This window comes from Lacerta agilis, chromosome 6 (genome assembly GCF_009819535.1).
Source record: "Lacerta agilis isolate rLacAgi1 chromosome 6, rLacAgi1.pri, whole genome shotgun sequence".
In the NCBI taxonomy this organism is placed as follows: domain Eukaryota; kingdom Metazoa; phylum Chordata; class Lepidosauria; order Squamata; family Lacertidae; genus Lacerta; species Lacerta agilis.
In genome coordinates this window covers 6,545,120-6,689,298 of record NC_046317.1, presented here as the reverse complement: position 1 = coordinate 6,689,298, position 144,179 = coordinate 6,545,120, and the positions used below count along the sequence as shown (strand labels likewise).

At 43.6% G+C, this 144,179-nt stretch overlaps 2 protein-coding genes across 2 annotated transcripts in view; both read right to left on the bottom strand.

Moving 5' to 3' along the window:
- Positions 1 to 856, bottom strand: part of KIAA1614 (KIAA1614 ortholog) — a 26,395-nt gene extending 25,539 nt beyond the window's left edge. The window contains exon 1 of the mRNA XM_033151318.1: positions 1 to 856. This exon is cut by the window's left edge and continues 134 nt beyond it. Coding sequence (XP_033007209.1) covers positions 1 to 833 — 833 coding nt within the window. The 5' untranslated portion in view covers positions 834 to 856.
- A 25,291-nt stretch (positions 857 to 26,147) lies between these two features.
- XPR1 (xenotropic and polytropic retrovirus receptor 1) lies at positions 26,148 to 124,367 on the bottom strand. Its single transcript, XM_033151317.1, has 15 exons — positions 124,129 to 124,367; positions 112,090 to 112,141; positions 70,928 to 71,029; positions 67,833 to 68,056; positions 61,560 to 61,709; positions 60,956 to 61,039; positions 59,933 to 60,014; positions 55,748 to 55,935; positions 53,526 to 53,702; positions 51,026 to 51,191; positions 49,624 to 49,818; positions 31,368 to 31,534; positions 29,070 to 29,209; positions 27,797 to 28,018; positions 26,148 to 26,485 (listed from the first exon to the last, which is right to left on the bottom strand). The coding sequence occupies exons 1-15, from the start codon at positions 124,195 to 124,197 to the stop codon at positions 26,425 to 26,427; spliced, it is 2,079 nt and encodes a 692-aa protein (XP_033007208.1). The 5' UTR covers positions 124,198 to 124,367; the 3' UTR covers positions 26,148 to 26,424.
- Positions 124,368 to 144,179: the final 19,812 nt, after the last annotated feature.

Here is a 144,179-nt window from a genome sequence, read left to right as displayed (position 1 = left end):
ACTCTCTCCGCCAGGGACAGGGTGCTGGCATTGCTTCCGCCGCTGCAGAGACTGTCCCAGCTCTCGGTTCGCCAAAGGCGGCCGGTTGTTCCCGCCCCGCAGGCGTCATCTTTGTGGAGAGAAGGACCGCTTTCAAAACCCATACCATGAACGAGGTGCTCTTCTCTGCCGTTTGCATCCTCAAAATACTTCTGGCTGAAGGAAAGGTCCTTTAAGGAGCTGGCCCCACAGAGGCCATTTTGGGATGCCCTTTTTGCGTTTCCTGACGAGCCCCTTTTATCCGTCCTGTCGCTTCCAGGAAGCCTCTGGAATGCCTCGGGTGAGCTCCAGCCCATGCTTGCAGGCTCTTCTGCCGCCTTAGGCCCCTTCAGAGGTTCAAATTCGTCGACAAGCAGGCTTGTATGTACTGCCCCTTGAGATCCCTCCTGCTTGAGGCGTGGGTAGTCGGTGCTGTCCAGCAGCACATCTGTCAGGTAGGTACGGATCTGGGCCTGAGGTTCCACCACAGCATCCTGAGGAGCAGGCTCCGTCAGCGGCTTCCCTTTCCGGGCCTTGGCCTTTTTGGGAGAAGCCCGCTCCTGGGGTGCTGCCTCCGCCTGCCTGTGGGTGGCGCTCCTCTTCTCTTTCAGAGCTTTAACTTTGGACTCCAGGACAGAGATGCCCTTGCTTGAATCCCGCAGCAGCCCCAGCGGAACCCAGGCTGGCCCGTTGAGACAACGCTCCCCTGTATCGTCAATGTCCTCGGGTGGCTGTTTCGCTCTAGGGATATTTCTGACACATTGCTTCAAGGTGTTCAGCGTCCTTCTCTTTTCAGTAGCGAAATTCCCCTCCATGCTCCCACTTCCAGGTGGTGAGGTACCTTTTCATGGGGGAAACAATAACAGATGTTTCAATACGCTTGCTGGGCAAAGGGACATTGTCTGAAGGGCCTTACCGGGGGGCAGGGTTGACTAGATGCAAAAGAGGACAGGGCCCCTGCACCTTTAATAGTTTTCTAGAATTGGGAATTATCAAAGGTGTAATACCTCTGTTCTCTTTTGCATCTGGCCAACCGAAAAGGGACCCAGATAGAGGGTTTCATACTCTGCACTCAAATATCCATAATTATTCAAGATAACCAAAATTCTGCACAAAATAAATCCTGCCTAAATTGTGCAAATTTATGTATTTCGTTAATTTTACACCATTTATTCTGTTCTCTCCAACCACAGGGACAGAAAAGGAGCACGGTGACAATTAAAGGCTCACTCTGTAGTCACTCCCAGGGTCATATTTACTCATAGCTGTCAACCCTCCCTGCTGTTCCCCAATGCTATAAGGGAATTTCCCGCAAAAAAAGGAAAAGGTCGACAGCTATGATTTACTACATACGCAAATCGTAATCCAGATTTTCTGTCAAGAAAAGCAGAATTTTACAGCTTACATGCAAACAGCAATTTAACATAATTTAGTCTTCAGTTTCATTATTTTGCCTAATATATTCTGGTTTTGCTCGGTCATATGAAAGTGCAAGGAGTTTTGCAGGGCACTGGAGACCTGCTCATAGCCACCTGATCACTTAATCAGCCAGCACTCTGGTTTTTAAGCAGCCATTCCTTGAATCATATATTTATTAGCAGCTGATAGAAACTTCCTTGTTTTTCAAATGAAAGCAGAGAACCTCAGAAAGGCCCATTCGGCATCCCATACCACATTTTATGGCTGGAATCTTAAATCCATTTACCTTGGAGCAAGTCTCATTGAATTCAATGGGCCTTAATTCCAAGTAGGACCACACTGCACATGTTTACTGCATGCCTGCAGAATCACAACACACACAATCCTGATTGTTTTGCACCTCATTCAGACCCACACTTGATTCCTGAGATTTCACAAAGTGATTCGCACACAGTGTGAATTCTATCCAGAAACTTCCTTTTAAAAAACAAAAAACTAAGAGTCTTTAAAGAAAAGATATTCTGACCAATAGCAAAAAATTGGGTTCCCCCCCCTTAATTTTGGCAAAATCATGGTTTAGAGAAGGCCCTACTATATCATAACTAGTAGCTGTCACAGTGAGCTTAGTACAACTGTTGGCTTTCCAGATGTAAGGAATTCACAGAATAATTTTCCATGCTGCATCACATAGAAATAACAGATAGTGCAGATCTCTGTACTAGAGAGATCTCTCTCTCTCTAATCAGACCTCTCTGACTCGGAGAATGGCTCACAGCAAAATCATAACACAGTTAAGTAGGAGGAAGAATAATATGGGGTCTTGCTGAGTTACAGTACTTTTCTTGTACCTCAGGAGTGGTGCTTTGGGGCACAATTAACAAAAAAAAATGCAACTCACCCCTTCGTAAGGTCTCATCAACACTGGGTTTAATGTGGATTTGAAACATCTTGTGTCTCTCTTTTTGTCATATCTACAAAACATCCTCCTCTCATCCAAGTGGCAATCCACACTTTCCACCTGCTAAATTTGGATTTCCTCAATCCATGGTTAATCTGGCCAGGAAATAAAACGGTACTACAAAACTTGCAGTTTTGATGCTACAGCACTGAGGGAGGGGGCAAAACAGAGCTGCAGGGCCCTTAGGGTATGGAGTCCCGTAAATATCCAGCCTCTTCACACATTCTCTCTCTGCACCTCTCCCAGTTACCAACTTCCACAGCCATCTCCAACAAAGCTATCCCAACAGTGTCCACAGCATGCTTTAAACATCTGAAGTATACTCCAGCTTGGAAAAAGGTTTGCAAAGGAGGGGGGCATGGAATTAAGAGCTTCTTTTCCCACTTGGTGCTGTACTGGGTTGTTCCAGCGGCGACAAGCAGGCAAGCATGAAAAAGGAGCACTGTGCCCATGGCAACGGGCACGTTCATGCCGCTTTTTTCAAAGGCATGGAAAAGAACAGTTTCCTTATTACTTCTGCACCGTCCCACTGCCTATTATGCACAATTTGGATTTAGAACAGGGCAAGACGGTTTAACGGAGAATCTGTCAGAAGCCAATGCAAGCTGCGTGTAGCTATAGTCGATCGCAGAGGAAACCATGGCCATGTTCACGCATCGCTACAAACCATGGTTTCTGCACCGTACAAGCAAATGACGTGATTGGCTGGGGGCGTTCTGAAACACTTAATAGCTGCCCCCGGACTGGATCAGGGACACTAATCACAGCAAACCGGGAGGGAAAGAACAAGAGTTCTTCCAAGAAACCACCCCTGCAGTGAAAAATGCAAGACGATGGTGCTACACACCATGGATAATTATTATTATTATTATTATTATTATTATTATTATTATTTATACCCCACCCATCTGGCTGGGTTTCCCCAGCCACTCTGGGCGGCTTCCAACAGAAGATTAAAATGCAATAATCTATTAAACATTAAAAGCCTCCCTATACAGGGCTGCCTTCAGATGTCTTCTAAATGTATGGTAGTTGTTTTTCTCTTTGACATCTGGTGGGAGGGCGTTCCACAGGGCAGGTGCCACTCCCGAGAAGTCCCTCTGCCTGGTTCCCTGTAACTTGGCTTCTCGCAGTGAGGGAACTGCCAGAAGGCCCTCGGCGCTGGACCTCAGTGTCCGGGCTGAATGATGGGGGTGGAGACGCTCCTTCAGGTATACAGGACCGAGGCCATTTAGGGCTTTAAAGGTCAGCACCAACACTTTGAATTGTGCTCGGAAACGTACTGGGAGCCAATGTAGGTCTTTCAAGGCCGGTGTTATGTGGTCTCGGATGCTCCACATTTGCCATCCCGTCCTCCTGCCACACCAGTGTGGCACACAGTGTGACATACACCTCTGAGGGCCACTGATGTGGAAAGTCAGAGCAACGAGACCGAGTTCTTGGTTTCAAACCAACTTCGGTTGAGGTTTGGGACCCGTCAGCTTGCCTTGCCGAACCACCATCTCACTCGCACACAACCCGACTCTTCAGCCAACAGCTGTTGCCTCACTTTCTCCATCCGAGCCCCAGCCTCATTTCTAACTGCCACGGTAGGAAGCTTCTACATGCGCATGCATTCAAGTCTAGGGAGCTCAAAGCCCACAATAGCATCATTCAGGGCCGTCTCGTCCATTGGGGCTGGTGGCGCGCTGCGCCAGGGCGCAATGGCCTGGAGGGTGCCTCCGCCCTCCAGCCCTACTAGCAGCGCCCTCCAGCTGCCCACCTCTTCTCGGGCTGCACTCGGCAGGTGGCCGAACATCCGCGCCTGCCCAGAGGATTTTCCGTGCCCCAATCCCTCCGTGCAGGAAACGCGTCAGGCTCGTTTGGCAGCGGCAGCGCGCAGTGCCCCGCACCGAGAGGCTGGTGGACGTAGCTGGGATCACCTGCCCGTCTCGCCTCTCCTCCTTGGCGCGTCCCGCCCGGCGGGGAATCCTCTCCGCCAGTCCGTCTTCCGCTCCCCGCAGCACCGCCTCCCGGGGCGCCTCAGGGGCCGCTCGCTCTTCACGGCTCCGGAAGCCACTTGCTGGGCTCCCGCCGCCACCGCCGCCTCGCTCTCGGGCTGCGTTCTCCATGCTGCCCACCCTGCAGACTGTGCGCTCGCCCTCAGTGCCTCCCCGCAGTGGGAGTCGGAGGGGCTTACTTGCTGCCGCCGCCCGCCACACCACGCCACACCCTCTGGCACGAGGGGAGCTGGAGGGATCTTGGCGCCAGGGCGCCAAATATACTTAAGACGGCCCTGGCATCATTTCTAACTCCAGTACCATGGTAGGAAGGCTCTACTCGTGCATGCATTGAAGTCAGCAAGCAAGCCTAGGGAGCACAAAGCCCGCAAGAGCATCATTTCTAGCTGCCATGGTAGGAAGCTTCTACATGCGCATGCATTCAAGCCTAGGGAGCGCAAAGCCCACAAGAGCACCCCCTGGAATTTGCAATCCAAAGAGACAAACGGAGAAGATTCGTGCTCACCAAGCCTTCTCCGGCCAGCTGCCCTTCACTTTCCTCGAGGGGGGAATGGGCACGGCTGCAGCCTGCGCAACTGAGTCCGGGACCCGCAGCTCTGCGAAGGCATTCTCCCTGAATCCATCCAAGACCCGAGAGAAAGAGAGAGTTTTGCACCAACTGGATCCAGCAGAAGACCTGAAAGGATGGAGTAGCCGCTCAGAAAGGCAAAAGGGACTATTCCCCTGAAGAAAACCCAGAGTCTCTTCTCACTTTGCTCACCTCCTCATGGGCCAATGAGAATACAAATATTGTTTTGTACACGTGTATATATATATATATATATATATATACACACACACACATATATATGCACACACGCTTAGGGAGCGAGGGTGCTGAAAGAAGATGCACATATAAATATCATTTTTACACGCATATATATATGTGCACACGCTTAGGAAACGAGGGCGCCCAAAAAGCGCGCAAAAAAAAGCAGGGCCTCAAGATGTAGGGAGGAGCACTCGGCCTCCTTCCCCAGCCAGGCAGCCCGGCAGAGCCCCCTGCGCGCGTTCCCCTTGGGACCTGAGAAGCGGCATGCTGGGGAACGCGAGCCCGGCGCTCCAGCTCACGACTAGGCCGCGCCGGTCTTGGCTGGGGCGGTAGAGAGGCCGAGGCTCTGGCGAGGTGGCTGAGGGGGGCGAAGCTGGAAGGCCGCTGCTCGCTCCTGAAACCCCCGAGGAGGGAGGGAGGGAGGGATGGCGGAGAAGAAGGAGGAGGAGGGAGGAAGCGGGCTGGCTCTCTCTCTCTCTCTCTTTCAGCGGCCCCTGGCTGCCCTTCAGGAATGCGCCCTTCTCTCTCTCAGGGAGATGGCTGGAGTTGGAAGAGACCTCGGATGTCGGGGACGACGAGGCAGGAGGCGAAGGCCGCTCTCCGGAGGAGAAGTGGGGAAGCTGAAAAAGAATTATTATTAGTCTTCTTCTTCTTCTTCTTCGAAGTCCGCTCTGAGGAGAAGGGGGGAGGCTGAATTATTATTATTATTATTATTATTATTATTATTATTATTATTATTATTATTATTATTATTATTATTATTATTATGCGAAGTCTGCTCTCTGGAGGAGGAAGGAAAGTTGGGGAGGCTGAAAAAGAATTATTATTATTACTATTGCTATGACTATACTGCCCTTTATCTAAAGCTCCTCGGGGAAACAACTGCCCTGAGACCTCCAGTTATAGGGCGGTGTATAAATTCAATAAATAATAAGATAAATTCAATAAATAATAAGATAAATTCAATAAATAATAATGATGTGATGCTTCTATCTCAAACGAAAGTGGTCCTAAAAAGATCGGCGAGGGCATTCTCAGGATACCGGTTCTGCCCCTCGCCTAACGTAAAGGCTGCCCCCCAAAAAACAAATCCTGTCTACACCCATGGTAATGAGAATTTTTTTCTCCTTGCACCTAAAGATATGTAATGGTAGTGCCAGGTGAGCCTCATTGACGCCCCTCTTTTGGGTGCTTTCATAAGACATCTGTAAGAGCTTTAAAACGGGTAAGCTCGAAACCAATTTGAGATGCTTAAGATAAAACGTTAAAATTATTTATTGTTTACAAAACAAGATGCTACCTTTCCATTCAGAGAGATGCTCAAGCTACTGTACGATCTAAATCCTGCTAAGCAATAAAAAAAAAAAATTAAAAGGCAGCGGTAGCAGCAAAGAAAAGAGGCAGCAGATAAAAGACCTCCATGAACAAGTCGAGGGAATGAAAAATAACAGATGGGCAGGTTTAAGCGCCTGCCTGAAATGTTTTTGCACAGCAGCAACAGGCCGTCAAGAGAAGGGGCAAAAGAGGCCTCCCACTCCCAGTCTCTTGGCAGGGAGTTCCACAGTCCAATCTTCTCAAGTAATGGTGAGCACTGGCCCCATTGGCAATGGCAAAGCTGGAGGAGCCAGGAGAGAAATAGACTGAGCAGAAAGCAGTGGAGGGGGGTGTCTGTGGGATTGGGGGGGGCAGAAAAAGCAGGGAGCCCAGCAGTAGGTGGAGGCAGAGCCAACTATAATTCTAGTTTTGTCCCCATTTTCCTGAGTTCTGCGGCACATCACTGAGCCCGAGAAGGAGGAAGCTGATTGGTGGGGCAGGGCACCAATTACCCAAATGAACCATCCTCCGCTGGCAGAAAGAGGTGGATCAGTAGCAATCTGGAGGCACCTGGAAGGTCAGGAGAAGAGTTAAAGAGTACAGTATGACAAACCTAGACAGCATCTTAAAAAGCAGAGACATCACCTTGCCGACAAAGGTCCGTATAGTTAAAGCTGTGGTTTTCCCAGTAGTAATGTACGGAAGTGAGAGCTGGACCATAAAGAAGGCTGATCGCCAAAGATGAATTGATGCTTTTGAATTATGGTGCTGGAGGAGACTCTTGAGAGTCCCATGGACTGCAAAAAGATCAAACTTATCCATCCTTAAAGAAATCAGCCCCGAGTGCTCACTGGAAGGGCAGATCCTGAAGTTGAGGCTCCAGTACTTTGGCCACCTCATGAGAAGAGAAGACTCCCTAGAAAAGACTCTGATGTTGGGAAAGATGGAGGGCACAAGGAGAAGGGGACGACAGAGGATGAGATGGTTGGACAGTGTTCTCGAAGCTACTAACATGAGTTTGGCCAAACTGCGGGAGGCAGTGGAGGATAGGGGTGCCTGGCGTGCTCTGGTCCATGGGGTCACGAAGAGTCGGACACAACTGAACGACTGAACAACAACACAATGAAGAGGAATGGGCAGAGCCCGTCATGTGGCAGGTTGCACTTGGCAGAACCAGAGCCTGCAGAGTCCAGAGTCGACTGGCCCATCATCAGAGACCAATATTGGCTACAAAGGGTGGAACGGTGCTCCTGACATGCCTTGCAACCCTGCAAAGTTAACAGCTCTCTTCCAAAATTCCTTCCCCCTCTCAGCTTTTGTCTGCAAGCAAGGAACAAAAGCACTGCTAAGGCTACAATTGGATGTGATTAGTCCGTGGAAGGAAGGGCCTTCCAGCTCCTTTATTTAAAGCACTTGTTGTAGAAAGAGAAGGATGAAAGCCTGCTTGCCAGGATAATCTTCCCTGCATCTACGTTCTCGTACGTCCTGAACCTAGCGAAGCTTAAGGCGTAAAATCCATGTTAAAATTTGCTAGTTTTCCAGACCAGTAACTCAGACTTTGAATCCAAAGACTGCCATTTGGGGTCAAGAGTCTTTTCTTTATTTCTTCCAGGTAATTCATACTGATCTCTTGCTTAAATACTTTCCTGGTTGCTTCCTAAACAGCCCAATTTCCCTTGTGCACAATAATAAGAGCAAAGCAGACAAAGCAGCATCCTGTGTTCTCTCCTGTCCGGAGATCTGACCACCTTTTTTTTGTGCCGCTGCAGAACTACAAAATGTAATAAGTAATGCTGGAGGTTTTCTATTTTTAAAAAAAGTTCAACTGTGATAATAAGAAATGTACCTTAAGCTATAGGTGCAGCTGTAGCCTAGGAGCCTTATGGATGCACCCAGAATACGCAGTGGCCTCATGTTGCTACAAAGGCTGCAAACATAGCTTTGTGTGTGACTGAAGCTCTTCGTGTGGGTTATCTTGTAATCCTCCAAACCCCCGTTCGGTAAGGCACATAGCAAGCATATATGGTGGCTGGGTGAGGCTGAGAAATGTTTAGGCTCATAGAGTAGGAAGGGACCCCCTAATCCAGGGGTAGGCAACCTAAGGCCCATGGGCTGGATCCAGCCCAATCGCCTTCTCAATCTGGCCCTTCGGAGGGTCCGGTAATCAGTGTGTTTTTACATGAGTAGAATGTGTCCCTTTATTTAAAATGCTTCTCTGGGTTATTTGTGGGACCTGCCTGGTGTTTTTACATGAGTAGAATGTGTCCTTTTATTTAAAATGCATTTCTGGGTTATCTGTGGGGCATAGGAATTTGTTCATTCCCCCACCCCACCCCCACAAATATAGTCCGGCCCACCACATGGTCTGAGGGATGGTGGACTGGCCCACGGCTGAAAAAGGTTGCTGACCCCTGCATTAATCCAACCACCTGTACCCTGGACAGATGGCCATCCAACCTCTGCTTAAATGCAAAGAAGAGTCTACCACCTCCCAGTCAGTCCAATGCTGAACATCTGTTACCATTTGGAAGGCCCTCCTAACACTTAGCTGGAACCCGCTTGCCTTCAATATGGTTCTAGTCCTGATTTCTAGAGTGACAGGGAAAACAAGTCTGTGTGATAGCCCTGCAGATTGTCTCCCCTTAATCTTCCTCCAGTCCTACCTCTCCTCTTTCCACCATCCATAGAACCTTGGTTTCCAAACCCTTTATCATTCTGGTTGCCCTCTTCTGGGACATCCTTGACAGTGTCCTTTCTAAAATGTGGCGCCCAAGACTCAGGACTTTAGATGTGGCCCAACCACCGCAGAACATAGCGTAACTATTGCTTCGAATGATCTTGGAATTACACTTGTGTTAACGAAACATAAGACTGCCCTTGCATCATCATCACTGCTGGTACAGAAGCTGATCTATGAAGACCTAAATGCTTTTCACATGTACTGCTTTGAAGCCACGTTTCTTTCCCCAACCCCAGCTCACCTATTAATTTTTTGTACCTGAATGCAGATTTACATTTATCTCTGTTGAATTTCATCTTGTTGGTTTGGGCTCATTATTTCAGGTTGTTCAGATGGTTTGGAATCTCACTCCCGTTCTCGATGCAATTCTTCCCAGCATTGTGTCAACTGAAAAGCTGATAAGCAGCCCCCTACACTGTTGTGACAAATCCCAAAATAGTGCCTTCCAGAGGTTTTGTGGACTACAGTTCCCATCATCCTCGGCTATAGGGATGATGGAAGCTGTATTCCACAACATTGGGGTGGGGCGGGGCGGGGTGGAGCCATTACCGGTATATTGGCTAACCCTTTCCTATATTATGATGCAAACCAACAGGAACACCTGGACTATTTGAGATTCAGAACCTCTGTGGAAGAAGCACTTCCCCAGTTTCATATTTTCTCTTCTCACAACAGGCTAGCTGGTTTGAAATGACTCACTTAAATCAGAGATGGAGTTTCTTTCATCACTGATCCTATGCTCTGCTTAAGGAAGAATAGGAATAGGAATAGGAATAATTTATTATTGGCCAAGTACATTTTCCAACATACTTGGAATTTGTTTTGGCTACATTGCAATGTAAACATACAGACACTGTTCCTCTCATAATACAAAGAAGCAAAGAAACCCCACCCATATTTTACCTCCCCTTAAGCTATACAACTATGAATTTAACAATTTAATGGCACAAGGAAAAAAACTATTCTTGTGCCTGGCTGATTTTGTATATGAAGTCCTGTAGCGACGTCCTGATGGAAGTAAATCAAGCAGATGATGACCGGGATGTAAAGGATCTGCTACAATTCTCTCTGCTCTCTTCCTAACTCTGGTAGCATAAATTGTCTCTATTGAAGGCAAGCTAACACCAATTACCCTTTCTGCAATTCTTACAGCTTGTTGGAGCCTTTTCTTGTCTCTCTTGGAGGCTGTACCGTACCAAGCTGTTATAGAATTACAGAGAACAGTTTCAATGATGCCTCTGTAGAATTGGATCAACACTTCCTGGGACAATTTAAATTTCCTTAGTTGACGCAGGAAATACAGCCTCTGGTGGACCTTTTTAATAATACTATTGATGTTGCTTGACCAATTTAAGTTATAAGAAATTATAGAGCCCAGGAACTTAAAGGACTCTACTACTAGAACCATGTTACCAAGAATGGAAAGTGGTGGCAGAACGGAAGAGTGCCTTCTGAAATCAATTACCATTTCTACTGTCTTTTGGGTATTTAGTACCAAATTATTTTCGGTGCACCACGAAACAAGATGGTCTACTTCCCTCCTATACACAGATTCATCGTCCTTCTGGATAATCCCAATAACTTGTGTCATCAGCAAATTTCAAGATCTTAACCGATGGATCAGTTGAGGTACATTCATTTGTGTAGAGAGAGAAAAGCAGTTTCCATCTCTAATTCCTATAACTATGTAAGCTGCCCCCTTGGTTCCTTTTGCCTCCTCGGAACCATTCTTTCCAGGTAACCAAAGATGAGCCCTGTCAAAACTTTCACACTCTCAGAACATACATCTTGTAAGAACTCTGCACATTACTTGGCCTGTCAAGGTTCCCCCACTCTTCTAGGGAATCCTCGCCAAAAAAAGGGGAGGTCCACCGGTCTAGAAAGGCTCTCCCCACACCTTGCCAAATTCATCCAAGCCTCCTACCTCCTTCAATGGTGATTGTTTATCTAGCACGTTCCATGCGCATGGTGGTTTACTGAGTACAATAAGACAGTTCCCTGCGTGAAGGAGCTTCCATCTAAACTCCAGCACAGGAGAAATAGAGGCAAAGGAAGGTAAAGAATACGTGGTTGTTGCAGGTGCTTAGGCTTATTTACGTGCAAGGCTAAATGAGCACACGGGAATGAGGTGTTTGTGGCTTCGCATAAAAGGTGGGTTAAGCCATCTAGGGAGAGCACAGCAGAGGTGAGATTCAAACCCAATGCCCTCCAGATTCATAGCTCAGCTTCTTAGCCACAGTATTACACCATCTCTCAAACCAATTTAAACTGAAACAAAATAAAATAAAAAATTCTTTCCAGTAGCACCTTAGAGACCAACTAAGTTTGTTCTTGGTATGAGCTTTCGTGTGCATGCACACTTCTTCAGATACATGCATGCACACGAAAGCTCATACCAAGAACAAACTTAGTTGGTCTTTAAGGTGCTACTGGAAAGAATTTTTTATTTTGTTTTGTTTTGACTATGGCAGACCAACACGGCTACCCACCTGTAACTGCAATTTAAACTGGCATCTGATGTCGTGGCCTTCACTGTTAATTGTCCTATAATAGCCACCCTCCTTCACCATTGGCTGTGCTGGCCGGAGCTGATGGGATTTGTAATAAAAAAAATATTATTATAATTGTGCCACAGAGCGACGGCACCACATTTACTGCTCCTTCCTTAGCATATGAAAGCTACGGACAGCCACCCGTATATCAGCAAATTAGGACTTTGAAACTTTCAAGTGTGGTTTTTCTTATGGCGATCCTGCTGCTTTCATTCAGATTCTGGTTAGGACACCTTTACTTTGAGGGTGTCAAATTGGGCAGAAGACTCACCACAGCCACCCAAGTTTCTTAGCGCACGTTCTCTTTTTCTAACTCCCAATACACATGCTGAAGAGTAACACTGAAGATGGCCAAGACATTAGCTGGTGCAAAGGATGCATACATTGGATGGTGACGGAGGGGTTTTGTTTCACAATGCAAACATGTTTTAAGCACAAGATAACCAAAGATACAGCAGGCCATCAAAGGAAGTTTTTTTTTAAAAAAAGATTAACCTATGATGAAAAACTGGGCACCTTTATTACACCAGTGTGTGGTGATGTAGAAGTGAGATTTTGAACTGGAACACTGCACAGAAAGTGTCAATCCAAGGTTTTTGTGCACCTCTAAATTTTGAGCTTGTTATCCTTTGGGATCAATAGAACAATAGCTGCCTCCATAAAGAAGGCTGGTCGCCGAAGTACTGATGCTTTTGAATTATGGTGCTGGAGGAGACTCTTGAGAGTCCCATGGACTGCAAGAAGATCAAACCTATCCATTCTCAAGGAAATCAGCCCTGAGTGCTCACTGGAAAGACAGATCCTGAAGCTGAGGCTCCAATACTTTGGCCACCTCATGAGAAGAGAAGACTCCCTGGAAAAGACCCTGATGTTGGGAAAGATGGAGGGCACAAGGAGAAGGGGACGACAGAAGACGAGATGGTTGGACAGTGTTCTCAAAGCGACCAGCATGAGTCTGACCAAACTGCGGGAGGCAGTGGAAGACAGGAGTGCCTGGCGTGCTCTGGTCCATAGGATCACGAAGAGTCGGACATGACTAAACAATAACAACAACAAGCTTTAAAACACTGCACACACAAATGCCCCAGGTTAAAAATACAAACACACCCACCCACCTTCCCCCTTTCCTTGCTTTCCCAAATGTATAGTTTTGTCTTTAGCTTTGTTTGGGATTAGCAAACCGCCGTGGGTGTTTTAAAGAAGCAATTCTTACCTGAATGTTGATCATGCAGCCATTCCAGTTAAACCCAGCAGCCGGTAAATTGACCGGAAAGGGGACTGGGAAGAGAAGGGCCAAGATACTTCCCCTAAATGAAAAGGAATCTTCCGCTCTTCATTCTTGCCGTGTCCATAGCTGCAGGGCATCTGTCCCAAGTTGCTGGTTTAAGCTGCAGCTTTTGATATTCATGATTGGTTTCATAATCCCGATCAAAAAAGGGAAATCGCTAGGATTATGAAATTGTTTTAATCCACCCCTGCCCCATCCATGGCTGTTGACTCCATCAATCACCTTTGTTGTCGTCTTTAAGTGCTCGCCTAAACAGAAACTCCTTTATAGAGGTCCTGGTAAAATCGTACTAGAAACGCAAGGCCTGTTTTTTTCCCTTTCCTTTCCTTTCCTCCCCCCTTTTCTTTTTTTGGCTAACTGCTGTAGCAGCAGAATGGAATGTTTCAATTTCCGGTATACTCTGCCCATTTTGCAAATCTCATCAGGCTGAAGAAAACCAAGGGCTGATTTGTCACCGGAGTTAGCACAGAGACTATTTTGGACAGAGGACATGTGCGACCGGCTAATGGGGAAGATTACAACAATGTTCAGAGGAGTTGTTGCTGTGTAATTTAAAGCTGGTATGGATAAGATGGTTAGTTAGACATCCTAATTTTTGCTGCTGCTGCTGCTGCTGCTGCTGCTGCTGTTTGAACAAAGCAAGCATTTGGTCCTGCAATACATGCACTTTGTGCAGCACTGAAACGTACTCGAGGGAAAAGGGCAATTCTCTCCATGGGCATATCCACACACAAGCCTTCTGCTGAATGTTATTATCCTTCTCACCCCCCCTTTTATCAGAATAAGGGGTAGCACAACACCACCCACAACTTTCAAAATTTATGATTTGGCACCCACAGTGTTTCATCCACGCCAGCAGGCCATTCATATGCCCGAGTGTTCCTGTTTTATTCATGCATAGAACCACCACTTTCTCCATGCCTTTAAAAAAATAATAATTATATACTGCCCTATACCCAGAGGTCTCAGGGCGGTTCACAGAATAAAATCAAAATATAAAACCACAAAATACATAATCAAAATAAAAACAACAACCCAATAACCCAGTGTTTTTCAACCACTGTTCCGCGGCACACTAGTGTGCCGCGAGATGTTGCCTGGTGTGCCGTGGGAAAAAATGTGTTTATTTGATTCCTATTCAAGAGAATTACTTTATATATAGTCAATATAGGCACAGAGTTAAAAATTTTTACATTTTCTAATGGTGGTGTGCCTCGTGATTTTTTTCATAAAACAAGTGTGCCCTTGCCCAAAAAAGGTTGAAAAACACTGCAATAACCCTCCACACCACCCCCCAAAAAACACATTTTTAAAGGGCATAGGATCCTCACAACACTTAAAGTAACAAATCTGGACAAGAGCCACTTGTTGCAAAGGCAATTATCTCAGAAATGTCTGTAACAATATTGGCAACCAAATTGGCCTGGTGCCTTTCTGATACAAAGACAAAAATAGATTTGAAATAAGAGTGGGAGGGGTGGAATTATCTTTGGCTGTTGAGCAGATGTAATACTAGTGCTTCATGTTCTGCAAGGGAAAGACCTGTATTTAATGTTGCAAACGAGTCCTCTTTGCTGAGTTTCATCTTCTTCCTTCTTGGTGCTGTTTCTACTACTGATGCACTTCCACCAGAACGTTGTTTGTCCATCCCAGGGCCACCATGGCTTTCTGGATCAGCCTCTTGGTCAGAGTCTGTGTACCTGTCAGGGTCTGGAAGGCTGCTTGGATCAAATTCATCATCACTTTCACTGCATTTTATTTATTTAGTAGATAGAAAAACCTGGCCAGATCTTCTGCACCAGCAACACCTTGGGGCGTTTTATAGGTCTCCTCTCCTTTCCCTTGGCAGGTGCGGCAGGCTGAGCAGAGCATTTGGGACTGTTGAGTGGAAGGACAAAGAGCTGCCTTGGCCAGTGGTATGAGAAGATCTGGAGAAGCACAGAGGAAGAAACTTCTCCTGGAGAACAAGAAGTCCAGCTGTTGAGGAGTTAACACACTCCCCACCCATCCACCCCTGTACTGCCTTGCAGTGGGCAGTGGTGCCGGTCCTGGGAGTAGGGGAAAGGAAGAGAAATAGAGGTTTGGGGGGCACATCTCATTTCACTCCAAAGGGCTTTGATCCCTCATCTGTTTCATTGCAAGCTTCACAAATGACTCAGTACATATGTTGATTAATTGCCCGATGATAAGATCATTTTGGTGTGAGGTGAGGATATTTATAGCAAGAGTAATAAAAGGGAATTGTCATTTAGGGGAACTGAATTTAATTCTAAATTATATTCCGGAAATGTGGGAGACTTCAGGGGGTAAAAAAAAAAAAATGGCTATACCGTGCTATATTAGAAGCAAAAAAAAACTTGTTTTGATGAATTGGAAAAGCCGTAAAAAGATTCAATTGAGCACATGGATTGATAATATGGACAGATTAGCTACATATGAACGAATTGCATGTCGTCGCAAATTAAGAATGGATAAATATGAAGAAATCTGGAATGAATATTTAAGTGATAAGGCGGACAGAGGTGGGAGGTAGAGGGAGGCGAGAGAGGTGGGGAAATGGTGTTGTAAAAAAAAAAAGGTGTAGTCAGAGGTATATCAGTGTATTTAAATTTGAATTGTCAAACTGTGTTATTATTGTTGTTATGGTTTTTATTGTTTGTGGTTGATGCTTGTATCAAAAATAAAAATTAAAAATTAAAAAAATGACTCAGCCAGGGTATAAAACTGTCAGGAACTTCTTAATGGCCCTGGAACTTGCAGATCAATAAAAAAACCTAGCAAAATAATCCCAGGCTAGACTTTCTGACGGTGCACAAGTCCCTCTCCCTCTGCGGTACTGAGAAGAGGGTGAGTGTTAGAAAACAAAAAGCTGTTATCCTATGGCTGTCCCTGGGAATAAAATGTCTCCCGGGTGCCAAACTGGAGGTGTGGCAGTACAGCACCCCCCCCCCCGTCCCCATATGTCACTTGACACATCAAAAACAAACCCCTCCCAAAATGGAATACTGTAGTTCCACCTTGAAAGGGCTTGTGTTGTTCAGTTTTCATGTCCATACCAGTCTTAACAGTGCTAAGCAGCGGTTTGTATCTCAAAGAGGGGAAATTGGGATGTCTATACCTCAAGCATGATGTCGCATGGATTCTCCCCCCCAGAGTGAGTACCTTGAACCCTGCAAATATGCAGCAAATGGCTCGTGTGGAAGTGCCCTATATTGCCATCCTGCAGACGTTCCCTACAAGTTTTGTTCAGTTAAATGCATCAATGCTCGACAATACACACTCCTTGAAATAGCCAGTGAACCCCTTTGCTTTCACTCCGTATGTTTGATCAAACAGAACAGGTTGTTTCAGCTGCCAATCCTGCACCGACCCGTTCCCCTTGGTCAGGCATAGGCAAACTCCGGCCCTCCAGATGTTTGGGACTACAATTCCCATCATCCCTGACCACTGGTCCTGTTAGCTAGGGACGATGGGAATTGTAGTCCCAAACATCTGGAGAGCCGGAGTTTGCCTATGCTTGCCCTTGGTGCAGAAGAACTACAGTGACATTAATAGTGCATGTGCAACACTCATTTAAAGCACTCTTGTGTCGTTGTTGTTGTTCAGTCGTTCAGTCGTGTCCGACTCTTCGTGACCCCATGGACCAGAGCACGCCAGGCACACCTATCCTTCACTGCCTCCCGCAGTTTGGCCAAACTCATGTTGGTAGCTTCGAGAACACTGTCCAACCATCTCATCCTCTGTCGTCCCCTTCTCCTTGTGCCCTCCATCTTTCCCAACATCAGGGTCTTTTCCAGGGAGTCTTCTCTTCTCATGAGGTGGCCAAAGTACTGGAGCCTCAACTTCAGGACCTGTCCTTCTAGTGAGCACTCAGGGCCGATTTCCTTGAGAATGGATAGGTTTGATCTTCTTGCAGTCCATGGGACTCTCAAGAGTCTCCTCCAGCACCATAATTCAAAAGCATCAATTCTTTGGCGATCAGCCTTCTTGATGGTCCAGCTCTCACTTCCGTACATTACTACTGGGAAAACCATAGCTTTAACTATACGGACCTTTGTCATTTAAAGCACTCATTTAAAGCACTCTTGTATGACTTTGCAAAGTCAGGGCTCCCCCCCCTCCGGCCACCAAAGAATCTTGGAAATGTAGTTTAAGGGTGCTGGGAACTGTAGCTTTGCGAGTGGTCTAACAGTTCTCAGCACCCTTAAACCACACTTCCCAGGATTCTTGGGAGGGGGGCACAACTGCTGCAATGGAAAGTGTGGATGCGACCTCGGAAAGTTCACTTTCAGCATCGTTTAAGAATGATAGAATGAGAGGCAGATTTAGTCCACGGGTTGCGGAGCAGCTCCCATTCACTTCAACGGGGCTTGTGAAGCAGAACTTTCCAAAGAACTGCACTCATTGTTAAATCAGTTGCCACTCAATTTTTCTACTTCAAGTACCAAGAAGTACCCCACTCGCTGAAGTTCAAATGACAGGCAACCTGCACAGCAACCTTTGCAATCTGTAGGAGGGAGCCTTTTGCACTGAAACTCACTATGCACCATCACCACTTTTGAACATGACAACTGAAAATTACGGCGATGGGAATTTCCCCTTCCAAATTACTTGAGCAGGATATAGTTCCAGCTAAAAGAACAGTAATTCGTAAACTAGAGGAGATGGATTTGCAGCAGAAAATGGCGCTGGGTAATGGTACATGTTCACCTCTAAACCTCAATTTATTACCCCTTTCAAAACTCCCAAGTTACCTGAACTCCTTAACTTCCTCAGCTCATAGATATGCCTTCATAAAGGCAAGATTCAATACCTTCCCATCCAATGTGTTGGGAAACAGATTTTCCAACGGACAGATATCGCTCTTATGCGACTGTAATTGCGGAGCCCCAGAATCGTTGCAGCACATAATCCTCGGATGTGCTTTTCACTCATCGGCCAGGAATAAGTTTCTTGCTCCGAATCTAAAGGGAATCGCAGATGATTCAAACAAAACCAAGCTGAGATACCTGCTGAATGATGAAGACCCTTTAAGATCACTTTCGGTTGCTAGATTTCTGATCAGCGCCCTATCCCTAAAGAAGAAAAACGGACTTCCGTGCGGCTCGGATAACCCTTTTAAATTATGATCCACGATGCAATTATGCGATACCATATTGATGTCCTGCATATATTTCTGAACAGAGGGAATGTTTTATCTCGCAAATTCACTGTATTGTACTGTTCTGCATCTTCCCAAGTTTTTGGATGTTTTAAAGCGTATTTATATTTTAAGTGTATTTATACGTTGTCTTGAGAAATTGTTGTATGATGGGGCCAATGGCCGTAATAAATATATCTATCTATCTACCACTTTTCATCGTGCTTCTTATCCCTGCCCTGTACAGATCCTTCCAGCAACTCCTGCAGCCCAGCTGGTGCCAAAACGTATTGCTCTGCTCTGCTTTGGACCACACCAGCAAGGCTGGGGTGGGGGGGTGGGTCTTGTTGTCTAGGCAGCCCAAAACCGCCACACACACTGCCCAGGGAGGTCCCGTTGGTGCTGCTAATGCCGTTTGTCTTCACCCCCACAGGTGCACTCCATTCTTTCTCGAGACGGATGGATGCCAACAAGAAGTGGGGAAGCAGTAACCTTGCCAGCACTTAGAAATTCCCCATGGGGATTTAATTAAGATGTGACATGCATTATTTTTCGGGAGGGAGGGCAGTGGAGGAACATCTGCTTTGTATGCAGAAGACCCCAGGTTCAATCTTCATCTTCAGGAAGGGTTGGGGAGTCCCCTGACTGAAACTTGGGAGAGCTGCTTCCATTCACTAGCTAAACTGTCTGATTTAGAATGAAACAAAATAAAATAAAAAATTCCTTCCAGTAGCACCTTAGAGACTTAGTTGGTCTCTAAGCTGCTACTGGAAGGAATTTTAAATTTTATTTTGTTTTGACTATGGCAGACCAACACGACATGGGAGCCATTGTGGTGTAGTGGTTAAGAGCGGTAGACTCGTTATCTGGGGAACCGGGTTCGCTTCCCCGCTCCTCCACATACAGCTGCTGGGTGACCTTGGGCTAGTCACACTTCTTTGAAGTCTCTCAGCCCCACTCACCTCACAGAGTGTTTGTTGTGGGGGAGGAAGGGAAAGGAGAATGTTAGCCGCTTTGAGACTCCTTCGGGTAGTGATAAAGCGGGATATCAAATCCAAACTCTTCTTCTTCTTCTTCTTCACGACTACCTACCTGTAACTGATTCAGAATGAATGATTCAGAATGAGGCAGCTTCCTAGGTGATATCAAGTGTTGTTCTGTTTTTAGCTAGTATTTAAGAATTTTTATTGAATGGTGTATTCTTAATGTTTTTATATGGAATGCTTAGGTTTTCTATTAAAGCAGCATAAAAAAACTATATAGATAAAACAACAGGAATTTATCCTGTGTAGGGTTATTTGAATCTACAAAGCTGTATTTGAAAATGTTCATTTTCTCGTCCCAGGTCTTGTGGAGCACACTAGAACAGTCAATTCCCAGGTGGGTTGCGGCCAGTGTTATTATCATCTGTATGTTCAAGAACCAAGTTGTGAAGGAGGGTCAGTTACTGCACACAAAATGCAAAACAACGAAGCAGGCACGAAGTTATTGGAAAACAAAGCTTGTAATAATGAAAAAGACAGATTAATAAACCAATCACTTTTTTTCCTTTTAAAAACACAAACCACATTAACTTTTTTTTATACAACCATCTAGGAACTATGAAACAGTACCACATTGTGCATTTTTTTTTTAAACCTACTTATCAAGAAAGTTAATTCCACACTTCAGAAAAGTCTTATATCCATTTTGGGGGGGAGGGAGGGGAGGGAGAAGGAAACAGCTAATAGCGCAATCACGGATAACATCATCATGAGTCCAAGCAAGCGGCAAGTCTTTGTCCTCACCTTTTCCACTGAGCCAAAACAGGAGTGGAGAAGGGGATAGAGAAAGGAAGAAAGTAAAGAGAAAAGCACCCACAAGAGGACTAAATCACATTCCATAGTTACTTTTGACACCTATAGCTCAGGGCTTCAAACTTTATATAATCATCATGTAGACCAACACACTGGAAGGGTGTAGAGGAATGGGAATGAGGAAGAGCAGGGCAAAGGTGTGAACGGAAAAGTTCGTTGCCACCTCCAAGCACCGCAAGAAGAATCTACACAGTATAAAGCTAAATAGGTTGGAGGGGATTTATCGTATAGATTGGAAAGCAGGCTCATCCACTAGCCTGTATGAGCACGAGAGGATTACATTTTCAGTCTAATTATCAACCCTGCAGCTCCCTTTACCCACGACTACTCCAGCAGTGCAAAAGAAGAAGTTTTCTCAATCAAAGGCTTGGGTTTGCCCAATTACACACCCTGCAACCAGAAACTCTGTAAGCATCCTAGTTGCTTTCTCATAGCGCCACTGGAGTAGTAGTTTCATCAGTCTTGCCCCAGAATGTGTGACATCTCTTTGGGCTAGTCACATTTATGGGGGGAGTTTTAATAGAAGAGCAGCAAAAAGACGCTGGACACAGATATTAGCATTATGGAAATGACCCTTCCCTTCCAGATCAATGAGGTTTTTCCTCTCCTTTTCCCCTCTCATTAGCCAGATGAGCCCAAAGCTCCAGTACTTAAGGCCAAGCCATTTCTTTCTCCACGTGGCTGATCAGCCGCTTGCAGGTGAAAAGGATTTATCAGTTCTGGTCAAGCAGAAGACAGGGGCCTCATAGTCCTCGAGGTGTTGTTGAACTCCCAACTCCCATCAGCCCTACTCAAAATGGTCAAGGGATGAAGGGAGCTGTACTCCGGAAATATCTGGAGGGTCACCCCCCCCCACAAAGTTTAGTGCTCATAAAGTATGAGGTGTGTTGTCACAGTAAAGGGGTTCAGTTGCCTCGCGTAGTTTCAAGAGAGACTGCCACCCCGCCTCCTGCCGGCAACCAATCGCGAGAGGGGCAGTTTGCAATGTCTAAAATTAGGCATTTTAATTTATGCCTCGGATAAATCTCAGAAAACTTTGGCTTTCCTCAACATTCTTAGGGGAGTTGGGGATTATCACAGTAGCAATGTTGCCCCACCTGGAAAACACCTGCCCCAGTTTACTTGTGGCAATGAAAATCTGTGGCCCTCCTTGGTAATGTTTCCTTGAGAAGGGAAAAACCAAATAATTTGTATCTTTGGGAAGATCTAGATCAGTGTTTTCGAACCTACCATTTGTTGAACCTCGCTGTGGGTTTCCTGTACTCTGCGTTTGGTTCTGGGGCATATGCTTTAGGGGACAGTTTACAATGGATGTTGGCAAGGAACACTGGACCTACTGTTGCCCCATGTAACCGTTCTCAGCAGCAGTACACTAAAGAGAAATAATAGCTGACAAATTCTATTTCGAGGAACCATTCCTGCAACTATTGGCTTTCTAATTAAGGAGCACCAGTGTTCCAAGAAACACAATTTGAAAGCAACAGATCCTCTAAACAAGAAAGACTGACTGTCCCCTGTTTGGGCTTGTTATCAGTGTCAAGTCCTGATAAACAACAGGCAGTTTGTAAGGGTGACTGTAGTGTAGCAGGGCATTCCTATCCCTAGAATCCAGAACCATAGAACTTCTCCTGAATACAAGCTGAGAATGCAGCACCAAATGGAGAGAGGCTGCTAATTTTTCTGCAGAGCTTGCTTGCTTGCTTGTGACAGTCAAGAAAACTGATCAAATGGGATAGCAAGCATGGTCTGAAAGATTATCAAAACCTACCTTTATTGTATGCAAAAAAAATGAATCCTGGTTCTAGAGGTGCAGGAAAATTCCTAGTGCTCTCCATGATCTGGGAAACCACCACGGAAAAGGAGGGACAGAAGACAGCTGGGGGTCCTGTGATTTGAGACAAACCTTTCCTCCATTCGCTCAAACACAAGAAAAGGGGGAAACCCCTTTTTAAAAAGGAAAGCAAAAGTAGCAAAGTGTTTCTGCACATTCTCACACAAGATGCTTCTAAAATGCCCATGGTAGGCAGAAGGCAAATCTCACTAACCTGCTTTCATTTAAGCCACGTATCTCAATTTTTCCTAACATAGCTCCACCTAAGAAAGTTGCAGAGAGGAAGACACCCTCGGCTGCTGAAACAAAAGCTAGAGATGAACAAGCTTCTAAGACAGTCGAAAGTCATTTCAGAGGCATTGTTCCACAGACAAATCTTTTGTCCCTGTGTCACCTGAGGCTTAATATGTTTTACCAATTAATAAAACCCTTACAGACTGCTTATTAGAGGTGGAAGTGGAATGAGTAAACATGCCAGAAGCAACATTCTCCTAATGTCCACTTTTTGGGGGGGGGGCAGGGACCACTGCATGTCTCCATCAAAAGACAGCCTTTTCAATTCAGGAAAGGCTGAATTTCTGGCAGTCCCAATATTCCATCTTTTAAGTTTAAACCAGCTGTTCTTTTTTAAATGAGGGGTTCAGGGAACACCACCTTTCTGGCACAGCTGTGACTCCCGCTCTGCACTGACCACTGTAAGAATGAAATAAGAAACTCAAGAGGCTCTTTTAAAAAAATGATTCCAGAAGCATGAGTGACTCATTTCAAAACACCTGAAGCAGGAAGTCAAGGATCTTGTCCACAGCTAGCCTAGCATGCTTGATATGCAATCTGGATAGCAATTCCAGTACTGGCAAGACCTGCAATCTCCTAGTTCGTAAGTTACATATAGAAATCCGAGTTAGCACTGAAACTGCCATTCTTTTCAAAATCCATATTGGAATGGAATGCCCAAGGCATTACAGCGGCTAAACCACCGCAGGCAGAAAGAGTGTAAGGGCTTCCTGGTAAAACCTGCCACTCCAAACAGTAGTCTTGAATTTTGCCTTGTTCTGAGAACGTCATTAATGTTGGGAGAGTGAAGACACTATTCCTCTGTACCAGAATCAAATGCAACAATGTGATGCCCACAAGAATTGATAAGGGTTCCCATAGACAGAAGGTCTGGACCAGCTGTGCAGTCGTTTCCGGATAAGCTGGATGTATCCTGCTGCTGACAATAGCTTTTTTTTCTTTTCAGAGCATTGACAGCAGCATAAAAGGGGCAATCTTGCCTGTGGCATGTTCCATTCCTATTATCGCCTCTGGTGAGCAAGGCTTCTCAAGTTTTTAATGCTTCAGAAACCTACAAGGCCAGTTTGGCCAGAGATGACAAAGCGCAGAAAACTGCACGTGCTCCTAAGGCCAATGACGTTTGCCAGACACTGTTTTCAGTTCTCTTTATAACTATCAGCTGTCTCCAGATATAGCATTTCCCTTCATCCTACCTGAGTTCATGGGCTGTTGAGAAATTCTCCAGTGACAGACCGCTCCTCTTACTCTACCCTTGTTCTTTCAAACCTCTCTGCCAAGTTCCCTCTACGCTAGTTTAAGAAGTATTTCCAACGCTGCATTGCTTTGGCAGGTGACACATGATTTGATCAGGCCAGCATCCCAAGGGTAAGTTGATCCTTTTCGCGCTGTTCATCTTCCTAAATTTTATAATTAAGTCACCATTATTCTCAGTCAGTCAGTGGTAATTATCGGTTAACAACCAGATTGCTGCATAAAAATAAAAAATCATCTATTTTCGTGAGTAAAATACAAACAAAACAAAGCCAACCCCTGCAATAGGAAAAAAAGAGAACAAAGCAAAAACCCTTGAAATATCTCAAAGGTTCTCCTTAATTGCAAATGCATCTTGTCTGAGAAAGGCAGTACGGCTAGGCTGGAGCTTCTGAACCCCAGGAGGAGGACATGTGGGGTCCTATTGTGAAAAACCATTCTCAGAATTATTTCCTCTTGGAGCAGCTTGGTTTTGGAATACCAAATGGGCAGAAGAACTGACACTGCGCAACTCCCAAGTTTTCTACCAACATCCACACACCTCTCTCCCTGGCCATCCATCATGTTAAAATTTGTGGGTGGTTCTTTGCAGTTCTCCCAGCAATTATCTTGATAGGCTAAAGCACAATACAAGTGACTGTGATTCTAGGACTCACTCTTCTGCCTGCTAAGAGGCCCTGATTTTCAGCCACTGTTTTGCTGACTTATTTTGCTCTGTTGAAGAGTAACAGATTCCAGTCTCTAGTCCCTCTGGGCTACAGGCACGTTATGAATACTTTTTTTTTTTTTAAGCCACAGTTGCCCTACAAAATAAATTTTGCGAATGGCTTGAGAAGGTAAGTGGGCAATAAATAGGTAAGCAGGGACACAATGATCAACTAAGAAAAAGGGGGAAAAGGTTTAAGGAGGAGGAACCCTCTTTGCTTAATAGTGTGCCTCTGATCTGCAGACCCTAGACGACTCCACAGGAGAAAAGGAACTAGCAAGAAGTTACCACCTGAAATGGCTAAAAGAGAGAGAGAGAGAGAGAGAGAGAGAGAGAGAGACAACACAGTCCTTGCTGTGAAGTCTTGGAATAGAGACAGAGTTCAGGGAAATTTAGTAGCTTCCCCACTATTATGGTGTTGACCTCACACACGCACACACTGTGTAACAGAGCACAAATAAGATTTCGTTTGCTAACATTGAGCACAAATGCGTGGCATACACAACAAGGCTTGGGACTACGAGGGGTGGATATGGTCATCTTAAGACCTTCATGCTGCTCTATCCTATGGGCTCTGGAGGCCAACGTGGATTAAAACAAAATCAAGCTGGAAACTTTTCCTAAAGAATTTCCTAAACTGTATGGCCATCTACCCTTACTCCCATTAGCGGCGCCACTTATTAGAATACTTGCAGAAGTCAGGTCTAACACTAAGCTTGGCAGGATTTGGGGTAGATAGGTTAAAAAGGAAAAAAGAAACGAAACGAAAGCTAACCTGAGGATGTTCTTGGCCAGTGATTGTCAGAAGAGTATTTGCCAAAGTATGGCAAAAGTTTTTTTTTAATTATTATTATTTTTAAAGCATTAAAAAAGCCCTTTCTATTGCAATACCAATTCCCGAGACTACACAGTCTCCAACTCGCCTAAGTGACAAGGTCTTGAGTGTCTGCCTAACCCCCGTTTGGACTGATGAATGCATCATCCTGTATCCTCAACAAGGCAGACCATTTCTTCACTTAATCTCAAGTTTCACTCCTATTATGTAGCTGAAGTAAATGGAATAATGCGTGTTTTCCCTGTTTCAAAGGGTAATGTCCTAAAGACTCAGCTCATTAAAGCAAAAAATGTTTCCTAAATCTACAAGGCTTTTTTTTTTTTGCACAGGTATCTGAGGAAATGCACGGGATTAGCTCCAACTAACCTCCATCAGAAAGCTGAAGATCATTTGTACTATTTCTGCACAGCTACATTAAAAAAAAAAACAAGAACCAAAGAGAGACAAGGATGATCCGGCTAAAATCATGCCCAGGTTTTTGAGGGACGGGCGGCAGCAGCAGCAGCAGCGGCAGCAGCAGCAAGTAAAACCCACAAGAGAAACTTTGGTTTAAAACAAATCAAATGGAAAAAGAGAAAGAAAAAGTCAGGTCAAACCGGCGCAAGTTCTCTCATCAAAGAGGTATTTTAAAGGGCGTAACCTCACAGCAAGAGAGATTCAGGATCTGCATCCCCTCCCCCACCACTTGCCTTGTTTTTAAGAGAGCTACCTACCACCTTCATTGCACAGGACTCAAAACCATTCTCTTATAGTTGTCAACTATCATAAATAATGTGAAAACTATGTGCAACAAATACATCGTATTTCCAAAAAAAATTATAAAGAAGTCACATCAAATTAAAAAGTAGCTTCATGAATGAAGGTACTGCCCTAAGTGCACTTTCCCGGCAAGTGCAACCAGTGCCTTGGTGCTGGATATGAAGGAGAACACCAAAAACCAGAGCATGAGCCAGAGTTAAAAATTGCGGGTCCAGCTTTAACCCGTCAAAGCTGGACCGAGCAGAGACTGAGTGAGTTCTCGGTAGAGTCCCCTCGGGGAGTCCCGACGATGCTTCCTCATCTAAATTGTATGTCCTTGAAGCGATTGCAAACAATCTTTAAGACAGTTCCTTCCTTCCATAAGTGTCCCTCTGATTGGCAAAACGAAGTAACCTTTTTATTTTAAAAACAAGAAATCAAATTAAAACCAGAAGAAAAAAGAAAAGGAAACACAGTGAGCTTGTTGGAGTCCATAGGATCCGGTCCGGAAGAGCTCAGAAAGTGTGTTCAGATTTTTCTCCTGTTTTCTGCTGGAAATATACCAGAAGTTGGGTTGTTGTTGTTGTTGGTGGGGTTGTGCGGGGCGGGGGGCAGGGAGAAGGTAGTAAAGCGAGAGAACACAAGGGATGTGGAACTTGGTTCTGTGGACATTTCATGTGTTTGCTTCGTCATCTGTGTCTTCTATTAACACCTTGGTGTCACGAGACTTGGACCTGGGGAAACACAAAATTAAACACAGCTGAAGCAAAAATATATAACACAAGATAGAAACTTTGTTGTCTTGCATGCATGATAATAATAAGAAATTTATTTTTTTATTTACAGCATCTGTGTTTGATCCCACAACATAAAGCTTCTCTGGTTGGCTTATAGTAAAGAAGTAAAACACAAAATAGGGATTTTATTCACACTGTCCGATTTATAGAAGTCTAATGTGTGTCATCCTTCCTTCTCAAGATCAGGAGATAAAGTTCATGGAGGCTGGGCATGTAGACTAGGACAAGGGTGTCTGAGCAGGTTAGGTGGGAGAGAATACTTTTACTCCTCAGCTACACGTAGAGACTCTACACATTTTGAGGTCTCTCTGAACAGAGCTATAAAGTCAAACTGCAATCCGGCCTCTGCCCATAATGTGGGTAAAGGTTGCATATAGCTTGGCATTCATACACTGGGATCTATCCTGCCCTTATCGCTGCGTCTTTGCTGCTCAGCCTGTTATTGAGCTTCACTGATCTCCAAATTTACATTTATTAGAACTTCCAAAAAGCCAGGGATATTGCCTTAATCACAAGGGGTTTTTTTTGTTTGTTTTTTTTGAGAAAATTGGAGCAACAGGCTTCTAAATCACCACTCACTACAGACAACTAATTCTTTCATTTAAAAAAAAAAACAGGTGGTGTTTCCAGTTACTGCCAAAGTGCTGATTTTAAAAACAAAAAAGGCGGTAGGTACTAAAACTTGAAGATCAAAAGTGTCCTGCCTTTGCTCTTCAAAGAATCCTGCTTTTCCCGTATGTGTTGCTCACAATCTCCCCTTCTTCTAAATTTTGATTACTCACCTAGCTCTGGAATAAAAATGGTGATCACATCTATTGGCAGTGACTCATAATGAAACAACACCTGCATAATTTGTTCAGGCTGTTCTCTTTAAATCTGCCTGCCACGAGTCTCTTCCTAAAGACTGTGCTGAGCAAAAGTATTGTGCAAGTACACTTGTCGAGTCCATTGACATTTGCAATAGAGAAGGATCTGTCAGCCATGCCTTGCAGATACAGTCTTAGGTTTGCTTAGGGCCCACCGACAGCTTTGCTTGTCCTATGCCTGAAAAGCATGGGTCTGAGTGGCTTTCTCCTTGTCCTGCTCCTTTCCCAGGGAAAAGCAGCTCTTTAGCTTTAAACCGGAACAACGCAGAAAACCTGGTTGCCATTTGCTCCGACTGAGCGCTAAAGAGCCATTTCCCCCGGGGAAAAGCAGCGGGTACAAGGGGAAGTGTGGACAAGCCCTCAATGAGAAAGAAATACGTACTGAGAAGCAAGACGCGGTCTATGCAAGGACACACTCTGGCTACGCTTCCAGGCCCGATTTTTCTGACGATTCCGGACACCATCCTCCTGGTCCATCATCTGTTCAAGCAGGGTCTGATCATCTGCGTTCAGCGGTGCCACCGAGATGTCCCGGACAGCTCGGAATTCACCACAGTTGTTCAGGTGCTCATTCTCCAGTCGGAAGAAATTCCACACAAATCGACTGAAAGATACAGAACCGTAGTAAGTGACATACCACATTTTCCTGTCTATAAGGTGCCCCCTATTTTGGGGGCTTCAAAATTTAGAAAATAGGGGGGATTGAGCTTTTGGGGAGGATTATTTGGGGGGAATGCTGAAAATCGCTCACCTGCCAGAACACAACCGCTCACTTCATTTACAACTGCTGCTTACAATCTCTGGCTTGTGCTTCGTTCCGGCAGGTGAGCGATTTTCGGCACCCCTCCTCCCAACAATCAAGTGGCCAATCGCCGCTTACAATCTCAGGCTCACGCCAAAAAACCATTCATGCCTCCCCCCAGCACTACCCATGTCTAAGACGAGCCTAAATTTTGAACCTCAGTTTTCTATTTAGGTTACATTATAGTCCAAATGCTATTCATCAGGAAATAAGGATTTGTTTTAAGTTTTTCATGTGTGCTAAAACTCAATCTAAGATTATTATTTTTTAACTGTTTAACCACATCAGTTAACAAACATGGATATATATGCTATGTTATTGTTTTAGTTAAATAAATTGTTTAAATTGTTATTAAGAAAATGATTATTTTTCTCCTTCTAATAAAGTACAGCAGAAAAGTTGTCCAAATATGAACAGTTAACTTATTAAACCTCACAATAATGTCATAATTATCTGTCTATGTATTTCTAATACTATAACCAAATCAGTAATTTCTGATATAACTGTAAAAACTACTCTGAAAATTTATTATTCCGAAAATGAAACCTTCATCTGGTTGAAAATATTAAGATTAGACCAGCAAGAATGAGTCTTTCTGTTAAAAAATGATTTAAATCAAATCCACCCTGGTCTGCAAAAACTGGGGTAAGTACCGTATTTTCCGGTGTATAAGACGACTGGGCGTATAAGACGACCCCAACTTTTCCAGTTAAAATACAGAGTTTGAGATATACTCAACCGCAGATTCTCCACCCGGCGTATAAGACGACCCCCGGCTTTTGAGAAGATTTTCCTGGATTAAAAAGTAGTCTTATACGCCAGAATATACAGTAGTTTAGGTAATGCATCTTACCGGAAAACTTCAAGTGGTGCAAACACAGTAGCGATGATATCCCCGGCGTAAGGGTGGATTGGCATGGAAGTAAGAGAGATCTGGATAGTCCATGCAAAGCGCAGAATCACATCCTCGACAATGGCACAGTAGTAATAGGCCTGAGGAAACAGGTGGAAAAGACCGCTGTAATGCAGAGCAGGGTTATCAACCAGATCCACCTTCAAATAAAAGTGTAGAGCAAAAGAAGAATCCAGCCCTTGGATTTGCTTATTCTGTATGCTCAATGTGGTCAGGGACATAGCGAGCCGCTTTGCTGCCCGGGGCGGCCTTAAAACTTGCCGTGCCGCCACCGCTGCACAGTTGGAAGGGGTGCCGGCCGCTCGCGCCCACCATCTTGGATGGACTGCGCATGTCCACCCAAGATGGTGGGCGCGAGTGGCTGGTACCCCTTCTGTGCAGTGGCACAGCAACTTTTAAGGCTGCAGCGCACGAACAGCAGCACAGACGCTGTGCTGCTGTTTATGCGCTGCAGCCTTAAAAGTTGCCATGCGCCGGAGGCACCGATCTGCATGTGGTTTCTGTGCAGACAAGAGAGTCTATATTCCCATCCAACATAAAAGTATCATCACAAAAAAGCGAGATAAACAGCTGATTTGTCGAAGGACCAACATTACACTAACAACAACAGGAACAACAGCTTCATTCCTTAAGATCTGGCAGCGAGATGGCATGCTTCTTGATTGGCTGTTTTCCAAATACCCTGTTGCCACAGAGTACTTTAAAGGTTTTGCAGCCTGAGGACTGCACTCTGGGGAACCTCATGCCAGCAGTGGGAGGAGCAAAACATGTCAATGTTACCTTTATAGAGTAGGCTAGTTTGTACACACAATCTTCTTCATCATCATTATTATTATTATTATTATTATTATTATTTATTGAATTTATATACTGCCCTATACAAGGAGGTCTTGGGGCTGTTCACAGAAAAGATCATCACAAAAACCACAATATATATATATATATATATATATATATATATATATATATATATATAATATCAAAATAAATACAGCAACCCAATAACCCCCCCCCCCAAAAGAGTCACATTTTAAAAAGGCATAGGATGTCAGTGGATTCAACACGCTCCTCGCCCTCCTTCATTCAGGCAAGCAAGACACATGATCAGAGTTCTAGAACACTGTTCAGCCAGGCAAAAATGATCAAGGAGGGTGCAAAATAGGACCAGTGAGGGGCATGGCTGGGGTGTGTTGTTGGAAACCTGGTGGACTGCATTTGTAAGCAAACCATTGTAACTATTAACAACAGGTGGCCATGACCATGATTTTCTGTCTATACTGCCCATGCCTGGCGTTGGGCCACGAGTTAGCTGTAAGAAATATAGCACACCTTCCCTGAAGGCAGATGCTGGCACTGTGACAACTTGAAAAAATTGCCTCTTGCCTACGAGGGTTTCTGCATACAACATGCCCACTTGTTGCTGTATCTAAAAGCAATCACTTACCAGGCGGCCCCTGCTCTCCTATCAGATCAACCAAGACCCAACCTGTTTGTCTTGGGGTCCAAGATCCCCGAGTCACAACCTGCCACTGGTTCTTGCTTCATGTCAACCACGGGTAAGTGAGTGGGAAGGAGAGGCAAGAGCAGAGCAGGACAGGAAATTCTCATATGGCTCTGTTGTGATGTGTATGTACAAACAAGATACAGTGGTACCTCGGTTTACGAACTTAATCCGTTCCGGAAGTCCGTTCTTAAACCAAAGCCATTCTTAAACTGAGGCGTGCTTTCCCTAATGAGGCTTCGCGTCACCGGTGCCCTACCACCGTTCGTAGACCGAGGTAAAGTTCGCTAACACTACTTCCGTTTTTGTGGAGTTCGTATACTGAATAGTTCGTAAACAGGGCTGTTCTTAAACCGAGGTACCACTGTAATCTCGTAAGGGTTGAGGTGGTGGGGGAGAGAGGAGGGAGAAGAATAGGAACAGATCTCCTCCCTCCCCACCCCACCCCCTGCCAATTGTCCCAGTTCTTGCTTATGTGGATATATCCAATTATTGACCTAATGACAATGTATGCACTGAATGTGTTAAAATGAAAGTTACTTTATTTTAGCTAATTCTCTCCTTCAAAGGCACCTGGTTTTTTGTGACAGCTCCAGTGTTCAATATGGGTGGGATTATTCATTTGCTCAAATAGACGGCACCACAAGCAAATGTCCTCAGGGTGTGAACGTGCCAACAGTTCGAATCCTCCCAAGTTTTCAAATAAAGATCTTCACAAAAGCAACCTGCATACGCACCTTTTGTGGGTAGACAATCTCTTCCCGCAGGAAAGTATTCTCGCCAGCATTCCTGTCAAAGAGACCCCAATCCATCTTCAAGTCCCAGATGAGGGTGTAGCAGGAGCTGACAAAATAGAAGACGATCCACAGGTAGAAGAACACTTGGGAGTCACTGTGTTTTCGAACTGCAAGAAGGAAGAACAGTGTCACTGTATAAAAATGAGTAGACCACTCAGCTGGAATGGAGTTTAGTTATGAGCTTGGATACTTCTGGGAGCAACCCTAAAAGCATTTTACACAAGGAGCACAAAATCATCTCATGAATTTGAGTAACACCGACATGAATTTTGACAGTGTCCGTTTCTATAAAAAAATATGAATAAACAGTGTTCTGAAAGACATGAACCAGAAACTTTAACAAAATGCAAGTTATTGAAAGGAGGCCACTTTCATATTGCGATACAGTGGTACCTCAGGTTACATACGCTTCAGGCTACATACGCTTCAGGTTACAGACTCCGCTAACGCAGAAATAACGCTTCAGGTTAAGAACTTTGCTTCAGGATAAGAACAGAAATTGTGCTCTGGTGGCGCAGCGGGAGGTCCCATTAGCTAAAGTGGTGCTTCAGGTTAAGAACAGTTTCAGGTTAAGAACGGACCTCTGGAACGAATTAAGTTCTTAACCCGAGGTACCACTGTAGAAAGGAAACCCAACAGTGCCTGCCCCAAGACTCATAAGTATGATGAAGGCTTATTTTTTTGGAAATAATTCAGTAATGAATAGAGTAAATTACAGGAAGGTAGCCGTGTTGGTCTGCCATAGTAAAAACAAAATAAAATAAAAAAAATCCTTCCAGTAGCACCTTAGAGACCAACTAAGTTTGTTCTTGGTATGAGCTTTCGTGTGATTCTGTTTCAGTGTATCTGAAGAAGTGTGCATGCACATGAAAGCTCATACCAAGAACAAACTTAGTTGGTCTCTAAGGGTCTACTGGAAGGAATTTTTTTATTTTGTTTTGTTTTGAATAGAGTAAATGTTATTCATTGTTTTTTATGACTACTCTGTAATGGTTACTGCGGTGTAGTATACACATTTCTTTCCCATTTTAAATGGGATTCATCTGGCACCCTGCAAATGACAGCAGTTTCATTTGAAATAATATGAGATGATTTGTTCTGATATCTCCTAGCTTTTAAATGTATCTTTTAGGTCAGGGGTGGCCAACTCCCAAGAGACTGCGATCTACTCACAGAGTTAAAAACAGTTACGGTACTGCTGTTGTTGGGTAAGGTTTTTCAGGGGAGCATTACAAATACAAGGCAGCACAATCATATAATTGTAGTATCATAAGGATCATTTAGTCCAAACCCCTGCATTGCAGAATTTTTTTTGCCCAACGTAGGGCTCGAACCCATGACCCTGTGGTTAAGTCTCATGCACTATGAACTGAGCTACCATCAGCTTTCTTTCTTTTTTCTTTTCAAAAACTTTTTTAAATTTTCACACAAAAAAACATGCAAAACAAATAAGGTGAGAAGACACGAAACACTGTATATGGAATACATCATTAAGGTAAGCAGACCACACAGGTTCGTATAATTTAATAATTGCTGATCAGAAGGTCAGCGGTTCGAATCCCCGCGACGGGGTGAGCTCCCGTTGCTCGGTCCCAGCTCCTGCCCACCTAGCAGTTCGAAAGCACGTCAAGTGCAAGTAGATAAATAGGTACCGCTCCAGCGGGAAGGTAAACGGTGTTTCTGTGCGCTGCTCTGGTTCGCCAGAAATGGCTTAGTCATGCTGGCCACATGACCCGGAAGCTGTATGCCAGCTCCCTCGGCCAGTAAAGTGAGATGAGCACTGCAACCCCAGAGTTGGACACGACTGGGCCTAATGGTCAGGGGTCTCTTTACCTTTACCTATTCATGAGACCCCAGAGGGCAGGTGGTGCTATTGCCACCTGCCTGACTTTTGATGGTGGAGAGATTCATTGCTTAACATGTGGTTCTGAATAACCTCAAAACTCTACATAAGAACCTCTAACACCTAAACTCCCTATATTTCAGCCCCAAGCTTAGTGATAGAGAGTAACTATGGATGAATCAAGGTCTCTCTTCTGGAACAGCATGTAGACATCATGCTTAATGAGCGGTACTTCAGAGTGAAATACCGTGCAGGATCAATAATACTGGCTGCAGGGTGGTTTGTTTGTTTATGGATGTGAAATTCTTTGAGCATTTGGGGAAAATCTGAATTACTTTTATTATTATAATCACTGGCAAGGCTGCCATTCACATTTTGCCCAGTAGATGGGAGCTTTTGCACATAGGAAAACTCAGCAGCAATGTTCAGTTCAGAAAATTTCTTTAAGTAACAAAAATGTATTAATTCCACTGGGCAATATTAGTGCAACGAAGGGCAGGTTATAAAGGGTAGTACTTGGAATCTGCCTTGCTGGGGTGCCGGGCGGGGTGTCTTGAGCCACCCTGAAGACAGATTGATTGTGACAGAAGTTTGCACTTTGTAGAGTCTACTTCAGATCATAGAATCATAGAGTTGGAAGAGACCACAAGGGCCATCCAGTCCAACCCCCTGCCAAGCAGGAAACACCATCAAAGCATTCCTGACAGATGGCTGTCAACAGAATCATAGAATCATAGAGTTGGGTATGATGCAGATCAATATTTTACAAGTATTAAGAAAAAAAATGTGTAAACGCAAAAGCTGGGCTAGCCTATCCCAGCTCTTCCATCACTTAACATATGGTTCTGAATAACCTCAAAAATCTACATAAAGAACTCTAACCTCTAAACTCTCTATATTTCAGGCCCGTGCTTGAGTAATTATGGATGCATCAAGGTCTCTCCTCTGGAAAGACACTTGTTGTTTTTAAAGACATGTAGGTAAACTCAGTGTCTCAGCTTTGATGAACAGAGGCTAAACATTGATGAGTGAACAAAGACAGTGAAATCTTGCAGACATCTGAAGAGGTTCTGCAAAAGAAGCGGTGTAGCGTCGGTTGCTGACACCCGTGGGGGGCAGGGGGGGGAAGCGACCGCGCTGAGCTGTCTGCCTGCGCACAGGAATTTAAAACTAGAAATCTGAAACAAAATAAAATAAAATAAATTCCTTCCAGTAGCACCTTAGAGACCAACTAAGTTTGTTCTTGGTATGAGTTTTCGTGCATGCACACTTCTTCAGATACCGTGTGCATGCACACGAAAGCTCATACCAAGAACAAACTTAGTTGGTCTCTAAGGTGCTACTGGAAGGAATTTTTTTATTTTTTATTTTGTTTTGACTATGGCAGACCAACACAGCTACCTACCTGTAACTAGAAATTTGAAGACAGCCTGGAATTAAACCTGCTCTAATCAGATCTGCTACCACCACAAGGTCCAAGCTACTACAACATAAAGCTTATAAAACAGACTAGTTCCTGACATGTAAAATAAAATTCAGGTTCCACAGAAATCTTCAACAGGTAGATGGGAGAATTAAATGTTCTCCATTACACAGTGAGATAATTTGTATTCACAGCCAAGCTTGTTCTGCATATAGTTGAAAATCACTTTATTAATGTGTCTAAAGGTTCTGCAAAGCAGCAAGAACTCTTTAGGTGTGCTAACATTTGACTTGCCCAGAGGCTCTTCCACAATATTTAACCCCTGGGATGTCCATTTTCCTCTGTCAAATAAATTTATTAACCACCAATCTTACATTCACGATAGCAAATCATGCCTGCTAGCAACCTCTCAACACTAGCATGGCCTTTGAAGGGAAGGCTTACTAATCTAGTTGCAAGCATGCACACAAAATCTCTAAAGAATAATTATAGCCATGAATAAGGAGAGACAAATTCTGCCAAATTCAGTGTCTCTCAGTTCATTGTCTTCATAGTCTTTCAATTCAGTTCCTCACATTTCTGCATCAGTTTGCATTTTTTAAAAGGTCCTCGTAAAAATGTGTCAGCACTTTAGCGAACATTTCCCCTAATGCACACATTTTTGCAAGCAATTTCCCCCAACGTAAAACATTTGCGTTATTTGTGTGTGTGTGTATGCATATGCATACTTTACCTTAATATACATATTTTGGACACCTTTTCTGAGTTGGGGAATGAAAATTTTGGACAAGCGCTACTACTGAAGGATCAGTGGCAGTCTTTTTAATTGGTTTTCTACCTCTGGGTTCTGTGTGAATCGCAGCTCTCTCATTCATTCATTCATTCATAATAATAATAATAATATTTATTATTTGTACCCCGCCCATCTGGCTGGATTTCCCCAGCCACTCTGGGCGGCTTCCAACAGAAACCAAATACAACAATATCAAACATTAAAAACTTCCCTAAAAAGGGCTGCCTTCAGGTTTTTTCTGAATGTCAGGTAGTTGTTTATTTCCCTGACCTGTGATGGGAGGGCGTTCCACAGGGCGGGCGCCACTACCGAGAAGGCCCTCTGCCTGGTTCCCTGTAGTTTTGCTTCTCGCAGTGAGGGAACCGCCAGAAGGCCCTCGGCGCTGGATCTCAGTGTCCGGGCTGAATGATGGGGGTGGAGACGCTCCTTCAGGTATACAGGACCGAGGCCGTTTAGGGCTTCAAAGGTCAGCACCAACACTTTGAATTGTGCTCGGAAACGTACTGGGAGCCAATGCAGATCTCTCAGGACCGGTGTTATGTGGTCCCAGCGGCCACTCCCAGTCACCAGTTCATTCATTCACTCACTCATTTCATTTTCTGCCGTGCTTATACACTGTTCCACATTTCTGGCACTACTTAGGAACATAAGATCCCATCTACTCCAGCATCCTGTTCTCAGTGTGGCCAGCCATATGCTTACAGGAAGCCCCAAAGCACAACAACACTCCCACATGTGTTCCCCCATATCACCTCCAATACTTGAGATAGCACATAGTTATCACAAGCAGTAGTCACTGATAACCTTGTCCTCCATGATTTTGTCAAAACCTGTTTTAGAGCAACCCAAGTCGCAGGACATCATTCCATCCTATAGTAGCAATTCCCATAATTTGCCAGGTGAACGTTTGCCATTTTACCACGCGGCTGTGGCTATCGAGCTACAAGAGGATTCCTTGTACCCTATACAAAAAAAACAACCTTGTTTTTTGGTTTAAGTATTCCAAACACCGATCAGTCTCGTGTTTACACTGTTCCTCCAACCTCCCAAAGCACTGCAATTACCGTACAGTGGTACCTCGCAAGACGAATGCCTCGCGCAACGAAAAACTCGCTAGACGAAAGGGTTTTGTGATTTTTTTAGGTGACTCGCAAGACGAATTTTTCTATGGTCGTGCTTCGCAAGACGAAAATTTCAATGCGTTCCTATGGGAATTCAATTTCAATGCATTCCTATGGGAAACCGTGCTTCGCAAGACGAAATTTTCGCAATACGAAACGACTCGCGGAACGAATTAATTTCGGCTTGCGAGGCACCACTGTACTTTTCTGTTTGTAAGACGAGCTTATTTTTACTCTAAAATAATGTTCAGAAACGTGCCTCATCTTATATATGGATAGTGAATGGGGTGGGTGGGCGGGTGATTGGCTGCAGCCGCGAGCAGGAGCTTGTCAGCGACAACTGTTGCCTGCTAGAATGGCTGCTTTGGATTGGCTGCTGCTACTCCTCTAATTGGGTAGGTGATTGGTTTGTGCAGCAAACACTGCTGTGGATTGGCTGTCGCTACCGCGATTGGCATCTGGGACGCGCACTATTGCAATTGTCAGCGGACAGCTTTTCTCAGTCGGGTAAGAGATTTTTTGCTGGGGAAGGCTCTGTTGGCGATTGACTGTCGCTGTGGCAAGTAGGTGATGGTCGGCTGCCAGTGGTTGAGCGATTTTTAACAATTCCCCCCCCTCAAAAAAAGCTGTAAAACTCTGGTCAATCCTCCGCAAAAAAGTTCAACAACTCTGAGCCATCTCCCCCCCCCAATTTCTTAAATTTGAGTCCCCCAAAATAGGGGGAGTTTTATACATGGGGGTGTCTTATAGACAGAAAAGTACGGTATTCTCTGCGCTCTCACGCTGCATTACTGAGATCTTCTGTCAGAGCATCACCTAGAACTAGAAAATAATAATAATAAATTCTGACAGGAGCAATAGGTTGGTATACGGCCAAGTCAAACAGTGCAAACCCATTAAAATTGGTAGACTTAATTTAGTCAGCAGTAACTTAAACCCGGGATGCAGGTGGCGCTGTGGGTTAAACCACAGAGCATAGGGCTTGCTGATCAGAAGGTCGGCGGTTCAAATCCCTGTGATGGGGTGAGCTCCCGTTGCTCAGTTCCTGCTCCTGCCCACCTAGCAGTTCGAAAGCACATCAAATGTGCAAGTAGATAAATAGGTACCGCTCTGGCGGGAAGGTAAATGGCGTTTCCGTGTGCTGCTCTAGTTCACCAGAAGCGGCTTTGTCATGCAGGCCACATGACCCGGAAGCTGTACGCTGGCTCCCTCAGCCAGTAACACAAGATGAGCGCCGCAACCCCAGAGTCGGACACGACTGGACATACTGGTCAGGGGTCCCTTTACCTTTACCTAACTTAAACCCACAGATTTCAGTGGGTCTTACTTAGGGAGTGGTAAGTCAGTCATACCAAACTATAGTATAAAAAGAGGGGGGGGGGGGAGAGAAAAATAGTTTTGTTCTAAAGGCAGCCTCAAAGTAAGATCAAATCATTTTCAGAAATTGATACTAAAAAGGGCAATTCCCTGGTGAGGAAGCCATGGCAGAGAACTCGATTAACATCTTGTGCTGCATTAGCAGCCAAGCTAATTCAAAGAAGCAGGCTTTTCAGCCTCCGCATCCCCAGGCCATAATTCTCTTCCACAGCAGCTGAACTAGTCTGTACCCTCTAGTAGTTGAATTATTGACGTGGGCAAATTATAATTGATGCTTAAGATTTCACTACAAATAAAGGAACCAAGGAAGCTCGCAAAACATGCACACAATGAAAAGCACACAGCTTTCCTCACCTCTTGGTCTCACCTCTTGAATTGTTTGCCCACAAGGCTATCACCACCCCTGCTCACAAACCTCCTTTCCTGGGGTTCCGCCTGCCACCTTCCTTCCCTATTGTTTCTCCTTATTAGTATTCAGGTGATGCAGCGGAAAGATGTTGCTCTAGGCAGGCAATTATATCTCAATCTCCACTAGCGAGTCCTACCAGTCCTCTTCAGTGCTGTTTAGAAGGCTGGAAAATCAGGGCATTGGTATTCCACCCAGAGCCCCCCCAAGCACCATGTGCCTGCTTCATTTGCAAAAAGGATACATGTTGTATGTGCTTATGATGTCTGTGTGGAAACAACAGACTCTTAAAAAGCAGCAGGAAGTGCAGGTGATTACGAGTTAGGAAAAGGCTGTTGTGCTTTAGACCTGCCCACTCATTAGCAGTTCAGATTATTGGAAGATGGAATTTTTAAAAACCTTTTTTGCCTATTTCAAATAATTACTTGCTTTGTTTTATTTTTCAAAACAATAGACAATTCATCGCAATCCACCCTCGTGATCGTTTTAATTTTATTAAACTAATTCTAGTTAAGACCTGGATGTTTAGTTAAACCACTCTACAAAACATGTATATGCATGTTTTAAAGGACTTATTACAGAAATAATGGCCATAAAAAGCATATGTACCAATTTGTTTCCTGGTATGGTGTTTGTTTGTTTTTTTGCATGTGCATTCTAATGACTTCATTTATTTTTTATTCCATTTATTGTAGAATGAAAATATATTATTTTGCGTTAAGTACTTGGTTTTTCTGGCATCTGTACAACACAGGAAGACGGCTGGGCTCATTTGGCACAGAATCTCAAGTTCTCTGTTTTAAAAATAACTACATCTCAAAACTGTGAAAAGCGTTAAGGTCTGCCTCAACACATCTTTTCCCATAAGACAATCCTGATGCGGAGAAAAAAATGTCTCCACCGTGCACTTGGAAGGTGACGTGCTCAGCAGCCTCTAATTTCTGTCATACTTTAAGAAGTGACTGTACACGTTTCTTTGTTTTCTGATAGTATTTCTGTGTCAATCAAAGTCACAGACAGGCAGTGCACAAGCACTGGCCTGCAAAGCCTGCAGGTTTATATCAGTGATATATATTACCATGCATACTTCATGGTGAACTAATCTTTCGTAATAAACACCTGTCATGTCCTTTGTGCACTTATAGCCTTACTGTGTCTCACTCATTCATTTTTCTGCCACCACCTAAACTAAGTCACAAATTTGACAAATGTGCTCGGAATATTGCGTTGAAATGAAAAAAAAAAAAAAAAACCAATACAAATTTGCATCCTTTTCTAACGTGGATCGATAAGTTCTTGAAATAACTGCCAGGCAATTTGGAAGGCAGAAAGCAGAATAGCTTCATTCCAATACATTCTTTTTTATGTATTGTGAAAGCGGCCGCTCTATAAGATAGAAACATTTCCACTGAACAAACTGTTAACATTGCATTTGCTTTGAATGAATTTACTTTATTTACTCTCTCGATTTATCTTGGAGAAGGCAAACAATATATTCTGTTCAATGCAGCTTGAGGGGAAAGGAGCAGAAAATCAATGCCCTGCGTTATTGAAGAACTGGCACAGAGCACAATAGCATGTGATAAGCATTCTGGGAGGGTCAGTCGCTGCAGGTAGTTGCGGTTTCTGCTGATTGTTAAAGCCATGATAATAGGACCAGGAAATCTGAGGGGTTATCCAAAAGCTGCCTTAATCTTCAGATAAGTACTACAGTAAGATACAGGCCTTCTGACTGAACATGAATCATATTGTTCCACCTACTAAGTCAGAAGGGTTTCATTCATCCCAAGCTACATTCATTTCAGCTTTAGGCTGGGCAGCATCTTAAAAAGCAAAGACATCACCTTGCCGACAAAGGTCCGTATAGTTAAAGCTATGGTTTTCCCAGTATTAATGTACGGAAGTGAGAGCTGGACCATCAAGAAGGCTGATCGCCGAAGAATTGATGCTTTTGAATTATGGTGCTGGAGGAGACTCTTGAGAGTCCCATGGACTGCAAGAAGATCAAACCTATCCATTCTGAAGGAAATCGGCCCTGAGTGCTCACTAGAAGGACAGATCCTGAAGTTGAGGCTCCAGTACTTTGGCCACCTCAGACTCCCTGGAAAAGATCCTGATGTTGGGAAAGATGGAGGGCACAAGGAGAAGGGGACGACAGAGGATGAGATGGTTGGACAGTGTTCTCGAAGCTACTAACATGAGTTTGGCCAAACTGTGGGAGGCAGTGAAGGATAGGCGTGCCTGGCGTGCTCTGGTCCATGGGGTCACGAAGAGTCGGACACGACTGAACGACTGAACAACAACAACAACAACAACAATCAATTGCTCAGATGAGAAGCTGAACAGAGAGTACAGTTAAAGGACCACGAACCCTTACGCTGAACTCTAAACTACAGCTCCCTGTCTTGCATTCACTTTCACCTTCCCTTGTAAGGGTACAGAAGCAGTTCTGCCAGCACCCTTATCACATCCTGCTAATTTTAGGCAGTAACGTGGAACGCAAAGCAACAGCCCTACCACTAGGCAAGAGTGAAGCAACAGATGCTAAGGGGCAAAGAGCAATGAATGGGGAGGTGTTGGGAGAATAGAGCTACGTGTACCAAGCACCTTGCCCTTGGCTAACCTGCTTCTCACAGGTGTAGCAGAGGACGCTGCCTTGTTTACAAGTGCTGAAGTAAGATCTGATTGCTAGTCCGACTGACTTCTGTGCACAGAACATGGAAAAGCATGCATCACCTCATCCTTTTGTCTCGGGCGGCAGAAGATCTTGGGCTCACTCCTGAGAAGGAGGGCTCATTTAATACTTGTTATACAGTGGTACCTCGGTTTACAAACTTAATCCGTGCCGGAAGTCCGTTCTTAAACCAAAACCGTTCTTAAACCAATGAGCGCTTTCCCTAATGAGGCCCCCCTCCCGCCGCCGGTGCCCTTCCACCGTTCGGATTCCGTTCTCAGACCGAGGTAAAGTTCTCAAACCAAGACACTATTTCCGGTTTTGCGGAGTTTGTAAACCAAATCGTTCTTAAACCGGACTGTTCTTAAACCGAGGCACCACTGTACTTGCAGTTTGCCCTGCTATTCACATGAAAGCTCATACCAAGAGCAAACTTAGTTGGTCTCTAAGGTGCTACTGGAAGGAATATTTTATTTTATTTTATTATGGTTTACCTGGTTAGAGCAAGACCTGCTTAGCTTCAAGAGTAGAAGAGTACCTTTAGGCCATTAGTTCCCATTGCCTGCTAGAAACATTCTATTTTAGACAAGCCTACCCAGGATATTTAGAAAACGGAAGCAAGTTTTAATCTGTTTTTAGTCTATTGTTATTTTAACTTTTTGAAAGGTTTAAATTACTGTTGTTTTTATAATTTTATTAACTTTTTTGTAACCAGCTTTGAGGGTTTTTTCTTTATTTACAATCAAGCAGTGTATAATTTTTAATGAACTATCATGATCTCTGGTTCAGATGCAGTATGAAGCTAAAATTTCTTCTGGTTTGCCTGGAAAAGTGGGAGCAATTAAGACAGCATGTTTCATCACCATGCTGAATCCTTAAAAGTTACAATAAGCTCATCTTTACATGCAAATGTGGCCTTTGAGAAAGTCTTCTAACCCACAACTCCCAAAAAATAAGAGGGGGAAGCCTTGGCAGCCATGGACCTATGTCTTCGGTCAGAACTACCCCTTCCTCAAAGAAGTTTGAGCAACAGCCAATCTCATCTTCCCCGAAAGCACTAAACCTGGCAGGAGCAGCAATGATGGAGGAAACATGCACCCTAACCTGACTTGCAAGACTCTTGGAGCCTCGGCATGCGTATTAAAGATTTTCCTAAGCTTCCTGAGTCAGCAGGAGAGCAGGAAAATCTGTTGATCCTTGTGTGCATAAGATTTCATGGTGAAGGGCCTTTGAGACCTTCAACCTTCCTCTTGGTGTGCTTGCTCACTCTTTAAATGGTTCTCTGTCTGTGTGCCACTTCCTCACTCCATGTGTGTGTTCTCCCATGTGTTTTTATTATTATTGTTGTTGTTGTTGTTGTTGTTGTTGTTGTTGTTGTTGTTGTTGTTGTTGTTGTATTCGTTCACGCTCTGCCATTTTCCTCCTCCCATCCCCGGCTTCTGCCTAATCCTGGCATAGGCAAACTCGGCCCTCCAGATGTTTTTGACCTACAACTCCCATCATCCCTAGCTAACAGGACCAGTGGTCAGGGATGATGGGAATTGTAGTCCCAAAACATCTGGAGGGCAGAGTTTGCCTATGCCTGGCCTAATCCTTTCCTTCCTATTTAGCAGCTCTAGGTTGTTTTGAAGCAGCATCCACTCAGCCTCTTGTGAAAATCTGAATGATTGAGGCTTCAGTAGCTGTCCCACTCCTCTGTCCCCCAGAGTCATGCAAACTGCACATGTGTATCCGACCTCCTAGCAGAGTGTACTTCAGAATTAATGAACAGAAGGGGGAGGAAATAGATTTTCCTAAGTTAGCCTTTTTCACAAGAAGGACAAATCCTTAATAATTATAATCTGCTGTTGCTTCCCCACCCCCAATATTATGATGAACAGGCACTCTGCTAGGAATGTAACTGTTACGTAGTTAAGCTAATTTACTAAAAGTCCTGTAGAAAAGAAAATGAAACGTTTAATTTAAGCCATTATTTTAAGAGGGGATTGGTGCCTGCATATCCAGCAGTTCTAAGCTCTTTGAAAATAATTTACTACGTTCAGTTAGTGGCTTTAGGGCCCCCCCCCCACAATGTGTTTGATAAGGATTAGACCTTTCCCCTCCTGAATTCCTAAGAACTGGGAAGTCAGCACATTGGTCTTTCTGTTCACACCTTGTTCACTTGTACTGTCAAGTCTTCACAGGGTCCATTGGCAGACCCTATTAAGCAACATAAGCAGCATTTATCAGACTTTGCTGGCATTGCAGCTATTAAAATTCAGCTGTCCCGAGTTATAAGGCCGCTGAAAAGAATTCTATTGCAAGGAGGCAGAAATTACCCCTCGTTCCATCGGGCATCTGTCATAATTAAGTACTCAATTAGTAGGCTTTTGGTATTCAAAAAAGATTCACAAAGTGAAATTTAATCCAAACAAGATGGAGGTGCTACGTCTCATAGGTTTTCAGGTCTGGGAAGTGAGTACATAACCAATTCCAAATGGGATGCCATTCCCTTGGAGAGACCAGGTTCATAGGATGGGGGGTGCTTCTTGATTCAGCACTGTTGCTTGAGGCACACATGTCTTCATTGGTTAGGAGTGCCTATTTCTGGCTCCCCATAGTTCACCAACTATGGCCGTTACTGGATAGATAGCTTGGCTTCAGTGACCCACACCTAGTTAACCTCAAGTCCGTACAATTGTGCTGTGCTCTATACGGGGCTCCTCTTGAAGACTGTTTGGAAGCTTCAAGTGGTACAGAATGCAGTAGCCAGGGTACTGATGGGCACTAATGGCTGGGCACACTGGCTGCCGGTATGATTCTGTATGTATGTACCGGGTATGTATGGGCCCATAATTCTCCCTGGGCAGGACCCAAGGCAGCCCACAGTAAAAATTAAAACAGATACAACTAACAACACACAATAAATATGTTAAAACTTTTTTGTTTTAACTTTTTATGTTTTGAAGTGTGGCTGTGAATTTTACTTGATTGAAGTGTTTTGTTGTAAACAGCTTTGAAGTGCTTTTTTTAAATAAACTATCAAATTAAGTAAGTACTAATCTTCTTGAATGTGATTGTATTGTGCAAATCTTTCAAATAAGCTGCTCTAAGAGCCTCTTGGGGCTGTAAAGCGGAATATAAACATTCTAAATAAATATCATACACATCACATAATTTTTTTTGAGGTGCCTTTTAAAAATCATTGGCTTGTAAGTAGTTGGTCTGGATTCACGGTTGCCTTGTGTGCACTCGGAAGAAATCCAATATTCTTCTGGACCTGTTTATTATTGAGTAAATAACATGTGGGCAAATTATTTTTTTCATTCAGGAACCCCGACAAGCTCCTGAGAGTCCCATGTTTCTTTAGAACAGTTTGAAAGCCACTGCTTTCGAGGGTGCTAGTTTCCAAAGTAGTGTTTCATTCTTCCAGTTAAGTTTGTATAATCATTCATAATTATTATAATAGCTAAGGTGTTAAGAAAAGGCCACACAATTTTAAGAGATGAAAAAGGTAATTCACTTAATACAGTGTTTTTCAACCTTTTTGGGGCAAAGGCACACTTGTTTCATGAAAAAAATCACGAGGCACACCACCATTAGAAAATGTTAAAAAATTTAACACTGTGCCTATATTGACTATATATAAAGTAATTTTTCAATTTTTCCCACGGCACACCAGGCAACATCTCGCGGCACACTAGTGTGCCGCGGAACAGTGGTTGAAAAACACTGACTTAATAGATGTTGTAACAGCTAACTTAATCAAGTTGCTTAGTTAAGAGATTCTCCCCATCTTAATTACTGTTGGTTGCTGGAGCCCATTTAATGAAAAAAAATAGATGGTTATGAAACAGCCTGAAATAGATCTGGGATGATTTAGTATATTTTCAAGTTGCTGACATTTCACTACACAGTATTGTTTAGATCTTTTAAAAAAGGTATCAAAGTCAAGGCAGTGGCTCAAATTTCCAATTTGACTGGTTTTGGATTAAGCAGTTCATCTGTGCTTTAAAATAATTCAGAATTATTTGGCAACAGATTATGGGGGAAGCACCCACAAACCAATGAAAGCCCAGTTTTCTTGTTCACACACATGCGGGACAGTGGCTTGTGTTCAAAGTAAGGTGGCCCCTCAATGCAAAGGCTTTCTGCTTCTACAATGGGGTTTCACCCCCCCTTCCCCCTGGCTCTAAATCTGTTCTAGATGTTCCTTCAACCCTCTGGAGCAGATTGGGGGGGGGGAGTCCCACTGTGGAAATGGAAGTCCTTGTGCAGACCACACAAGGCAGTTGATTATCACCCAGTCGGTCAAACTTTTCCCTGCAGCCATATAGACTTTGCTTCAAAAAATGTAAAAGGGAGCTATCCAGAATGCATACATTCCTTATTATTTATTTTAGAAGATAATCAACATATGCAGAGGGAAGTACAAAGCCAGTATAATCGAAAGTAGAAGCGATAGTACAAAATTGTCCTCTTATATTAAACGTAATAATTATCTGCAGATGACAATTTAGCAACATGTTACTAAGTCAGAAACTAGTACAGTCGTACCTTGTTTCTCAAACAGAACGTGTTTCTCAAACCAAGGTGTGGCTTCTGATTGGAAGCATCCTGCAGCGAATCAGAAGCTGCGCCAAAAGTTCGGCTTCCGAAAATCGTTCGGACACAAGAACAATCACTTCCAGGTTTTGATCGTTCAGGAGCCAAGGCATTTGAGATCCAAGATACTTGAGATACATAGACTTGGGAGGCAAAATGAATGATTTGTGTGGTTTAAGTTTGGTCAAATAAATGGTTTAGGGTTTGAAGCTGGATGGGAAATTTACATGATAAATTTCTGTCTGACTTTAGGATTTATAACACAGCACATGTGCTTGCCTCTCTGCTTTCCTCCTCTTATATACTTTATGAGAAAGTATTGAAAAAAATCACAATACTTGAGATTTGTAACGTTACGCAGCTCAGGATATTGGGGAATACAAACAAAACACCAACATCTAGTAGGATGCTATCCCTACAAGTAACGGTTTGAGAGGGATTGATATCCGTTGACATGTTTTAGTTACAAGGCTGAATGAGAGAAGAGCACACTACAACCTTGGCTGTTGATTTTGAAGGGTAAACGTTTTTCACCAGAAGCAACAAGTTTCAAGAAAAGAGCTGCTAATATCCTACACAATGAATTATCTCCCCTTGCACTCATATGGGCAAAACTTTCCAGTATCCCAGGCTAAACGCATTATATGCAGCAAGTCCTACTAATTTCAGTCACAATTACACGCATAAATGTGCTTGGATCACTGCCCATAGATAATGCCGCTTGAGTGCTTGATGTGGCTGTTCAAAACTCTGTCCCAAAGGAGTCTAGCTAATCTATATAAATATGTGCATGAGAATCAGACTGGGAAAGAGCCAGAAATTTCCTTGACTACAACCATCAATGAAGGAAAACAATTCCACCAGAACAGCTGTAACATGTTCAGCGGCTCCTACACAAAGAGATGATGGCAGCCAACAGCAACCTGACCTTCCATAAAGAGGATTATTGGTTTCTAGGCTGGTGGCTCGGAGCCTCCCTCCCCCTTCCCCCTGAAGCTAGCAACTGCATATAAGAGCGTAATGGGGTGGGAGGCCTTTGAAAAAATAATGAACATACTTCTGTCACCATGGCAACCATTACAGGCCTGTTCTTTTGCACAAAGCAGTAAGCAACAAGGTTCCCTCCCCAGGTTTTCACACTAATGCCCCTTTAGAAGCGCATCCATTCTTAATGGCAAAGAGTTGACTTCCCAATTTCACATCACCTTCCAGTTCTCCCCATTATACCACACTGACAACTTGGGGTGCTTCCCTCTATTGGTGGTACCCTGGCATTTCACTACCAGCTCCGAACTAGGCTATTAGTTTCTGGCCAATCAGGCAAAAGAAACACAGAGATGAACACAGCTCGAAAGGCACACATTATAATGGAGCTTTAAATTATAATAAAATAAGCTAAAGATGCTCTATTATTGGAATGATTCCTCTTAATCAGAGAGATCTCCCAACTTATGAGACTACTTGAGGGAAATGTGTTTGTTTTTGAGTCCTGATAGGTTTTGACCCGCTGAAGACAAATCTATATATACTTAAGGAATCCAACTTTGAGGTCTAAAGCCAAGAGTGGCAGAAGAAGACGAAGACGAAGAAGAAGAAGAAGAAGAAGAAGAAGAAGAAGAAGAAGAAGAAGAAGAAGAGTTTGGATTTGATATCCCGCTTGATCACTACCCGAAGGAGTCTCAAAGCAGCTAACACTCTCCTTTCCCTTCCTCCCCCACAACAAACACTCTGTGAGGTGAGTGGGGCTGAGAGACTTCAGAGAAGTGTGACTAGCCCAAGGTCACCCAGCAGCTGCATGTGGAGGAGCGGAGACGCGAAGCCGGTTCACCAGATTACGAGTCTACCGCTCTCAACCACTACACCACACTGGCAGTCAATATGACCAAAAACATCTCCTTATCAGCATAACTAGCTGTTAAAGCTACAGCTTAACCAATTCTGATGAAATTTATTTCAGGCAAATATTAGACCTAACATTTATCCCAAAGCTTTTGAGAAGCCTAAGTTGGAAAACTATGAAACGGCAGCCAACAGAATATTTTTTCAGGTAACAATGCAAAATCTGTACCAAACTACATTATGAAACCGTGTCAGTCACAGAATATCAAATGCCACATCGTTTATTGTATAAAGCAGTCTTCTGTGACACTGCAACGCTAAGAAAATAGAAATTTAAACATCCAAAATGATAAGAAAGAGGGTATGGTGCAGCAACCTAACTCCCTCAGTTGCTATGAGCTACTTGTCACTTATGTGGAGAGAGAGAGGGAGCTGGGAGCGAGGGGCTACTTTTGTGGCATGCAAGTAAGGAAGACAGAGAAGCCATTCCGCACTCCAAATCTGTCCTGCTTCTAGTCAGCTTAGCATGGGCATTTTTCTCTGCAGGAAAATCTCCTGTTTTGACTTCTCGCCCACTCTTGTTGTGGTCCCTTTGTTTGCTTTTGGCCTCTTTACCTACTTATTTGTGTCTTGTCGTTCCCACCCCCTTTCCTTCCTCTGTTGAAATAATTATCCGGGTGCACACCCTAAAGAAATGTGCTATGCACATGTATGAGTGGAAAAGACTGTGTTTTTTTATTCTTAACTCCATAACCAAAACTTATCAGCTCCCTCTTCCCCAGACAAGCCCTTCAGAAGAGGACAGCACTGGTGCTGCAAAGAGGAGATGGGGATTGTCAGAGGGCAGAAATAAAAGTGTGTGGTTGTGCTTGGTGTGTGTGTGTGTGTGTGTGTGTGTTTATGTTTGTGTTTATGTGTGTGGTAGGAGCCACCCCCTGCCTTAGGTGGCACAATTTGTTGTGCTGAACCTGAAGAGGAGGAGAATTAGAAGCTTACCGGAGGGCAGTTTTAAAAAGTTGAGATTCTGCAGCTCAAATTCTGCTTTCGTTGTACCTACAAGTATGCAGATTACTCAAAACATGCACTCTTGCCTACATGTGTGGATAAATCAGCATGTGTTTTAAAGACAGTCTGAAATCTCTTGACTCATATGGGAGTTGACGGGAAAGGAACAAAGACAAGCACAGTGACTGCTTAAAGCACAAAGAAGAAAAAGCCTTATTCTTCTGCAAGAACAGCAAAAGCAAATCACTGTGGTTTCCACGGAGATGTGGAAACATGCTGGTTCAGATACCTCAACCTGCAGATTAATGGCTTGGAAGCAATTGCCCATCATTCTGAGTAAAAATTACACCTGGAAGTCAAAAGGCACTGGGAACATTTCTCAACACTCGTACGATTATGGTCACTTTTCAGTTTTATCCAGCACTGTCAACACCCATCCTTAAAAGGTGGTTAATTACAAAACATAGTCTTGAACCCTTGTTAATTTTTTTCAATATCTAGCATTTAAACCATTTTTGTTCACAGCAAAAACATCTGAGGGAAGGGATCTTTTCCTACCTTGATAGGAAATGTTTTGCAACCATCATTTTTTACCCTCACAAAGAGTGTGAATTCCATTGAATTCAACAGAATTACTTCTGGTATGATCTTAATCGTTAATGAGAAACAAATAATCCACTTCTGGGGCCAACTTGCAGGTTTAATAGATTTAGAATTCATTTTATGATTCCTATTTTAAAGACATTTAACTGCATTTAGTCATGTTCACCTGCTGCTACCCTCATCTCTTCCCTCCCTTATTAAGCATCTGTAAAGTAACCACGGTCTTGAATAAATAGTAATTTGGGAAGAGAGAAATTGTAGTACTCTGACTATACAGAAATAAATACAACTGTTTTAAACGGTGGGCATGAAGAACTAACTTGATTTTACTGAGCCATGCTCAAGTTTAAACACAGTCCACTATTTCCCCAGAAGCTATGATTGAGTCTTAACCTGTACCCCCTGAATTCTGCAATGGTTTCTCCCCTATGTCCCATAACTATACTGTGCCAACCGTTCTGAGAAATAAGATGTTGGCATTTAAAGTAGAAGAATCAAACCAACCAGCAAAGGTTCTCAAACCAGTACCTTTATGAGTTGCATAAAGGGCTGCAAATGTCACCATAAAGAAGGTTGTGGAGTATTTGCCAGCATTGACAAGGTGGGGAAAGGCCCGCTTGGTGTCACGGTATCGGCGCAGGCACTGGACGAATCTCAACCACGCAGGAATGCACTGGACAACTGCTCGCACTCCATAGGCATAGGTGTTGCAGATCTGACCAACTGCAAAAAATAAAGACAAGCTTCTAAATGCAAGGCAAAACATGTCCTGTAGTTTCCTCTTGAAACTGTCTCATTTTATCCAAGGAAAGTAGCTTTGTGGTTCAAGCAATGGCCCAGCATTATTAATCTAATGCTTCTCCAGTCCAGGGACATTTCATATAGTATTTTTCGCCCCATAAGGCGCACTGGACCATAGGGCGCACCTCGTTTTTAGAGGAGGAAACAAGAAAAAAGTCCTGTTTTTTTTGAGGATCAACGAAAGGTTTTGCAGCTTTTTTGCAAAGGGAAAAGCCCTGGTTTTTTGAGGATCAGCTAAAAGTTTTGCAGCTTTTTTGCAAAGGGAACAGCCCTAGGTTTTTTTTGAGGATCAGCTAAAAGTTTTGCAGCTTTTTTGCAAAGGGAAAAGCCCTGGTTTTTTTGAGGATCAGCTAAAAGTTTTGCAGCTTTTTTTTGCAAAGGGGGAAAAGCAAAGAGTAAAAGCCCCATTTTTATGGGGTTCAACTCACATTTCTGCAGCTTCTAAAGGAAAGGGAGCCTTTTCTACAGTTTCCAGACAGATAATCTAATCAGCCAGTCCCATGTCGCTGGGGAAACAAACAAGCTCCCTCTGTAGCACATTCAACAATGGAGGCCTGGGCAAGAGGGCGGGGCTGAAAGGGAGCCAGGGACTCTTATCTCTCTCCTGATCTCTTGCTGATCAGCTGCTGAGCGGGGTCCTTTCAACACCCCTTTTTCTCTTTGTAAAATAGAAAGCATGATCCTCTTTTGGCCCCTGGGCAATTCAGCTCCAGGGACCACCATTTGCTCCATAAGACGCACAGATATTTCCCCTTACTTTCTAGGAGGAAAAAAGTGCGTCTTATGGAGCAAAAAATACAGCAAATGCCTCATCACGTAAAGTCATGGCATGGAAACTTAGCGAACAAATGAAGCAAACACACCAACAATTCAACCACACACACACACACACACACACACACTGAACTGGACCTTAAAACCTAGCTTATCAGAAGCACTTTCCTATAAACTTTTAAGTTCCTAATTAGGTGCTATAAACAATCATCATTCCCACACACCAAGTAAATGTGTGGGGTTTTTTTTTATTGCATGCCAAATGCCTATATTTGTTATGGTTTTTCCATTGAGCAAATAAGCCTAAATTTGCCTGCACATGGCCGTTAATGAAGCTCCCTTCTCATTGACATACCTGGATCTGCCAGCAATGCATCATTGGCTGCCCACTGGAGCTCAAAGCTATAGAAACAAATCATGTATTCAAGGTCCATAAGTATCACAGCCAGACTATTAAGCTGGTCGGCCAGCCAGAAATCTGCAAAGCCCACCTTATGGAAGGGGGCAGTGAACACCCGAAACTGCAAAAGAAAAAGAAAAAGTGTCATACACATTTAGTCAACACAAAACATAGTTACAGAAAATGATAGCATGTTCTCTTCTATAGAAATGATCAAATTATCTAGCATTATAGAACAGATCTGTGTGGCAGTGTAACTACGCAAATCCTTTGTTTATTATATGTTCCTGATTGATAGTATCATTTGGCCATCATACAGTTTTTGGATAAATGCAGCTGTACAGTGTTGGCAATTGGTAATAAAATTGGTAATAACATCACATTTTTTTGTAAGGTGAGTGATGTAAATGGTGAAATATTGTTGAGTATCCTGCCTACAAATATACCAAGTGTAGGAAACTTGTTCGGCATCAAGGACCACCAATAGAAATGTTTGCTGTCAGACACTTCTTCAACCATGATGGCTGGAGGGAATTTGAACTAATAGTAAAAACAGATTTTTCTCCATCTCAGCCCATTTCCCCCTCAAGGTCTGAAATCAGGTATGCGCCTCTCAAGCTAGACCATTTCATGCTCCATTTACCTTAGATTACAGCTCTTCCTGCCTGCTTAGTTATAACAACAAAACGCTAAAAGGGCAACATCAAGAATATCTAGTCTTGATGCTCAGTTGTACACAACACAAAGCAGGGGATACAGAATAATGTTTGCATTGCTGAAGATTCAGAAATGTTCCAATCAATACCTTATTGATTTCCTTAAAAAAAGACTAACACGTTTGGCAAATGTGTAACCAATAAGATCATCGTCATTTAGATCCCTGACACATTCGAACTAACTAGTGTCAACAGTAGCACAGAACTCAACTCAGGAAGTGCAAATGTTCATGAAAAACACCCATTTGTGTGCATGACACACTTATTGCAGACTAAGGCTGTGTACAACCAATTGTCCACAACTTCTTAAAACAGCAGATCTGTGTTCTACCACAGGATGTGTTTGATATCCAGATTTGGGCTTACATTAACTCAGAATTCCACATTATGACCAAACCGTGTAGCTTGAGCTTAATTTTAGCTAACGAACAAGGATACTGACATAAACTCAAGAGTTCCCTGGATTCAAACCGAACAGGGAACTCCAGTTTAATACACACCAGGGTTTGGGTACTAAAGCTTGAGCACAGGAAGGGCAAGGCAGCCCTGTTTAGGGAAGTTTTTAATCTGTGATATTTTAATGTATTTTAATATTTGTTGGAAGCTGCCCAGAGTGGCAGGGTAGACCCGGCCAGATGGGCGGGGTACACATAATAAATTATTATTATTATTATTATTATTATTATTATTATTATTATTATTATTATTATTATTATTATTATTATTGGAAAGTGTGCACCCACAGCTTCATAAGCAACCATTTATGCATCTACAGACAGTCATCTGAACATGGCTTAAGTGTTAATTTGCACAGACAAAACCAGATTAGGCTGCTTTCCTAAACGCAACTGCTTGGCAGTAAGAAACCACTGGAAAATTTAGGAAGGTGCTTCTGAATGAGGCTCTGTGAGAAGCTATTGGACATCTTTTGGTTCCGACACCTCTCGCAAATTCTCATGCCAAGAGCATCAGGAGCAAATGCCCTGTCCCATTCTATTGGAAACAACGAGATGAAGCAAGAGCACGAGTGGGCTAGGAACTGCTGTGCCCACAGCAGCTGCGAGAAACAGTTGCTAAAGATGCCCCAAACCTCTAGTACACAGGGAGAACATAGTAACATATACAAATAAGCTGAGAAATTAATTGCCACTGTTGTTACATGACCAAGGTTCAACCCTGCAGCTTCAGACGTGTGAAAACACGACAGAACGGTTCTGTTTTTATTACCAAGGCAAGAGTCTGCAAGTGCAATTTCTTAACAAGTCACTAGGATGTGTGACTATAGGGCCATACAAGTGCAAACAGACACTTTAAATAATTTTAAAACTATCAAAATCGCCAGCATTTTCTACTGAAGAGTTTGTACAATATTCTTCATACAAGAAGAACCTTTAACTTCAACCTGAAACTTTAATTAGCTAGTACCCGGAATTACTATTTCAGTAATGACTGCAGAACTGTTATATCACAAAAGTTTTAATTTTTACTTGCAAAAGAGAATGTTATGGTATCAGCAGTGACCGCTAAGGGTATCATGCTAACTTAACCTTTTGCTCATTTGCACATACATTTGCACACACAGTGAGACCCTCAATCATGTTTAACAAGCATTTTGTGCAAGTGCCCCTGTTGATAAGTGGGACAGGTGACTCTGCTGTTTTTACAGACGGAGTCACTGCTGTTTTTACAGTGGAAAAACAAGGTGCTATTTTATGGGTTTTGAGCATGTCTCAGCTTACCAAGAGTTTGAGCAGCCAAAAACGGGATTTGTAGTAGAAGGTTTTGGTAGGGTTTATGAGAAACAGCAACATAAATCCATACAATATAAGTGGGTTTGCCTGCATAGGAACATAGGGGTGACCATAGATACATGCCAGCAGACTCAGGCACCACAATGTTCCAAGAAATCCAGCAACCTAGGCAGATGAAAGAAAAACACAAACAATTCGTTTGTAAAAAAAGCAATATATTCTCAAATCTGAACTATTTGTTCTGCACTATATTTTCATAAAGGTGAAGATTACAGATATTTATAACCCATAGTAAAAAATAATAATGGTTAAACTACACAAAGTGTATTATGTGTAACTTTTAAAGCACATGAAATTATATTGTTTTGTACACATGTAAGATTTAGATATATACTTATATACTTGAGTATAAGCCTAGTTTTTCAGCACACTTTTTGTGCTTTAAAAGCTGCCCTCGGCTTATACTCAAGTCAACCATTCCTTAAGAAGTGTGCAAGAACGGTGGTTCTTTACTCTCCCCAGGCAGCTTGTTCCATTCCTGTACTGCTCACATAAATGCAAACTTTAGACCCCAGAAGGCAGAAAGCCTATCAGTTAAGGAAGTATTAAAACCCCACAGGTGCTCACTTTCCCTGGCTCCTGCTTAAACAGGACAGGATCCCAGCCTTCTCTGTATAACACAAGGGAACATTGCACCGTGGGTTAAACCACAGAGCCCTAGGGCTTGCTGATCAGAAGAATGGCGGTTCGAAACCCTGCAACGGGGTGAGTTCCACAGCAGCAAAGGAGGAAGAGGAAGGAGCAGCCCAAAGGGCTGCTTTGGGCTGCTCGTTCCTCCTCTACCACAGTGGCAAAGGCGAACCGGCTTATACTTGAGTCAATAAGCTTTCCCACATTTTTGTAGGGAAATTAGGTGCCTCGGCTTATATTTGGGTCGACTTATACTCGAGTATATACGGTAAATGCCTTGTTTTTATTCAAATAATAATTACCAGTAGAAATATTGCTAGACATGAAGCTGCAAGGTGCTGCTAAGCATAGCCCCATTTTTGCCACTTGCGAAAATAGAAAACAAACAAGTAGAACCCATAACAGAATGTTTCACTGCAAGATTCTGGCTAGTTCGTTCAATTCTCCCTCTCCAATGTTTTGAATTTTCTCCAACAGTTGGCATTCCATACCCACTGAGTATGCTCAGTCCTCACTGGGCTGTTATTAGGGGGGGGGGTTCTACCTTAGATACAAGTCTGCTGGTATCTCCTTCATGTGTGTGAGTGGTGTCATCTTAGCCACACAAATAATGGCATTTGGAGAATCAAGTTCTCTATTAAGTGTATAACCAGTAATGTATCCCTGGTGTGCATGTTAACTGAGTCTGTAGCTGAGGGGGCTGAAAAAACAAAAGTTGGCATCAAAGGCAGGAGACCCTAATTTTACGTTATGTGCATTTTCAGTTTCGTGTTTTAATATTTAAAAGTCTGCATGCAAATCAGCAAAGCAAGAAGCTTCTGTATGCAACTGAGTGCTTGATTTGACCGGGAAGGAGGTGTGAGTGGGAAATTTCAGAAGCTTGACCTTTGCTGCAACCCGTTAAGTATTGTATGTTTTTGACTGGGAATTCAAACCAACCTCGGCTGATTGTCTGAGACTACAATGTAGGGCTGGCACTCAAGCACAGACCTCCATCCGAAAATGGGGTATAAAAGTGAACTATACTGCAGGGGTTGTTATATTCACGTTGGGCTACAACAGCAATTGATAATGCTACAGGGTTGTTAACAAAAGAAGAGACGTGCTGGATCAGGCCAAGGCTAATTCAGCAACCTACTCTCGCAGCAGCCAACCTTGTCACAATGAAATTCACCACACACTACCTTGAAAAAGCATGCTTGGGATTTAAAAGCATTATCCCCTGATGCAGAAAAGAGACAATGGATTTCCTGCAGACTCCCGGTGGATAATGTATTTTCTATTTGGACGGTAAAAGCTTTACAATTAGGGCAGTATCTGAAGAACTAAAAGTTGTCTGCATTCATAATCAAGTTCAAGAATAATCTACCTAACTATATTCCTGACGAAGTGTCCTGTGAAAATTGACACTAGAAAGGTAATCGGTTTTGAAGTTGATATATCCAGACGATCAAACAGCAAAGGGGATAACAACATCTACTACTAATTAGGGTGCTCCAACACCCTATTGTACTACTTACCTCAAAGAGATGTTGATGGGACAAATTACTGCGAGGGTTGAGCTCAAAGATGAGGACATGATTCACTCCAGCTTGCCTCCAGCCATATGTGTTAATCCCAAGGAGAAAGAGGAATTCTATCAGGAGAAAGCCACCTCGGTAGATTCTTACGAGTGGCCACACGTTCAATGCTTTCAGAAAAATGACACCTGTCAAGGAGAAGATTCAAATCAAACATGTGCAGAATGGATCACTCACGGGAGACAGTCAATTTTCTGCTCCCTCGCAATAAAAAAACATACTCCTCACCTGGACTTAAAATATCAGTAAAAGGCTGTGTGTGACGCCACACAACCTAACCACTGATCAGAACCCACTGCCCAAATACTATGCCTAAAATTAGGACATCTGAAATTTTGGGCCCAGAAAACCCACATTCTGGGATAAATTACATTTAATGGCCATACCTGCAGAAACTTAAGCAAGTTGAAATTAACAGCTTTTGTCACACCAGACTTACAAAAGGAGGAAGCTATGGAGAAGTTTGTACAAGGCTAAAAAGGGAGGCCATGGACAGATTTATTTTAGAAAATAAAGAGGGATCTACTCAAGTCAGTAGTTCCTGTTTTAAATACTATAGTTGGTGAAGATTCCCAAACAGCCTGGGCTCGAAATGTTGATAAGGTCCTACAAGACTGACTCACTAGGAATGAGGCATATGCAGAAAGTGCTCATCCCCAAATGCAGAACAAACCGTGTTCCCACTATTTTAAGACATCGTCTTATATATATATATTTTTCCCCTCAAGAAAACACATTATGGCTTATTTTCAGAGGATGTCTTATTTTTATTACGTAAGCATGCACAGAACTGCTGCGAGGCTCCTGAGGAGCTGGTTAGTCTGCCTTGTCCCTGAAGGCTGGAGGGATTTTATTCGTCCCCCACCCCTTTGGGGGGAGCAACAGCCAACAGAGAGTTGTGGCTTCCCCCCCCCCTCCAGCTCAGCCCATCGTCGCACTGTGCGCCGCCCGCCTGCCTCGCCAACCGGTCTGAGCAACAAGCGGGAGCCAGAGCGGGTGGCTGGAGAGAGCAAGGCGGGCGCTGGAGTCCCCGGCGAGTGCTCAGCCCCCAGCATTTAAAGGCACGACTCTCCCGGGAGGGAGGCGGGTGTGCGCTTTCTCGGCCGACTGGCCGCTCATTTTTTGTTCCCCAAATGCACCAAAGTCACGCGTCTTTGGTGGCACTTCGTCCTCCGTGTGTCCTGCTTGATGCATGTGGGCCGATCGCAGCCAGTGGAGGGAGCTTTGGTTTGGGGGCGGGCAAAGATGGGGGGGGGAAGGTGCTGCTCAAAGAAAAAAAAACCCGAGCCGTATGCAGACAGAATTGGAAAGTACCGAGTTGGTGCAGAGGTTGCCAACTTTAAAAAACAAAAGTCCAGCCGCACCGCCTGTGCCTTTATAATGGGAAATTGAGCAGAGGGTGGAGGCAGACTGCTTCGTAAGCACATGAGAAGCTGGATCAGGCTGGATCTGTTGCCGGGAGGCGCCGCGTCCAGCCCCGCCTCTTCCTTGGCGCCCTCCAGAACTGCGCCTATCACTATGGCTTATTTTGAGGGTACTGCTTATATTTCGCAAATGCGAAAAAATCCTGCTATGGCTTATTTTATGACTACATCTTAAAATAGGGGAAACACGGTATACTAACACAGCAAGGTTGAATGCATTTCTGGGGCTCATGACCCTTTCATCACAATGTATGTGGAAAGCAGGGCACAAAGTGCAAGTGGGGCAGAGATATGCAGATGTCTACAACCAGTCAAACAAGCAATTTGCTAACTGGAGGAAAACACTTGCTTTTAAAAGGAGCTGCATGTCCTGGACTATGTAGGAAGCTTCACTATCCTGATTGGGTCTGCTTTTCCCTGCTTGATTTGCTCCTATGTACTGTGAACATTTGCATATGTAAATGGGCCCCCACAGATAATCTCTTTTCCTGCACCTTCAGCCGCTAATCTCTGCTTCCCCTCCTCCTTTCCCCTTCTCTTTATTGCTTCCTGAGCTTCTGTAAAACCATCTTTATATTCTTCCATTTCCCTTTAAAAAAAGAAGAAAAATGCATGTGCGGGAGGGCTTCTAATAAATTGAATAAATTTTGTGTGATTTAGATTTCTCATGGCCAGCATTAGTTGTTCCTTAAAGCACTTTAATGTTATCTCTTCAGTTGTAAAATTTAAAACAGCAGTGAGAAAAATGGTTCATCTGATTTTGAGATCTACCTTGCCAAGATCTACCTTGAGAGACAAATGAACATTATTCCAGACATCAAAAGGATGAAGAGATAAGAACTGTTCAGAATGCTAAATACGAGCATAGTAAGCATGGTAGCAATTATCAAATATTAAGTACAAAAAGAATTCAGCACACTTCAGACTCTTATAAAGAGCTTATCTGGGAGTTACAAACTGCCACAATCTTTTCTAGAAAGTTGAGAAACCCTATTTTACACCTAAATTGATTCCATAAATGAAGAACTAAATCAAACAGAAGCTACATAAGATGATGCTCTAGAGCTTTTCAACAGATTAAAAATAAGTTGACAGACCTAGATGACATCTGCCCAATAATTCTGAAAGAACTCAAATGAGAAATGGTTGGTTTTCTAATAAAATCAGCTTCAAAAGACAAAATGGAGAGGGAATGGAAGATGTTTAAAGAATACATACAAAATTATATTGAAAAGCCAGAACTTCTATCAGAATAAGACAAGTTCCGTGATCAATATAAGGGGAAAAGAAAGAAGAAATCTGAAATATCAGAATACAAATACTAAAATATTAGTATTTATGGTAATGAGGTATAGAAAGATAAGAAATGTATAAAAGTAACAGTATGCAAGAAATAATGGAAGTTAAAAGATATTACAGCTGATGTGATTGGAAGCCTAGCACAGGGTGAGGTGAGGGGCGATGGTGGGATAAGGAAGTATGTATAATGTTTACTATATGTAAGCATGAATGTTTTTATCATATGTATGAAAGAGTGTTTGAATGAGTGTTTATAAAATGTATGTATTATTGTTGAACTTTTCAATAAATTTAATTTTTTAAAAATCAGTATAGTGTACTTAAAAATCCACCTCTGGAAAGTAATCAATGTAATCCTAATTTTTAAGGAAAGATCCACAAAATTATTGGTTAGCTCACTTAATATCTTATTGGAGTGTTGGCGGAAATAATCACCCAAAATATGTAAGGAAACAAGTCTTGCTGAAAAAGAATTAGCATGACTTCTGCAAAGGGAAATCCTGTCTCACAAACCTTCTCAGTTTATTCGGGAGGATCAACCAAACATACTTGAACTTCCAAAGAGGGATTGACAGTATTCCCCAACAAAAGTTCCAAGTAAACTTAACAGTCATGGAATAAGAGGAAAGCGATTATGGATCAGTCATTGGCTATAGAATAGGAAAAAGAGTGGGAATGAACTGGGCAGTTTTCACAATAGGTAGAGTAATAAATGGAAACCCTCAGGAATTTGTACTGGGACTAGTGTTTTTTTTAACTTGTGCATAAGTAAATCTGGAGTTAGAGATGTGGAAATGACCATGTTTGCAGGCACCTATTATTCAAGGTGGTAAAAGCATAATTACAACAATCTTTATTACGGTCCAGAGACCCAACAATTCATTATAAAACAGTACACAGTTTCGACAGCCCGCCTTCAAGTTACATAAGCATTATGTACAGACCATTGGTTCTTGCCACCGCCGATAGAAACTTCGCCACTGCTAATGTTCTATCGTTTGTCTGGTCTTCCAATAGGAACCTGACATAGTAAGCCTCTGATTTTCCCGGGAAAGGTCTTAACAGGGGTAATATCAGTTCAGCCCTGGCTTGCTCAAATTTCACGCAGTGCAGCAAAATATGTAAAAGCATATTTTATTATGAACTCCAAACTGGGCTTTAAAATACTAAATGTGGCGCAATAAGTATTAAGTGATGTATCTTGGGGAATAACATTTCCAAACTTCACATATCCATTGATGGAGTAAGAACTGGCAGTACCTGACCAAGAAAGAGATGCTGGGCAATTTAATGAAAATGAACTGTGTGATAGCTTCGAAAAAATGTAAATTTATGAATTATTAGGAAAGGAACTGAAAATAAATCTCCCAGGATCATAATATGCATGTGTAGGATGACTAACCTGAAATGATGACTGTAACATTCAACACGATGAATATTCCACAGAATAACCCGACCCTAAAGGTAGTCCATGCTGGTGCAGGCTGCAGATACAACAGAAAGTTGGTTTAAACAAAATCATATTCTTGTCGGCTAAATTAAACTATGTTGTTCGGTTGCTGTTGTTTTTAAAAAAGATTGGAAAAATCCTGACAAAATCAATAGTATCTCAGAATTTATAACTCTAGACTCCTCTTGGTTTGGTTTGTTTTTAAGACAGACTCCCTACTGTTAACTGAGCGTGAGTTGAGGGGTCAAGAAACACACACTCATTTGTTCAATCACTACCTATCGTTCATTGACATAAAACAGCATACGGACACATCCAAGCAAGTGTACGAAGCTCCAATTGGTGCTGAGCAGGCACCACGTATTATCTTTATAATGCAATGTCAGGCATCCAATGGTAGACTCCAGGCATTGTGGGAGGTCCAAGTATGCCAGGTACTGACACTAGCCCAAATGAGCCTTTTGTCTGTGTCTTAAAATGAATGACGTGTCTAATTAGGAGACGGCTCCATCAAGGCCTCTGGGTACGCTTCATGCTGGTGGGAGTTCTCAAGCTCTTTGCTTTAACTTGTGAGCTTGCATGAAAATAAGCAGCAAGAACGCAAAACAAAATCCGTCCTTGAAACGGCAGAGCACACAAAGGTCAGATAAAAAACTTCCAGGCTTTAAAACCACATGCAACTTTCTCTTGATTTGGGGACACTTTACTCTCCCATGGTACGCTAATAGCTGCATTGTCCTTTCCCAGTCCTCTGAAGCCAAAATCAGAAATACAGAAGTGGAAATGGAAGAATTTCCCACACCAGTTCTTGTAACTACATATGCTCAATTCGCCCTGTCACACCAAAAGGCTACACCGCTGTTGTTGTTGTTGTTGTTGTTGTTGTTGTTGTTGTTGTTGTTGTTGTTTACTTATACCCCGCCCATCTGGCCAGGCCTCCCCAGCCACTCTTAAACCCAGCTAATCTTTCATCACCTGTGCAGCTCCCAGTGGTGGGACACGTAATCGCTTCATGGCTTTCTGTCGGTCTCCATCTTCCAATTCGTTAGTCACCACCGTCTAAAGAACCAAATGAATAAATAAATAATCAATCATGCCTCAATTCAAGACCTACCCATTAAAAGATGCTTGGCAGAAGGAAAACATGTTTAATAACTCAGTTGCTATCAACTCTCACAACAGCAGGGCATATTTAAAGGTACAGTGGTGCCTCGCAAGATGAAATTAATTCGTTCCGCGAGTCGTTTCGTATTGCGAAAATTTTGTCTTGCGAAGCACGGTTTCCCATAGGAATGCATTGAAATTTAATTCCCATAGGAATGCATTGAAATTTTTGTCTTGTGAAGCAACGACCATAGAAAATTTCATCTTGCGAGTCACCTAAAAAACGCAAAACCCTTTTTGTCTAGCGAGTTTTTCGTCTTGCGAGGTACCACTGTACCAGTTCTTCGGTTTATTCAGATATACCACATTGTTACCATAAGTTGGTTAGCAGCATTTCGAGAAGATAGAAACACTAGCAATACCCGAGCGAATTTTGTCTAAGGACAGGCGAAACAAACAGGCCAATGTACTCTACCTCTGTTTCAGAGATGAGCTGGTTGATTTTTTTGCAAGTATAAAATGGTGCCACTTCAACATGTGCGACTCTCCAATCTGCACCTCGGGGGGTCTCCAGGATCTTGTCATGTTTCTTGAGGATTTTACGGAATCCTGTGAAGTTTAGGTTCTAAAGATAAAGAAAAATCCACCACCACATTATTTTCTTTCAATCCTTACAACATTAACTTTGATTTGAGATCAGAGAACAGGAAAAGTGAATCAATCTTCTTGGAAGGGGGGGAAGCATTTAAATGGCATAGTTTGTACAAACTGAAGCTTGGCAAAAAATAACAAATGCAGTTAAATTTAATATTCTGTCCTGTTGCAGGAAGCAAGTCTTTTCATTTATTGACATCAAAAGGAGTCTACACTCAGTAACAGAATGAAATTAAAGACCATCCTAATATTTCCAGATAATAAGCTAAGCAGAAATTGTGAAGGAGTGCCTAATTCAGATTAAATGACACATCTCTGCTACTTAAGCCATTAGTGTTTATTTTGCTAATTCTTAAGAAATCAGCTTTAAAAGAAATATCCGTTAATGCCCACTGGGGTCGTCATCATAAGCAAAACAGAAGTTCAAACATGGCATCATATACATCATGTTTTTAAATTAAGAATAATCTCTGGCTATAACCTGTATTTGGTTGCCTAATAAAATTTGATTGGTAAATCCGAATAATCAAGTTTGCCTGAAGGCCAAACCCTGTTCTCCAGAAACCCCTTAATCCAGAAGGGTTGGCCTTGGTTACCATAGGCTGTTCAACGTATTACATGGAAAACAAACCAGGGTTTGCAAACAAGCATTTACACCCAGCTCACTGAAGAGTGTACCTGTATCATATATCAAAGGACCACAGTGCAGTGGTAGAGCATTTTTGCATGCAGAACCTTTCAAGTTAAAACCCCTGGCACCTCCAACTGGATAAACTAATGGTCTGACTCAGTAAAATGCCACTTACTCTGCTTGTTTCTACATGTCCTCTGGAATGTTAGTGTCACACAGTTCTGTTTTTGGGTGTACATCTTAGTATCTTCAACATATACCCCAAAATAAGTAAAGAGTCTCATTTGGCTTTTAATGGGAAAGCCACTCCAAATTTCAGGCATCCAAATATGCTCTACTGCACAGCATGGTTATTTCTAAAAACTAGAAGGTAGCTCTGGCTTTTGCCCTCTTTGCTATCTGCTGCCCAATATATCAAGACTGTTTATTGGGAGATTTCTTTACTTGGATTTTGGCTGAAAATTATAAACACCAGAGACTAAAAATAAGAATACATAGTGACATGTGTTCTGCATAGCTATTCAATGCTTAATTAAACCTGAACCAGTTGTTTTTGTTCAATTCAGCAAAAAAAAAGCATTGTTTACAAATTCAGTCTTCCAAGTCAAAGGGCATTTAGAACAGCTGGCATTGAGAAAAAGCAAATGCAAGACTAAATATTAAGGATATGTGTATCTTGTTTAGATCATGCTTAGGGGTGTTAGAGGACCAGTAGTACCTCTAGTGGAAGACACATTATGTTACTTCTGGGGTAGAATGTCCACCTTTGGTCTCCACCCTGCACTCAACTCTTAGCTGTGGCTCCTAGAAGCTGTCAGCATACGACAGCAGCCATATCCTAGGAAACTGCTTCAACTGGCGAACTAAACCAGGTGAAGCTATTTGATGGTTCTCAAACTCTCAGTGAGTTATGGACCTGCCCTGCATGCAAAGACAGACTCTGATGGACTGAGCGAACGAGACCAATAATGGGTCCAACAGTCAAGAAGGCAGTTTCTGAACATGCTGTGGAGGGAGGTAAGTGGCAGGTGGGGCTTGTCCACATGGAAAGGTAGCCCATCTAGGAGAAGAAAAACTCTGATCCTAAACATCTGCTGCCTTGCTGGATATCTTTGGAAGAAGGAAAGGCTAAGGAGTAAAACCTACACCAATCTGGAGTGGAGTCCCTAAGATGGTTGCATGGATTCTTGCATGCCTCCTTCTGCAACTCCTGCAGCCAAGCTGGTGCCAAATATATTTCCTCTGGACCACATCAGTGAAGCCGAGAGTTGGGTCGTGTCGTCTGGGCAGTCCAGGATCTCCATAACACACTGCCCAGGCTTGTGGAAGTCACTTTGGAGCTGCTAACAGTGGTTTGACTTCACCCTGAGGTGCACCCCATTATTTCTCAAGACAGACAGATGCCAACAAGTTTGTGTTCTTGTAGTATCTGAGACTGAGCTGAACTGCTAAAAGGCACAAAGATGCACCATTACATAGCTTTTATGCCATGGCATATTTCTCTCCCCACCCTCTTTCTGTGTATAAAAGTTTCTTTTTAACCACGCATCCATAGATTGGTAATAATTATGCTGAAAAAAATGACTCCATTTAATGCAGCCACACAAATTCAAGACCAAATTTGAAAGCAAACAAAGAACAGCAGAATGCCATGCCTATGGGAAAGGTTATAAGATTTCAGCTCAGCTGAAATGGTTTCCAATTTAATTATGCCTGGAGTGATTTAATATTGGAGCTTCGTAGTATGTAAAGGAAGGAAGAGGACAGGGATATGGGAACAGGAAGCCAATGCATTAATGATCTATATTACTGCCAATGAGAAACCTTAATTACTTTCTCTTGAAGGAACCCAGCATTTCCCTCCCTTGGGGCAGTTGTGACTTGTTTCATAAAACTAAAATGGAAAATGGAAGCAAAATCATGGTTTTGGCCATAGATTTCTCTGTGACAAGTAATTTTGCTTGATGTGGGAGTAATTATAGCTTTTTTACATGTCACAAGAATCTGAAGCTGTTGTGAAGCCTATAGTGAAGCTATTGTTAAATCATCATTTGTATTTGAATTCTTGCAAGTGTCTTTTTACTCCAATTGCACTCCAGTTGAAATAAAGGGTTCAACACAGAGAATATCTCAACACAGAGAATATCAATCTTAAACAGAAAGAGGAGAAATGAGAGCAGACTAAGGTGGTTATGGGAGCAGTCACAGGGCTGTTTATATAGCACCAAACTATGGTTTGGCATGCTGTCTAAATTACTCAATTCTAAAAAGCCATTTGGTAGCCCAGGTGTTGCCCTCCAGATGTTGTAGGACTACAACTCCCATTATCCCTGACCACTGGCCAAACTGGTTGGGGAGTGGGAGTTCAACTACATCAAGAGGGCACCACATTGACTATCCCTGTGTTTCATTGTCAGTAACAAATTCTGCTGTCTACTATCCACATTTAGATTATAAGCCACAAGGCAGGACACCATTTTCATCTTATTTTATAAAGTCGAAGTGACAATAATAGCAATATATGTGTATTTTAGCTAGTTCAACATAGTCTTTCCAATGCCCTCTGTTCCTAATAAGACATCCATAAACCCACACTGGCCAACTGCTAGTGCCCCCAACCCTCTGGCAAAAAGAGTGCCCAGTGGCACATATCCCCTGGGTCCCTCAAATGCCCCAGAGAAATTATAATGTGTGATGACATAAGGTTGTTTCAAGAGAATTGTACAGAGAAAATATGGTTGCCCCCATTGTTTTCCAGGTTCTGCTTTTAAAGTGCATGGCATAAAACAAAGACAGATCACCCAACTACCTCACCTAATAGTAAGTAGTCCTCCCTCCACACACAACATTCATCCCCCTCCCAGTCCCTGAAAGGTTATTGATTTAATGCCTGATGTACAATTCTCAGCCACTTACATGAAGCTATGCTGATGGAGGAAGTGAATTAGGTAAGGGATGTCAATTCTCAATAGCTCCCTCCCACTTATCCTTGATTTTAATAAACAAAGTACACCAATATCTTGTTCCAGTCTTAGGGAGGAGCCCATGGGATAGGTCACTATCACAGCACCTAGGACAGCTCCTAGTGATAAACTTGTTCCAACAAGAGTGCAATGTAAACTGAGGCCTTGTGAGCTCTGCCTCCAGTCCATCTCTCCTCCTTTTTGAGAACTAGAGTCTGGCCTGAAGACAGGCGATTTCCTTGCACTCTATGACATCTCACCTAGTGCACTCCCTGCACCATTGGACTAAAAAAGGTAGCATGGGAGACGCTTGGAAGGCACCCATAAGGGTCCTGGCTTTGGTTCTATGGGTCCTGATGCTGTGGTAGCTGGGTCAGTAAGCTCCTGCCTGCCAGCCTTGGATTCAGCGGTCCCCTGATCACCAGGATCCAGTTCAGAGTCAGGAAATCTGTCTGGCTCCTTAGCAGTTGACAATGTAGCCTCAAACTCTGTCCTGATTAACAGGGTCATGACAATCAACTGAAGTCTGGGACATGGTTGAGTGCTTCCTTTTCTCTCTACGCAATGGCTTCTACCCCAGTAATATATTGGAGTGTGTGCCCATTATTTCTTCCACATTCCTGAAGGGCTGTCGTTGATTCTTAAGGGAAAAGTAAATCACTGTGCTTGAGGACAATGCTGTGGTGGATATAAAATCTGCTTATACCAATTTTGGATGCTATAGCCACTAATAATGGGGACCCCATGGGGGAATAATGCCTATGTGCCATCTCGTGAAAGCAATCCCAGGCTTGCAAGGACCAGAGCAGCTCATTTTTCATGCTCCCCACCAATACCACTGCTCAGACTGCTTTGAATTTGTAAGAGAAGACAGGACAAACAAGACAAGCAAAGCACTGAAGTGCAATTCCTTATACTGGATGGGTTTTTACTGCTTCAGTAAGAACATGCCTTGGAGATATTGCAGGTTCAGTTCCATACCACTGCAGTAAAGTGAATTTCGAGTCACACAAATTTTGTTTGCTTCCAACTGCATACAAAAGTTATGTTTGCACTATACTGTAGTCTATTAAGCAAGCCCGCCCCCCCCGGCTGCAGGAGGGGGAAAACTCAGCTCCAGCCCTCGCCAGCTCCACTCCCATGGCCAGATGAGGGGTGGCGGTGGTGGGGGACCTCCTTCCCCTGGAAGCGGCCGGGCTGCCTGCAGCTACACCCACATCCTCAACAAGAGCAACATCTCTGATTCACAGTAAAATGAGGTATGACTGCATTTCCTCAAATAAGTGCCCCCCCCTCAATGTGGGATAATAAACTGACTACACACCTAACAGGAGAAGGGGGAAGTTGGCTAAAGTATGTGGCACAGAAAAGAACCTAGGTTATCTCAATCACCTTGTTTTCAAAAAGCACAAATGAGCACCCAGTTTCCGACTTCCCATGCAAAATTATACGGCCAGTGCCATAGTTCCATTTCTCTAGACTGAGATTCAAACCTTTGCACCATTTCCCTTTTAAGTGTTCTCTCTCTGAACTACTGGACCGCTCACAGGGACCTTGTTATGCTAAGTTATATTCTTCCTTGTCCAACTGGCTTCCTTCCCTCTTCCTTGCACAATGTTTGCTCCAGTCACAAAGACAATACAAAATGTGCTGTACTGCAACAATGCCAGTGTTGACGCTTTGGTGCAGTGGAAGAACTAACTGTTCTACTGGGGTGGGGCGGGGTTGTCATCTCTCTTTCTTCATGCAAGTCTCCTACCCACCAGGTTATGAAGTAGGCTAACTGCTGTGATTAGAATGAAAATCCTTCCTTTCCTGCCTGATCAAGGCTTTTGTTAATGCCCATGGCCAAAAATGTTCTGCCCAGATGGCTGCTGGCAGCATTTTGTGTGGCAGGGATTCAAATCCATACTCAAAAGGAGCACTTGAGATTGTGACTACAGGTGTCAAAGTCACAGTCCACCTGCTTATTGGGCTACAGAATGCCTGTGATTGAGAAATGCAGTGGGCTTCTCCTGGCAACATACAGGAGGGGGATTGATGGCACAACTCTGTGATACAGGACATGCTTTGAATGCAGATGAAAAATCCCACATCTCCAATTAAAAAGCACAGGCAGAAAGTCCTTGGAAAGTTGATCCAACCTAAGTAACTGAGTTAGCTATATCAGCAGTTTGACGCAGTCGTCTGGTTCACATACTACATTAAACCAAAGTTTAAAACTCTAAAGCTCCTGTTGCACTTTTCCTAGCTCCTGCTGCTGTCACACCAAGGACAAAACAAGCTAGATTTGGGCTTGCTGTGCCACCTGAAAGGGTTCAGACAACATAAGTAGTCAAACTCTGGTTTGTTTCATTTGTGGCGCAACATAAATGCAGAAAGAGCACCATGAGAACTCTTGGTGTCACCCATTGCAAAGATCTGGCTTAATCACTAAAACCTATTTGGTGGAAAGACTATGAAAATAAGATGACAATGCTTTAAGGAGCACAGGTGATACCTGATAGTTCTGCAGTAGGATGAGGCTGAGGTAGAACTCACTAAAGGCCAGTTTCAGGTCTCTGATGTTCCTGTGCTGAACACGCTCCTCATGGGACAGGTGGAAGACTGGCATTTTGCGTTGCCGCAGAGTGGTGAGACCACTGTTTTCTCTCTGTGCATCCAAAGTAGACTGCAGTTCATTCTGTAGTGTAGCAAACCTGCGCTGAGCTTCGGCAAGCTTCTCTTTAGAATGGAAGAAGAAAGCAACAGAGTGTGATCATACAATATTACAAATGAGTACTCAGTCAAGTTTGTCAGGATATTTTCTTAGGAACTCTGTATGAACATATGCAAATTATGTTGTATTTTTCTAACTGTCTTGACAGGAAACAAGAGTTTAACATCAACACCTGCAGCTAAAAACTGGAGCTTTCACCAATGAAAAATGGGGAAGGGGTAAAACACCCATGCTTTTTATGTTTTATTACTGCTTTGATGGTGTGTTGTTGTTGTTTAAAACAGACAAAAAATCTGGAGGCTTCTTCCCTAGCCAATCAGTGTAGATGGTGTGCCATCCCACAGTCAATTTGAGTTGTCTATAAAATTCCAAACTCAAATCAAGTTATGGAAATGCTTCCAATATTCCCTGAGAATGGAGAACATTTTCACCCTGTCTGCAGGTCTCCAGAACAAATTCAAAACACTGGTTTTGAACATGAAACCAGTTCGCTCAACATGAGGGGAAATTTATGACCTGCACTCCCTATTTTGGCTCATACTATTACAAATTGTGAAACCTCTGTCTGATCATTTGTGTTGGAAGCAAGCTGCTTTTAGATTATACAAATGACTGATGCTGCTCTATGAAGGAATTATAGTTACATTTTATTATTCATCATTCTAAAGGACACTGGGGGTGGGGAGAAACTGGAGGAACCAGAGGCCCAGCCCAAAATATTTCTGCCAGCCTCTGCCCATAAGCATGGAGCTCTTTCTGTCTGCCAAAAGTGAGGGCAAAAGTACTGCCAATGGGATTGGCATCAACAGTAGTCTGGAGAGTCACAAAACAGGGCATATTCCAAGGGTGAGGGCAGGCTGAACTGGTCTGGGATCCACTGGATACCAAGCCAGCCCCATTGCCATCACGTGATGCCATCTGGCCCAATTTCTACAACCTATACCCCCAAACCTTTTCACCAGAGCCAGCAAAGCAGTGTGGCTGTGGGGGGGCTAGTAGTTGCATTGCCCAATTGCTGTCCAGCTGGGCTTTGCTTTGTCCATACCCATCTTTAAGGGTGACTCAAAATATTGGTCCAAATGGCAATTGTATATCTCTAGGAGGTTCCTTGTATTTCACTCATTTATTATTATTATAATTAATTAATTAAATTTGTATGCCACCTACCCGTAGATCTCAGGGGAGTTCACAACATAAAATTACAATATAAAAAACACAATACTTCAGACTTTTGATTCTTAATCATAAAAAGTGGGAAAACCAGAACGAACATGATCACTGAACTAGTAGGACTTCATTGGGAGCTATAGTTTCTACTTAATGATGGACTAAGTCAAGAGTCCCGGGCTGCTTTGGGAGGAGAGCAGGGTACACATTTAATAAATGATAATCAAAATAAATGCTTGTCCTCAGTGCCTATGCTGCTCAGAAAAGAAATCTGGAATCTAAATCAAGCTTAATATCTGCTGTTTATTAGTTCATGTGATGACACTCGCTGGCTGTACTATTAAAAGGGAAGCCTCTTTGGCTAAAACACAGGAGAAGCAATACCTTCTGGGACACCTTCCAGATTCTGTCACTGTCAGTCACATTCCCAGACTGCCCGAAACTTCCTGACCTAACAAATGAACTTCTATTACTGTGAATCTGTAAGGCTGGCTATACAAACAAATTCTCTCCGTGTAAGCAAGTTCCCTCCATATAAACAGCAGCCAAGGTGTGGTTAAGGTGTTTGCAATGAAGAGAACTACACAAGATAATTCAATAACCTGTCTGTGAAGGACTTTAACCTGCAGAAGAGATGGTGAACTACAGCACCCACTCTTCTGCAAGCTTTGCTAACTTATTCAAGGCTCATGGTGGGTGGAGGGAGGTGATTGTAGTGAGGAGAAAGTATTTTGCATATGTTCAGATGTACTCATGTCTTAATTATTGCTTTGGATTTTCCATGTAAAACCAGGCTGAGCACTAGCTATATGACATCAGGTCTCATCCGATCTTAGTTTAGCACTACCCCCACCCACCCCCGTGTAGCCCATGAGGATGTTGGAAGCTTTTGCTTTAAAAAATTTCCTTGTTATATCCAAACTTGGGGGTGGCAGCTTATCTTAAACAAGCTTGGATCTATGCACCCTGCTTATTTACAAACCAGGTTTTACCAAGTTCAGATAGATGTTCCCGATTGTTTCCAGTAGGGTTAGATAAGTTTCTGCAGTGGCTTCACAAGGAACTTGTAACACCCTGACATGATAACAGCACCTACAGAAGACCCTTGCTGTCTACCCTACATCTGAGATTGATCAGGGCCATCAGAGGAAAAGTTACAATATGTGCAGCTTTTTAGTTTGGAAAAGAGACAACTTAAAAATGTGACTACAGGGAACATGATAGTGGTTTTTTGTGTGGGGGAAATGGAAAGAGAGAGGCTGTTTCTCTTTAATAATAAATAAATATTTTTTTTGTACCCCGCCTTCCCTGGCTGGAGTACACATATTGGAACATGGGATCATCCACTGAAGATAAATACTGGTCACCATGCCATATTATTTTAACCAGTTAAACCCGTATGAAGAGATGGGCTTCATCTTAGACCAGAATCTGCAAATCCCCCAGCTAGGGAAATAAGAGAGGGAAGATGTTAGACAAGAATAAGTGTTTTGTTTTAAAGAAGTGTAAGTTCCACAAAGCTCCTGGTGAACCTTACTTCCTACTTAAAAGACCAGCTGAGTCTGGGAAACCAGGCACATTGACACATATTGCACCTGTGATAAAAGTTCTGTAGTGGTTGCCTATCAGCCACTGAGCCAACATCAAGCTTCCGCTGTTGACATTTAAACCCTGAAACTTTCACATATAGCTCAATGCTATCCTCTTACCTGAATAAAATGTGTTGATTTTGGCAAGTTCCTTTTCACAGGTTTGAAAGAATTTCTCTTCAAACTTGGCAAAATACCTTTTTACGGTGTCTTCATCTGTGACTGGGGGGAGGAGATACAAAAGTAAATTTAAATAAATATTTTTGTAAAGAATTCATATCACAGAAATTGATGAAATGTTCCACCTTACACTTTCAAACTTGTAACTGTGAAAATATTTCTCTGATGGAAAAGTTATATGTGAACTAGCAAAATTGTCACAAAGGCCTCGGACTTGAAGGAGTATTATTATTTTGGCAGGGAATTGTCCCCGGCTCAGTGCAGCGTGGTGGAAGGGCTCTCGGGATGCTACAGAGAGCCCCGGCCCCACCTGACCAGCAGCACCTCCTCTCCCAGCAGAGGAAGCAGCGATGTTTCCAGTAGGGAGGGGCAGGCAGCTCCGGGTCTGGAGAGCAGAGGCTCTGGGGATGTTGGAGAGACCCTGCACTCCCCTCGCTCAGTGGGCAAGAAGGGAGACACGCCATTTCCGGCACCCCAAGTGCGCAGAGGGGTGAAACGCAAGGAGGGGAGGTGGAGATTTGGGATACCGAAACTCTTATGTTGGGGTCACAGCCGGAAGGGGCCACTCCCGGATTCTGCGAGTGACTGATACAGACATGACCTTGTAGTTCTGCACTGTAAATAGCATGCACAATAAACCTGTTAAAAGACAGTTTGGAATCTTGCCTGGTTACTCGCGAGCAATCACATCACGGACCTTACAATTTATTTATTTTTTATTATCATTTATTGGAATTTATATACCACCCTACCCACGGAGGTCTCAGGGCAGTTCACAGAAGAGATCAACATAAAAGCCACAATATATATAATCAAAATGAAAACAACAACCCAATAACACCCCGCTCTTTCTAGTTTCTATACTAAGAGAAAACAAAAAAGTAAACTAGATGAGCCCGTGACATACACAACTGGATCCTAAAAGAGCAATTGATACCTCCTCAGCATGATTTTATTATTGTCCAATAATAATAATAATAATAATAATAATAATAATTTATTTCTCCCATGTACATTTGAAAGTAGATTTTCCCATCTGTTCCACCATAAAGTGATTTGAAACAACAATCTATATATAAATTGCACCAACGTGCTCAGAGTTTGAGCAAGGCAAGCTGAACTCCCATGTGAAAACAATGCTTGACAATCAGCACTGGAACCAATGCTGAATTCAAGGCGGTTTCACGTGGATCATCATTACAAAAGGACTTATAAGCAAGCATGCACACACTCTTACCATCTCCAATGGTAAGAGAAAGGCAACCATATAATTCCCCCCAAAGAGGGTAGAAAGAATACTTAAGAAAAGTAAGTTTAAAGTATAAACTGAAGTATGATAATTTCTGGTTACACTTTATAATTCCCCCCTGACATTTAAAAACTGAACAATGGAATGTGTCACATAGACATGTTGTTGAACCGGAAGATTTATAAAGCAAATGAGAACAGTTTCTATGAGGAAGGATTAGATACAAAAAAACAAACAAACCCCACCACTTCCTCATTGCAAGGGACTAACGTCTTTTACAGGGCTTGATTTTACAAGATATGTTCTGTTCACAAACGAATATGAACATTTGTGGGTTCTTCTAAGAAAACTCCAACAAATGTCTTAAACAGATAATTAAGCCTTTCCTTTATCATCAATATTACAAAAGCATAGCAAGAAGAGAGAAATGTTCAACATCCTTAAGCGCAAGAGAGAAATTTCACATTGTGGAGAAGCAAAACCAGATGACGACAACTGCAAGAGACAGCATGAAAACATTTGCAGAAACTGCAGCAAGTCCTGTTCCTCTTGAACCAGTATGCAGAACAGAATGAGGTGCACCAGGGCCTGGTGAGGAGGATTTCAATTTACACATCTGCCGACCTAAAACTGTACTATGATAGTGAAGAACATTTGATTAGGGAGATCCAAGTTCAAATTCCACAGCTGAGCAGGGCTTAAGACTTACAGGCTTACATGGTGTCAAGGATTCATTTTCTCGAGTAGTTGAGACAAATAAGGGTCAGTTACGCCTTACAAAGTCAGTTTAGACCCAACGCCAGCCATAGTTTAATAATTGTGTATTGTGGGGTCCTGTGTTCCCTTCTTGCTCTGCCCCTCTGTTTTACAAAGGCCCCCCCTGTCTCCATTGACTCGGAGATACTATTATGACTGACCCTTACCAATGGTGACCAAAGAAGCTCCTAAGCTACCTTTTGGAAATTAAATCACTGTACACCGTCATTAGGTGATCTCTGTAGTAGTCTATGAAAGGTTACATTTTCAGTCAAGCCTCACTTTTGTGCTGGATATTGACAGCAAGCAAGTAGCTCTGCTTGAAGCAGGGGTGTAGCAAGGGGGGGCGTAGGGGGCGGTCCACCCCACGTTCCATAATGGAGGGGGTGACAAATTATCAAGGAACAATTACTGCCCTACTAGGGCGGTTCATAAAAAAAACTTTTTTAAAAAGCCTGCTCCAAAGGTCTTATCTTACTATACTAGGGATTATATAGTTATATATGAAATTTCATGCATATTGGTTAATATATTGACCTTCCTCCACCCAAATAGCTGTTTACTTGGCTGTTTTCCTATGTCGCGAAGGCTGAAATTTCAGTTCAGTGGAGCACTTACTGTTCCCAACCCTAACCCTGTGGAAAGCCATCTAATTAAGACTTTAATTTGATTTTGAGGTGTTTTTAGGAGGTAATTTAATTATTGTTTGATTTTATACCAATGTTATGTATCTGATGTTAGCCACCCTGAGCCCGACTTCGGCCGGGGAGGGCGGGATATAAATAAAAGTTTTATTATTATTATTACTTGTTATTATTCCTTTGTAAGAAAATATGAATTAACGTAAAACCATTTTTGCAGGGGGTGTGGAATCAATGGGGGGGGGGTGACAAGAAATTTTTCGCACCGGGTAACACCTAACCTTCCTACACCTCTGGCTTGAAGTATGACAACAATGTCTATCCGAGTATTTATTCCCCCCCCCCCGCTCACACCATTTTGTTGTGGGGCCTCACTTGCATACATTAATAGTGAACTCATTCTTTAGCATCTACCGGTATATAGCCAAAATGGCACTATCCATGCAGGGAGACCTGGTGGAGTCCCAAGCTGTACAAAGAATCTTTAGGGAAAGGGTCCTGAAAGCAAGTGGGGGGCTGGACCAGCAGAATGAGAAATGAGCCATCTGATGAGTTCCTGGCTGAAGCAATATACGAAGTTCAAAGCTCATTCTTAGACACTACACAGAATGTGGTACATAGATTTATGCAAAAGCAGACAAGTATTTGACAGACAAAAGTAAACCTTGAACACAAAGCAGAGCTTTAATTTTATACAAAGATTTCCTCTGCGTTCATATGCAGTAAACATCTAAATGGAGCAGGGTCATATTAAAACTGACCTGCACAAACACTTTTCATAACCCTTGCTTTCTAATCTGTTTTCACACAGATGCCTGTTTACTGGTTGGTTTTCAACGGGAGTGCAAGCAATACAACCTGCCATCAAAAGGTTTCCCTTTGCTCCCTTGGCAGCTCAATAATTTAACTGTGCTGGAGTAGTGCTGCTCAAGGCTACTGTGCATTTATTTCGTTCAAAGCCAACCAGGACATGGATGCAAAAGCCTTTCTAGGATGCCAAAAAGTTGGCACTCAGTTAAGCAGCTCCATGACAATAAATGTAGTTTTCAAAAGGCACCTAGTTGGTTTCCAAAAGAATGCCCTTTCCTGTGGATTTTTTTTATTCAAATCTTTATAGAGTGCTTGCCCATGGATAGGGCATCTAAGGAAAATCAATCAACATTGCAGGCTTGCTGCTATCTCCCAGAGGTTGCTATCCGGAAGCTGATTTAGTTTGATAGATTAGAAAAGAACAAAGTGCTTATGCAACAGAAGCTGGAGAGATGTACCTGATTGGCATTTTATGTTGCTTTGATTCATTTAATGTACGTATTATATTTTTATTGCATATTTATTTTGTATTAGGAAGTGTTTTTATTTGCTAATGCTTTGCGGTTATTGTGAGATGCTCAGTCTGGTGGCATACAAATATTGAAACAAAACACACACACACACACCCAAAAATCCATCCCTTGCTGCAAAGGCTGACATCGTTTAAGCTCCTTTCTTACATCATGCAGATTGCAAGAGCCCATAGCAGGTTACATGGCTCATTCTTGAGTAGTATGAGACGCCTTATATAGGAATAGTCTGTGCCATTATGACCATGCTACAACCACCCCAAAACCTGCAGCACACCAATGTGGGAGTCATTTATACAACTGGTCTCTAAGTTAGTTAAGAGATCATTGTGGAAAAAATTCAGGAAACATAAAACAGAACTAAAAACCGCAATACACCAATATCCAAACTCGGCCTCATGGCTATGTTTTAAGTACTAGAGCAACTATTTTTTTAAAAACTAAATACACTTAATTCAGCTGCTATGCAAAATTTGTATTACTGAAAGAAAAATGTATTGCAACTTGTTCCAGGGCTTTGGTTTACTTAAATGGGGAAAAATCAGATGTATTGGTCATCTATCACAGTGTTTTTCAACCTTTTTTGGGCAAAGGCACACTTGTTTCATGAAAAAAATCACGAGGCACACCACCATTAGAAAATGTTAAAAAAATTAACTCTGTGCCTATATTGACTATATATAAAGTAATTCTCTTGAATAGGAATCAAATAAACACAAAGAAAGTATTTTATAATTACTTTATTATGAAATAGTAAGTAAACAGAAATATGAAAAATTATAAAATACTTTATTCAGTGCGCAACCAGGGCCTGTTTGGCTGAACACAAAGCTGATATTCTGGCTGGAATTTTTCCCACGGCACACCAGGCAACATCTAGTGTGCCGCGGAACAGTGGTTGAAAAACACTGATCTATCACATATAGGTCCAGTGCCTATGCAGAGAAATGTTCAGAACTTTCTAAAGTCTACAAATTACCACTTCCGTCACATGCATCATAGTACCTCATGTGAACGCTACGGGGAAGGGTTCTGTTCTGTTCTCCTTTGATTGCCTTGGCAGAAACTTGGGAGAATCAAGTCCCATTCTCCAGTGACCTTAGTCCATGTGCCAGGATGAAAATGCTTCCCTATTTGATGAGTAATGCTGAATTGGATTTTTGGCAAGGCCTGAACCCCAAAAGATGGAAAATAGGTGGTAGAAATGCAACAGTCAGGTGAAGCAATCTTCCTAAAGCAGCTGCAGCAGGGCAAAATACAAGTCTATAACAGAGCACTGTGTGGTCACCACATTCTATTACAGTAGACATACCATTTCATCCAGCCTTCATTCAGGCACAAGGCACTGTCAACTGATCGATGCCACCCAAAGTATGCAGAAATGAATAATCAACTGGGCATATGCATCCCCCAAATCAGCTTTGAGTCACTTGTACCTCTTGGAGAGTCTTTTCTACGAGACAGTTGTTGCTGTTGGTGGCACACATCTGTCTCAAGAGATAAGAGAGTGCACCTCCAAGGACAATGGCAAATCACTGCGTTAGCAGCACCGAAGTGACCTCCCTGGGGCGCAAGCCTGGGCAGTGTATATGGAGACCCTGGGCTGCCCAGACGACAATACCTGCCTCTTGGCCTCACTGATGTGGTCCAAAGGAAAAGCAGAGCAATACATTTGGCACCAACTTGGCTGCAAGAGTTGCTGGGAGGCGGCGTACAAGGTGCCATCCAATTGTCTTAAGGATCCCACTCTGGATTTGTGACAGGTTTAATCTTTAGCCTTTTCCTCCCCTGAAAATCTCCCTCAAGGCAACCAAGGTTTAGGATTAGTTTCCCTTCTTCTGCCTTCCCAGGTTGACAAGTTCCACCTGCCCCTCACTTCCCTCTACAGCACGGGCAGAAACTGCCTTCCTGTGAGAAAGCAGTGTGTGCATATTTGCTGTGGCCTAAGTTCCTTATTCATTTCTACATATTTAGGCTATTGTTGGCACTGAGGTCATCATGCTTGACAGCGTTGTGCCCAAACAAAAGCACTAGGCTAGATGCAATGGTATACAAACTCAGAACACCGTTCTGGGATGTGGGTGACCATACAAACCTTTCTAGGTCCGAAATTCCTTGTGCTGGTGCTACCTTAAGCAGATTGCTTCATCATGATGCATGGCATGACTTGCACTGGGTAATATCTATGTAAATTGGTTAAACACAAAACCATGTGATTGCTGCAGGTCCATCAACTATTTTTTTGTCACTTAGGGTCGGATCTGGACAAAAATCACATTCAGTGTTATTAATAAAAGGTAAAAATACACCCTTTGGGGGTAAGCATGGCTCAAGGCCCGTCTTCCCCTTTAGATTCTCTTCCTGCTGTCCTAGTCATTGCCTCTCCTTAATTTCTGTTTCCATTATTTTTGTTCAGGAAGTATTTTCTCACACTCAGGATGCAAAAGACTTAATTCAAGTAGTGTTGAGGGCACAGAAGTAAATGGCAAGTACAGACTGACATGACAGCTGTCCCCTTTCTAGGAAATGTGCACAAAGCAGCCTTGTGTCTGCTGCCAAAAATTCAAAAAGCAGGTGCATTGCAATAGATCTCATTTGAAAATATGTCTCTGGGAGCAAGTTCCATTAGCTTCCAGTGCCATACCTTCTGAGATTTAATGTACTGTATGTTTTCAACATCTCTCTGCTACGTTTGTGCACCACTTGTTGCCAGGCCTCAATTTCTAAAAAGCCATTAATGATCTTCCACCACTGCAGGGGATGATGCTCCTTCCCAAAAAAAAACCACGAAGAAAGAGTTTTAGAGAGTACTAACAAATGAAAAAGCAAATAACCTGGGGCTGGTGACAGCTGTAGTCCAAAAAATCTGGCAACCACCAGGTTGGGGAAAGCCATTTTTGGGCCAGATGGCTCAGAAGTCATATACAGTCATACCTCGAGTTACGATAGCCGCGGGTTGCCTTTTTTCAGGTTACGAATGTGGAAAACCCGGAAGTGTTTACTTCCGGGTTTCGCCGCGCATGCATGCACAGAAGCGGTCTGCGCATGTGCAGAAGCGCGATAACGCCGCTCAGGTTGCGGACTTTTCAGGGTGTGATCAGCACCCCGGAACGGATCATGTCCGCAACCAGAGGTACCACTGTACAACGTTTTGGTTCCTGAAATTCATTCTGATTGTGCAGATAAAATATAATGGGTAGAATTCTACAGGATGTGTTGCTGGTGTGTGGAAACAGTAAAGATCCAAGAATCCCCAGGCATGCACCTCCAAATGGTGGAGACTTCCCCACCCTCTCTCTGCATGCCCCTTAAATCTGTTCTGGAGGTTCCCCTAACCCTCCAGAGCAAATTTAGGGGGCAGAGAAGTTCCACTGCACAGCTAAAACACCTTATGCTTGTGGAGCTGTTTCTGGATTAAGCTACTGGATTAAACTGGTCTTCATCTGGCACAACTGATAAATGGTGCATTACACCAACAACCCTAATACAATGTTACTGTTTAAAGGGGTTATAAGAAAAGGAAAATGAGTGGGGGGACACAGACACATAGAGAGAGGGAGAAGAGACATGCAAAAGGAGAGTCCCACTCAGAAAAGGCAGAAGCATAATTTTGAACGCACAGATAGGTTTGGGGGGATGGGGCGCACACCAAAACAACATTTCTAGGAAATGCAACTCTTTTTTGGGATAAAACCTATTAGAAGCTGTCATTCTGCAATTGGGATAAACATTTTTTGGGGACATGAACTGTCAAGTCATATTGTTACCGACCCCAAACTAGGCTGTAAACAGCTTTGAACTCCAGCATGTTTAAAAGGATACTGAAGAAAAACAACTGAAAAGTTCTGTCCATGCCAAAAGGCCTTTAAGGGAACACAAAATCTTGAACTTCTGCCAAATTCATTCCCCTGCTTTCAGACTAGGTGGCCCAGATTTCACATTTCATTTCAACCTTCTTATACCGGACTTTGGACTTTGAGACAGTTTTAAACCTCCCTATTCACACCCTCAGTGAAGAATAATCACATGGTTGGCATGAAAAGCATTAGCACAACCTGCCATTAATTCAATTTGGCTACTTAGTTATTTACAACAAAATCCCAGGGTAGGGTAGTGGTCTCTCAAACTTTTTGAGCACATCTGCAAACTATTGAAATTGTTGTGGGCACCATGCATACCACAACCAAGCAAGGCATTACTGAAATCTGGACATGCCCTTTATACCTAGTTTGGAGTTATCTGTTGTTATAAGAGGATGGGGAGGGGGAAATCACAGGCGTATTGAAAAGGAATTGGGCTAAGCTATACAAAAGCTCTTATAGAACCTTAAGAACTACTAGATAAAACATTTTGATACAGGGATAATAAACTGATGAAGGAAGAACTACAGCTCACTTTGAGAGCTGTCTCAAGGAATTCTCAAATGTTGTTATAGCCACTGCTGTGATACCCCATGAGTGCAGAAGAAACACAAAGTACTGGGCAACTTGTATTTTATTTTACTTAACTCAGATGGCTAAAACAATTTCATAACCTCCACGTAACTATAGAAACAGGTCTCTGTGCCTGAAGAAATACATTTTTTAAAAATGAAAGAAAAGGTATTGGCGGTTGTCAGGAGTAGCCCAGCTACTCACGAGGAGCAGGGCAGGGAAAGCTGCTCTTCAGGGGGAGACAGCTCACGAAGCTATAGGGAGCCCAGACCCCTTTTGCAGACGGACTCCTCCTCCTCATCATCATCATCCAATCTATCACAGGACTCGTCTCCAAGCGAGGGAGAGGAGCAAGGGCTCCGGGACACTGCTGAAAAGACACAGCACCACCAGTCAGGCTAGCCCACAGCTTCCGACACAGGCACAGCGCAGGGGGGCTAGAGGACCCAGGAGACATCGTTTCAGGGTGCCGAAGATCTGGTGTTGGGGGAGGGGTAGCAGAAGGAATGTACTTCCGGATTCTGATAGTGACTGAATGGTCATGTTTTTTAACTAGCTCCGCTTATAAATAGCTGTGCTTAATAAATAACTTCAGTTCTTCAAAAGAGGCTTAGTAGTTACTCATGAGCAGCACCTGGGAAGATCCCTGACAGCGGTATTGGTTGCCAAGAACCTGACTTTACTCTGCACATAGTGAGAAAGCACATGACCAAAATAAGCATAAAGCTTTATTTGGTCACCAGTGATCTGCTTAAGCACTATTTCATATCTCCTGAGAAAGAGCCACCGCCTCTCCCCACATGGATCACCTGAGTTTGTTATGAATGTTTCAGGAAACCCCTGTAACTGAAGCAGGAAAATCCTCAAATATTGCAACCATTCCTCATAGGGGAACTGCTCCAAGCCCTTGATCATTTTGGTTTCCTTTCTTCTGAACCTTTTCCAGCTCTACAAGGTGAGGTGACCAGTATTATACATAGTATTCCAAGTGCAGCTGGCAGTTTTATTTTCAAAAAAAGGATATATATATATATATATTTTTAAAAAAATTAGTCTTGGATTCCACCCCACTGCTTTAATGTTGCAGAGCTGTGACATTCCAGACTGATGGCATCAACCTCATGTCACATTTTTAAAAAAAAATAAAATAAAATCTAGAAGCATAGTACAGTGGTACCTCTAGTTGCGGACACAATCCATTCAGGGGTCAGTTCACACCCTGAAAAGTCTGCAACTAGAGTGGCGCCTGTACGCAAGCGCGATGGAGCACTTCTGCGCATGTGTGAAATGCGCAGAATGCTTCTGCGTGAGGCGAAACCCGGAAGTATACACTTTCGGGTTTGCCGTGTTCGCAAGCTGAAAAGACTCATGAACCTAACACAACACGAGGTATGACTGTATTTAGTACATTATTGTTGAGGGCTAATTCTTGGTTGAATATGGTACATCATTTATAGCCGGGCTTCAGAAAAACGCTAGACCAAGGTACAGTGGAAAAATGTTTTGCACAATTGCTAGCTGGTTGCTTTCCTCCTTTTACAGGGCATATGTGTTATTGAATGTTCAGTAGAGCAAAACAGGGACTGCATCCCCCACCATGTTTCATCTATTTTTGATTTCTAGCCCATTTGGGTTTAGTGAAGAATGGCCACATGACCTTGTGAGTAAGGCATTCAGCATTATGAGAGGTGGACAGTTTCGGTTAATATCATTTCTTGGCACTGCCTCCCAGGAATCAAGCAGTTTTATTATGAGACACACAAAAGGTAATGATGCATTCTCGTGTTCACTGCTTAGCTTCTTGCAGCCCTTTATTGCATGCGACGTTACTAAAACCGTAAGATGGCTATTTGTAAACAGGGTTGTGCTGTTAGATGCTCTATAAAATATCATCAAGGTAGTTTTTCTCTCCTTCCATTCTTACCCAGCTGTTGGGAGTGATCATGTGCATAATTAGCCATTGCAAAACTTGAGGCATTAGTATGCCACCTCATTATGCAAGTTTGAATGTGTAGAGTTTGGTGGACAAGCCAGAAGTAATTGTGGCAATTAACAGTGCCTCGGGGATATTGAGATGCCAGTGTTTTTCCGACTGTGTGCTACTAGATGGCTGATATCACAGCTTTCTTCATTTCTCTTGCTGCATTATTATAGCTTCTGTCTAATTCATTAGGATTTTTATTGTCAAGTTTATAGACAGCAACAAAAACAGACTTAATAGGCAAGTCATGAGAGTTATAAACCAGCAATTAATCAAAGTAGACGCAAGCTTTCTATAATGTGGTTGATGCATTTGATGCTGCTTAGCCCTAAAATAAGTTTTAGGTGGAGAAACAAATTGCATTTGAACTGAGGCAAAATGGCCCCTCTTATTCACCCCCCATCATTTTGACTGTCATTTGTGGGGCCCTGGAACTTGGAAAGTCCTCTCCCTTCTCTAGTCAACTAGTGCATTTTCAAAGGGAAGGAACAACAGTTTGCAAACACTTTGACACCTCAAAGGAGATCCACTCTTCTCAGTCTGCAAGTGCTTTGTCTCCTTAGAGCAGACATCGGCTGGCCCACGAGCCGCCCGCCAACCCAGCCGCCTGCTCGGCAAGCCCCCTGCACACTGCGCTAAACCAGCACAGCACAGTGTGGGGACTTGCTGAGTGGTGCTGGAAATGGTATCTGCGCACGCGCAGATACGAGAAACCACATCTGCGCATGTCCAGACGCCAAAAATCGCTTCTGCACAGGCGCTATTTCCAGCATCGCGCTGCGCATGTCGGCCCATGGCTGGAAAGCCTTGCCGACGCCTGCCTTAGAGTGTAGTGCACTCCTGATTGGTTAGAATTATTTATTTGACTATAATGCGAGTGGTCATTATGATCTTGGAAGATGTTCAGTAGGCCAATTCTGGGGTGAGTTCTAATACCTGTCTAGCTATTTTGCATATCTCTTGCAGGACTTGCTCTCCAGAAGGGCTGGATTTTAGGGCATTCCCACCACATGTGGAGGTATGTGCCGGTGGAGGCGCAGCCTCTCCAACATCTTGGTGAGGTTCCTGGGCATATCAGCGCCAGTTTCTGTGATGTTAAGTAGCACCTGTTTCAGAGTGAGTTCCCTTCTTTTGGCTGATATGGACTTAAAGGGAGGTTTATACCACATTCTAGCCCATTGGGTGGAGATGATTTCATAGTGTCATGCTCTTTGACTGCATCAAGGGGGTTTGTGGAACTTTGGAGCAGTATTTTGTATATTGTGAATACCATCCTTTTACTGTGTCCCTCTGCTGTCCACTATACAAAAGAATATAAGCCTCACCACCCGACCCCTCCACTCCCCACTCATCTTCCCCAACCTAATACTGTACTCAACACTAATGTCTCACAACAAATGTAACTGATTTGTAAGAAAGACTGTACAACCTCAAATAAGAGACAAGGCATGGACTTTTGTAAATCAAGAAAATCTTTAATAAAAATAAATTTTAAAAAATTATGTATTTGACTAAGTAAGGATACTCTAACTTGCTACATCTGTCTCCAGTGACAGTAACATCACTTACATGTAGTCTCTGATTGTAGGAGTAGATAGTATTGAAGCAACTTAGGAAAACAGTGGTTGTCAACAGTGCCCTGCCCCCCAAAAAATCTGGAAGTTATTTTAAAATGTCTTTTAAGTGTCTTTTAAAACACACTGTTGGTAGTACAATGTTGTTGAGTACCAACCCTATGTTATAGCCCCCACTCCTACAGATGAGTTAGGAACAGCTGAAAATGTTGGGTTTTTTTTTTTTTTTTTTGCCTAATGAGAACTTAGAGACACTACTTCGAATAAAGACAGGCCTGGTTCCACATCAAGAGGGTATCAGAACCAGTAAAGTACTGGAAGTGCCTTCATTCCAAAACTTTGCAATTTACCAGTTTGCAGATGTTGACTGTTTGAGAATGATTCAGAGAACTGTTTGTTTGGGTAAGGGAAGGCTTTTTTATACATTTCCCAGAAGGAACAGGGTGTAATTGGAATAGAGAAAAGATAATAATGCAGGAATATGTTGACAGTTTAATTTAGGGTCGAGCAAAAATGGCCTCCCAGCCCTATTTGCAACTAGTGAAATGGGTGGCAGCGTTTTCCCAGATATGTCTGGCCTGGGGCTGGGGTTGGGGCAGGGGGGTAGGGCAAGGGCAAGAATCTTCAAGAGATTGGGGAGGCTGAAAAATTTAAACTTTCGTTAAATTTTAACTTTGTTATTACAGAATGAAACTGGTGCTGGTGAATGAATTTAGAGGGGAAGACTTTTGCCTTGGCTCTTCTTTATCTACTTTGAATAATAATTAGAATGCATCTGGGTGACTGGTTAGGCTTTCATTCATAACTTTCCTTTTCTTCTGCCATGTCCTTTGCGACAGGAAGGGCATTCTAAAAATTATATTCTCTCCAGGTGAGACAGGTGGCAAAACCAGGCATTATCATAACATCTCTTTCCTAAGTTACCTATTAGGCGTTGGGGAAACCCAGCCAGATGGGCAAGGTATAAATAATAAATTATTATTATTATAAAAAGTATTACTCTAGATCAGGGGTGGCCAACCCCCAAGAGACTGCTATCTACTCACAGAGTTATACCCCCTTTTGGGGGGCTCCTTCCTTTAGGAAGGAAAGCCCTGTTTTGGGGGGGGGGGGTTCATGTCAAAGTTGTTGAGCTTTTTATGGGAAGGCCCGTTTTTTTATGGGTTCGGGTAAAAAAAACCGTTTTTGGGTGGGGTGCGTGGTGAAAATGTTGAGCGGAAGCCAAAGTTGTACAACTTCTTTGGGTTGAGCCAGTCATCTACCAGTCATCTACCACAGACATTCACTGATCTAACGGTAGATCACGATCTACCTGTTGGATGTGCCTGCTCTAGATAAATTCAAGACAGATTTTACACACTCAACAGTTAAGTGTTAACCTGGTACCTTAACTGATTTTCAAAATGGTGTATTTGGTCTAAAAGAACTCCAGTGCTCTCAGCAAGTTGCTTATTTGACCTGATGAATGATTCTCAATTTGTCCAAGACCAGTATGCATAATTAAAAATAGAGCCCTATTTCAGGAACAGGACATTTACTTTGAAAGTTCAAGCAAGTTCATATGTGCTCATTTAATCTTTATTTTTTTTGTTTTACATAAAATTTATTAAGTTCCTTCTTGGGTTAGGTCTTCAATTGTTGATTTGCTAATAGAGGTAAATAATGCAAATGTTATCTTTGTTCTCAGAACAAAAACACTTTAACAATAGTTGACCATTATTTGACTGGTGTTTGAAGGATCTGTGTGGTGCAGTCCACAGGAATATGTTATCTGTTTGGCTCTAGTCAATATTTCCCTTCTCTCTTCTAGGGAACTACTATTCTTCTAATGAGTGGCCTTTTCAGCAATTGAGAATATGTTTCGTGAGTAATTTTAAAAGCTTTTCTCCTCCTGTTTTCCAATATAAACAACCTTCAATCTCCAAGCAGAGTTCCTGGGAGATAGGTGTTAACAGATTGCAAGTCAGACAATGGTCATAAATTCAATACATGACACTAATTACAGCATTGTAGACATTAACAAAAAAAGTTTCAGGGTCCAACGTTCAGTTAAATTGCTGGCCGGATCACTATAGCTTGCAAAGCACTGAATAACAACATGCAGACTGCCTTTAGGTTGCTTCTTGGAGACAGAGGGGTAGTGATAACCAGCATTCCCAAACTGTTGATAAGGTTTTGTTCTGCCAACACTTTGGTAAATTTAGAGCTGGTTCTAGTGATATTGTAGCACCAACTTCTGAATAGGACAAAAATGAAAAATACTATTTGTATTAGCAGTATAATATTTTCTAATTTCCATGAACTGGGAAATTGCATCATGTGAACAGATTATGTGGAAGTACATGAGTTTATAGGCTCTGGAACCTAGGGGGAGATTATGTCAATGTCAATGCTCTAAATGTAATATGTTCTAATGATGTGCTCAGAAGAATAATGTTTTATAGTGAATGTTTATATGTTCCTGTTTTTTGGAGATACCATCTTTGTATTGTAAATCACCTAGAGATTATGAGAGTGAACTTAATAAGCTTAATAAATAGGAACAGTTCCATATGTACCCGCTTCAACTTGTGCAGCATTATACTCATCATTGCAGTGCAAAACCACAAGGGATCTGTAACAATTTAATTGGATTGCTTTGTGAATCCATTTGGAACAATACAGGCAGGTAGAGGCAGCTGCCTGGGCTCCCCACAGCAGTGAGACTGGTTGGGCATAACTCCATAATGCAGCACAGCAACAGCTCAAATGTTGTCGTTGTTGTGTTTCTTACCCATCCGCCACCACAAGATTGCAGAGTTGGTTACAACAATTTAAAAATACAGTATTAAATACAGCTGAAACAATCTGCAGTCAAGAAGGGGTTGTGGGTCCTAAAATGTGCATCTCAGGGGTCAGGGTAAAGAGGCCAGGGTAAAGAGATGCACCTTCAGAATATTGGATGAGAGAGGAACTAAATAATTAAAGTGCTTTGGGGAACGAATTCCACAACTTAAGGGCTGCCACACAGAAGACCCTCTTTTGGGGCCAGCACCCTTCTAAACTTCTCAGAGCAGTGGAACTACCAAGAGGCCCCTTTCTGCTTATCTTAACTTCTTAGATGTTCTATAGAGAAAAGGGTAGACTTTCAGATATTTGGGGCCTAAATATGTTCATGGTCGCTTTTAAAAAATATGGCCATGTGACTGGGATGAAGTGAATAGACATGAAAGGATGGAATAGCAAGTTTAGGTTGGATATTTAGAATGCAATAAGTACCACTGATGACAAATATTCTTATTTGGTATATCAGATCATTAAAAACATGATAACCTCTTTTTAAACAGAGGTATCTACAGTCTAGAGCCAGTGTGGTGTGAGAGCCAGTGTGGTGTAGTGGTTAAGAGTGGTAGACTCGTAATCTGGGGAACCGGGTTTGCGTCTCCACTCCCCCACATGCAGCTGCTGGGTGACCTTGGGCTAGTCACACTTCTCTGAAGTCTCTCAGCCCCACTCACCTCACAGAGTGTTTGTTGTGGGGGAGGAAGTGAAAGGAGAATGTTAGCCGCTTTGAGACTCCTTCGGGTAGTGAAAAGCGGGATATCAAATCCAAACTCTTCTTCTTCTTCTTCTTCTTCTTCTTCTTCTTCTTCTTCTTCTTCTCTCCTCATTTAGACATATCATAGTTTGTGGTTTGCATGTGGTGTAGCATAATTTTGGTGTCATGCAACTCTTTGTTTCTTTTGTGAGACAAATTCAATGCACTGGAGATAGTCCAAATAAAGCCACGTGAGTAGAATTCTGATTGCACAATGTGGCTTTCCTGTCCCCTCCCAACTGCAGCCCTCCAACCTCCTTAAGAAGCTACTTCTGAGCATCTGGGGACCCTTGCATGGCCTGGAATTTGGTGCTGACAGTGGCAGGGACATCCGGTAGGAACTGAAGTACCTTCACACACAAGTTGTGGACGCAAGTCATTGCTTTGTTAAGCATAAGGCACATAGTTTCCCAGGAGAAATACAGAATACTGTACAAAATTTACTTCTCTGGAAAATGGAGATATTGCCTTCTTTTGAAATGGTCAGCATCACAGTTAGTGGTGATATGTTTGAAGATAGTAGCATGTATCACTGTTTATAATCTAGAATGCATTACTTTAGGTCAGTAGTAGAATAAAGGCATCCATAGAAAATTGAGCAACAACCTTGTGACTTCTTAAATAAGACATTACATTATGTTTTATGAAATCAGCTGGTAGTGCAGTTTTTCAAATGGATGACACAGTTTCCATTCTACCTTTTTTCAACCCTGTGAGCACAATACCTAACTTTTTCATGGTAACAGTGATCTGAATGAACCCAGATTGCTGATCTACAACTGGTCAATTAAATGCCAATGAGGAGTAAAATCATATTGTTCACTCACTACGGTGTCTAAAAGCTGATACTCTATATTTGATTTGACTGATTGTAAGACTTGCATGATGGTAATAGCAGTAATCTCTGCAGTGATATCTGAGAAATCTTGTTCTCCTTTTGGATAACAGTTTCCTTTTTATCTTCTGGGGTATACTGATTTTTTTAAAAAATAATAATAATGATGACTTGGATGAAGACTGCTCCTTTGGGTGCATTTAAGTCATCAGTAACCAGGTGAAAATAGGCCTGTCTCCTTGCAACCTTCTCTTATTTCCCATGCTTGGTTCACCATAATCTCTCTTATCTCAATACCAATTAAAGAAACTCCCAGAAGTCCATTTAATTCTCTTGCTCTTAATTCCACTCCTATGGTAACAAAACAAGTCCCTTTCAGAATCTCTTCTCCAATAGATAGAAATTAACCAAGCACATGCGTTCGGAAGCTGTGGTGCTAAAGGTGTCTCGCTCTAAAAAGGAACATGACATATTTATTCTAGTATGCTTTTCCCTTTCCTGCCAGGTCATAAGCATCCTCTCCAGTATAACAGGTGAAGTTTACCTCTTTTCTGACAGGAACCCAAGAGGGCTTTCCCCCCTAATGTACCCCTCTTAAAGTCACGTTAACTTTTCTAATTCATCTTCTGTAATAATTAGGCAGAGATTACTTTCATTCACATCCTATAATATAGATCACAAATGTTTTGACGAGCCTCATGGACACAGTTTCAACAATCTGAATTACTTTGTACACAGTGGCTATTTAGACAGTCAATGTGACTAGTATACAACTGGAGCTATTAGCACTTATCATTGGTAGTAATATGATGCCACGACTGGTGAAAAAAGGAGCAGGGTGGGGGGAAAGCTGCAGACTACCGTGGTTTTTATCTTCATTAAATTGCTCTCCTGCCCTTCCTTCCGAAAGAGCTAAAGGCATGCTGAACTAAAAAGATAGAATCACATTAAAACCATAGCAACTGACTAAAATTCTGTCTCAAAGTACAAAACATAAAAACATAATGGCACTAAACAGATAAATTCCTTATTCCTGCGATGTACCATTAGAAGCAGGTGATTGTGGTAAAGTGAGATCTAGACCGGGGTGGCTAACCTCCTTTTGGCCTCAGTGCCACATTCACCCTTGGGCTAACTGTCTGGGGGGCAAGTGCCAATGGCAGGTGTGACCACCCCACACTCTTGCCTTTTTGCACATGTGCAGCCAGCCAACCCCCCACAGCTGATCTGCACAGATCATCTGATGAGGGAGTTACCATGCCTTCTCTGATCAGGTGATTGATCTGGAAACCAAGGAGTGAGCAGTTTGCATCCCTCTCAGGGTGCTGGGCTTCACCCATAGTCTTACGTTTACTTTAGTTTTTGTTTTGTGCTTGCAAACCCCTCTCTCTGCCCCCAAATGGTAGGGATTTGCAGGGGCAGGAAAAAATTGCTGGGGGTTAGATTAGGCGCTCAAAGATGGCATTAGCCATCCCTGGTCTGGAAGCACCATGCAGAGCAATACCAAGGTTTACGAAGTGAAGGGGAGAGAAAGAGAAATGTGGAGAAGAGGCAAGGAGAAGGGATCTAGCTGGGACTGAAGGAGTCTGCTCTCCTGAGCACCCAACAAAGTCAAGTAGGCTTGGAAGGGAGAAGTGTCGTGCAGTCTCCTGGAGAATCCTCCAAAGCTGGGCAACTTGTGGTCTGATGGGCATGGCAACAACTCAGACAGCTTTCAAGGGGTATTTGTCTTATCCTCCATGAATTTGTCTATTAATGACTATTAGCTAGCGGCTACTACTTCCACAGCTGGAATCAATATGCCTCTGAATATCAGTTGCTGTGAATCACAAGTAGGGAAAGTTACACTCAGCTTGTGGGCTTCCCCTGGGCATCTGGTTGTCCACTGTAAGAACAGAAAGTTTGACCAGCTGAGCCTTTGGTCTGATGTGGCAGGGTTCTTCTTGTGTTCTCATGTTATGTTTTTAATTCCAAAAATCTGTATTAGGATCCTGCCTTTATTATGCCAACCAAAACATTATGCTAGGGTGCAGGTGAAAATGGGGTGCAGTATGCAAGCTTTCAAGTTCTTCAGAACTCTACAACAGCATAGAAGCTAAAAGAACGTAACTGGGAGGAAACGAAGCAGGGAGGAGAAAGAAAATAATTGGCTGACTTTGAAGCCATCATATGTATCTGGTAGGAGTCTTTAAGATGAAGTATGGGAAATAGCAAACATTCAAATGAGGCCCTTTTTAGATGCTGTGCAAGTTTCAAGTTGCACAGTCCCCTCTTTACTCAGTTCCGCCACCATTATAATGTTATTATTTTTACAAACTTCTTAAATTATTGTTATTAAATGTTTCCATTTTCATTCCATCACTGAACTATGGAAATTATCAAATTACATTACTGAATACTACTTATTAAAGCATTACTAAATAATTACTTGATTATTAAAAGATACTTTATCAAATTCTAATTTCCTTCCTTCGGCATATGTCTTTCCCTACATTAAAAATGGCACAAGTGTCACAGAATGGAATGAAAGCAGGGGGAGAATTCTCAAAAACATACTCAGTCAAAGCTTTCAGTTGCCCGTTCCTAAAGCAGGGTCTTGATTTCACTCACTATTTAAGCTATTTAAATGTTTATGGTTGCACCCTGTAATGTTGCTCAACTGACAATAGAGCTCAGCTGACACAGAAGACTGTACAGTCAGTGAAACAGGAAGGGAAAGAGTTTTAATGGATTCTCCCTTCCTCGCTACAGTCCCCAGCACCAGAAATTTTCTGTGGAGTTCCCCACCCCTCTGTAACAGATTTAGATGGGATGGGGAGGCTTCCTTCCTATTCCTTTGCCTTACCACCAGCTGAGTAACACTGTTGGACACAAACCAGTGAGTGGGCAAAGAATCTCACACATTTTGCATGGGAGTACACAAAACACAAGAATGCACATACAGTAGATACTTTCTCCAGAAGACAAAAGTAGTTGTCCATGTCAACATTTCATGTTGTGTGGAAGGACACAAAGCACAGTATTTCATGCAAGCCATCAACTTGTGATTGGTTCCATCACTATGCCATGAAGCATAGTGAGCAACTGTACCTTTAAAGCACATTCCCCTCTCATCAGCTGGAAATTATAACTGTGGGGGATAAACTACAGTACCCAGAATTCTTTGAGGAGGGAAATGTGCTCCAAATGTGCTCTGAAGATATAGTATGTACACAGCCTAGATCCCCTGAAACAGAACAAACTGTTCTCAGATCTCAAGTTGGAATTCAGATGACTTTCTATCCAAGAATGTACTTCTCCAACTTCACACTGCTATCATTTGAGAGCAACTATTTCAAGTAACAGCAACATTGATTGGAGAGTTCAACAGAGGTCTAGGCAAGACTCAAACATTTTAGTTATTATAATTCATTTCTTCTACAAGACAAACCTTAAAGGCTGGCTGCCAGAGTTTCTTTCACAAGCATCTGTTTAGCTTGCTAGAGCAGCGTTTTTCAACCACTGTTCCGCGGCACACAGGTGTGCCGCAAGATGTTGCCTGGTGTGCCGTGGGAAAAATTCCAGCCAGAATATCAGCTTTGTGTTCAGCCAAACAGGCCCTGGTTGCGCACTGAATAAAGTATTTTATAATTTTTCATATTTCTGATTACTTACTATTTCATAATAAAGTAATTATAAAATACTTTCTTTGTGTTTATTTGATTCCTATTCAAGAGAATTACTTTATATATAGTCAATATAGGCACAGAGTTAATTTTTTTAACATTTTCTAATGGTGGTGTGCCTCGTGATTTTTTTCATGAAACAAGTGTGCCTTTGCCCAAAAAAGGTTGAAAAACACTGTGCTAGAGGTAAAGGAAACGGGATCCCTGACCATTAGGTCCAGTTGTGTCTGACTCTGGGGTTGCGGCGCCCATCTCACGTTACTGGCCGAGGGAGCTGGCGTACAGCTTCCGGGTCATGTGGCCAGCATGACTAAGCCACTTCTGGTGAACCAGAGCAGCACATGGAAACGCCGTTTACCTTCCCGCTGGAGCGGTACCTATTTATCTACTTGCACTTTGACGTGCTTTCGAACTGCTAGGTGGGCGGTGATTCAAACCGCTGACCTTCTTGCTAACCAGCCTCTATTTCTCCTTGCAACCAGCAGGTGCTGTTTACCTTATTCAAACATCAGCACAAGTGAAGGAGAAATCCATCACTATTGCAAGTCCCCTGCATTTGCTGGAGGGCTTGTAAGAAAAGTGGGGTCCTTGTACAGTAGAGAAGAGAAGTAGCAGAAGAAAGTTTCTTCCCTTCTCCATGCCATAGTAAAACAACTCTGTTATCAGATGGCCAAGGACACTCGTGCCTGCTGAGAGGAATTGGGGATGCCTTTTCTCAGCACTTAAAGCCTCAATGCCAGGAAATATGCCAGTTTATAAATAATATTCAATAGGCTTACACTTCAGCACTGTAGATACCTTTTCAGGTGGCAATCATACTTTCCCTGCTCCTCTCTCACCTGTGTGCTAGGTATGCCTCTCAATATGGGAAGTATAAACGCAACTAATGTCAACTTTGTTATCAAATGAAACTATCTGTCCTTTCATACAATTCAACTGCTACTTGGTACATTTTTAAAATGTAGGCTGCCAAACATAACCACACAAAGTCTTTCTATAAGGGGTTTTCTTGTGCTGCTTTACTCAAGGGAGGATATGGGAAGTTATAATGCTCCTGTTAAGACATAAGTGGGATACAAATGAGGCAGACAGAGTAAATGTATTTGAAGTATAGTTATTAAGGAGTGAATTACAAAATAAGGTAACTGTCTATCCAGAACATTACTGTACCAAAAGTAATAATTTACTGTGGCTACAAAGTTAAGCCAATTTAGCCACAGAATTATTACAAGATTATGTAATTAACTTCTTCCAATCATCGTAATTGTTCTAAAATAGCAGGGTATACTACAAATTATTTGCTTTTGGTTCTTTGCTATTAGCAAATTCACAAAATGTGTCAAAACATGCTTCTCTATGTAACGTGCCATTTCCAAGGGTAGTCAACGTGGTGCTCTGCAGGTGTTGCTGGACTTATAATTGCAATCATCCCTGACCATTGGGAGAAGCCTCAGGTTCGTGGGGGCTCTAGCTCAATAACATCTGCAGACAGCACATGCCTAAGCCTTCCAATTTTTGTACTTCAGTGAGTTAAAGCTCTGGAACACAATTTGTGTGTTTTAATCTTTCACACATTTGGTAGCTCAACATAAAGCATGCTGTTCATGTTCAGTTCCTACACCGTTAGGATTCCGAAGTGGTGTATAATTCACACTCAGATTCAATGCCTTTAAGCATTCTTACATAATAAAATCATTATCCGCCCAGCTTTGTTTAATTTACACCAGCTTATATGAAGTTTTATGTAACCAAGAAATATTTTTTCATTGATTGTACGTTCCTTTCAACCAAGAAAGTTTGCAACACTCAAATCTGTTCTGCAAACCAGTGTTAGGCGATATATAAGCTAATCACCAAATGGCACCTTAAACCTAGGCTGCAGTCACCACAATGGAACATCTAGGTGCCATTTCCCCCCCAATGAGGTTTATCATCACCATCATCATCATTATTCATTTCACTTCTCTACCACTTTATATTTTTAAATAAAATAATCTCAAAGTAGTCTACAACACATTAAAACATCAAACAACCCAGAACAAAACAAATTCAAGCTGCAAGGAAAATATTTCAGAACCTTCTCTAAGTGATGTTTTGCTTTCCTCATAATTATTTACCTACTTAATTTATATAGCTACCCCATAGCAGAAGTACTCTAGGAAGCCAGTTTGGCGTAGTAGTTAGAGTGCTAGACTAAGAGATCAAGGTTCAAATCCCCACAGTCATGAAGCTCATTGGGTGACCTTGGACCAGTCACAGCCTCTTAACCTACTTCACGGGGTCATTGTAGGGATTAACTGAGGAGGGGGGGTGAACCATGTACTCCTTGGAGAAAAAGGTGGGATTTAAATGCAATAAATAAGCTCTTGTGCTTACCTGCCTAAGAAAACTAGGGAGGCCAGCCAGATGGAGATGTTGGTCGCCAACCTGGCACCCAGAGATCTCCACGTGGTCGCAACTGGATCCGCCTGGCGTGTAATTTCTGACACTGCTGCAAACTGATAGGCTGCATTAAAATCTGAATTTGCATTGACCAATAATGTATTTTATAGGTGATCTCACAGACTTTGATTTTGCTCTGGGCAATTTATAAAGGCAAGAGTCCTGCTGGATCAGGCCACCTGCCCATCTAGTCCAGCACTCTGTTCTCACAGTGGCAAACCAGATGCCTATGGGAAGCCCACAAGCAGAACCCCAGTGCAACAGCACTCTCCCCACTAATGATTCCCAGCAACTGGCATTTAGAGGCATATTGCCTCTCGTAGTGGGAATAGAACACATGGCAGAAATTAATTTCACCTTTATATCCCAAACTATCTTGATTAGGTGAGCAACAAAGCCCACAGCCCACCTCCTTTGCAAGCTTCTGTAGACCCTGATCCTGCTCAGTTAGGCAACTTAATTTAATCAACTGTGTGAAGGACAGCTACTTCTATGTTGATCAAGCATTTATTGGATCTTAGCAAATCTTGCACATCCTGGAGTGTTTCCTCCATGAGTCCACAGGAAGTGTTAACTCCCCCCCCCAAAAAAAAAAAATTGCAGCTGTCTGCAGCAGATCCATTGCTGCATTGAAGGGTCCCCAAGCAGTGCAAGGGACTGCCCTGGAAAGTGGGGTTGCAAAAGCAATCATTGAGATCCAAGCTATTGTGCTTCTTGTTTAGAATGCTGAGAACATTAGAATTTAAATTGCTGGCTAGCCCAGAGCTAAAGTCTACTTCTAGCAGAAGCAAATTTTCAAAATTCACAAAGGAAAACAACGAATACTTCAGCCTTAAAAGTAAGGAAATAGGGAACTTCTTGGTGCTAATTCACGTACAATATCATCTGCCTAAACAAGTCAATGCTGTACAAGCAATGGAAAGCAATGACATAATAGCATTTGCAAGTGGCTTGAAATCTAATAGTGGCTCTCATGCACCCTTCACTACCTTGCACAGCTTTCAATATGAACTGCAGCCTCTGCACATAACATGCCAAAGCAATAGTGCACATGAAGAGATCTACACATGGTGGGGCGATTGTGGCATGGTCCTCAAAAACAACACGTAGAGATTAGCATCCAAGACATATTAAAGTGCTTAAAACAAGTATTAAACAACAATAAGCTAACAGGCAAACTTTTGTCTTCTTAATTCCTAGGCACCTTGCTTTAAGAGACCAAGTTTAAGAACAGTTTGCAAGATTGTACAGGACACAAGTCACCTGGGGGGAAAACCATGAAAGCTCTGCTGTGCCTATGTAATCCCATGCATACATATAAAAGAGCTTGCTGGATCAGCACCCATATTTACATATAGGCTTATCACTCAGATTACAAGCCACTATATTCCTCCCCGCCCCTGTTTACTTTCAAAAGTACAATTTAACTATATCCTTCATAAACCTCAATACTTTGGTGTAAGCAGTTTGCTTTATGAAAACATCACAGATGACAACAACTGGGGCACTGCTGATATAGGCCTATATCTTAGTGCAAAGTTAAACCAATCCAAATATAATTTTTATCAACAAAGCATTTTAGTTGGTTAAATTCCAACATGACCTGTAGATGAAGTTTTGGCAATGTGATATTACCTTTTTTAGTGCAGATGTGGGCTTCTGAAACTCAGAAATGTAACATGATCTTTTGGTTTGAAAATACGTATCTATTAACAGTCCTAGGCATGACATGTGCACATTGGGCTTACTATCATTAAATTGGCAATATGCATAGCACAGTTCTTTATTTTATTTCTGACACAGCTTACTATAATTAACATGCATAAGCAACAGTCAAATATAGAGAGGATTCACTGCACTCTACCAATTAAGTGCACTAAAATTACTGGTTGGAAAAATTTAGGTAGACAAGCTGGGCAGAGTAAGTTTTGAAGTTGGCGCCAGAAATCATAATACCCCAAGCCAAAAAAGCCAACTCTACAGTAAATATGCCAGGTATTATCCATGTCAGGCATTTTACTCATTTGATTTGGAATTTTAGCAGCTACTTTGCAAGCTAAATGAAGGGGTTTTCTGAAGCAGTTTACACTGAGCAGGTGAGTTATAATTAAGAGTAAGCTGCCTTTTCTTTACTCCAGATTAAACAAACAAAAAAAGGGATGGCTAAACATGGAGGGAAGTAGTGACTTATGTGAATTATTCATTTTTCCAAGTTATTTTTAACCACAGCAACACCAAATCTAATCAGCTTCTTTCACTTGTGTTGAACTCTTCTACTCCCAAATGCCTATAAAAATAATTTAAAAATTGCATTGTGCAAATTCACACACAGGAAAAACCTTCTTTCTGCTGTGTGCAGAAGTTTTCCAAAGTGATTCTTATCCCTCACTCAATCCATGCTGGAACCTTCTGCATCTTCATCTTGATAACAGCCATCAACATACACTGCTATTTGGAAGTTTCAAATGCAAAGCAGTCGAGTCAGCAAAGAGGCTGTTAACAAGCAAGTCCTGTTAAGTACACAAGTGGTAAGGTTGCCACATGGGCACTAAGACAGATGCCACTAACATACAGGAAGGACTCTGCTCCAATACTATACTCGCAGAACTGGAGAAATTATTTCCTATAGTTCCACTAGTTGAGAGCCAGACATTTTTTAGGTCTCAACCTTAGACACAACTGAATAAATATTTTTTTAAAAAACATCAGCATCAAATGAACTAATATTTGCATGTTGCAAAGTGAACATCCATCTATCAGGAGAGAAGGCAGAAATATAGGGACAATTCTCTATTGTTGCCCTAATGATATTATGAAAATTAAGACTTCTCATTGAGTAAGCAAGCTTAAGTATTGGTTACAGCATCTGCAAAAACTGCAGCTCTAACAACAACGACTTATGTTAACACATCAGAGAGATCTGCTACATGCGCTCACTGCAGAAATTCCCAGACTACATGAACCCCATCCTGTTAAAATGAATTAGCAGTAGCTACCCTGCCTGTTTCAAACAACGAATGCCTCTCATTTCATTATCTGTACTCTCCATGCATAATACAACAGCCACTGGTTCTATGTTGTACAATCGCTTAACTGCTCAAATGATTATTTCAGTATGTGACATCCTTACTGATCAAGCAACTTCAATTTATATCTCTATGGTGCAGAAAGAGAGCGCACAGATGTTAGCAATATGTTGGCTGACAGACATGTGAATCCACATGTGGAGCAGAATTTTTCAGACCTCTCTTTTTAAAACAAATGCAGTCTCAAGTGGAGGTTGTTTATTAAAACACATTAATGCTGTCACTCATTTGTATTTTACATCAGTGTTTACCATTAAAATTGTCCCATTATGATAGCACTACCAGAGTGGCTAAAGCGTTACAGAAGCAAAAATGTAGTAATTACCAGTAATGCTGTGAATGCACAAATGAATAAATGTAACATATTTACTCCTACATCAACAGCTTGCCAGATTGACAAAGTTACTGCCTGCCCTCTGCATATCTGCACCCCTTAGTTATTACGAACAAGGAGGATTTAGACAGGCGCCGGCCTGGTTGCCACACCTTACTAAGCCAAACCATGGTGGCTTAGTGAGAGTACACAAGCTCCTGGGGAGGAGTTTGGAGCCACTTCATTACTACTCAGTTTTTGCTGCTGTGTTGAGCTCAGTTACTGCATGGCTTGATATGCTGTCTGAACCCAAGTGCATGGTTTCGCTTTCTCCAAACTAAGAATGGTTTTTTCTTGGTTTATTACAGCTTGTCCAGGAGAGCCACATGACAACACCAGAAAGGAGGCCTGGGTGCAACCTCAAACCTGCATAGCATCTAAAGATGTTTCATTTGAATGGCTGCTGTATCCTTCAGTATTCATGACTCTTACCAGATGCAGACACAGAGGAGTTTTACCATAGGTCAACCTTTTCTGTGTGCCCACCCCCCCAACCCCTTGCATTGATTACGGTCTTGAATGAGGAGATCCAGAAAACTCAAAAGTATGTGAACTATTTTGTGACACTTTGGCTGGCCTAATAAAGCTATTGCCCCTAATACATATGTTTTCTTATGGGTCAACACAACTACCTTTCTTTTTCCTGTAGCAAAGATTCATCCACCTGGCAAGGTGTTAATACAGGAACACAATCAGGTGGAATATAATTTTTGAATAAACAGAATCCAGGACATTTTGAAAGAAATGCTAAACCTGCTTCTTCTCTTATGAAGAATCTTTGGTATATAAACTTGAGATAAGCAACCCACTGTGGCGGGAAGGTAAATGGTGTTTTTGTGCGCTCTGGTTTCTATCACAGTGTCCCGTTGTGCCAGAAGCGGTTTAGTCATGCTGGCAACATGACCTGGAAAGCTGTAATAAACCAAGAACAAACCATTCTTAGTCGCAACCCCATAGTTGCCTTTGACTGGACTTAACCATCCAGGGGTCCTTTACCTTTACCTATATAAAACACCCCCTTCATGGATCACTGCCTTGTCATGGCGACGGGGCTTGAATAACTCAGGGAAGCTATGAGCTATGCCATGCAGGGCCACCCAAGATGGACAGGTCATAGCCGAGAGTTTAGACTAAATGTGATCCACCTGGAGAAGGAACTGGCAAACCACTCCAGTACATTGCCAAGAAAACTCCATGGACATAAAAAAGGAGCTCTGAGAAGAAAGTGAGAGTTTCCAAGGCATGCTCTGGTTCATGGGGTCACAAAAAGTCGAACACGACTAAGACGACTAAACAACAAAACAATATAAACCTCACATTATTGAAAATGAAACTCCTGTATCTGTACAAATTTCAATTGGATTCCATCTATTTATGGCCTTCTAAGCAGAAACATTTACAGTGGTACCTCGGGTTAAGAACTTAATTCATTCCAAAGGTCCGTTCTTAACCTGAAACTGTTCTTAACCTTGGGTACCACTTTAGCTAATGGGGCCTTCCCACTGCCACTGTGCTGCTGCCACGCGATTTCTGTTCTCATCCTGAAGCAAAGTTCTTAACCCGAAGTACTATTTCTGGGTTAGCGGAGTCTGTAATCTGAAGCTTCTGTAACCTGAAGCGTCTGTAACCTGAGGAGCACTGTAATAACTTACTTCTCTCACACAAAAGGTGTATAAAAATGATCCCTATAAAGATAAGATATGCATAAATGAGGATGGAAAGGTACATAACACTTTAACTGAACTGCTGTTCTCCCATTACAACAAAAACACTTTACATTAAGCTCAAAATTCCATGCCAAACATACAGAAACATAAAGCTAATATTTTATATCCCAAATACTTTTAATTAAATAGTAAGTACTATAGCAAAGCTTAAGTATAAGTCTAAATCACTCTCAAAGAATGAATTGCTTGTATTATTTAATAGATAAGAATCACAGGGCATTGATATTTCATAGGCTGAGGCATCAAGAATAAGGAGGAAAGACATAAAAAGGAAGCACTAAGCTGATCTCTGTCAACATGTTAAAAGTGAAAGCAAGCTCTAGTTAACTAATATTTTTGTATGAACATAAATTTCTGTATTAAATACATTAGTCTGATTCTAATTATGGTCAGAGTTTATTCATTCTCGGACTCCAAAGCTCACTTAACAATTCTTCACTGTTACAAATAGTTTTCAGTGACGTTCCGAACAGCTTTAGATTTCACCCTTTGTAAACTGCAAAAAAAAATTAATTTCCAAGTACACCAATGCAGTCTACTCAAGTTTTTGATCCTAAATAAAAAACCAAATGGACTAGTTTATTTCCTACTTGCCCATACCCATCACCCCCAGTTTTACATCAATATACAGATTCTCAGTGCCTGAAAGACTGAGATAAGCAACCAGTTACAAGTAAATATCTTCACCAATGCAACATATCTGAAGCTCTTTGAAAATAAAAAGGAGCATGGTATTAAGGGAAGCACTGCCCCCTCTTTTTGAATTCTGCTGACTGGAAGCTGCCTAGGCAGATAACAGCTGACATGTCAGAGGATGAACAAGTTATTTAAGTTTTAGAAGCTGGAGCTGTCTGAAGTTCTGCACACAATTTCCCCACAGGTTGCATGAAGGAAAACAAAAAGTGACCCCAACAGCTTATTTAGCAGTTTAACTTTTCGAAATGCTATCCAAACACTCTGCTCATAAGACTACCAGCCTGGATCAGGAGCCCGGTAAGCAAAAAGGCACAAGGGCTACCACCGTTTTACATTCTGGTTTATAGTAAACAGTGGTTAAGCTTAACTGCTATTAACATCAGTGACAACCACTGTTAAAAAGAAAATTTGTTCCAGAAAATGGAAATAACTATCCTCCCAAAAATATCTGGCAATTTGCTTTGCAGGGCATTGACATTACATCTCTTAGTCCAAGGTATATGGGAAGACTCATTCACCCACATTTACTCAAGTAGGACAATGTCACTCGTACACTGGCAAACTCAGATCAGAATATCCTTTTAATCTGTCAGACACATTACCTAGTGACGGCCATATTACGACCTCTCAGGGGCTACACTACTCCAAACAGTTGCCTGCCATTGGAATCTTGCCATTGGTTTCTGCCTTGCATTCTCTGGAACTAAGATGCCAACTGATCTTCACCAATTTAATGTTTGATCCCCATCTCTCCATCCCCATCTGACTATTTACTTTAGGTGGTCAGTGAATCAACCTCTGAAGCAAATGTTTTAGGATTATAGTTTCAGGGAAATCTGCACAGTAGCCTTTTGGTATTGAGTAATGAATGGTTAACCAAAAGATTATATTTTTCTCAACCAGGAAAACCACCACAAGCTAGCCTACCTGGCAACCTTTAGCTCAAGTAGTGTAATGATCTTTTTTTAGACACAAACTTCAAAAAATACATGAATATAAGATGTAAGATTTAAAAAATTCCTTCCAGTAGCACCTTGGAGACCAACTAAGTTTGGTATTGGTATGAGCTTTCGTTGCATGCACACTTCTTCAGATACACTGAAACAGAAGTCACCAGACCCTTATATATAGTGAGAGGGTGGGGAGGTGTATTACTCAGAAGGGTGGTGGGAATGGGTGATTGGCTGATAGGTGTGGTAAACCTGTTGATGACTGTTAACAACTGCAATTGGTCTTACAGGAAAAAGCAAGGGGCGAGATTGCTAAAAATAGCTTTATCATGTATAATGAGATAAGAATCCAATGTCTCTATTCAGATCAGCTCTCTCCATGGTTTTAAGTTTGGTAATAAGTTGCAATTCAGCAACTTCTCTTTCCAGTCTATTTCTGAAATTCTTTTATAATGAGACAGCTACTTTGAGATCATGTATAGAATGTCCTGGGAGATTGATGTGTTCTCCTACTGGTTTCTCTGTCTTGTGATTCCTGATATCAGATTTATGTCCATTTATCGTTTGGCGTAGGGTCTGGCTTGTTTGTCCAATATAGAGAGCTGAAGGGCACTGTTGGCATTTGATGGCATACACCATGTTAGAAGATGAGCAATTAAATAGTCCTGAGATGGTATGTTTGGTGTTGCTGGGGCCAGTAATGGTGTTGTCCGGGTATATGTGGCAGCAAAGCTGGCATCTGGGTTTATTGCAGGCTCTGGTACCAGTGTCCATGTTAAGTCCTGTTGTTGTATTATTGTGGGTGAGGAGTTGTTTAAGATTGGGTGGTTGTCTGTAGGCGATGAAAGGTCTTCCTCCCAGAGCTTGAGAAAGAGAACTGTCATTGTCTAGGAGAGGTTGTAGATCTCTGATGATGCGTTGTACTGTTTTAACTTGGGAGCTGTATGTGATTACTAGTGGTGTTCTGTTATTTTCTTTTTTGGGTCTGTCTTGCAGCAAGTTCTCTCTGGGTATCAGTCTGGCTCTGTTGATCTGTTCTTTAACTTCACCGGGCAGATATTTTAGTTCTAAAAAGGTTTGCTGTAGATCTCTTAGATGAGTCTCTGTCTGTAGAGTTGGAACAGATGCGGGTGTAACGTAGGGCCTGGCTATATAACAATGGATTGTTTGGTATATTTGGGATGGTAGCTAGAAGCATGTAGATATGTTTGTCAGTCAGTTGGTTTACGGAATAAGGTGGTGTCTATACGCCCATCCTGTATTTTTACAGTAGTGTCCAAAAAATGTATTTCTTGCATAGATTGGTTCATTGTTAGGTTGATGGTGGGGTGAAAATCATTGAATGTCTGGTGGAAGGTGTCCAGGGTCTGTTGACCATGTGTCCAGATAATAAAAATATCATCAATGTATCACAGGTACAAGAGAGGTTTGAGTGGGTAGGAGTTTAGGAAACGTTCTAAATCTTTCATGAAGATGTTGGCATACTGTGGGGCCATGCGGGTGCCCATTGCTGTGCCGCTGATCTAGAGGAACAGGTCATCACCAAATTTGAAGTGGTTGTGGGTAAGGATAAAATAGCAGAGTTTGGTAGCAAAGTCCGCTGTGATTTTATCTGAAATGGTGTTCCTTGTGGCTTATAAACCACCGTTGTGTGGGATGTTGGTATACAGAGATTCCACATCCATAGTGGCTAGTATAGTATTGTTAGGAAGATTATTCAAAGATTGTATTTTCCTCAGAAAATCTGAGGTGTCACGTACGTAGCTGGGAGCACTGATGGCATATGGTTTCCGAACAGAGTCCATATAAGATATAAGATTACATTGGGCAGTATCCAACTAACTCATTAGATCAGTACAAGGATTTTTGCTTGCCCAACAGAACTCCACTCCCTGTCCTCTCCCCCATGTGTTCCCCAAATCTGTTCCAGGCTGTTGGGCGTAGATCCTCAAATCAGACTTAGAGACTTGTAAATAACATTTTAAACCCAAAAACCTTTAATCAGAATCAGAATTCTTGAATCAGCAACTCATTTCACAGCTGGGTTGCAGTAGTCTCTGCTTTTATGGCTCCAGGAAATAAATCCCATGTCTAATCAATGCTTTTTACTAGTATTTGCAATTGGGCAAGTCTTAGCAGAGATTAGCACCCCTTTCAATATTAATTAAATTTTAGCACATAGATGTGCTAATGCATGTCTTCCACAGATCACCACTAAAGCTGAGCTTTTGCAGCAATCTGTTAAGAGGCATTTAAAGCAGGCAATAAGAAGCAAAAAATTAGATACGCTGTCTTATCTCCAAGAGGTGTTGTTCATGTTTAATGGCAAACAAAACTACAATTTTTAACAATGAAGCACGTCACTATTAGGTACACCAGCTGTGGATCATCATCATACGCACAAGATAATGGAAATATGAAACTGACATCAAAGCCAGGGGGGAAATCAGCACTTAGGCTTCTCAGTATGGACTGCAGCCATAATCCAGACTCTTGGCAGGCTGCAACTATGTGCAGACAGCTAAACCCGGCAAACTCTTCTTTAATTCTCTCTCATTTATCCTTCACAATGTGAAGGGGATATAAGGACAGGTACCCGTGTGGCTTATCACTTCATGATTGATTAGTTACATGAGTGTGAGATCAGCAGTATTCAAACACTGTGGCAACAAACCTACTGTTCATGTGAATATGCTACAGTGCAACACACACAACTGAGAGTAGGATTCCAAGTCTATCCTATGCTGCTATAGCATATTTAACAATAGCTAGCACAGATTATACACAATTCTCTTAACCTCTCTTCCCAACTCAAACAGTTGGGAAATTAAAATGATTTAATTTATAGCAAAGGGTAAAGCTATACTTTCTGTCCAGGTCTGTTTCTGTATTCGCTCCTAAACTTTTGAAAGACTATCGAGAGACTTTACTTTTGAAACTTTTGAGGCATCTTCTTTTGAAGCTTTTGAAAGACTATTGTGAGACTGTCCTTAGACATCTGTTTTGAACACACAGCTTGACGGTCCTCGCTACCAGTCTGTTGTATTGTACAAATGAACTTTGATTGGCTTACTCCTATAATTTGAATGATATCATTATTCTATTATATACTAGCTGACCCGGCCACACGTTGCTGTGGCTGATTTGGTGAAATGTAAAAGGAAGATAAAGTATAAAAGAGAAAGCTTGTCGGAATACGTTTCACGGATCCGCCATGGATTCATATTTATTTGGTTATTTAATGAGGTTTTCGAGATCTACTTTTGGTATAACTACGCGCAAAAGCGAAAGTGAAAGCATGAATGAATAGTGTGGTTCACTTATGAGATTAATCCGCCTTTATTTTATAGTTCCGGTCATGTTCAAAGTTGTTAATGAGCGTTAAACTTGCTTCCCGCCTTTTTGGAGGGCAGCAACAGTGATTTTATTGGTTGAGGCATTGATGATGATGTCACGTTTGTTCCCTAATAAAAGGCAGAGGCACCCCCGCTTAGGCACGTTTTTCCTTGGTTTCTTTGGTTTTAGTCAGTCGACGTTCTTTTTACCTTAGTTTAAGTTCAGGGTTTAGTTTAAGGGTATTGGGAGCGGGCTGGACGGGTTGGATGGGTTTTCTTTAGTTAGAGTTAGATCGCGGAAGATCATTCGGTTTAGCCTTAGACAGGTTTCTTTTAGGTTTAGCCTAGGGCTAGATTCGCGGAAGATATTTCGGTTTTAGTGTTATTTAGCTAGCCTCGCGGAAGATTGGGCGCGCAGGGACTTTAAGCTTAGGTGAACTTAGCTTAGGGGACGAGCCTATGCGGGTTCTGCCGAAGCCACTAAAGATACAACCGGTGTCTGTCTTCCTTTGGGGTAAAAGGGGGAGTAAAAGGTTTAAAGTAAAATTTTATTTTTCCTAAGTTGGTCCATCTATTCAGAGTCAGGGTATATTCTATTTCTCGAGGCAACTTTTCACTAAGAAGGCAACTAGGAACTCATACACCTTCGGAGTCATCAATTGGCTTACTCAGCTTCCTTCGGATTGTGAGACTTGGCCGGCGACCGTGCTCAAAAGCACGCGGAACGCTGGCCGCTTTCCCCGCAACTGGTACCTCGTGCATGACTAGTTCAAGTTGTGCACGAGGAGCTCCAGCACCCAAACCCCGACAAAAGCTCACCGATGTCTGCAGGTCGGCGACTGTCAACTATGGTGGTTTGTAGGAGGAGGAGGTGTAGGGGGAGAGTGGTGGTGATGTAGGAGAAGCAGGAGGAGGGGCCGGAGGCGGATGGGGTATGGCGGTGAAATGAGATGACTGCTGTGGTCTTTGACGTCCACTGGAGGGCGTTAGATTTTTTTTTTTTGCACAAAATCACATTTTTACCTGGGAAAGGTGTGGTATTTGTACAATTTGAGTACATATGATCCCTCCCATATGGCCATGGAACGTTGTGTCCAAATTTGAACGGAATTGGCTAAGCGGTTACGGAGAAAGGCGAAAACAAACAAACATGCAGCTTGAAGGATTTAAGAGAGAGAGAGAGAGAGATTTTCTGCTATTAGCCTACGTGTTGTGTTTGTATTGTTGTGATTTGCTCCTAAGGTGTGTATGGAGAATCAGGGATCACAACAGGGCTCTGAATGGGGTCAGAGGGGTTCTTGGAGGTGCCAGGTAAGGCATCCCTGAATGGGGTTCTTAAGACTAGTTTTGGACTCCTGCAAGTCCTTCACAGTTTTCAGTCAGAGTGGGGGTCTCTACAAAGCCCCAAGCCTCTTTCTCTAAAGAGGTCTCTCCAGGGTCAATGTTGGATAGATCCTAACTGCTATATGTTTGATAGTTCATGCATTGTTTTTCATTTGCAATCAATCCATATTTACCCCTAATGGCCAATGTAGCACTGTTAGCACACCTGAGCCATCTATGAGGTTGTCCAATGCATTTTTTTATATACCGCTGTAGGCCACTGGCATGATCCAGCAGGCTTTTCTTATGTTTTAAAGAAGCAGTGGTAGCCTATGAGGGGTATAGGGCCCAAGCAGGTAAGAACTTTAAGATTAACAAAACATATCTCTTGGATAGTTCCATTCATGTGCAGTATTTCAATGGCAAAAGCATGTGAAGAGGCATTCTTGATGGCTGGGGCAATTTGCCTTCTAGAGTAGCAGGTCCTCCAAATACACAAGTCAGTTATATGGGACCCACTTTTAATTTTGGACCATATGTCAGTCTGCCTCTGTATGGTAACAAGACGCAAAGATAAAGGAAGATGGATCCGAATAATTGTGTAGGAGGGGAAATCAATATACAACTTCTCATACAGGGCTGACTGAGGAAAAACTGTATTTCCTAAAGTTCTAATGAGGATTGCATTACCAGAACTGTATACTCATGATTAAGCTCTGCTTGAAATCATATAATGAACTAGCCCCCTGCCAAGTATCTGATGACACTATGCAATTATAATTAGTTGATTGTTTTACTTCAGGCTATTAGTCTTCCATGGGGGGTGTGGGTGGCACTGTGGTCTAAACCACTGAGCCTCTTGGGCTTCCCAGTCATAAGGTTGGCAGTTCAAATCCGCGCAACGGGGTGAGCTCCCATTGCTTTGTCCCAGCTCCTGACAACCTAGCAGTTCTAAAGCGTACCAGCGCGAGTAGATAAATAGGTACTGCAGCGGCAGGAAGGTAAACAGTGTTTCCGTGAACTCTGGCACTCACCACAGTGTTCCATGCGCCAGAAGTGGTTTAGTCATGACCCAGAAAAGCTGTCTGTGGACAAATGCTGACTCCCTTGGCCTGAAAGCAGAGATAAGCGCAGCACCCCATAGTTGAATTTGACTGGACTTAACCGTCCAGGGGTCCTCTACCTTTAACCTTATCGGTTTTCACAGATGTGTCCATTAAGTGATTTTTATACTAGTTATTCATTGTACCTTGCTACAACTACATGTATGTGTACAAACGCAACAAAATATATCCAAGGATATTTTATTGTGTTCTGGAGCAGAATAAGGCAGTATAAGTGAACAAAGGGTTTCTCAACACTTGTTTACCTCCTAACATTAATGGAAGGAATGGAGATAATTGCAGGGAGGTATGACAAGTGGGAAGAGTACTGCACCCTTTGATTGTCATCCGTTTCTACCCTGAAAAATATCTCTCCTCACAGTTGGGCTCCAAAACTATAAATTAATGCAGCTGGCATTGGATCCAACTCCTAGGAGCCGAGGTCCCCCCAATAAAATATTTGAGGAAGGTTGCCAATAAAATATTTGAGGAATTGATAGGCATTCAAATAGTGTGTGTGTGCGCACGCACGCACGCACACACACACACACACACTGTGTCATGTGATTATGTAAGGGTGAGGCTTACCCGCCTCTTGAATATTTGAGTAACTTGAATATTTTGTTCAACTTGGCACCCCGGCAGCTGGCAAGAGGAAACACGAGATATGCAAGGGATTGAGCTCCTCTCCCCTTGCACCAATTTGTCAAGCAACTGTCCCCCACAATGTACAGCCAAAAGCACTTACACTAGCAGAACCGTTTAGTTGGACACTGTCCATGACACATCTGTTCTCAAAATACCACAATGGAAAGTTACAAGTTAGTTCTATTCAAGTTCTAACCAGGAGGAACATTCACACATGAAGTTAACATTGATTCAAAGGTGGTGAATTATGCATCTTGAACCTGCTGCCATTTCAATTATATTCAGCAAAGACACTGTTGTTCATGTAAGATTTATGTACTAGTATGAAAGGGGTGGAACTCACAATGATAATCTGCAGACCGTGGTTCAAATAAACCATGACTAAGCATTATGTGCAAACTACGCCACAATTTGCAGCCTTTGCAAACTATGGTTTCTCCAAGAAGCCAGAAGTCATTCAGAAAACCACAGGGCATAAGGGGAAGAGAACATTCAAACGGTAAGCTGTTTGTTCACATAAACAGGCCGGGAAGCAGTGCCAGTCTTAGACAGTTTAATGGCATACAAATGCAGGTTGAAGATAGGAAAATGGCCATTCTCAAATCTGCTTCCTGAAGGCAGTGTTTCATGCTCCTGCACAGAGGAATCGCTGCAAAAACTTGTCACAAAAGTGCAGAATTACCACTCAGTTTTTCTCATTACCTGTATACCATCACAATCAAAGCAAACAGTAGGCTTAGTTCACAGGATTTTTAACTGAAGGGGGATTGAAATCACAAGAAGATGACAGCATTTGTTTTAATCAATCCAAAAACAAACCTAAGAAGAATCCATCAAACTTCAGTCTGCTTAAGGTCATCCAAATCAGTAGTGTTGAATTTAACTTGCTTACTAGTCACAGGCAACAAGGAATTGCATCCAGACAAGTAGACAGGCTGATAGATGAGGAACCCAGTCCTCCTCTGCCAGCCCACTTGGTAGAATTAAAAAACAAAACCAAAAAAACAAAAAAAAAACCTAGCTTGTTAGGAGACCAACATCCTGCATTTTCATGCTGCCATGAACAAACTCCAATGATAAAGAGCCTAGATAATCCCTGTTGGAACACCACCAGAGCGGCGATATATCGCTAAGTCTTATCACAAAAAGTTTTATAAAAAATTTAAAATGCTGCAATATTTATTTGTAATTTTAGTATACAGACATTATCTATGAATTGAATTGTTAACTGTCTTGCTGGTCTTTGACCGCATTAAAGATTCATATATATATGCTGCCATGAAGGAGAAGAAACCAGGGCTTATATTTTTTTTAAAAAACCTGCTGGCTAATCACTTTTGTAGGCTTATTTACAAGCGTGCTTTAACATTCTACCCCTAAGTTAAGAGCACACTGCAAGCAATTAAAAAAAAAAAAGCTTTTGCTAATGGAAACGGTGCCAACTCAGACAACATGTATATGTATCACTGACTTCTCTTCCCAGTACAGTCATCTCATATACTTTTTATAGACAATTTCCTTTGTCTTCGTCTCATTTCCTCCGTTGCCCCACGCCCTCTGGTTGTTTGGGGGCATATTTACATACTGTTTCTTTGAGTCAGTCTCTTCTGGGGCTAGTCATTCACATTTAATCATCAAGATCTTTTAACTTCAAGGGGGAAAATATCTGCTTAATGCAAACAATTATGCATGAACGAACAGAAGAAATACCAAGCATAATCAAAATTGTTGTTTATATGGAATACAAAGAGAACGCTGTCAGATGCGCTGGTTCTGGTCACAAAACCCAAAAGACAGTGAGTTATCTCCCCCAGCCTTAATGCCAATTTTTAAAACATTCAGCATGAACTCTTTAGAACAAAGATCCTTGGAAAATATCAAGTGTGGACGCTGGCCATTCAGGCACATAATCAGAATGAATAATTTACAGACATTTCACTTCACTGCCACAGAAAAGAGCTGAATTCCAAGAAGCTTGGGGAGTTAAAAGCATATCTGCTAACCAAGTAAACTGAATCAGCCAGTGTCCAGTAACTAGACTTTCTTAGGGGCAAAAGAGCAAAATAGAAGTTGCTCTGCACTAATGAGATTTCATTCCTTTGTTGTAACACTTCCCACTGACCCCTAACCCTTTTCTTGACCCAAGGCAATAAACACTGCCACACACTTTTTTTAAAGTTAGTTCCCAAAGGAAAGCCACTACACTCATTTAAGTCATATGCTGACTTTATAAAACAAAAATAAGTCAGGCATTTTAAGAAGATGAAGCTGGGAAGAGCCATGGGGCACCAGCAAGTTTTCAAGCTTCAAATAAGTACCTCTGAATCTATGTTCATCTACTATGGGCATTAGAGGCCATATGGGATGTTAGGTAGTCAACATGTGGAGGTAAATTGTATTAGTTTGATAATACAAAGACAAAAAGGTTTAGTAAAGTTAAGCTACTTTTGTATCTCTTTACCTACTTTTTCTTTAAAACAAAATAATGTTTGATTTCTTTCATATCCTTGTTGACAGCATCACCTGACTGCTACAAAAGTGACAGGGCAGAAGGATGTCATGAAATCAACCGGTTATGCCCAAAGGAACAACAGCTCACAAGAACATTCTTGCAGAAAGTTGTGTGTGGTCAACTAACAATGTGTGCAACACCTTATTATAGGAAACACTTGGGCCTTGTTGTATGAAAAACCTTTCTGCTTCTCATGGTTCCTGGGATAATGGAAGAAGAATTATACCGCCTGCATAAAGCAGCACTGGAATTTTTTGACCACCAATTTGCGGCAAGGGAAACAAAAGAGATTAAACAATTGCAGAGTCAAAAGACAGCTTTGAATTTCAACATCAGTATTAGAGCAGAGCTGCTGGAGGGGGGGTGGGGAGCAGTAGTTTATCCAATCCAGTAACTCCTAGTTTTTCACACAAATAAAGACGGCCAATGGAGGAAGAGGCAATTGAGAGAAGAGCCCTGCTACTGAGATCAACAAATGTTCCTAAAGACTGAAGCTAAAACATTAGATGTCCAGTCAGATGCAGCATTTGGTGAATCCGTAGCCAGCACAGAGAGCAATGGTGGGGGGGGGGGGGAACTATCATTTTTTTTTATTTTCCAGGGGGGAAAACACCACAAGACACCAGGTTGGGTGCATCACCATCAGATTCATTCTTCCCTTTGTTCAAATAACTGCAGTTCTATTTCTGGAAGAGCAAAAGCTCATTGTGACTACCCTTTAATATGAAGAGTTTAGAGGGGGCACAGAACAGCAGATCATGCTGCTTAGAGCTTTAAAATGCAATACGCCGTTTGCAACTGACTAACCCAGTGACATTGGACAGTGCTTAAGTTCTATTTAGCAATGTTACAGACAACTCACTGCCCCTTTAATATACTGAATGAAGATGGCAGGTTTTAATTGGGGGGGCAGGGAATCACTTTGAAGAGGAAAGTCAGTAATTTACAAGTTTAGCAGGTATGTTCCCAGAAAAACTGGCAGTGCTTAGATTCAATCTCGCAATTTTCATCTGACCTCATTGCTCACATTTCCCCACTGCTTCTATATGTGTATAAACCTATCATCTGAGCGTGCTTCATGCATCTTATGTAAAGGAGACTCTAGTCCACAATGCCATAATGAAGATTTGTTAGTCTAAGGGGTATCCAAAAAAATCTCAGAACTCAACGTAAGACAACTTCTGTTTTGTGTGCATTCAAATAGGAGGGTGGGGGCATAAAGAGGCCAGGGACACGCTTATGCACACTCCGACACATGTAATGACCCAGAACATAACCCCTGGGCAAAATGGGGATTGCCTGTACTAAAGAAAGAAAAACAAAGAAAGAAATTCTGTTCAATAAGGCTAGCTATTTCCCAATTAACTAATATGTGATTAAAGCTTTAGCTAATAAATCACACCAATCTGTAAAGGCTTACAGCCCTAGTTCTTCTCTCCAGTCTCTGTGCAATATTTAAATTCTGTGCTTTCTTAATTTCATTCTTATCAGATTAGCCTCCCTTTAGCAATATTTAGCTTTTCCTCTAGGGTAGCAATCCAGATAGACTACAACTGCATTAATTACCGATCAAGGGTAACGCTGGCTGGAACTGATGGGAGTGAAGAGCCCAACTCCTGGAGGGCCAAAGATTCACCATCTCTACTCTAGTGAACAATATGTCTTCCGAGTTGCTGGCAAGTGGCCATTCTACCACCATCATTCATGAAGCTGAACAGTATGAGACCCAGAATTCCCACACTAGATACCTGTTTCCACTTCATACCTTTTGCCAGTTCAACAATGACCCACTCATCTTACTCCGCAGGTGTGTAGCCAGGATTGGGGGGGAGCAGACCTTTTGTTGAGGGGCAGAACCTCAGTTTGCTATGCCAGTGGTGAGCAGGGCCAGAAGCAAAAGTGACCAGAGCTATAGATGTATATTTTACTCTCATACACCTCTCTGGGGTATGTTCCAGGAGCTGGACAGAGCAATATTGAGGTCCATATTCTGCCCCCAAACCAGAGGTTATCTAACCCTGATCTACAGATACACCTAATGGCTCATTCCATTTTGGAAATTTTCCAATTAGCTGTTAGAATGCATTTTTAAAAACAGTTTATTCACCATATGGTTACCTGTCTCATTTTGCTGCATAACACAGAGATGGATAGCTTTGACTCTTTGCTGGCAACAAATTACAGATGGCACAGGTTACATCAAAATAATGTTTTGCATTAGCAGTCTTCAACCTTTTTAGACCCAGAAGCACCTTTAACCCAAACATACATTTGGGGCTCCATTTCTCCCCCCCCCCTTTTTTTTTATTTGCATGGTCATAGCAAGGCTTTTGCAACCCACAACACAGAGTATCTTTGGTTACTGCATTAGGGGTGGCAAAATCAATCTTGTGCTACCTCATAATGATTTGGACTCAACTTTTTTCTTTTCTTTTTTTGAGGGAGGAATTAAGTGACTACACTCATTCTATCAAAACAGAAATCCTGGGCCTTCCAATGATTGCAGAGTGACTAGAAGCATGCCCGGGTTGTGAAACATCTAACAGCATATCTAATACACTTCCAAATGAAAATAGGAGAAGCTTTCCTGGAATGTTTTGACTACCATTCAGTGATCACATAGAGCTCTAACTACCTCCCTTTCCTCATTTTTACTCCTGGCAACTCTTCTCCCCCCCCCTTCCCCTATGTAAATGAGCAACAACTAGACTGAACTGGATTTTGAGAACAAAACAAGAAGATCATAGAAATTTTAAGATTATGCAAGAACATAGACATAATATAGCCTCTGACTTTTTATGCAGCCACTTTGGGAGCTCCAGTTCCAAATGCTAAGGGAATAATTAGCTCTCTTACCTTCTATAGAAGGGGCCTGGTCCTGGGCTGCATACAGCATCTCCTTGAAAGCCTACCCAAAAAAAAAAGAGGGGGCAAGAGTTAAATCTGTAAGCACAAACACATTCAATCACTTTGATCAATCTATCTAAAATCAAGTAGCAATGAAAGTCCTTTTATGCCTCCAGGCTGACATGGAATGTGAACTTGTATTTCATTAAACTTTTTGCAGTATCAAAAATTAAATAAATACTGCACATTTACCAAAAACATGTACTGCACATTTCTGCACAAACAAAAAAATTTACTGCATATTTACCAAAAACAACTTGCTGCATAGTCTTATAGAGCAAGGAAGCTGCTAGGCTTCTAAGATTCTCCATTTTCTAAGTAGTGTTACTCAAGTAAGTGTTTAACAGATTGCCTCAGGATTAGCTGGAATATAGCAAAAGGGGATTATCTCAGATTATATTAGCATTATGCAGGACTGCAATAATGTAGCTTTTGAACAGAAAGTCAAGATATTATTCTTAAAATCAGTAAGGTCACTTATTTCCTGGCAAAATTTCCTCGTGTTACAATAGAGATCAATTCAATCCAGTTTACAAGACAACTGTGCTGCAGCCATATCTTTCATAGCTCAGTTATTTGGTTAAAGTCCAGGCTTTCTAATTACAACACACTGTTGTTTTTGCAAAGCTACAGTTTGTCTATTGCTCCCCAGGATACAACAACTGCATGCAAGGAAAGCACATCCTGTGCATGCTTAGGGCTCAACAAGCTTGGCTTTGCTTTGAGCTTTTCCAGAAACATGGTACCAACTTTGGGTGTGAAGGACTCCTGAAAGCCTCAGGATGATCAGTGATGCCTGCATTAAAAGCAAGGCTAACCTACATAAACATTAGCCTTTAAATAATATGCAACCTAGATCCTGAATAGCTGAGGTCTCATTGCCATAATCTGTTTAACATATAAAACTTGATATGCCCTTTAACTTCTTCACTGTACTCAGACATTCAACATAAACTAAGAAACACACACACAAACCCATCAGAAAGCATCCAAATGAAACATTTTTAAAAAGGATTATGTCTCAGAATGCTTATGTTATTGACAGCCCAATGTATTTCAGCTAAAAAGGTTTTCTATGAAAGGCAGACAATATACCGGTACACACGTATAAAATTTATGCGTTATTTATTGGGCAAGCTTAAAAACTTCAAAGTTTTTAGCTTTGTTTACTAAATACAAATAATATTAAATATTAAAAAATGGGTCAGGTGTGGAGAACCCTTCCTAGCCAGCAGGTGGGTGCTTGGGTCCCATAACCCATGTAGGTCATTCTGACAGTTCGGCACAGCTTCCTATCACCTGATATCACCATGGCTTTAGCTGATACAGTTTGAAACCACACAGGACTTTGAAAGTATGATAACCAAGTGATTGAAGGTGACTGCAAACCCTATTTTCAGCAGGGAGCCGAAAGAGGAAAAATAACTGGCACATTTTATCCCCAATGACAGATTCCTTGCAAAACTTTTGCCACCTTTCTTTTCACGCAAGTTCAGGCTACAACTTCACACAGGCTTAGCTTAGAACAAGCTTGGTGAATTCACTGGGGCTTACTTTTGAGCAAACCTAGAACTCAGAAAATTACTAGAAGCATAGCAACTACAACACAATCTACAAATCCTGTCACTTTCTGGTCACCTCCACTCTTTGCCAAACACATAGACAATATACTCAATTTCACTGGCTTCTTACAGCAGTGTATACTTGTAAAGGAGTGATGGGCAAGCAACAGCTCTATTATAAAAGTGCCTTCCCAAGGCCAAAAGGCACAAACTTAACTCCAGAGGAACTCTTAATACCACATTCCAAAAAGTTCCATTTTCACATATCTACCCTTCCACCTCATGCTGCTCTGCTTGACCCAATGCAGACTTAGGCTTACATGCAATTAAGTCTATCCATTTCAAAAGGGTCAAGCACTCTTAATTCTGCATAGGAAAAACGCCACACATATCACAATAGAGTCATCTGACTCTTTAATCTTGTTTACCTGATTTTAAAGTATATTCATTGTTGCAAAGTTGGCTGCCTTGCCAATATGCCTGCAAAAGTTACTCTTTCTGCTAACAACAACAACATTTAATTGCATTCCCATGCTGGCTACGGAGGAATATTTTTTTAAAGGTGTTTTACTGAAGAAAAAGAAACTTTCCTTCCTCCATGGCTAGCTTTTGAAATCAAGCAGCCTGACATAAGAGCACTGGAAAAGTCCATCCCTCCAACACCTCGCTCACCAGCATGGAATTACTGTCCAGTAGCACCTTAGAGACCAACTAAGTTTGTTCTTGGTATGAGTTTTCGTGTGCATGCACACTTCTTCAGATATCTTCAGATTCTTCAGATATCTGAAGAAGTGTGCATGCACACGAAAGCTCATACCAAGAACAAACTTAGTTGGTCTCTAAGGTGCTACTGGAAAGAATTTTTTATTTTATTTTGTTTTGACTATGGCAGACCAACACGGCTACCCACCTGTAAATGGAATTACTGGCCACCCATATGTACCAGGTAAGTTGTTAAAAGAAAAGGCAGGTGTAGCCAACAGAATGGTAATCTAAAAAAGGAACAGTGGGTGGTGAAATGGTTGGAACTGCATCAGTTGCAAGTATTATTAAAACAAAACAAAACAAAATAAAAATCCTCCTAGTAGCACCTCAGAGACCAACTAAGTTTTTATTTTGTTTTGACTATGGCAAACCAACACAGCTACCTACTTGTAACTGGAAGTATGGTTAAGTCATTGAGTACCCACCAGGAGGGATAAAAATTGTTAATTCCTTGAACTATTAAAAATGGGATTAAAAAACACATTTCAGTCATCATTGGCATCCCTTTGAGATAACCTGGCTTTAAATGAAGTATCAACTTAATGCAAACATGTAAAACTGAACTGATGGTATTCGTACAGCCAGCCGCTTTTACGCTGCTTCTCTTTGTAACATAGTTGGGGGAAACATCCTTGCCTCTCGTCATTGCACATTAACCCATGTGCTTATATTATAGCTGGGCACTGGGAGTCAAGGACTGGCAGGTCGCCATGGGTTTTATCCACTAAGCCATCTGGGTGACTTTCTATGTCTATTATGCTTAGCAACTACCTGATCTCTACAATTGGCTCAGAGTTAGTATGTTTCTATCATTATAGCAACCTGAATGTTTAGGAATTATTTTAATGTGTGGAAAAAAAATTTACCCTTGGTGATTTAAATCAACTAGATTCATGCTACTGAAACTGCTGGAGAATTAGTCTTGATTACTTGTAAACAAGTGAAGGCTAGGCGTGCCTGGCGTGCTCTGGTCCATGGGGTCACGAAGAGTCGGACACAACTGAACGACTGAACAACAACAACAACTTGTAAACACTGTAGGACTATGGACTTTAGTCTGACAAATCCAACTTTAGAGTCTTTACCTAAACTCTGATCCCAAGAAGAAAGTAATGAATAGCCAAAAGCCACAATTAGAGAGACACAAACAGTAGTGGCAAAATAGCTATTAAAAACTGCTAACTAGGTATGTGCATTAGATTTGGAAAAAATCCAAAATCAATAATCAAAGCAGGCTGCTCTGAACAGATTCAGGACTTGTCAGAGACAAAGCCATTTCTCAGTGGTGGCACTTTGGGCATTCAGACTGTGCAGTGTGTCTGCAAAAAGAAACATTGCTCCCTAAGCAAGGGAAGACTCCAGAATGGGGAAAAGAGGAAGGAATAGCAGCTCTTGTGTAACTGACAGGTATGGCTGGGCAATATATCATCCCAAACTGGTTCGAAGTCCATATCGTTAATTTTTGATCTGGCAATTTATTGCGAATCACAATGTATGTATGCATGTTTGTGTGCTATGCAAAAATCACAATGTGGGGGAAAACATGAAGCCAACCAATGCTTATCTCAATTCCTGCACCGCTATTAACTCTGCTGGCTCAGCTCTCCCCTGCCTCCTGCAAGGGGCAGCAAATCACAAGAGCAAGCTGGCAAAAATCTCAATGCAGGAAAAACCATGAAGCTAGCCAATCCCTCTCTATAGCTCCATCCTTATTTCAGACATCTTGATATATCGGTATATAGCGATATTTAGCTGGTGATATATCATTATGTTGAAAACCCGATATTGCCCAGCCCTACCCATAATAGATTTGTTTTTCCAAATCAGATAGCCTCCAAAGTGCTTGAGACTGAACTGGTCTATTTTCTGAAGCACCCAGTTGGAGTCCAAACAGAATTTTGTGGTTGGTGCACACCCTGTCAACTAAAGTTTATAATTTTGCAAAGCAGATACAAAAAGCCAATTATTTCTTTGTTAAAGAGTAATGAGGGAACAATATCTCCATTTGAAAGGTTTAGCAGATGAACACCATTAAGTTCATTTCCCAAGTCAGTTTCCTGATGTATTAACTGCTTCCAAACATTTTATTTCAAGGATAATGCAGCATTACACACACACACACACACACACACACACACACACGTAACGCCAGGAACCCACTGCTTAATTTCCTCACTTGTAGACATGTTACCCCAAATGCTCCATTGCCTCTTTTTCCTTGCCTTACTTTATCAAGTCAGGCAGACCTCTAGAGAAATTAAGGAACGAGAAAAAGGAGAGTTGGAGCTGCTGTCCACAGCATAACAAGATTTTTTTTATTTAGCACTCCAAGCTTCACACCTTGTAGTAGTAATTCACACTGCTAAGCTCCAACTAACATTGCACTTGCATTGCTCATCCTGAGAACTGCACTGATCAGTCATAGAATCACAGAATTTCATAGTATTGTATAGCTGGAAAGACCATCTAGCCCAACCATCTACAATGCAAGATTGTTCTAAAAAGTATATTTAGGATTATTTGCACCATTTCCTTCCTTACTTACGCTTTCTTACTTAACTTATGGAACATGGAGAACACGTTATACAGGATTATTATCATTATCACAAAAAATCTAGTCTATAGCCTTTACTTACAGAGAAATTTTGAAATCATTGGCATTATCTACTATAGGTTTAGAAAATGGGGCTCAAGGCGGGAGGATGCTAATGAGAAATATATTAGCCAAAGCAGAGGACCACCTGCAGTCCCTGCTCCTTATCACTTCCTATTTCCACACCCTCTACTACTGCTTCACACTCCTCGACAGCAACTCTTGTCAAAATTTGTGAAAAAAATTAACAAGTCTGAAAGATATAATGTAATCAAGAGGAGTGCAAAGTTCACAGAGTTAGGCTGAAGTGCATGAAAAGAGAGGAGTGTACACCTCAAAATGGGATAGGAGAAATGGAAACAGCACTTTCTTTTCAAATGGAGAGAACAGAAAAAGTGACAAAATACAGCCTAAGGCATTGGATCCATTAGCACATCATCTGGTTTTTGGACCTCAGCAAGCTAATGCTCAAGAAACTGTCAAGCAAATCCCCTAGGATTGAATTTGCATTCATAGCTACTTAAAAAACTAAGTTATCCCACCAGCTGTCTGGACAGGACAAGGCAGTGCAGCAAATATTAGTTGGGATGCTATTTCAATGCTTTAGTGTTTTTCATGTGTCCTTTTGACATTGCAAAATCTACAATGGCCCTTCAAAATAAAATAAAAATGTCAGTTTAGTTAAATTATTGTACAGTCTGGCTTCCTTGTTATTTACTCTGTGCAAATTCTACACTTAAATTTTAAATAAAACAGGTACTTAAGGCATCATACAAATGCTCCATGTTTGACACTCTATGCATATTTTCACACACATTCTAAGCATTTCCTTTAAAAGTTCAGTACACATCACACCTCAAATTAGTTCTGTAACTCAGATTTAACAAACCGAGCTATAGATTTGACAAAAAGACACCCTAACATGGCATTCAGAATTCACCACATAACCTACAGGCACAGAATCAAATACTGATGAGTTCCAATTAAGTGTAGGGGTGGCAATAAAGAGTCAGTATAAAATTTGTAATTTGTGAGAATGATATGTCTCCTTTTCAACTCTTCATTCTTAAATCAAAATAAGCCAACGCATTCACGAAACCTTCTGTCTCCTCTTCTACAGACTACTGCCTCCATATGGAGTCAGTCAAGATAAATGTCTTTTCTACACTATCATGAAGAAGAGCGGCATTATCTGTTATGTTCCGTTCTAACAAAGTATAGGCTGAGAAAATTAAACATTTGTATGTCTAATCTATTGTGTTCATTGATTGCAAAAGTGACTAAATCTACTCCCATCTCATGAGCCAGCCGATTATAGAGCAGGGATCACGAACATGGTGCTCAGGTGTCAGTGTGCCTACCAGCACTCACTGTGGGGCCCACAAAAGGTGTCAGAAAAAAACTCTCAAAAATCCACAATACATGAGGAGCAGTTTGCTTTTCCTGCCACATCCCTGTCATCAATTGTTCAGCATCTCTTAGACGTCCCCTCAAGTATGCCCCCATTTCACTAGATGCCAGAATCGGGTGCCCATGCTCCCATCTGTTCTGAACAGTTAAGAGGTGCAAAGAGCTCCTCTGTGAGCAAGTGTGGCTCTGGCTGATGTAGGTGCCTTTTTCCACAGGACACCTCACGGAGGCCACACCCTCAGAATTTTGTGGTCCTATTGGTTCTTCTTCCCTTTTAGAAGTGGCAGCCATTATGATACACACACCCCATCAGTCATTTTGCAACTAGCACCCTCAACATTTCCTCAAAATTCCAAAAGTGCCCACTGGCCTCAAAACACTGGTGACCTGCACTATAGAAAATGATAATTTTGTTAACTGTATGCATCTGCTCTACATTCAGCAATAAAGTGTAAAGGATATTTGAAACAAGTCTTTTGTGACACAATGAAGCCATGCCACAATGCAACACTGATTAATAAAGCCTCACTATGAAGGACACCTCATGAGAAGAGAAGACTCCCTAGAAAAGACCCTGATGTTGGGAAAGATGGAGGGCACAAGGAGAAGGGGACGACAGAGGATGAGATGGTTGGACAGTGTTCTCGAAGCGATTAGCATGAGTTTGGCCAAACTGCGGGAGGCAGTAAAAGATAGGCATGCCTGGCGTGCTCTGGTCCATGGGGTCACGAAGAGTCAGACAGGACTGAACGACTGAACAACAACAACAACAAATGAAGGACTTGGCTGAAATTGTGCTAAATGTGCTGGCCCAAAACCATACTGGGACAATTCCACAGTTTTCATGGTAGACATCCTGAACCAAATTGGACAAGACAGCCTTGACAGATATTGAAATCCCTCCAGAACCAAAAGCTGGGGGACTTGAGACCATTTCTGTGAGTTCAGTCAAGAAATCCATTAGGCACTAGAGTGGGAGTAGACCAGGTATACAATGTGGTGTCCTCCAGATGTTACAGACTATAACTCCCATCATTTCAGGCCACTGGCAGTGGCTGATGGGGGTTAAAACAATTAACAGTGCCAAGTAACTAGCCCACAGGAATAATAATAATAATAATAATAATAATAACAACAACAACAATAATAATAATAATTCATTATTTGTACCCCACCCATATGGCTGGGTCCCCCACTCTGGGCAGCCTCCAACAGATATTAAAATACATTAAAATATCACAGGTTAAAAACTTCCCTAAACAGGGCTGCCTGTTTAGAATAGTAAAGGCCAAACCCTCCATCATGCCACAGATCCATAACCGGACCTTCCAACTTTTTCAACATTTTAATAACAGACCCTAGGGAATTGCATGCCTTGAAGCTGCAAGCAAGATGGCTATAAAGTAGATAAAGAACTCAAGCTGAATCTCACAAGCAGTAAACAGTATTAAAAAAAGAACTGGACATTTGTGATAACAACCTTATGAGGTGGGGTTTGCAGAGCAGAGACTAAACAGAGTGAGTTTGCTGAAAGCCACTAACAAGTTCATGGCAGAGGCAAAGTCCAAATCAGACAATTCGCAACTAGTCTTCCAGCCACGGTGCTATATCAGCTCTCAGGGTGGAAACTCTGTGGCATGTCAACGTTGATGGCAGGGGTCCAACAACAACATGCTATTAAGATGCTGCCTAGCAGAGCTTTTTCAAATGGTATTGATTTTTAGAACCTGGTCGTCCCCCATCTGTTCCTGCAGTGGGCTGCTTTACAGCTAAAATTGTTTGCAGCCTCCTCAATACATCACAAATATTATTAATATTAATCTGTGCTGGAGGTATTCAGGGCTTAGGTTAGAACAGGGGTCAGCAAACATTTTCAAAATGTCCACTGTCCCTCAGACCTTGTGGGGGGCCAGAATATATTTTGAAGGGGGGGGGGGGAAATGAATGGATTCATATGCCCCACAAATAACCCAGAGATGCATTTTAAATAAAAGCACACATTCTACTCATATAAAAACACACTGATTCCCGGACCGTCCGCGGGCCGGATTGAGAAGGCGATTGGGCCGAATCCAGGCCCCCGGGCCTTAGTTTGCCTACCCATGGGTTAGAATATGCATGATGATGCAGCACAAGCACAGGAAAAAATATGGAATTTGGCACTGGTTGTGAAGCAGCTTCTCTGGAGCTTTAATGTTTAAATCAGCACCTTGTTGCTGACTGAGGTATGTCTGAAGCATGAACATGCAATGCCTGGTGAAGACTCAGTAGCCTGAGGGGGCACTGGCTTGTCTCTTGGAGGCAATTATCACTTCTATGCCCAGACATAAACTCCTTGTTCCTTCCCATGACTAATAACAACAAAACTATGCAAAAGACCAGAGATGCTAATTTTGCTTAACATATAGCAAGTCACAGAAACCAGCTTTCCTTGGAACAGCATCTGGGCTACTTAAGCATGAATAGGAGTGTAAAACAAGTTGTAGCAGCAGAGTTTTTTAGCCCATCCTTTCTAGAATTTGATCAGGGCTCCAGCGATAGTCCTCCTTTTTTATCCTAACAACCCTGTGAGATAGGTTAAGCCAAGCATGTGCTACCAGCCCAAGTTCTGCCTCTAAGCTTTGCGCTAAATAGGTATTTGAACCCAGTTGTTCATGTTACACTATAACCACAAACTATACCAACCCCTTTTTAGGAGGAGCTATGGTTTCATAAACTTGAGGTGACCTGCCAAAGACCTATGTTTAGTTTCTTCTTCCTATGACCAACTTTTGATTTAAAACAAGCTTCTAATTTGGGACAGGTAGTCCTATTATTTCCACTATGGCCTATCTAAGGTGATTTTTGTGTGTAAGAACTTCTTAAACAATAAAAATAAAGAATAGATTTTTTAAGTTGTCCTTGACAAATAGATAAGGTTATCTGAGTTTTGCTTAAGCTGAAGAATCTGAGTAGTTTATATTAGCATGAAGAAGGAATAATTTGCCTTCAGGATCCTTACAGAATCCATGTCCCCATAAAATCCCCATAAAACTCCAAAGCAGGATCACAGCTGGCAATTCCTAGACCAATTCAACCCTCCTGAAAGTTATTGTCTCCCCGATGCACCCTCTACACACCTCAACCAGGTGGGGGCAAACACATGGACATAATAAACACTTTGCAGAAAAATAGAGTTCTAGAAAAATGCATGCCATCGTATGTATAATTCCTTCTGATAGGAGCACCACTATGAATATGCCAAACCTATTTATTCTCAACATTGAAGTAGCAATATTCTTCATTACTTTGTTTTTAGGAGGAGCTATTGCAAAACTACATTAATGCATTTTGCTCAGTGTCTACCGGACTGAATATAATTCCAAGCTGTTGCATGCAGAGAACTGACAGTGGTGCTGAAAAGCTACTTATGCATTAGGCAAAAGTCAACTGAGCATTTCAGGCCATCTAAAAGACCATTTGAAATAAAGTTCTCACAGCCATTGAGCTGCTTTTCAAACTTACAGAGACTGCATAAAATAAAAAGGTCTCTCGTCCTCGTTTACTTGTAGGGGTAAATGCAATTTGTATGTTTTCCTACTAATTTCTCCATGCATCTAAATTTGAGATGTTACATCAAAAGCTTCAGTGCTGTCCTTTACGAAAGATAGCTTTAACAGCCACTTGCCCTTTCTCAAATTCCAATGTTAGTGAAAATCATAGGTTGATTTGGAGACTACATATACATGGTTATCTTCTTGAGAATCCAAGTGAAAATGACAGGATAGCAGACAATCCAAGAGAATCTAAGCTCTTGCTAAAACCCAAGCCTTTGTATGGGAAACTTACTAAGAACATGCTCTTTAAAGCTTATCAGGCGTTCTGTGAAGCTATTATTTTCCCCTAAGCAAACAAGAAACAAGAACAAATTTCAAAAGGGCAACTAATTAACGACATGTGACCTTATTTGTATATAAGCATATTTATTGATATAGATATAGATATATGGTGAGCAGAAAAACCTAAGTATGTGGTCAATTCCCTCTTGAAATACTTGCATTCATGCTTATATTATATTCCTTATACGGACTTGAAGTCAGTACAAACACAAACAATGGAAACTGTAGGAAGAAATGCCCAGATATATTTTTTAAATTCTAGAAAACTGCCTAGCCCAAATAAAAACCACAAAAGACTGAGACTCACAAAAACAAGGGCTCTAGGTGGATACATGATTGGCTTGTACAGTTGATTACTGTACTTTTTGCAGAAAATCCATGCCACAGATATGACAAACGGGAAGGTGTTGCATTATTAGAGAAAGCCTCAAAGGGATAAAACACAATGAATAATCAAAACTGCAACAGACAGTACTGACAGAAGGAAGATAAAATCTTTGAGGCAAACTACAGACATTAAAGCCAAACCTCAAAGAAATATGAGGAGTAGAGATGAGAGGGTCCAGAAAAGAGGGGAGGGAGGGATTGTATTTTTGCAGGCCTTCACATATCTAGTTTGATGCTATGGGCCTGGCAACCCGTCTCCTTGAACCACTTCCAGGAATCACCACACCCACAAGGAAAGCTCACACTCAGATCCTCACACGCTGCCCTCACGCCCAACACAGGCGAATTCTCAAAACTCGGTTAAGCAACACTAGGCCATTGGAATACAGTAACCCGGGCATCTGATCAAGGACAGTTACAAACAATTGATATGGAAAATTCCAAGTGTCAGAATTGGAGGGTATTGATAACCCTGGGATAGGGTGCCACCTAGCTTCCTTCCCAGATAACCTTTACAGTTCCTCTCTACCAGCAACCCTGCAATGTTATATCACAGCTGATACAGGGGCTTTGCAGCCATTAAAAAATAATAAAATTCCAGTGGCGGAGGAGACCGGCCTTGCACCCTTCAACAAAGGAGGGAGGCTGCTCCTTCCCCACGGCAAAAAGGACACACATATTCATTCCCCCCCCCCCCAAGCCTCGGTGCCAAGTTTCCCGAAGCGGATTGCCATGGGGGTAAGGAGAAAGAGAGAGAATATATATATGCTTGGAAATGCGTGGAAGGAGAGACTAAATGCAACGAGGCAGGTGAGGAGGTCGAAGCTGCAGCTGCACCAACACCACCTTGCACGGCAGCGCCGCAAACTTGGCGAGAGATGGAAGGGGACCCGAGCCAAGTCCGGGGGGGGGGGCCGCGGGCGCCAGAATGCAGCGCACCAAGGGGGGGCAGGGGGCGGCGGAATTTTGCGCTGGGGGCGCAGCGGGCCACCGGAGCATCCGCGGATATCCTAGAATTGGGGGTGGTGGGGGATGGGGGGAGATAAATGGGGAGCTGTTTTTTCCACACCCCCTCGAAAACAAGCGCTTTCGCCTCTCCTGTTTTCTCACACCCACCCACCCGCCCGTACTTTTCAGCCTTGCCGCGCACCCATATCCTAAAACATTCGCCCTTCCCCGGCCGGGGTGACTTCTCTTCCTCCCCCCCCCCCCAACCACCACCCACAAAGACCCCTTGTTTTTCCCTCTACGCCTCTTCCGAAGCCCAAAAACACCCCTCACAACACACACAGACCCCTCGCAGCCATTCATTCTCCCCCCCCCCCCGCCCCTTTCGCTGCCTCTCCCCCCCCCCCTCGACACCCCTCACAAGGGCAACAGCGGCAGCAGCTACCTCATACTGGATGTACTGCTTCCTCCACTCCGGGGTGATGTGCGCGGAAAGGTGCTCGGCGAACTTCATCCTGCCGCCTTCACGCCGCCTGCCCGCCCGGGAAGCCGGCTCAGCGGACGCAGCGCCGGGATGAGGCGCCTCTTTCTCCTCCTCCTGAGGGCGAAGGACCACCGCCGCCGCCGCCGCCGCAGCCGCACATGAGACCCCTCAGAAAGGCACGCGCGCGCCGCCCTTCCCGGCAGCAGCAGCCCACAGGCACTAAGCGCGCCGCCGCCGCTCGTCCCCGCCTCGCTCAGGGTCTCCTCAGCGCCGCCGCTGTCGCCACCGCCGCCCGCCACGGCCCCGCAGCCTCCTCCGGCGCCCCTGAGGCAGTAGCGGCGCCCGCCGCCTCCGCCGCCATTTTGCCTCTCCGCCCCGCTGGGCCCGCCTCCCCATCCCTAGGCCGCGGGTGACGTCATCGCCTAGGTAACCGCCTCCTCCTCCCCGAGTGAGAGAAGGGGGAAAGCGCTCCGCTGTGGGCCACGCCCACCGCTCCTCCCCCGCCTGCGCCACCCTAGGGAAACGGGGCGGGGAGGGGGCGGGGCCGACTCCCCCCCCCCAGCCAAAGCGACACGCCCCTTCGCCGCCGATAGAGGGACACGCCCCTTTCCCCCCTGAGGTTCCGCTGCGGTGGAAGGATTGGGATTTCGCAGCGGGCGGAGAGCTTCTCTTTAGCGCAGTGTTTTTCAACCTTTTTTGGGCAAGGGCACACTTGTTTTATGAAAAAAATCACGAGGCACACCACCATTAGAAAATGTTAAAAAAATTAACTCTGTGCCTATATTGACTATATATAAAGTAATTCTCTTGAATAGGAATCAAATAAACACAATTTTTCCCACGGCACACCAGGCAACATCTCGTGGCACACTAGTGTGCCGCGGAACAGTGGTTGAAAAACACTGCTTTAGCGACTGGCTGCTGCAGCCTTTTAGCGCTCCCTTCCCGGACACGCTGCAATCCGCAAATTGTTTTTTAATGCAAGGGGAGGGGGTGAATTATTCTATATGCCGGTATGTACCCTGTTTCTCCTAAAATAAGACATAGCCATAAAATAAGACATAGCAGGATTTCTATGCATTTGTGAAATATAAGCCGTTCCCCAAAAATAAGCCATACCCCGAAAATAAGCCATAGTGACGTGGTACCTCCCATTAAAACAGCCTGGAGAGGCGTGGCTATGCAGCGTACAGATGCGACACGGTTAAAATAAGACATCCCCTGAAAATAAGCCATACTGTGTTTTGTTGAGCGAAAAAAATATATAAGACGGTGTCTTATTTTAGGAGAAACACGGTATGTATGTATGTATGTATATGTGCATATATATAGAGAGAGAGACTTAGATGAATCTTAATTTGCATCAGCCACTAGCGGTAGCAATAAAAGAACAGAAAATGTAGATAGAGGTAAAAAAAAATACAGAAAATACATTGTGGAGGCTGACATCGAAAATCAAATAATGGGTCTTATTCTCATTGCCCCCCGCTGAAAACCTTGCAGTTTTTGCTGTTACCTGGTCATCTTGGATCTGCTAAAAGAAAGGACACAGAGCAATGGTTGAATGACCCAGCATGGACATTAATAGAGGGGTAATAACCTCACTCGTCAAAAGTATGTGTGTGTGTGTAATAGGGTTGCCATCAGGGCCGGATTTAGGTTTGATGAGGCCCTAAGCTACTGAAGGTAATAGGGCCCTTTATATGTCCAGCTGTCCTTTGTCAACAAAAAATTGTCGCTGGTTTTTTGTTGTTGTTGAATATATGCTGTATGGTAATTTATGGACCTGATGGGTATCTAAAGCCATTTGCACATAACAAAATATGTAATTTATCAAAGTAAATGTTGAACTGAAATACAATTAAGAAGTATATTAATATTGATATTTTAGGAAGCAGGCGGGGCCCATTACTTACATCATAGGAACCAACACAAAACACTGTTGCTGTATGTAGGTTTTATTTTTTTGTTTTTTATCTTATGTTTTGAAAATGTACATCCAGTTTTCTTTTTCTTTAAATTTTTTTGGGGGCCCCCAAGAGAGTGAGGCCCTAAACTATAGCTTGTTTAGCATATACGTAAATCCGGCGTTGGTTGCCATATTTCAGAATTCCTGACAACCACAAAGTTCCATATGTTACCCTTTTGCTTCCCTCCATGCTACAGCATGCTTGCAGATTATCAAAAACATGTATACGGTACACAGGGCCCCTTTTGTACATGCCACCGATTTACTGTGGAAGTAATCCCACCTTTCTTCCAAGGAGCTCAAGGCAAGGTCACACAGAGGTGGTGGTCAGCCTGTGCCTGGGCTGTATAATTTTACACAACAGGGGGTTGGCAATATTTCTTAATGCTCCTTCACATAAAAAAGGCAAAGCCCCTTGTAGTATGATAACCGATCATGGGGAGCGGGCAGCAGTGAAGCCTTCCTGTGTAAAGTGCTAATTTACTAAGGGCAAAGCATGATTCCCCCCCTCCCCAAACACACACCTTCATTCTGAACTTGAAGTCCAAAATTCTGACACCTCAATCTAACGCTATCTTCTTCTTCTTCTTCTTCTTCCTCTTCCTCTTCCTCTTCTTCTTCTTCTTCTCCTTTGAATTTATATATTGCCCTATACCCAGAGGTCTCAGGACGGTTCACAGCCTAGCAAGATGGCGTCGACAGAGGAAGCAACGATCTGAGCTCCGCACTAGTTTTATGGTTTTTAATTGATTAATTGGTTTTATCGGGTTCACAGAAAAGATTAGCAGATTAGCTTGTTATGTGAGAAAAGAAGCATGGGAAGCAAGTAGAGGAGAAAAATAAGGAACCGGTGAGCCTCGATGATGTGACTTTGCCATTGTGCATTCCTAGCAAAGGGAAGCAAAACGCAGAGAGTCAACGGAGAAAGATTATTAAAACATATACTATTTAAATGCACTCCTAAACTTTTTGAAACCTATGTTTATATGTGTTCAAGAGGGGGGAAATAGTAATGCAGACAAGTGAAAACATTTGAGGCATTGCAGAGGGGGTTGGACTAGATGACCCTTGGAGTTCCTTCCAAGTCTACAATTCTATAATTCCATGAACCTGCTATGCTTGGGTCTGCCTATCTAAAGACAATTGTTGTGGCTTTTCCCCACTGGTCTCTGGGACAAAAGCATTGGCTTCGGAGGCAACAGAATGAATCTACACAACACAATTGCCATAAACATTTTGCAAAACGCTGCCAGAGATTCCATTCCTTTTAATTTGTGAGCAAACAACAGCCTTGGCTTGGGATTTACCCAACATCAATAGCAGATTAGCTTCTCCCAGGCTGGGTCACTGCTGTTATCTGTTTTTATTATGTTTGTAGAAAACATTTTAATGAATGGCGATTAGGTGCCTTTCAACAGAAACTTTAGAATCAGCAGTTCAAAAAGTACTGACCTTAGAGAGCTGAGTTCTTATCGCCACTTCCTGGACAAAAATGCGTTTTCATACATTACAGGTACATTACAGAAGTTAATTGTGGGGGAGGGGGAGCCAAGCTAAGTTACACGGATAGCACCTTAGCCATTTAGATTGGGAATTGGAAGAAGAGTTTGGATTTGATATCCCGCTTTTCACTACCCGAAGGAGTTTCAAAGCGGCTAACATTCTCCTTTCCCTTCCTCCCCCACAACAAACACTCTGGGAGGTGAGTGGGGCTGAGAGACTTCAAAGAAGTGTGACTAGCCCAAGGTCACCCAGCAGCTGCATGTGGAGGAGTGGAGACACGAACCCGGTTCCCCAGATTACGAGTCTACCGCTCTTAACCACTACACCACACTGGCTCTCAAAGGTTTTAGAACTGTAAGGAACATAAAAAGTTGTGACTCTGTTGTACGAGAGCCTCGGATGCTTTAAAATCATTTCAAGTCTATTTCATTATTCAGTGATTTTTTTTATTTTAAAAAAAAAACACTTGTCAGTTTAAGACCAGGGTTAATGTTATCTTAAAGGGGGGACCCCTGACCATCAGGTCCAGTCGTGTCCGACTCTGGGGTTGCGGCGCTCATCTCGCTTTATAGGCCAAGGGAGCCGGCGTTTGTCCGCAGACAGCTTCCGGGTCATGTGGCCAGCATGACAAAGCCGCTTCTGGCGAACCAGAGCAGCGCACGGAAACGCCATTTACCTTCCCGCTGGAGCGGTCCCTATTTATCTACTTGCACTTTGACGTGCTTTCGAACTGCTAGGTGGGCAGGAGCTGGGACCAAGCAACGGGAGCTCACCCCATGGCAGGGATTCGAACCGCCGACCTTCTGATCAGCAAGCCCTAGACTCTGTGGTTTAACCCACAGCGCCACCTGGGTCCCTTAATGTTATCTTACGTTGCCTCAAATTCCATGTAGATATTAGAAACCTTAACAGACGTGCCTCACAGTCGGCAATGGTGCTGTGCAATGTCAGAAACCTTCAGACAGGCAGTAGAAAGGCCCCAATCCCCACATTTCCATTCCTCACCCTATGGAAAGGAAGAGCAGGGAATGGGCATTCTTTCTGATGTGCAAAACGTGGGGGCTGCAATCTTCAGGCAGCCTTTCTGCCTTCTGTGTGGTGTGGTGGTTTGACAGGGTTGCCAGCATTTGACGGCAGTGTGTGTGTGTGTGTGTGTGTGTGTGTGTGTGTGTTGTCATGGGCGCATTACGGCATTTGGAACCTGTCAAGGGGCTTGAATTACTCAGAGAAGCTATGGACAGGTCAAGATGGACAGGTCAAGTTTGGACCAAACGTGATCCACCTGGAGGAGGAACTGGCAAGCCACTCCAGTATCCCTGCCAAGAAAACTCCATGGACAAAGACAACAGGCATATAAAAGATATGACGCTGGAAGATGAGCCCCTCAGGTTGGAAGGCGTCCAACATGCTACTGGGGAAGAGCGGAGGACAAGTACAAGTTGATTCAGAGCTGATGAAGCGGCTGGGCCAATGCCGAAAGGACGCTCAGTTGCAGATATGCCTGGAAGGGAAAGGAAAGTCCAATGCTGTAAAGAAAAGTAACATGAGTTTGGCCAAACTGCGAGAGGCAGTGAAGGATAGGCATGCCTGGCGTGCTCTGGTCCATGGGGTCACGAAGGGTCGGACACGACTGAACAACAACAACAATGCATATCACGACAAAGTAAGGTAAAAAGGTAAAGGACCCCTGGATGGTTAAGTCCAGGCATGGGGTGCAGCGCTCATCTCGCTTTTCAGGCCAAGCATTTGTCCACAGACAGCTTTCCGGGTCATGTGGCCAGCAGGATTCTGGTACAATGGAAGACTGTGACAGAAACCAGAGTGCACAAAACAGCATTTGCCTTCCCGTCAGAGCGGTACCTATTTATCTACTTGTACTGGTGTGCTTTCAAACTGTTAGGTTGGCAGAAGCTGGGGCGGAGCAACGGGAGCTCACCCTGTCAAGCGGATTCGAACTGCCGACCTTCTGATCGGCAAGCCCAAGAGGCTCAGTGGTTTAGACCACAGCGCCACCTGCGTCCCATCATGACAAAATAGCTACCATTGCAAGGACGGCAAGTCATCTCCCCAATTCATTGGTCAATTCCCGTTTAATTAAATTCACCTTTGCAAACCAATGCACCCTTCCCATGATCCATCTCTCTTCCCTCCCTCACCCTCTCTCTCCAGGATCATCACCCATGCATATTCTCTCTTCCCATAGATCAGCAATGGGACATGGGTGGCGCTGTCATCTAAACCACTGAGCCTCTTGGGCTTGCCGATCTGAAGGTCAGCGGTTTGAATCCCGGCAACAGGGTGAGCTCCCGTTGCTCGGTCCTGCCAACCTAGCAGTTCGAAAGCACGTCATAGTGCAAGTAGATAAATAGGTACCGCTCCGGCGGGAAGGTAAACGGTGTTTCCGTGCGCTGCTCTGGTTTCGCCAGAAGTGGCTTAGTCGTGCTGGCCACATGACCCGGAAAAACTGTCTGCGGACAAACGCCGGCTCCCTCGGCCTGTAAAGCGAGATGAGCACCGCAACCCCAGAGTCGTCTGCAACTGGACTTAACTGTCAGGGGTCCTTTACCTTTTTTACTTTTATAGATCAGCAACCAGACACACAGGCACCGTCTCAGGATTATCTACTCCCCAAAAAATCTATCTCTAAATCACCTTTTTTTCCTCTTCTGTTCCACCTACAAACATCTAAACAATCCGGACGCCCATCACTGTTGTCGTTTGTCCCATCAAGAAGGAAGCAGGGTAGTTTCAGAAAGAAGAAGCCCAGCATAAAGTATTGAGTGAGCATTGGAGCAGGTAGATAAGCCATTTTGGTTAACAGTTACGTATGGGCAATAGCTGACTGACATGGGCAGATGACCCCCTCTCACAAGATGTTGCCCCTTTCCCTCCTCTGTGTGAGCAGAAACTGAGACTTTGTCCTCCTCCTGTGATGTAGGTCAACATTTACATTTCCTTTCCATTTAAATTCCTGCCATGCTGCCCAATAATTCCTTCAGCTAGGAAATGAGAATAGAGACAGAGAAGGCACTTCTTGCCAGCATACTTTAACGAAGAAGAAGAAGAAGAAGAAGAAGAAGAAGAAGAAGAAGAAGAAGAAGAAGAGGAGTTTGGATTTGATATCCCGCTTTATCACTACTTGAAGGAGTCTCAAAGAGGCTAACGTTCTCCTTTCCCTTCCTCCCCCACAACAAACACTCTGTGAGGTGAGTGGAGCTGAGAGACTTCAGAGAAGTGCGACTAGCCCAAGGTGACCCAGCAGCTGCATGTGGAGGAGCGGAGACGCGAACCCGGTTCCCCAGATTACGAGTCCACCGCTCTTAACCACTACACCACACTGACACAAAGAAAGCCTCCGGAACAATGTCAGTCCCTCATACTCATTCCAAAATGCCTTTTTTTTACCCCACCCCCACCCCCAGCAGTAAATTATGTTTACTGTGATCCTCAGTTGTAACGTTTCCTACATCTCAACAAACACATCATTTGCATTTCGAAATTTGAACTGGGACTGCCAAAAACCAGCTTCCTGCTATTGCTGAGTCTTGCACCTGTTATGTGGAATGCATGGAGAGACCTTTATAAATAGAATAGGTCTTTAAAGTAATTACACTTTTTTAGAGCTCTCACACTGCTGGGGGGGGGGGCAGTTTTTCACAAGCTGGTTCACAGGGAGAGAGATAGAGAACACATTTTCTACCTTTTTTTAAAAGGTTGCTTTTCATACAGAATATTGGGGTAGGTTGCTACATATGTATTTGTGACTACAGTACATATGTATGATTTGTGAAATCAACTGATGACACTGTTAGAATCTCCTACTCACGAGTAGGACCCTGGCATGATCAGTTGTTTTGGGTTGTGTCCTTTACAGGGGCGACCCATCACCATTTTCAAGTTTGCTGACTTTGTTGAAGAGAAGAGAAATGGGAAGGGAGAGAAAGAGAGAGGTAATGTTTAATAAAATTAGGTTCCACATTGCAGTTTGATGTTGCAGCCCAAGTTTGAAGAGGCTGAAGGCTACAGGTATAAATGATTTTCTGATTTTACAGACTATAACCTTCTTAAGACAAAGACACACACACACAAAAAGCAGTTGCCTATAGGCCTAGGTCAGGGGCGATAGGGAATCTAGGAACCTGCCTTATACTGAGTTAGACTGTTTGCCCATCTGTCTACGCTGACTGACAGCAGCTCTCTGGGATTTAAAACAGGTTTGTCTCCCAGCTCAACCCGGAAACATCTGGGATGGAAACATCTGGGATGGCCTTCAGCATGTGAAGCAGATGCTCTGCCATCTCTGGCCCTCCAGATGTTTTGCACTGCCTCTCCCATCATCCTTGACCACGGGCCATGCTGGCTGGGGCTGACAGAAATAGCTGTCCAACAACATCTGGAAGCCAAGGATGCCTGTTCTAGGATGATTGGACACAAGGGAGGATAGGGGTCCCACACCTTTAGTAATTGTGCAGAAGAGATTAAAAAAAAAAACCAATTGCAGCTTCTCATGTAATTATGTGGAAAGCTTCAACTACCAAAATGGCCTCTTGTTGTTGTTGTTCAGTCGTTCAGTCGTGTCCGACTCTTCATGACCCCATGGACCAGAGCACGCCAGGAACGCCTATCCTTCACTGCCTCCCGCAGTTTGGCCAAACTCATCTTAGTAGCTTCGAGAACACTGTCCAACCATCTCATCCTCTGTCGTCCCCTTCTCCTTGTGCCCTCCATCTTTCCCAACATCAGGGTCTTTTCCAGAGAGTCTTCTCTTCTTATGAGGTGGCCAAAGTACTGGAGCCTCAACTTCAGGATCTGTCCTTCTAGTGAGCACTCAGGGCCGATTTCCTTGAGAATGGATAGATTTGATCTTCTTGCAGTCCATGGGACTCTCAAGAGTCTCCTCCAGCACCATAATTCAAAAGCATCAATTCTTCGGCGATCAGCCTTCTTGATGGTCCAGCTCTCACTTCCGTACATTACTACTGGGAAAACCATAGCTTTAACTATACGGACCTTTGTCGGCAAGGTGATGTCTTTGCTTTTTAAGATGCTGTCTAGGTTTGTCATTGCTTTTCTCCCTCTACCACACAATTATTAAAAGATACAAGGAACTTGCTATCCTTTGCATTTGGTCATCCTACATTTGCCAGTGGTAACCAAAGTGCACGCTGCTTAATGTACCGAGTTCCAAAATGAAACATTGACTGGGTGCAGGGGGGAAATGTTGTCTTTTACTGGCTGTCTGAAGAGCCAAGAGTGTGCCAAGTAATACCTGAACGGAGCTCAGCTGGGGCACCAGTCATCAGGTATCAGAATATTATGTTGCAGGGGCCTGGACCAAGAGAGCAGGGAATCGCTGAGCTTGGCCAGCACCACGGAGAGTTCCTAGACAAACCATATGCTGCTTCCACCAGCATCTGCGCACTTAAATAATCAGCAAAGTTGCCCTGCTGAGTCTCTAACCCCTTCTCCCCCCCACCCTCCCGCAAGCTGAGAGCCAGCAGGAATTCCTTGTACATCCTCTGCCTTTTCTGCTTACGAGGAAGCGAAAGGCCTCGGGAAATTGGTGAAATGGAGGAGTGGGGATTCCTGTCGCTTGCTGGAGGAATCTGAACTCCTTGCCTCATCCGCAAAGTCAGAGGAAAGTCGTCTTCCTCTGGGACCCTAGAAGAATGTTTCCCATCCCACTCAACAGGAGGCCAGCTTGTGTTTGTGGGAACTCTTGGTACATACACCTGTTGACCCCTCCCCCTCCCAGTAAAGGTGTCTTTTGCTACAGAATCACTGCCCATGGCAATTGGGAACTGCAAGGAGCCTAGCAGCAACTGGGCTCAGTGGTGGCTGCACCATTAGGACTACTGGGAACTGCAACACCAACCTCAGTCAACACCCAACTGCCTTCTTTCAGTCCAGTTGCCAGTTGTCTCCTCCTCCTCCTTTGACTCGGTGTTGCCATTGTAGAACTTTGCAGAGAAGAGGATGGGGACTAAAAGAGCCAGTGTGGTGTAGTGGTTAAGAGCGGTAGACTCATAATCAGGTGAACCGGGTTCGCGTCTCTGCTCCTCCACATGCAGCTGCTGGGTGAACTTGGGCTAGTCGCACTTCTCTGAAGTCTCTCAGCCTCACTCACCTCACAGAGTGTTTGTTGTGGGGGAGGAAGGGAAAGGAGAATGTTAGCCGCTTTGAGACTCCTTCGGGTAGTGATAAAGCGGGGTATCAAATCCAAACTCTCCTCCTCCTTCTTCTAAACTAGAAGTAGTTGGCTCTTCCTGTCATTTGCTTTGGCGCCACCTCCTGCTGGGCTCCCTGTCCTCCACCCTACCAATCTCAGTGGGCATTAGTCCCCACTGTGTAGGGTTAAATGTCACATTGCCAAAAGAGAGCTGTGGTTTTGCACCCGGTGAGCTATACACTTGCCTACCTCTGGCTTTAATTTTATCTTCTCTGTGTTGAGCATGTAAAAAGCTTTCTACGAAGGAATCTTTTAAAAGACCCGATCCTGAGGGACGTAGTTCAGGTACTTGATATGCTGTTTGAAAGAGAACAAAAGACAGCTAGAGCAAAGCTTAAGCTACAACTGAACAATTACCCACTCTCGTGCCAGTCAAGGAGAATGCACTCAGCCCCCCCATGTAGCTCCTGATCCTGCCGAGAAATACTTTGCGGTTATTATTTTTTTCCTGGAGAAAGCGACAGAGGGATCAGAGGAAGGGGGAAAGCTGCAACTCTCTTTCACACGGCCGCCCCCAAGAGAGATTTTACCTGCCGAGGCAATTGCTACTTGGCTTAAAGTGAGGAATGTGAATTCCGTGCAGAGAAAAGATCTGAAGGAAACACAAGGCAATAATTATGGTGATGATAATTTTTTTTAAGCAGGTGATCCAAGTCAGAAATTACAAGAGGATTTAGTGAGTCCTACCTCCAAGGAATTGCATAGCCTACCAGAGAGCGGGAGGGAGGGGTAGCTTTAGGCTTCCAGCAACACATTCACTGCATCAGGAGACAAAGAACCAAAGTATTTGAATGCAATACCTTGTCAATAAAGGGACGCAGGTGGCGCTGTGGTCTAAACCACAGAGCCTAGGGCTCGCTGAACAGAAGGTTGGCGGTTTGAATCCCCGCGACAGGGTGAGCTCCCGTTGTTCGGTCCCTGCTCCTCCCCACCTAGCAGTTTGAAAGCAAGTCAAAGTGCAAGTAGATAAATAGGTACCGCTCTGGCGGGAAGGTAAACGGCATTTCCGTGCGCTGCTCTGGTTCGCCAGAAGCGGCTTTGTCATTCTGGCCACATGACCCGGAAGCTGTATGCCAGCTCCCTCAGCCAGTAAAGCGAGATGAGCGCCGCAACCCCAGAGTCGGACACGACTGGACCTAATGGTCAGGGGTCCCTTTACCTTTACCTTGTCAATATAGTGAAACTTCTAAGAATGGCTGCATCTGACAGTTTGGGTTTCTAATGTTTCAGCCCATTTCTGCATGTGTGAATTTTTTTTTTTTTAAGTCTGCATGAAAATCTGTATGCATTCTTGCGCACGTTTCTTTCAACAGACATACAGTGGTACCTTGGTTTAAGAACAGCCCGGTTTAAGAACGATTTAGTTTACAAACTCTGCAAAACCGGAAATAGTGTCTTGGTTTGAGAACTTTACCTTGGTCCAAGAATGGAATCCGAACGGTGGAAGGGCACCGGCGGCAGGAGGCCTCATTGGGGAAAGCGCTCCTCGGTTTAAGAACGGACTTGCGGAATGGATTAAGTATTTTTGCATGCCATTTTGACTAATATATGCACTTCTGCAAGCAATCTACGTTAATATGTGCACTTTTCCTTGTACTTTTCACCAATATATCTATCTTTGCATGCACCCTTTGGCTAGAGAACTGCATTGCAAAATTCAGAGAGGTGTGAATTTCAAAGGAGAGCTATGCTTTGGTTTGCATGTTTGTTTGGGAAATGCAAATTTGATAGGTTCCTATTAAAATGTGAACAGCACTTATGTCTCCCCTATCCCTAGAAGCTCCTAGACAAAGATCTGGCAGGTTATTTCCAATTACTACGTGCCCTTGCCACCTCTGCATCTCTTGTCTCATCCGCAATTTTCCTGTCTGTCTAGCCTCAAGCTACCTTTCCTTCGCCTGGCTTTTATATTCTCCCCCTCATTTCTGTAGACTTTCTCTTTCAGTTCTCCTTTCCAAGTCTCCTATATTCTGAGACTACAATTCCCATCATCCTTGACCACTGGTCCAGAGGCAGGGACGTAGCAAGGGGGATGGGTGGGGCGGGGGGGCCCAGGCAGCACCCCTGCTGAGGGTGACACTTCGGGCGGTGGCCCCACCCCCTGGACATTAAAAATTTTTTTTTTTAATTTTTTATAATTTTTTAAAAGGCTATTTTCGGCACTGCCGGGGTGGAACCGCAGGGGCGGCCAGTGAGGAGGGGTGTCACCCCCCCCTCGCTAGCCGCCCCTGCGGCTCAGCCCCGGCAGTGCCGAAAATAGCCCCCCCTTCCAGCGGCGGAGCTCGGCATGGAAGCAAGGGGCGGGCCAGCAAGGTGGGGTGCCACCCCCTCCTCGCTGGCCCGCCCCTTGCCTCTATGCCGAGCTCTGCTGCTGGCTGGCTTGCGGAGCCAGGGCATAGAGAGGGGCAGGCCAGCAAGGAGGGACACCCCTCCTCGCTGGCCCATCCCTCTCCCTGTCCTGACTTGCGCTCCGCCAAGGGAGCCCGGGCGGCGGATTCGGGATTCTTTGCAGCCCGCAGAGACTCCCGAATCCGCCGCCTGGCACCCCTTCGTGCCGTGGCTGCTCGCGCAGGCAGGAGCAGCCACGGCACGAAGGGGTGCTGCCGCCGGGTGGCGGCTTCGGGAGTGTCCCGAAGCCGCCGCCCGGCACCCCCGGGGGTAGGGCATCGTGTGCGTTATGATGCACGCACGCACCGCGATGCCCCGCTCCCAGGGGTCCCTCTTGGCTTCCCGCCCCGGGCAGCCAATGGGCTAAGAATGCCCCTGTCCAGAGGTTCTTTCCAAGCCCCCCCTGCTTCTTCTGGCTCCAAGGCCCCACTCCTGCCTGTTCTGCGCTTCTCTCGGTTCAGAACAGCTCAGCCAACGTGAGCCGGGGATTATTCTGCCTCTCCTATTCTTCTGTGACATTTGGGCAGCTCAGCTAATCATTGCCAAAGGCTTAATTTTAAGAAACCCAAGAGCTGGACCTGCTGAAACCCAGGGGCAGGATCTGAGGAGACTGAGAAGGGGAAAGCCTGAACACAAGAACTGCCGGTGCCTTACATCTCTCTAGGCTTCACCTCTAAACGGCCAACCAAACAGGAGGACTTCCAGCCATACATCTGAAGAGTCAAGCACGGTTTCTTTTAACCACCAACGGCTACCCCTGAAAGTGTCAGAGCCAGAAGCCCTGACCAGCTCCACTTGTCATTAGAGTGGAAAACATGTGCCTAAATGTTACGGTCTGAAAGGCCGATTTCACTGGGAAAGGGTTAGAGGCCTTTGAGACAAAAATCCCCTTTGTTGCAAATGCCAGAAGACCAAGATTAGATCAGCCCTGTGACAAGGAGTTTGGGGGGGCGGGATGTGGAGTCACAGCGAGCCTTTTCTGCCTGCTCAAGGGAATTCCATGTGCAAATTGGAGCAAGGCTGGGCTAATAAGACGGCTGGTATGTTTGGGCGCGGGGGGGGGGGTGCGTGCTGAATAATCCCAAGCATCTGTTTACTACAGATCTGTGTGTGGGGGCGCACGCACACACACACAAATTAAACTTTCTGAGGTCTGATATAAAAGAAAAAGAGCACAGAGGCAAAGAACAAAGTTTAGCCAAAATATAAACATGACTGTATTAAGATTCCGCATGCCGCATTGCTACCGGCACAGCTCACTTCCAGAGAATCACAGGCGCTACATGGGAGCCCGAATCCCAAGAGGTTTCCCGTTGTGATAGCACACACATTTGCAGGAATTGACCCTTCTCTGTGATAGATAGATAGATAATACTTTATTCGGCTATAAGCCCACAAGGTAAAACAAATCAATAAATAAAACAGCACTTTACATTCTAAAATATCAATTAAAATATTTCAACACATAATCTCCTTCGCATTACTTTCAATCCCTAGATGTACCGTATTATGGCCTTGAAGATAAAGATGGCGCATAGAGTTTACTAGATTTTTAATAGTCATGCAGCATTCCATGAAGTCTTTTATATGAAAGAACTGAAATCAGGAATCTGGCAACTTGTAACGTTCTATAAGAGTCTATGTCCTGGAGTAGATAAGCTAGATGCAATTCAGGTGGTTTAGCAACAATTTCCAGAATGATTGAACTCAGAATCCTTGATCGGGGAACAATGTATAAAGGGCAATTTGACAAGATATGGTAAAGGGATTCTATTGATTTGTTATCACATGCGCATAAAGCAGAGGTTTTACCGTTAGAAAATCTATTGCTCAGAACATTTGAGGGGAACACATTAAATCTGGCTCTAACAAATGCGAATCTGTGCGAAGCAACCGATAAGGTAGACAGATATCAAGGTATCTGGGACATAGATGTAATGCCCAGATTTATCGGAGAACATGTACCTCCACCTGTAGTAAGATTTTGTTGCAAATCAACCTCCTCCAATCTTTGTTTGATGACCTTTTTAGCTGTAATTAGATCTAAATTTAGTATATCGGAAGGAGAGATTCCATAAGATTCCATAAGTCTGGAATGGATTTTTGTTGCCCATGGGCTGGTGAATTCATCTCTCCAAAGGCACTGAATAAGATGGTAATTTGGCAATTTATGGCCTTCTCTGTGATGATTCCCAAGCTGATTGGCAGTGGGGGGTGAAGCAGAATGACAAGTGCCATGGCTCCTCAGCTAAGGTACCGTCATCGCAGTTGCTCATCACGCCGTCATGACTCACATTCTCCCTCTTGTGCCTGCCTCGTCTCACGTGGGCATCACATCTGGAGGTGCAGCTGTGGAAAATGTCACTGGACAGAATAAATGATTTGGCAAGAGAACAAGACATTGTGGTGTGTTCGTACTCGGTTCCGCTCTTCAGCAAGGATGTTATTACAAAGCAAATTATTTTTCTTTTTGGCTATCACCTACAATTTGGTTTTCCTGCATCCTTCCCCCACCTCCCCAGCAATCTCCTGTATTTGCCTACTCAAATGTTCTAAATGCATGTCTAATTCACAGCAGTCACGTGACAGCAGCCACGAAATTAGAAGACGCCTGCTTCTTGGGAGAAAAGCAATGACAAACCTAGACAGCATCTTAAAAAGCAGAGACATCACCTTGCCGACAAAGGTCCGTATAGTTAAAGCTATGGTTTTCCCAGTAGTAATGTACGGAAGTGAGAGCTGGACCATCAAGAAGGCTGATCGCTGAAGAATTGATGCTTTTGAATTATGGTGCTGGAGGAGACTCTTGAGAGTCCCATGGACTGCAAGAAGATCAAACCTATCCATTCTCAAGGAAATCGGCCCTGAGTGCTCACTAGAAGGACAGATCCTGAAGTTGAGGCTCCAGTACTTTGGCCACCTCATGAGAAGAGAAGACTCCCTAGAAAAGACCCTGATGTTGGGAAAGATGGAGGGCACAAGGAGAAGGGGACGGCAGAGGACGAGATGGTTGGACAGTGTTCACGAAGCGACTGGCATGAGTTTGGCCAAACCGCGGGAGGCAGTGGAGGATAGGGGTGCCTGGAGTGCTCTGGTCCATGGGGTCACGAAGAGTCGGACACGACTAAACGACTAAACAACAACAACAACAAAGTCAAGGACTCTGTAATATTGGCTCACTTTGTCTATATAGCATCTAATAGATGATAAGTGTGCTGGCCCCAAGGGTTTGTCCATGAAGCGAGGTCCAAGTCCAGTCCTGGGTCTAGGGGTCCAAAGGAGGTCAGTCCGGCAGGGAGCGAGGCAGGAAGCAGGTCAAGGTCCAAGGCAGGTTCAGGCACAAGGTTGCAGGTTGAGCACACGCTTGCAACTAAGTTGCTCACGCAACTTGGGCTGCGTCTGGCTGGCTTTTATCTGGCCCTATGCTTAGGGCGGTCCCGATCCTCCGGAGACTCGCCTCTCCTCCGGGCCTGGAGGCGAGCACTCCTCCTGCAGACACTTAACTCCCTTCGCCTCTCTGCCCTGAGCCTCTGTAGCTCAGGAGAGGATGGTGGGATACAGGACCCAGGGGAAGCCTCAGCTTCCTCTGAAGAGGCTGGGAGTGGAGCACCTGCAGGCAATGGGTCCTCCCTCCCATCAGGAGCCAGAGCAGACTCTGCTGATGCCTGCACCTGGGGATCCAGCACAGGTGGGGATCCTTCAGGCTCAAGCCCTGGCCCCGGCTCAGCTGGTTCTGGAGGCGGGGAATCCTGTGCAGGCTGGGATCCCTCAGGTTCAGCATCAGAGTCTGACTCCCAGGCCATCACACCATCCCCCCTCCCAGGCCTCCCCCTCAACCGAGGGGCTGGACCAGGCTTGCTGGGGTAAGCTGCATGGAAATCACGGAGGCAGGCAGGTGCGTGGACGTTTTCCGCTGGTTCCCATGAACGATCCTCAGGCCCATACCCCTTCCAGTCGATGAGGTATTGGAGCTTCCCCCTGCGGTATCGTGAGTCGAGAATGCGCTCCACCTCGTACTCAGGCTCCCCCTCAACCAAAACTGGCTGCGGTCGTGGATTGTCTGGGTGGAACTCGTCGGGCGGGGCGACTGGACTAAGTAGGGACCGGTGGAATACTGGGTGAACCTTGAGCGATGGAGGTAACTGGAGGCGAAACGCCACCGGCGACACCTGCGCAGTGATGGTGAATGGGCCGGCAAACCGTGCATCCAGCTTTCGTGAGGGCCGAGAAGGATGCAGGTGACGGGTAGAGAGCCACACCCGATCGCCAACATGGAGTTCTGGCCCCTCCTGACGATGTCGGTCAGCCTGGGCCTTGTAAGCGTCCTTGGCCTGGCGCAGTTGCTCCATCAATAATTGTTGCTGGGACTGAAGCTCCTGAAGCCAGTCTGTCACTGCGGGGACCGCGGAAGCTGGCAGCACGTCTGGGAACAAACGTGGATGGTAGCCGTAGGAGGCCTGGAACGGGGTCTGCTTGGTGGAGGCGTTCACTGCATTGTTGTAGGCGAACTCCGCCAATGGCAAGTGATCAACCCAGTCATCCTGCTGGAAGCTGCAGTAACACCGGAGGTACTGCTCCAGCACCGCATTTGCCCGTTCCGTCTGGCCATCGGTCTGCGGGTGGTGGGCCGAAGATAGACAGACCTCCGTCCCAAGGGTCTGGTGCAGGGCTCGCCAGAAGTGGGATGTGAACTGGACGCCGCGGTCAGAAACCACACGCTCGGGAAGGCCATGCAGGCGGAAGATGTGCTGCAAGTACAGTTGAGCCGTTTCCTTAGCTGTGGGTATGGACGGGCAGGGGGCACAGTGCACCATCTTAGTGAAATGGTCCGTGAAAACCAGGAGGCAGTTACAGTGACGAGATGGGGGCAAGTCCACCACAAAGTCCAGCGAGACCGTGTGCCAGGGACGCGGTGGGACTGGTAATGGCTGGAGCAGACCGGGAGGTCGCCCGGTAGGACCCTTGGCCCGCCGGCAGACATCGCAACCAGCAACATAGCGTGCCACATCAGCCTTCAGGCGGGGCCACCAGAACTCCCGGCTTACCAGATGGGTGGTCCGGTACCGCCCAAAGTGCCCTGCTGCTGGGGCATCGTGGGACAACTGGAGAACCTCAGCCCGCAATGGTCCTGGTGGGATGTATAGACGACCCTGGTGCAGCAGTAGGCCCTGGTGCAGGGCTAGCCCCGGATATCGAGGGCATGACCCGTCAGACAGTTCCCGGAGCCGTTCCTGAGCCCAAGCGTCGACCCGTTGCTGTTCTCGCACCCGAGCCTGCAGCGGCTTGGCCTCCTGAGTGGCCAGGAATGCAGCCGGTGGTAAGATAGTCGTCGGTACTGCCTGCTGTACAGTGTCCGCGACGTCCTCGGGTTTCCGGGACAGGGCATCCGCTTTCCGGTTTTGGGAGCTAGGGATGTAGCGGATCCGGAACTGGAACCGGGAGAAAAACAGTGCCCACCGGATCTGCCTTTGGTTCAACTTGCGGGTGGTCTGGAGGTACTCCAGATTCCGGTGGTCCGTTCTCACTTCCACCGGGTGTCGTGCCCCCTCAAGATGATGGCGCCAGACCTCAAAGGCCACCTTGATGGCCAGTAGTTCCCGCTCCCACACGGTATAGTTACGCTCCGCCGGAAGGAGCTGCCGGGAGTAGTAAGCGCAGGGTAACAGCGGCGCATCAGGTCCATGTTGCTGAGACAGGATGGCACCGAGAGCCGTACTGGAGGCATCAGTCTCCACCACGAAGGGACGAGAGGGATCAGGATGCTGTAAAATCGGCGCCCTCTGGAAACAGGCTTTTAACCCCTGAAATGCCACTTCAGCCTCCTCATCCCAGGAGAAGGGCGTCTTGGGGCGCAGCAGTCGGGTTAATGGGGTGGTGCGATGAGCATAATCTGCAATGAAGGTCCGGTAATAGTTGGCGAACCCTAGGAACCGCTGTAAGTCCTTGCGGTTCCGGGGCGCTGCCCACTCTCGAACCGCAGCCACCTTCCCAGGGTCCATCTGCACCCCGTCAGGGGAGAGTCGGTGTCCAAGGAAGTCCACTGACCGCTGGTGGAACTCGCACTTGCTGAGCTTGGCGTACAGGCGGTGCTCCCGCAAGCGCTGTAACACGGACCGAACATGACTCTCGTGACGGGCTGGGTCACGGGAATAAATCAGAATATCATCTAGGTACACCACCACGTATTTGTCTAGCAAGTCCTGGAACACGTGGTTGATGTACCGTTGAAACACGGCGGGCGCGTTGCATAATCCGAACGGCATAACCAGGTATTCAAACTGCCCATACCGGGTCCCGAATGCCGTCTTCCACTCGTCCCCGGCACGGATCCGAATCAGGTTGTAGGCCCCTCGGAGGTCCAGTTTGGTGAACATCTGCGCCCCCTGCACCCGCTCCAGCAATTCTGCAATAAGGGGCAAGGGGTACCGGTCTGGGATGGTGATCTTATTCAGGGCCCGGTAGTCATGGCAGAGGCGAAGCTCCCCACACTTCTTCTTAACGAAGAGTACAGGAGCGGCAGTGGGTGAGGTAGAGGGCCTAATGAACCCGCGTTCCAGGTTCTTGCGAAGGAAGTCCTGCAAGGCTTCACGCTCTGGCTCCGAAAGAGAATATAGGCGGCTCACAGGCAGGGGCGCCCCAGGCTGTAGGTCTATGCCGCAGTCGAAGGACCGATGAGGCGGCAGCTGGTCTGCTCCCTGTTCCTCGAACACGTCTAAATAGTCCTGGTACACGGCAGGGAGCGTTGACACAGCCTGCCCCATGGGGGCAGCAGCTACTAACTCGGACTGAGCATGGGAACCCGGGTCTGGGAAGCGTACAGTCCGATTGACCCAGTCGATCTGAACATTGTGCGACTCCAGCCAGTCCATCCCAAGCACCAGGGGAAACCGGGGCATGGTGGCAATGTCCAGGGTTCGCACCTCCCGGTGCTGCTGGTAGCACAGGACCAAGGGCTGGGTCTCCCGAGTAACAGCGCCCGAGCGTAGGAGCCGTCCGTCAATTGCTTCCACCTGTACTGGTTCCGGCTTGTTCTGAAGTGGCACCTGATGCTGAGTGGCGAAGGCAGAGTCCATATAGGAGCGGGTTGCCCCCGAATCCACCAGAGCGTGGGTGAGAATCCAGGGCTCACCGGGGGGGTATAGACGCACCGGTATCATGAGGTGTTGCAATTCCACTGGTGAGGGCCCATCATGCAATGCTTGGGACCCCAGGTAGCCTGGGCCATCGGCTACTGGGGTTGGCCGTTTTCCCTGCGGCTGGCGTTTCTCAGGGCAGGTTCGGGCGTAGTGTCCACTCCCACCGCAGTAGAGACACAGGTTCCCCTCTCGACGCCGAGTCTTTTCCGAGGGGGAGAGGCGAGGCCGCGCTGCCCCGAGCTGCATCGGCTCCTCCAATGACTCAGCTCTGGCCACGGAACTGCAGGGAAGCACCGGCGCCGGGAGCCCGGAGTGCCGGCGGCCCCGGGCCTGGCGACGGTCCTCCAACCGATCGTCTATCTGCAGACTCCGTTGGATGAGGGCATCCAGTGTGGCAGGGCGATCCAACGTGGCCAGCTGATCCAGTATCTCGTCTGAAAGTCCCTCGAGATACTGGTCCCGCAGTGCAGAGTCGTTCCAGGTCAAGTCCTGCGCCAGCAGCCGAAATTCCGTGGCGTAGGTGGCCACTGTGGACTTGCCCTGTTTCAACCGCCGAATTGCCCGATTGGCTTGACTCCCCTTCTGAGGGTTGGCGAACGTGGTTTCCAGAAGATTGCAAAACCCCGTATAGTCTGTCAGCAAGGGGGAGTCTTGCCGGAGCAGCGGCAACGCCCACTTGGCCGCCTGGTCCTTCAGCAAGCTGATCAGGAAGTGCACCTTGGTGCGGTCGTCGGGGAAATCCCGAGCTCGCCCCTGAATATACAGCTTGGCCTGGGCGAGAAACATG

Excerpts from the sequence above, each read along its gene's own strand:
- XPR1 (XM_033151317.1), bottom strand. The coding sequence starts at position 124,197 with ATGAAGTTCGCCGAGCACCTTTCCGCGCACATCACCCCGGAGTGGAGG. Across the intron at positions 61,710-67,832 it reads TCCTACTGCAGAACTATCAG|AACCTAAACTTCACAGGATT; the intron begins GTATCACCTGTG and ends CTTTATCTTTAG. Across the intron at positions 55,936-59,932 it reads TGTTACAGTCATCATTTCAG|GTGTCATTTTTCTGAAAGCA; the intron begins GTTAGTCATCCT and ends TCTCCTTGACAG.